We start from the raw sequence: 129239 nt of genomic DNA, 5'->3' as shown, positions 1-129239 counted from the left end.
AGAAATATAGTCGTTTTTGTGATTGATATTTTTTTATCATTTGATTGAATATTAGCATTTTGATAATTGCGAGATTTAACTGGGCAACAATGTACAAGACAGTAGTGTTTTGAGCTAAAAAAGATTACCATAAAGTGGGTTTAGCCTTGGTTTTTCAATGAAAACATGTAGTAGACCTTTAACATGTATTTGTTGTTGTGGGTATGTTGGATTCTTACTAATGGGGTTTCCAATTAAAGAATTAGGACTGTACTCTTCAAACAAAAAAAAGTATCTTGGTGTTTATTATGAGTGATGATAGAATCTTACCATTGATGTTATGAGGGCAAGAGGCAAGGATTATTCATCATTGTTATGATGCTTCATAGTCGGTCTAAGAAAAAGATGAAGCGAACATCATTATATATTCTTCAGATTCATTGCGATCTTTCTGATACTTTCATTGGTAGCACCAGTGAAAAGGATGCTTTCTTTGTAACCCTATCATGCCTCAAAATTAATTGCATATGCATCAGGTCAAATACACACATGTACAGAATTTTTGAACATATTCATGTGAAATAAATTCATATTGAAGGAAAAGTTAGTATTTGCAGAATTTAATGCTTGAATTTTTGACAAAATCGAAACTGTGGTGTGACTGTAGAAGAGAAGCAAAATCATAAGAGATGAGTAATCCTCACAAGTATAAATATCAGTTAACCAAACTATGCCATCCCAAACCTTACAATATCAATAAAACATCAAGTATCCAATAAAAATGATGTATGATCAAGATGTCTCAGTGCTGTTGAAGCAAACTTGGGGACATAGGTTAAAGATTTAACACTTGTGGAGACTGTATTGAACCTTTCCCTCACTTTACCGTTGGTTACTGTATACGCTGAATATTTTGCGAGGTTTTTATTTTCACGAATTTCGCGAGTCAGGTGCTATTCGCGAAATTAAAGACACACGAAAATATTGACTCTGATCCCAATGTGAATGTGATGTAAGCGTGTACACTTCTCTGTTCAGTACAGGACCCCACGATCGCGAATGTAACCACTCGCGAAATCGTCGGGAATTCCTAATTCGCGAAAATTTAGACTCGGCGAAATATATGGTGTATGCCGTATAACGGCAACAAAATAGGCTTTCTGCCTATTAAACACTTCAGCTCCACATTAGCAAGGCATGACACTTTTTTTTAAAAGTCATGTCCTGAATTTACAGAATTCTATCAAAGAATATACATCAAAGAGGAAGGACCTTGTTTTCATTAACTTAACCCTGTAATTCAAGTTCAAGGCCACATTTGACACCACAAAGGGGGGGGGGGGGGTGGAGACATTTTTCACTGTGGCTAGCAGAAGACATGTTGGATGTTTGGAGAGAATGAGGAGATTCAGAAAACCTTTTAATCACACTGAATAGAAAATTTACCCCCCATCTTACCTCTCTCTTCCAATCTATCTCCATCCATTTTTCTCATCAGCTTGTTCTCATCTCTCTTTTTTGTTGTTTCTCTCTTTGTTGATTTCATATCTAGTCGCACACACAATCTCATAGTGTCGCATTTCTTGCTATCTCTGTCACTCAAAACTTGAACATTTTTTTTTTTCTGTTTGAAAAAAAGAAAATACACAGGAACAAAAAGGCCCAGTGACAAAGGATTCATGGCAAACCTTTATTACTCTCCATCAAGGGGGAAAAAAAGACGTCACACAAAACCAAAGAAAGATTTTCAAATGAAATAGGGATGTGTTGCTTGTACAGAATATATCTAACATTTCCTGTAGTTCACAATAGTCCCATGTGTTCATCACTACAAAGGCAGAATAGCCCAATATGACTTGGAATATTCAGTGACAGACTTTCCATATCACACCATAAAGTAAGTCACTCTAGTATATAATGTGCAATACTCGTTAAACTTCAAATCACTGGTTAGTTGTTACCTAGGTCTCAAGATTAGTAAAGATTATAGAGATGAAAGCATGTTGGATCATTAATAAGGCGCACTTCTTTCTTTCCATCTAATATAATGATGTAGTATTCCCCCAACCCTAAACCCACTTTGAAAAAGGCGAACACTGTGGACAAATGTTGGTGCTCTATGACTTCTACGACGTGAACCACATGATAGTGAATGGAAAATACATTGTTGGATGAAGGGAACATCTTTTTTTTTTCTGCATCAAAATGACTGTTTGACAGAAAAATATACACTAGCACAGAATAATGACCAACAGGAAAATAAGACATAGGACATTCTTAGTTCACCAAGACATAGAAGGAGAGGAAAAAAAGAGCTTTACACAGGTAACTGATGAAACTGGTGCATAACAGAAAGACATTCATTAAACAACACAGACAGTAACTCTGGCTTTGTCATGTAAATATCTAGCACATACACAGCAATCTCTGTTCCTAGATCACTTCAAGAAATATCGCGGTCAACTTCAGCACGGCACACATAAAGAAGCTGTTAATTTAAAGAAAAGAGGACAGAGTAATGGAAAATAAGAAAGCAAATGAAAATTTTGCATAGTTAAGGGGAAATTTTGAATGAAAACAATACCAATTCAAATTAAACAGCAACTAAGGCTTTGAAATGAGCTGGCATTTTGTTAGAAGCTATGCACAATTTTTTTAAAAACATTTTTATCTTTTTTTTTGGTTAAATTACTGTCTTGTCTTTTTTTGGTACAAGTGAATTGTACCTCCCTTGCCCTTTGGGCAGATGAATTGCAAGAATGTATATGGGAGGCAATGCTCAGTTTATTATTGCACTTTGTGAATATAAGGGGTGCAAAGATGAATCAAGAATGGTCTAATAGTTAAAGAGAAAAACATTTCCACTCCTATTTAATAGTGTCAGATGTAATGACCTTATATGTGTGGGTTTTTTTTATGGAAAGTGGTAGAATAATCTCATACATTGATAGGATGTATAGATTGGCTAATTAGGCAGATAGTCGGTTTTAGGCATATATTTCTTGCTGTCTTTAAATGGGATGGGTGCATTGCAGGCAGAAGCATTATGTGGTTGTAGTGGCTAATTCACATTAAAATGTGAAAATAAAGGCATTTGAATGACTTTTGTGTGGTGTGTACACTAAAAAATCAGGGCAATTTGATAAAAGATTAAGATAGCTATTCTAGGTTTTTGTTCGTTTGTTTGTCTGTTTTGTTTTGTTTTTTGTCTACGAGATTAATCTGAGACCAATAAGTGAACTCCTGTTGGTTATGTCTATGAGTAGTTAAAGGTGAGCAGGAAGGTACTGCACAGCTTTCCAGAAATTCCAGGTTATTGTTTGGGAACTACAGGGGGCTGGAAGTCCTTGAGCAATTATTGGTGAAGGAGAGCCCAAGATTTAACTCTTTGAACAAGGTAGACCTCTGCATGTGATCTTCACTGAGTTTGGAATTTGTCTCATCACTTCTTCAACAGCTGCCCCCTCATCACTATGGGATTTTTCTTTTTCACGTACCATATATAACGTCAATTTTCTTTCCTTGTTTGTATTTCTTGTCACACAGCTGGTCCAATATGAATCCCCAAATTCAGAAATGTAAATAGTCAGTACCAGATACCTATCTGCATCAATCATGGAAGCCTAAATGCCTCACTCGTATCAAGACACTGTTCAGTCAGTTACTGCTTATAATACTCTTACACATTGGCCGCTGGGACTTTTAACACATCTTGAAATGGCCATTTTACCATCTTTTGAAGGAAAAAAAAAAGACTGAAAAAAAAATAAAGTAAAATAAACTCTGAGGGACTTTGATCCTAAAGCGTCACTGAGAAGTATCACTTAGAAATTATGCTAACACCTTAGTCACAGCTAACCATTGTTTCACTTGACCCACTCAGTTGGTAAAGTGGCACTTACACCACATGAGGTTAGCTGCTTGGGAAGGCAGTAAGCTGACTGAACAGTGTCTAGATCCTCCCATCCATCTAGAAATCACCCCGTCCCGGACCAACCATTTCAGCCAGGGGTTCAGTCAGTCTTGCACCTCCTAATGTGCACTCCATGTTTCAACCTGCTGATTCCAGCTGGCTGGAACAAGGAGACACGAAGGCAGACTTTGCTACTTTCTTTTCCACCTGTGTGACACATTGTGTGCAATGTTGCTTTTACCAGTATGGCTCTAATGTAAGGGGGATGCATATGATGAAGCAAATTCCTTACTCAACCAATGAAAAGGAGAGGAAGAGTGGGATCCAATCCCAGGCTCTGGATGGCAAAGGTTACATTTTGCCCTGCACACTCGCCCTTTGTTTTTGACATGGCTTCCCACAACATACAGAGCACGCATGATAATATTTCTCTAAAAAACAATGATGATGAAGTGTTATCAAGCATGGAGGCTCATTCCTCTCAATATGTGTCAAAAAGTTTTTGCCCCCTGGGTTGAGGGGAGAGAAGAATGTCTGAAAGTTCTTCGAATCACTATTGTGGTAACCATACTGCCTTGGGCAGGCAGGTATGTAGACATTGGACAGAGTTGGTGCTGATTGCATTCCTGGCTGGCATATGAAATGTCAGTGGAAAAGGGGTCAGCACTTCTGAGGTCAACATTGGTTGGCAAAATTTGTGTGCGGAGAATGACTTTAGAGCTAGTTTCTTTGCTTACTGTCCATAGAAGTAAGAGAAGTGCCAGACTGTGTAAACTGTACTTCTTATTCTCAAGTTTCCATTTTTACAAAATGAACATGACAGCCGGTTTGACATATTATTTCAATTTGTTGTCCCTTCACAAACCCTCTTCCGGACTAATCTGATAAAGAATGCAAACACGCCTATGGTGGTGCTGGGGAGATTGTCAAAAAGAATAAGTTCATCAAAACATTCACATTCAAGCATTATTCCTTGCCATATTTACACTGCTGATAAAAGAAATCAAAACAAAAAGTTTAGCAATTCACACAGAACATCTCTGCAACTCAGTTTATGCTACATGAATTAAGTTACAGGTATGTACATGCATATGAAAATTCCACTCAATATCAACGTCACCACCTGTGTATCAACCATGAAAGGCTAATACAATACACTGTACTACATATAATGTTTCCACAATTCATGCACCACTATAGTCAATATACTGACGAAATTGAAAAAATTACATTCACAAGAGGAGAAAATGTCACATATGATATAGTTTTGATGTTCATTCCAATGTTCACTCACATAGAATACCATTACGACAGTAGTTACATAAATTTCTTTAAATCTAGAAATGTCTTCCATCTTCCCCGTCCTTGCTGCATAGTTTATCTTAAATGTGTGTATGTTTCTTTCCAATTGTACACTGTGAACTAAATCCACTAAGGAGTATTTTGAGGATACCATTAATGCAACTTATGTCAGGAAACAAAAAGAAAGAGTGGGGGGTTTCTACTTTGCACATATGCATTTCCCTTGTTTTATTGCTCCTTCTCCTTGTCAGACAATCAGCTGATCCATTTTCAACCAATCACAGGTCTTCTTGTGTAGTTCTCCCTTTTAGACATTACTTTCTTCGCTGTCAGAAGGCCAGAAGTGCTAGCACCAAACACTTTTTTTTTTTTTTTTGCCATAGACTGAGTGCTACTTTTGGCCTCCTAACAGTCCCAATGTACTTACTTCAATTTCAGTTGGTCCATCTCCCTCCCCCCCCCCCTTTTTCCCTGCTATGACCTTACCTTCGGGTATTATTTTCTACTATTTGCATTCTGGGCCAAAACTTTACATAATAGCAGTCAAATTGGAATATAAAGACCCCAATAACCAGTTATAGATGATTATAGATGAAGCAACAAACACTGAAATACTTCCTTATGATAATTGATCAAAATCAAGTATGAGATGTATTCCTGGTGCACTACAAGCACATTCTTTCACATTTGATAATATAGAAGGAACAGTGTTACATAGCACCAGTTATGCGGAAAGAAAGAAGCCACGATTACAGACAGTGTTAGCATGGTACTGATGACATGAAAGTGCAAATTCCTGTGGAATAATGGGCAACTATTCATAGACCCATCTTAGATATAAACCAAAAACTTGAAATGAGACCAGACGTAGATAATTTCTGGGTGAATGTCTTTGTTTGCGCCTACCCAAAATGACACTATGATTTCTACACCTTTTAAAATGCTTCACAGTGTAATACTGCTGAATCATGCTCAATAATTACTGGACTACTAGTACTTACTTCTGTTCTGCTCTACAAATCCATACTAATACTGTAAGTGAAATTGTGTTAAAACTTACATAACCATCAATACATCCCTTTTGGTAAAATAAATGACACACGAGCACACACATAATAAATTAATATTATTATGACATAATAATTGCCACTAGCCATACAAAGATTATAAGCTATTCCACAGAGAAGATATTAAGACTTCAGGTAATTGAAACAAATGTCAAACACATCTACTAACAAAATTGACACTTCAGGTATACTGAAACAGACTGTCCGCCATTGTAAATTCTTGACAACCTTAGTGATAACATTACCATCCCCAATAAAAGAGACCATGAAATTCAATCAGCTGAAAGGCCACAGAATCTGTAAACAAATGAGACTGCTTAACTACTTTTCAGGGCTGTATTGATGTCTTGTCATTGGCTCACAATTGTCCAATTGCCATGGACTGCCTGTATTAAGTAATAGCGGTCCTTCATAAACCCCAATGCAGGCATTTTTTTTCCCCCTGGTTTAAATCCCCACATGAGATACATCTTATACATAATTCCAAGTCCTTTACTGACAGTCTTATCGCACATGATATACTAAGTTACTTCAGTCAAACTCTTTGCTTCTTCTCAAACCAAGATGACACCCATACCTGAGTCTCCACACATGGAAACTGAGGGTCATCAATTGTGAGAATTCAGCAGATAAAGACAGTCACTGAAAATTATCAGGAAGGAGAAAAAATACTTCATATAATAGGAAAAACTTGTAAGTATGATCTAATCTCAAAAGAAATTGCAAAACATCTCTAATACACACAGGCCTACCTCACAATCTTTGTGAATTCTCACCGCCCTATGCACACTACGTCCTATCTGGACGTCAGTGAACTTAGATTGAATTTGATCACAAATTCAATACAAAAAACTTACTCCGCTGAATTTTCTAATCTGAGACTTGTTACCATTTGCCACTGATATGACCAGTCAAGAAAAATAACAAGTTCCAAATTCTCTTGCATACAGAACACATGGTCTACATCTTACTCTCCTGAACAATTCACACAACAAGCATGCCATGAATAACTGAAATTGGTTTGCTCTTTTTCTCACGAGAGAATGGGAGCTGATGGTAGATACAGTCACGTTACCTTCTTTAAAGATGTTGCATACAATATTCCTGAAAATACTATAGAACAAAGCTACCTGATCTGAGCAAAACAGGAAAAGGGCCAGAGTCAGCAGACTTAATTTCAAACAGAACACTTTTTGAGTCGGCGAATATGAGAATCTTTCTCTTCTGCCTGGAACATTTTACCTGAAACATCTTCTACAGAGACTTCTTTGAAAAAGTAACCAAACAAGCCACCATCTTCTACAGCAGTGATTTCTACAAGAGTGTATATGTATATTTTTTTTTTCCCCCAAGAAGAGGAAACTTACACCATCACTTCTTTGGCAGAATTTATCACTGAGTGATAAAATGGGACCCACTTAATTTCTCGACCCTGCAAACACTGGCACTTAATTGTATTGAAACGATAAATGACAGCATTTCATTTGAGTTGAATATGAAATCAAAATCTCTGATGAAAAGGTCTTGACTTCTCTTCCCCTTCCTACCTTGCATAGAAAAAATCTGAACATACATTCATTCCACTGACAATAAGAACTCTAAATATATAGATAGACTAGTATATATCAAACAAACAGAAAATCTCAAGTCACACGCTAAAATCTTCTGTGTACCATTCATAAACACATAAAATATCCATTTTCTGCAGTTCAAGGCAGCTAGGCCACAGTCTTGAAAATATCAATTCACTGAGTTGTAATCTGGACATGGTATAGGGCTGATACATTTCTTACTGCATTATTTCTAGATTTCTAGTCAGTGATGTAACAAGGGAATAGATAAAGAATAGAAGTGGAATTTTTTTCCGTTTGTTTCACTGCATATAGATATAAAGTGGAGTAACAAAATAGGCTCATTGCACAATTTTTCTGTAGATAGGAGCTTCTTTTTTAATGCTTGTAATTAAACTCTGTTACATAAACCCTTCACATCATTAGACAAATAAGCAATTTCATGGATAATTATGATACCATTGTAGGGAGTTAGCACTATGCACAGCATTACAAGTGCAATCATTCAGGTATGAGATAAGCAGGAGGGCTATGATCATACTAGTGTGTAGTGCAATACTATTTCACCATGAATTTTTTGTTTAAAGCATAAGAAATACCTTCAAGCTTCTGCTGAAGTCATTTTAATTTACCGATGTATTAACAACACAGGAAGAGATCCATAGCGAGAAAAAGAACAAAATATTATTCAGAAGATATATACAGACTTACCATCAATATGTGTCATTTTCTGAAAATATGTTACAGCCATATTCTATGATGATTATGCATCCTGCTAAACTGCAAGAATTTAACAGCATTATTGCTTTCAAATACAATGGAGAACTGGGCCCTATTTCATAAAAGATGTTAGGATACACAACTCTTGCTGGAATGGCAGCTTCCCATATAGCAACAGCCAATCACGAAGCTGGATTCTTGTCATTACCATGACAATTCCATTCCAGCAAGAGTTGCTATCATATCAACTTTTCATGAAATGGGGGCCCTGGAGTGATTCCAATCCACCTAGACTTGTCCAGTGCAGGGACACTCCATGTGACTACATCATGATAAATTGAAAATTGCAGACATTATCAGAGTAGTTACAAAACAGTAAGTGGAATCTGTACAGAGATGCTAATATATATTTACACATATTTATATAAAGAGCCACGACTTGTCTGTGCGTTTCTCCTCAGAACCATTCATGCCAAAGGCAAGTTGATAATGATATGATAATCTCTTTTAGACAAGTGTACATTTCTCCAAAGCAATTCCATATTCTGTGAAATTGCTGTCCCCCTACTAATATCAGGTAAACACTAATGCTCAATCCACTGAATGCTATTTCAAAATATGAATTAGTTTTAATGCACAAGATATAGATATTTATTTGTAAATTCGGTTCTATCTCAATTGGGGCTTTCAAACTTATCTCCCTATCTCTTAAACTCTTGCGATGTACACAGTTTACATCTTGACTTTCATTACATAAATTGAAAGTGCGCTTCTGAGAATCGGTTCTGTGATACGACTGCCATATGCTATTCCAATTTGATTTTATACCTTAAATGTGACAATAGCTGCAATTTATGGGCCCATCGCATTGATCTTCGTGTTGATTTTCATGAGATAATCGGCTAAAGGAAATTTCTTGCATGCTTTTAAATCACTGCGCATCTATGAACAATCCACCAAGGATCATGACCCAGCATTAGTGTGAAGTTGAAGCAGAGAAATTGTATCAAGTGCAATGCTCTCTATCCTAAACTACCCCCAAGGGTGAGGGGGTGGGGGTGGGGTAACTGTTCTGCTGGTGCCCTTGTGCCCCCTCAGTTCACTGCAGGCATTAGTAAATCTGCTCCAGATGAAGATGTCTCAAGTGTCCCGGGGTTCATTTGTTTAAGGGGGTGGGGGGGGGGGGGTGGGGCAAGGGTGGGAAGAAGGAGCACTGTGTTGTACTCCTGACTTCGGTGACAAAGAGATACAGTGGTCTTGACTGCGGTCCAGGCCTGGCTACTCCCCGGGCCTGAGGGGGTTTCTGAGGGTCAGTGACTGTGGCCTAGCTGCCCAACTTGGCAAGCGCTTTGAGTAATGCCTTGTTCTCATCCTTGACCTGGTCCAAGTCATCCTCCGCAGCTTCCAAATCCTGAAAACGAATCACAAGGAAAAACATCAAAAATGGGCAAGTGTCTTTTAATGAGGCAAAATGGTCTGGAAGTGCTCTGACCACCAAGCAGATTTACAGCACAGGAGAGGTGATCTAAACAGTTTCCTTAACTCTGTCTGATTGAAAACAACCTAGTTTGTTCCCAGCAGAGATATAAAAACAGGTTAACTTACAGAGCACCATATAGTTGTATCTGAAGTGTGTTTTATTTGCTTTATTTGCACATGAGTGAGGGCTGAAAACTAATGGTTGGATGTGCTCACGATCGAGGCAAGAATCAAACTCAAACTGGTACAACATACATATGCAAGCTATATTTCCACTGAAAGGGGTGCATATGACATTTCTATTTTTTGTCAGGTTGTAGATAACGACAAGTATATGCATGACTGCGCCACATCTGTTGGAAGTATAAATTGCACAGACAATTCTATTACCTTACTCTTAAAATCATGTTCTCCTATTCATCTGCACAGTTCATTTCAGATCACTTGTCTTGGCTGAGCTAGTGTACATAATTTGTCTGAAATAGTTATAAAACCATTCAGCTTGCTTTGTGAATTGATGACCACAGGCAATATTCTGGTACATCAGAAATCACGAGTGAAATAAAAATCCTGGAGATCGCTTTCTTTTTTCCCCCTACTGTACATATTTTTCTTTCTTTTGTGCTGGTTATTTGAAGACTCTCAGATCAAATAAATACGAAATTATACAGAAGAAAAAAACAACCATGCAGACTAGGCTGACTATATATTTGAAAATTAATTGATATTTACACGGCAACATGGTAAAAGACTTCAGAATTGATTATTAGTATCATATCTACTGGCACTAGGCAATTGACCATATCTCAATATCAAAACATGCTACTGTATACTGCAACCACATGCCTTGTGTAATGATGTTGCTATTTATCAGGGACACACAATGAACACAAATGTGGGATATGGGAGCATCGTACAATAACTTCTAACCACATTCACTAAGATCATGATCGTCCATGCATATTCTTCTGTAAGATGCTGTACTACACAGACAACGTAGAATAAATTTCACAAACAGCAAAGTGTGATTTCACTTGCAGTGTGTGTCCTTTAGATTGTATGCATGCAGTACTGCAACACTGCCAGAGTGCTTTGCTCGACACAGAAAACACAATAAAGAGAATGGGAGCAGGGTCAATACAAGACTGCATGTGGAAGGGCAAATTTCAACCAATGGAAACAAATTTTCACAAAATATCCCCTGGGTATGAGGATGATGACTTCTGGAAACACAAAGAGATATCAAAATCCATGTTTGAAGAACGTAAGAAGATGCTCCTTGTGCATTATTGAATCCATTTCTTTGAAACTTTGCACCCTATCCCACTTTTATATGAATATTATGCATCATTTGAAATAACTTCCTTAAAAAAAAAAAAAATAGGACGGGACATTCATATTGTCCATGTTGCGATTTGCAGCTGAGACTTAGTTGACAGATTGTATAACTTCATTACACTTTATGGGACTTTCACTTTAAGGGACTTTCACACTGGGCTTGCGGAGCATTATGAAGTGTTACGTATCGACTATATGAAGAGCTTACGTTACCCTATGCTGTGCCTACACCAACCACTGTAACAAATTTACAATACACCAAGTGACAAAAAGGGGTATGCACGGAATGCAAAAAAAAAAAAAAAAAGAATTTAAAATGTTTCACTTTTATCGCATACTTTTGGCATAGAGTATAAGATGCAAAAATACAGAGTTTCTACGCAAATCTACGCAACACTACACTACTGCACACCATGTCTATAGGGCCATTCTCATTGCAGGTGAAAACTCGCGATATTAGAAAAATCACAAAGTTACGGTGAAAGTTGCCAACTCTCGCAAAACCATCGCCTGAAAAATCGCAAGACAGAGTGCGATTTTTCTAACTTCGAGCGAAACTTCGCAAGAAGTTTTGCAATGAGAACGCACGCAGCAGAAATATCGCGATATTACTCACGTGACTTCCATATCCGCTTTACCCCCATAGAGCTGCATTTACATACAGCTCTATGTGTACCGTATGCAACATTTCAGTTTCGCGCGAACCGAACAGCATGCTGGGAATGATTGAGCGAGTAAACTGGGCATGCTCAGTACGTCATGAAAGATCACAATTTTTGGCACCGGAGCTAACTTCGCGATGTTTACCTGCCAATGTGGACACAAAGGTAAAACATCGCGATTTTTCATATCGCGGTTTTTTGCATTGCAATGAGAATGGCCCTTATGCAATAGTATGCAAGAAAACACTAGTCTCCAATGCCAATGCAATAGTACACTACCCTATGCCAGTCTGATGACAAATCTGTAGAGGCTGGATCCAAGTATTTACCCAAACATTTCTTTTCTCATTCTTGCGATCGCTTGCTTCTGTCTAAATAACTTTCATGCAAGCATGGCCTATTTCAGCGTAGTCGGTATGCAACGCTATGCAACACTTCACAGGTCCTGTGTGAAAGCCTCTTTAGTAACATCGTCCACTGCCACTCCCTCCCCCCCCCCAAAAAAAAAGAAGAAGAATAATAAAATACAACAAAAAATGGAAAGTGAAAGAAGCAGAAGGAACATGGATGTCTCTGATTCTTTCTGCATATCATATTTTTTCCAATATTTTGCAGCTAAGACTAGAAGAAAAAAGAAGCTCTGCGAAGAAGCTATACTTGGGTGAGAATGCGGACTTCTTCCTCCAGTAGGAGTATCCTCTCCTCTGATTGGTTCAGTTTCCTCTGGAGTCTCTTGTTGGCTCGCAGCTGCCGATTGTACATCTGACCAATGGCAAGCCAGCGAGAGGGATTCAAATGACGCCAAGAGGGATTAGGTCGAGACCATTCATGCAAACCATTGATGGGTAGGAGGGATCAGGACCATGCAGGGGGAAGGAAATGAAAGGATGCACAGAAAGAGGAAATGGTTACATCGACGAAAATTCAGAATCAAAGAATTAAATACAACATTTCAAATGAATAACTGCTCCATGCAACATTCTTAGAACCAAAGCATGAGTACTACCATCTTTTGGACATTAAGAGATAATAATAATAATAATAATAATAATAATAATAATAATAATAATAATGATAATAATAATAATAATAATAATGATAATGATAATAATAATGATAATGATGATGATAATAATAATAATAATAATAATAATAATAATAATAATAATAATAATGATAATAATAATAATAATGATAATAATAATAATAATGATAATAATAATAATAATAATAATAATGATGATAATAATAATAATAATGATAATAATAATAATAATGATAATAATAATAATAATGATAATAATAATAATAATAATAATAATAATGATAATAATAATAATAATGATAATAACAATAATGATGATTATAATAATTATAATCACCATCATCATCATCATCATCATCATTCTCATTATCATAATTACAATTATAATGAACATTTCTATAGTGCATATCACAAATGTTGTGCCTATGCACTTTGTAAATAGAGAATATACTTGATATTAATCCCTTTACAGCTTGTCTTTAATAATCCAACTTTATGAACACCACTTCAAGAAGATATGTAAACAATACTGAAAAGAAGGTGAACCACTCTACTGTACATTAAGCAAATTACGTCTACATCTGGGGAGTGAGATATGTCATTGTCTATCGTGGTAGGAAAACTATGATAAAGAATGTGTTTACTGTCTTTCCATCAATATCTATCACCAGCGAGTGTTATAAGCTGAAATGGACAAATTCTGGCATGGCACACAAGTTCTAGCATATCATCTCTACATGCTTTCAAATTTGCACAAAGACTACAATACTGCTCTTGTGCACAGTTTTACCTATTCTCATTAACATGAACGTAGTAATTTTAAACCAAGACAAGGTATGCCAGGTTCGACGTACTGAAGTGGCCAATAGAACCAAATGTATTTGTCAACAGTCATCCCATTGCCATGGTAACAGCCTTACACGGCAGACATAGACAACTAAATGGAGAGTACTGTTCTCAGATGAACCCTTTAACATGAATTGACTTTTGACTTTCTCATAATACTCTGCGGAACACAGAAATTCCATCACACATCGTTCTTAAGTAGAGCAGAAAAAGAGAAGAGTGACGTCCGAACATTGTTCTGCCTGAATAGAATCCTGCTCAATACAACTAGCCTTGAGGTCTGCAGACTTCCTTGTGGAAGCCTTCTTACTGTACCAATAAATTTGTGCCATCATTCTGTAATACAACATATAATTTAAATTCTCATGCTTACATTCTTTGAGATCCTCGTAATGCATACATTACATGATTGTTTTCTTGACTGTTTTGTATAAAGTACTGAGAAATATTCATCGATATTCAGCATGCCCTGCATGATGCAATGTAAGTAAAGGGACTCTATTTCTCCCCCCACACATCTGCCAAAATCTTGAGATGTAACAAAGCACAGCATTTTTTTCCAAGCTCATTACAAACATTCCCATACCAATTCAGTAGCTATACCCTGGAAAACTTACACTTATCTAACAAATTTTATTCGCTTGATCTTGGTTCTAACATTTTTTACATTCATGTTGATAACATATGATTGTAAAGACAAGATAATGGATGACTTGTTAAAAAAGGCAATTCAAATCTTCAACATTTCATATTATGTGTGAACCTAAAAAAGGTATACTGATGTCTACAAGAGATGCGGTAAAAAGACTATTCATTCCTAAGTGATCAAATGGACATTTCTGTGGCTTAATTGCAAAATAATGTTAGTATTAAGAAAAGTGTCCACACAGCATCACATGCTGTCCAATCTTATTAATCACACCAGATATTGATACAGAAATTTTGAAAATACATAAATGATTCACACACAGTGCAGATGATCTCATTCTTCAATGTCAATTGTTAATAAAACATCAAAGACACACAAACTTGGAATGGAATAGGTATACCAAAGTGGGAATAAGATGAGAAGAATATGTGACTTTCCATTATGTTCGTCGATTACGAGGGCGCTAGAAGGAATGACAAAAAGCTGCCTGGTAATGTCATGACATAAACATACACAGGCTTCAAGGCCTACATTTTCAATGAAAGGTATCCACGGTCACGGGTATGTCTTTCACAATTCTACCAGCAACAAAGCTAGGGTAATGTCACAAACAGCACAGAACAGCGCAGTACCCTAGATACTCAGAAATGTTTAAAGGTAGCTAAATAACATAAAAAGAAAACATAAGAATACAGTTCCAGAGCCTATCCTACAAGACAATAAATTTCATGTTATTCAATAAAGAAAGAGCACATGTAAATAGTGGTAGGCAAAATTAATGTTATTGAGTTGGAATTCCATGTCTAAAGATTAAAATGTGAAAAAACCCAAACAAACATGAGGCTGTCCTAACAGAAACAACATACAGTGCACTCCCGTTAAACGAACACAGTTATAACAAAATTCTGGTTACAATGTAGGAAAAATTCAGGCCACAACATTATCCGCTCTTTGATCTTTATTGTTAATTCTTTCGTTATAACAAAATTATAACAAAAAGAAAACTGCCAGTCCCAAGGTATTCTTCATAATAGAAATCCACAGTAATACCAATCCCCAGCCTTATTATTCTTAGAACAAGCATGATACATTTTACGAGAGAATATTGAATGAAGAGAATATTGTGGAACTATACTGGGTCATATTAATCTATCATATCCTTTGAAAACTTACTCTTTGAAGTTCCTCTGTTGATCTGTCGTCATCACCATCATCTGCCTCTATCCTTCCTGACCTGGATGAAAATTCCAAAAGGGGAAACTCAGTCAGGTATCATCCTAAGATATGTTTGGGATTCCTGAAGACTTCCCCGCATAACATTAATCTGCTTTATATAACGCCTAAGTAGAATCCTTGTCATTTGATTGGTTGTTTGACATTGATCATTCGTCCCATTTCACTATGACATCATCTGTGCAATTGTGGCTCCATTAACCATACAATTTTGGATCCATACGATTTGCTCCATTGCACGCACGCCAAGAGCCCGGCACACTACACGTGTAAAATGCTTGCAAACGCTTGCATTTGCAGTGTGTGTATGCCACAGTGCACTAGCGTAAAATGCTCAGTGAACACTCTCTCGATCTCAGATTCCTTCTTGTTTCTAAATTGATAAAACATCAAATGACAAGGATCTATTTTCGGCGTTATATAAAACAAATAATAATTTTTTCATTCGTGCAAAGGACAGAATATTTCATTCGGTAAAAGATGACATCTTGACCCATTCAACGAGGCGCATGAAACATTCTGTCCATTGCACTCATAAACATTCATTATTTGTATAATACTTGCCAAGAAGCACGAAGTACTCTAATATTACCATAAAACCTAAGAACTAATGGATTCTTTTTGTCAAGTGGTTTCTATTACAATTGACTGACAGATTACCCTACATTTACCTAGTCTGTCTGTCTGTCTGTCTGTCTGTCTGTCTGTCTGTCTCTTTTCTTTCTGTCTCTCCCATTCTCTCACCCTTCTACTTGCATAGTCTCATGGCCAAACACATATAGAAATACACATATATACAATAATCATAGACTTAAAGTCACATTCACACACACACACACACTCATGCAAACACACACACACACATTTTTGCAGTAACACAACTTTTACAAGAAAACTCTATTTGTAACGGAAGAGTGAATGTGCCTGCACCTCCATGTTGTCAGTGGTCTACCAATCCAATGGACTCCAATACATCACAAGTCACCAGGGATCATTTCAATGCCATCTAGGTTTCTTTAGTAATCGGTATTTGTTAAGCTACATAAACACATCACCTAAATTTAGGTAGGTGATTATATTCTCATATTCCACCCTGTCAGAAGCCGCATCCGTGAATGATTTATCTCCTCTTCAACCAACCATCAACAAGGGCACGTTTAAATCTACCAACTCCACTGTCACTTACAGACACTGTCACTTACAGACACTGTCACTTACAGACACTGTCACTCTCTCAATTAAGTTAATAGTAAATGATGATAGCACATTTAAAGAGCTTTCCATGAATATAAAAAATGAAGCTTCCATGTGAAGCATAAATAGTTCGAAGTAACGAAGAATGTAGCTAGAAATGCATTGATTGTAACCATTCATCTTTTATCTCCTTAAGATATAGATATATTTCTTCAATTAAGGAAAAAAAAATACAGGAAAGCAAAGAAAAATAAACATACCTATCACTTGAGGATGCATCATCAGGATCTACACTGCTTCCATTCTGTGAAAATAAAAGGTTTCAAAAGGCAGAACTTGATTATCAGCACTGGTAAATGACGACAAACACACATTCTCGATATCACAAGTATATCATGTCCTTCTCAGTACAATTGAGAAGAGTATATATGAGGGTGTGAGATTAGACAGTGCCAATTTCTATTACGTGGCCACAATACTGACAAAGATGCCAAGTTCAGTGAAGTTATAAACCATCTTATGACAAATCACATTTCTACAGAAGTAGTTGTGCTCTTGTTCTGCTATCACTATTATATTAATACCCATTATCATACTTTTCATTATGATGATAAACATCATCATTATCTTAATTATCATTTCTGTCATTTATACATCAGCATCATCGGCTTCATCTACTGGTTCCCAAGTAACTCAAAAGTAGGGAGACATATACGAACATATCAGCAAGTGCCTTAGATTTCAGGATGAACTGTTTTGCTTACATCAAGGAGAACTGAACCTATGCGCTGCATGAAACACATGTAAGCAACAGTACATGAAGAACCTAATCCATTCTTTTTCTTCCTTTTTTAACTGAAAATTCAGAAGACCATAAAAGTCTATACCTTGAGAAGTATAGGATTTCTGATTCAAGAATGGCTTAATGCATTTCCCTTACCATTATTTCATTTGAAGTCTTTAAATATTGAACTGAACAATCTCCCAAACCGACAATCTGAATTGCAATTCTCATTTTCGGAAGCACTATCAATGTTAATATCAACACTATATATTTCAACTGGGGAAAAATGCACCCACTCACTGACTCATCAATCTAAACTACTATCAATAGTCTGTATCATACATAACATCTCTGCTTCATTCAATATCTACAGATTTCTTCTGTTTTTCATAAAAACTTGCACAGATATTTGAATGAATCAGCATTTAAGTCCTGCTTTCATCTTCACTGATAGACTTTAAAAGTGATTGATGGTACAGTGTTTACCACACGCTGCTATTCCAAACACTCCAAACAGACATGTACACTCCGAGAATTCCTTGACACCTGGTAGAACCACCACAAAAGACATCAAATGCACAGGAATGCCAGCAGCACGTAACAAAAGAATTCCAGGCTGAATAAACATAGACATAAGGTCGTTGGGACAGCCTGGGTCTATGTCAACAAGACCATTATTCTCACATACTCGACAGACACGAACACTGGAATAAAAAAACATGCCAATAATCGTCATATGACAGTAAAGTCACAGAAATGAGATAACTTGAGCTGACAGTGAATTAGGAGTATGCAGAAGATGACTCCATTCCAGTATTCAAACAATCCAGTCTGTACTTTCTGACCTAATCCAACTTGTAGTCAGAGGAAAAATAACCACCACATACCTCTTAACACCAGTCATGCATTCATCGCATGTAGGGAAGGTCCATTTTTCGATAAATAGGGATGACTGTTTAATACAGATTCCACCTTTGTGGAGAATAACAATTCACTCTAGCCATATCTTTCCCTTTCATTTGCACTCTTAGCCATCTTCCCCATATTGTTGACACCATTTCCAAATGAGTCGTCATTTCACATTAGATATAATAGAGCCATCTTGAGAACCACAGAATGCTTGGTGAAAATTGGATCCATTACGTCAGCAGTGACAAACACAGTAATGATCCTCTGTGGTTACAATATATACAATGTACAGGAGGATGCACTGGCTGCAACTTCCTTGTCCAGTGCCGGCCGCAGTTCTATTAAAAGCAGGGTGAATTAAACAGGCGGTAAAAAGGTAAGGAAGAAGTAGGATCAACTTCATCGACACAGAAAAAACATGATCTGTTTATCACTACATGACAAGGCACTTTACATGTTTATGTGTGTGTGTACCTGTTTGTGTGTTCTAGCTTGATAATCAGCGTCGTCGACCGAGATGAAACAAACCGAAAACAAAATTCCTTACCCAGATGGGTGATGGAGTGAAGCAGAGCTAACACATATCCCTTTCATACCGATGGTGCCATAACTGCTTAACCACTGAACTGCCTTTGTTTTCAGTAGAGAGATTCCAGTTGATATCACCATCAATTTTCACAACATACCATTTAGACTAAAAGGCAATGAAGCCCTATACCAATACCTACACACACACACACACACACACACACACACACACACACACACACACACACACACATATACTTGTGTTTTTCTTTGATATTTATTGATTTCATTCAAATCATTTATGAATTAACCCATTCTTGGTGAAACATGAACAAAAATAATACAAATACAATTCAAAACACACACAAAATTAATTTTTCAATTTATACTGCACATAATCTCTCTTCAACATAAATAACTCAGTTATAAATCAATCCTACTGATAATTTCTTCATGAGAAAATGTTGACATATATATGCCAAACATATATCCCTTGAATATATTGAATCATACAACTCATTCTCACTTACAAGAACATATATATAAAAAACGATTATACAAATGTAGAGTGAAATCATTCAAACCCCCCCCCCCACACACACACATACTAAGTTCATAAACCAGTTACATACACATGTATGTGTACGATATCACATCAAGGTAAAAGAAATAACAATTGTCGTGGGGTGATCAAAAGTTTTATTTCTGCTGCCTCCCAGTGACCTCTGCTTTTCATGCTTGACAAATTACAAATACCCATTACACCTCAAAGAATTAATTTTGATGGCTATGGATGCGACAATAGAAGTGGATCTTAACAAGGGTCAAAGTTCTTGTATAATTTTAGCCGTGCACAGGCAGGCTATTCAAAACTAAATGTATAATTTCCTCAGATGTTTTGTGGAAGTTTCACTGATAGATTTTGTGGAAGTTTCACTGATAGATTTTGGGGAAGTTAGCGGTCAGACTGTCTAAGCTACTGGAAGCAGAATATCTGGGAAGTCAAACTAAGCACAGTTCTTTGTAGTCTTTCCAGGGCTTATAATCAAGCATAATCGAGATGGAAATTGATGAGATTTCCTTGCATCGTCACAGAAAATTAGGAAACGAAAAATATCTGAATATGGTCATCTATCATGGGATTACAGAGCACATTACTGAGTATTCAACTTCCAGTATAATGTAACGCAATGAGTCATATATTCTGGGCTTTCTCACAAATATGAAAAATATCTGGTATGTCATTTCTTGATTCAATTCCTTCTTATTGCCAATCATCCATAGAAAATGAAAATATTTTGATAACTAGTGTATTTGCACATTCACAATGTTCATAGCAGAGCAAACAACCCTTCCCCCCCCCTGAAAATTAGTTTCAGTTTAATGAAGATTAGATACATCAACAATTCTGAAGGTCTAATGAGCATTGAGGAGTAAAATGTTGACCATTTGCACAGCAGTTAGATACTTTCCCATAAGATTTAGCATGCTGTAACCTGGGGTGCCATCATGCCCCTGATAACAGCATTAAGTAGCACCATCTCACGTTCTGACGATGTACACTGCTATCATGGCTTCAAAATTTTAGCAACCATCCCTGTTATGATGTCTTCACCATAATCACAATAATGATAATAATTTTTGTACATTTTTTTCAAAGAACATTATCAAAACTTTGGCGAGTTATTCAAAAAGAGGTCATTTTTAATCCACAAACTGGGCCCATTAATATTTACTTTTGTCTGTAGACTGTCTGTAGACATACTGCAGTGGCACTGGTGCTATTCCTGCTGAGCTCCACTGGTGAGCTGCACATGCATACATCAGTGTTATAATGTTTGATACTTTGATGTGATCAGAGAGATACAAATAGTTATCAAATTATGAGATTGAAGTAATGTATTAGCATTCATATATTGCTGTGTTCAGGGCCCCGTTGCAAGAAAGTTGCAATCAATTGCAAATAATTGCTAATTTTGAAACAACCATTCTGATTGGCTCAGGGTCTGCCCTATTAAGAAGACATGCATGCAACAATGATTTTGATTGGCCAGTGACAATCAGTTGCAAGTTGCGTTTAAACGCAAAGTTTCTAGCAACGGGGCCCTGATCACTTCACACAACATCTTCTTGCATAAAGTAGGCCTCCTAAAGTTACTTTCATACATTTTTTGGGGGGGTATAACAGGGTACAGCACTAAAAACGATAATTATAAAAACATATTTCATCAAATTGGCAGATTTTTGCTTGGCACCCCATGACAAACACACACACACACACACACACACACACACACACACACACACACACACATGCATGGAATAATTGCACATAAGGCTGATGAATGTGTTCCTGGTCATTTATTTCATCCCTTTCAGTTTTACCTTGCCTCTATTTGTAAGCCTTCTCATTCATCAGACTTTGACATGTTGACATGTGGTTTCACAGCTTGCAGCCATGTTTGCCCCCAAACCCAAACTGCCGGGCACAATCAGAAAGGAAGTATGAATCAATTATGTTCCAACTGTGACATTTCAACCCTGAAGAAAACAAGAATTCCCACAGATATTTCCAACTTAGCCATGTATGGTTTCAGCTTGCATTGTTACATACATGCAATATGTGTTCACTTGTTTTTGTTCCTTCTTCTTATAGAGTGCAAAAAAAAGTGGAATTATTTCCTAGCAGTAAGGAGAGTAATCATTTGCACACCCATTTCATGATAATTTCTGAATATCAGTCTCCATAATAATCTGTCAATTAGGAAAAGTGGGAGTTTGGTTCCTACATTTCCTCTTTTCCCTATCTTACATGTTTCAGTGTTAACCTTAACAGACTTGTACCAAGCTTTCAAAAGGATGATGGAGGAATATACTGTAGACATCCATAAATATATCAAAGCTTTCCATTGCACAGTTGTAAATCTATCCCTGAATAATTTGATATTAAAATATTCTTGTCAAACAGTGATTTGCTTTGGCTTGAAAACAGAAGTGAACTACAGCAGGACCTAAGGAAGCATTTTAGAGGAAAACACATAAATATTTCCCTTAAAACGTCATACTGTTCATATCGAAAGGACATTGCAAGCAAATAACACTATGAATGACAACAACACCCGATTTCTCTCTCTCTTTCCATATCCCTCTCTTCCATGAGAATCATGTTGGACCCCTTTGTTTTATTGTATTAATGTTTTGTAAAACTTGTTATCAAAGAGTCAAGCTTTTTGCTTATTGTTGGCAACTGTTTTGTATGGAAATTGATATTAACGCATGTCATTATATTACAGATGTATGTGAGTAATGAAAATTGTTGAAATTGCACAAAATAGCCATACTTTGTATACATGCATATACATGTATAATGTTTGATGACTTTGCTGAAAATTGATGGAATTGTAAAGCAATGCCATACAGAGAATCAATCGATCGATCGACCGACCGACCGACCGACCGACCGACCGACCGACCGACCAATCAATCAATCAATCAATCAATCAATCAATCAATCAATCAATCAATCAATCAGACAAACACAATACCCCTGGTACTTCTGACACCCATCGGAACTACCTTACATCAGGGACTCCAACCCCCAGCACCTTCTGATCTGGAGATTCTCCCGCCTGAAACCCCTAGCAAACGGGAGACTCCAAGTTGATGTGCGCGAAGCACGAAATTCCTTGCGGCTGGGGTCCATTTCTAGTAGGGTTCTAGATGCTCTCTATATTTGCTATCTTTCTATTCTTAGGCTTATTTTTCAACATACGATATGGCAATAAGTAAGAAATCCTTTCCAACGGGAGACACATAGCCAGGGCGGGAGAAATCAAATCTCAAGCGGGAGAATGGGAGATTTTGCAAAAATGGGCTTTCGGCGGGAGATCTCCCGTCGAAAGCGGGAGAGTTGGAGTCTCTGCTACATACTTACAAATAATGAGTTCAAAGACATTTCACCAAATCCTTGATAGGCAAGACTAATCTCTCACTGAAATCAGTCAGAATCTATCATCAGTCATTGCATATAAGTTACTCCACCAGTTGTACATTTTCTGTTATCTATTAATAGTTATATAAATTTGATCATTTCTCTAGAACACAGTTGGAGAGAACAGACTGACACAGAAGTCCAGCTGTGAATTAATTGTAACATATTCTCCTACAGAAAAAAAAAAGCTAAGGATTCTGTTACTGCCAAGTGATCTCACTCTAATCAAATTACAAACTCTCCATCATTATAGTTTAATACGGAAATGGTCAACTGGTTTGGGAACACAAAATCCCAATCACAGATGTCTAATGAGCCTAATCACATTACTACTCTCTCTTATTGCATAACCATGAATTTTTTTTTCCTCCTGCGTCACTAGTTAGAGCTCTAAGAAGATGGTAATATGGTTTTCCCTCCTCATACACCTGCTCCCAATGAAGTTTCATCTTCATCTGACCACTGAAAATTGATTATTCCATTATCTTTATTTTTCTCTCTTTATCACACTCTATCTCCATTTTCTTCTTTTTAATTGTTCTTAATTATATCCCGGTGACATACACACCATCTGGCTATAACAAAATTCCTTTCAAATGCCTTCCAAAACTTACAAACTTTGCTGCTTCTCCTGAAGATATTGCTTTCATTTCTGATCTACTGATTAATCCACTTCACCTGTGACCTGTCTATCTCTCACTCTGTCAATATCTGTTCTTATTATATTAAATACCTGATTAGTTCCTTTAACTTGATGCCATGTTTTCCAACTCTTCTCTATACATTAATAACTCCTTTTTTTCTCTCTCTGCCTGGATTGCATTTAATATTCTCTCTTTCCCTCATTCTTGCTGGCATCCACATTATCTCATGTTATTCCAGATTCCCAATGCTTTTATATTCATTCCTTTTGCCATCACGCCTTTTTGTGTATGTTTCACTTCTTCCCTCGCTAATTGTCTGTCCTCCTGGTTTCACATCTCTTCTGCAGGTCTCTCTCTCTCTCTCTCTCTCTCCCTCTCCCTCCACACACACACACACACACACACACACACACACACACACACACACACACACTGATAACTTTACTCAATCCTCTTTCTTAATCAACTCCTCCCTCCTCCTCCTCTGTACCCGTCATTCTGTCCTCACGCCCCTCCCCTCCACCTCCACCAGTGCGTGCCGACACACGGACGGGGAAGTGCGTGACGCACACCACCCTAATATGGAAGTAACTAGGGTCGTAGTGACATGCTAGCTATGTCACACAGCATTCATCCCCCTGCCATACAGCCAGTATTCCAATCTTCAGATTATGCACAAATCATAAATGGGCTTCTTCCTTGCATAAACTGAAATCTGACATTGAGAGGAAAAAATTGCCCAGTGGTGACGTCTTTTAGCTTCGCAGCCCAAGCAGGCAGAGGTGACCTTACCAGCAACATTATCAGTTCATGTCGGGCTAAACTTGGTAACACATCAGTCAGAACGGGTTAAATCCATCTCCGGTACAAGCACAAAGCTAAAACTCTTGTCAATATACCATGGAAAAAATACTCTATAATCTAACGCAAAGTCTCTTTGGTAAAAAATGAAAGATGTCCTTCCAGCGAGAGAATGTGAAGTTCCCATTATACATTAGTCAGAATTGATATTGAGTTTCAGTAGCCAACAAACATGTTTTTCAAAAACATTTCTTGAATGCAAAGATCAACACGGATTATGTATACCAGATGTACCAATTTGACACACTAGATACAAGGTGAGCTATTGGGTTCAGCCCGTTGCGCAAAAACAATATTTCATTATAGACAGACAGCTTTATGATCAGGTTAAGAAAGCTTGAGGTCATATATGTACACGCTATATCACATCATGTAATTGTGTGTCACTCCACGTAAATCAGCAAATGGCAAAATCAAAGGGGAATTCCAGATACAATTAAGTCTAGTTAGAGAGAGCAAAATCTTATAAGCACAACAGTGAAAATTTGATCAAAGTTGGATAAAAATTAAAGGAAGATATAAAATTGCAATTTTTTAAAAACTAATTTTCACAAAGCACTTCTTCAATAGTCAATATAAATATGCAAATGACAGAGTTTATGATGTCACCACCACACAACTTGGAATAGACTTTATACACAAAATCTTCTAATTTTCAGTTTTTTGGTTCAAATGCAATTATACCCCAGTATCAAATAATCCTACAATATCTGACTGATCATTACTTTGAAGTTATGCACCCAGGAATAACATGTTTTATATCTTTATAACAGAAAATTGAATTTTCACCATTTTCTTTTCAATGATCTATGGAGAATTGTGAGGTGATGACATCATCAGCATACTCATTTGCATATTCATATCAACTGTTTGCAAACTGTCTTGCAAAAATTAGCAAAACTTCACAATTTCATATCTTCCCTCATCTTAATTTGACTTTGATTTTTGATTTTCATTTGCATATATTCATATCATCTGTTCATGAACTGTTTCGTAAAAATTAGTGAAACCTCACAATTTCATAACTTCCCTCACCTTTATTTGTTTTTATGAAGTTTTCACTATTGTACTCAAATTTTTTTCTTCTTTCTTTGAGACTAACTTCTAAATAGTCGGGAATTCCCCTTTAATAAACTAATGATTACTTGGAATGATTCCAAGTTAAAGTGCAAGGCACAAAGACTGTAATGGAAAAATGTTTAGATTGTATCATAAAATCCCTTGTGCAGGATGAGAAAGTAGATACACATTATGGCATAAAGCTGCGAGAGTAATTCTTACCAAGTAATTATTCTTAGACCTGCCACGAAACGCATGAAGCAAATGATATATATCCCTGCTAACTTATGTAATTAATCCTCTTTTCTGTTTCTATGCAACCACTAACAAAGAGTAAGAAAATGTCAGCTGATAGCTGTCATCAATAACACAATTTCACATGCACATCATGTACAGATTTCTAATGTTTGAATAAGCACAGAAGACTTTACACATATAATAGCAATTTAATATACAAGTCAGTCAAAATACCTCTTAAAACCGGGCTAATCAATATTTGTGTCTGTCAAACATTCGTTCATTTGTCACGGAAAAGTTAATTAAACGTCTCATTAATATTGTACTGAATAGAGTAAGCCCATTTGTCTCTCACACTGTTACAACCTTTAACTAATATATCACCCTTCAATGTTCTGTCTTCAAAGAATTAACAAAGTACTTCCTTGAAATCAGAGCCGTAAAGAGATTAAGAGCTGTCTCTTATGTCACTTCATTGTCTCAATTACCATTCAAAATTGCCAAAAGACTCATTCTCCGCTACCGTGCATCAACATTTCCATAGTGAGTACTCTCCTTTGCCTTCAAGGATGCTGCTACTGTATATCAAGCACTGATTTAATTATCATTTTGCAAAAAGTACACATCCACTGAGTATCACCTGATCACAATTTTACAATTAATCCTATGTCTATATTGTTGACAGGTCATCTTCATTTGGGAGCGCTGTGGCATAGTTTATTAGACTCCCCACTCCAAATCGGGGGACCCAACTTCGATTCCTGCCCAGTGCTTACATCCTTGGACAAGATGTTTTGGCATATTCGACCCAGGTGTATGAATGGGTACCTGGCAATGTAAGGGTAATGATAATAGCAGGGCCCTCTGGTAGAGCAGTGGCAAAACTGAAGAGGCTACCCTTGATAAAGAAGACCTCATTATTATCATTATAATTTCTATTATTATTATTATTATTATATTATCATTATTATTATCATTATTATCATTATTATTATAATATTATTATCATCATCATCATTATCATTATCATTATTATTGTTACTACTATCATCACTATTATTATTATTGTTATCATCATTATCATTATTATTATTATTATTATTATTATTATTATTATTATTATTATTATCATTATTATTATTATCATTATTATTATTATCATTGTTATTACTATCATTGTTATTATTATTATTATTTCTCAGTATGTTCTAGCTTTGTATACATTCCATACACTGTGTGCTTGTGAAGTGGACTTGTGGGCAGAATGGAGCCTTCCCCTCCTGTGACACTCTACTTCTATTAATCCTTGTGACTCACACTTCACTGTATCTTTGGTAGTAGCCAAATATTACATACCTTTATCGAAGATCATAATCATGAAATTTTATAGATATTATTACAAAGTCCCTGTTGTGAACATCTATCAAATTTGATGGGTAAAACATAACAACTGAGAAGTTGTTGCAGTTTTCCTGGCAGTGGGACAAGATCCAAAATCCACTTCAAACTAATCAACATTACTAAGTCATGTATACAGTGGCAGGTGGTGCCAAGTAAAATGTGACTGGTACTTACTTTAAAAAAGAGAATCATATAGAAAAGATGCACAATGCTCAAATGCTTTTGCATCTGCCATCCTGTCCTACACTAGGTATTATATATCATAACGAGGACCTATAAAAAAACTTTTGACTTCCTATCAAAAACTGCATGGAACATCATGTATTGACCTCATAAACATCACAAAAGTCTTGACACTTTTTATGTACATTACCAGTGATCAATATACTCTGTTTACAGAACATCTTGGTTCATTTGGCACTTCAGTTTGTCTGTTCAGTAGGCAGACTATATTGGTTGTTATTGGTCAAAAATCATGAAGAATCATTATGAAATCACTACATAAAAACTTCCACAAATGAAATATAGCCAAGATTGCTAATGCTACATTTCTTCTATCAATAGTACAAGGAGGTTAACATGGAAGTTTCGTAAACACACACAGAATGGGGGAGCCATACATAGCATCATAAGGAGATGAGAACATGAGAACTGAAATTTGATTCTGCCATCAACGTATGCCAGTGAGAAGAGACAATGGTGGCAGAAGCATGTACAGGATTTACTCACTCTAAAAAATTATTATAGTGCTTACAGAATACTCAGTACATGGTGTGGCAATTCAAAAAAAGAATATCAGGCTATTACACTGTTTGCATTACAGCATTAAATGTAGAGACCTCCACACTACAACAAACCCTATGCACAATCTTATTCATATTCAAAACTTCCTCAATCAGTTACTAAAATCACCACTAAAACATTATCACATTGCATCAAGATTTAAAGAGATTCAAAAGCTCAAATGTACAACAAACACACTGAATCTACTTGAATGAAGAGGGATTATTTAGCGGACACATTTCTTTCCTTATACTAGGTCTATTATATTCCACATCAAACATGCAACCAGCAGAAAAAACAAACAAACATAAAGCTATGTGTATTATCCTGATAACACAGCTTTAATGCTTGAATTACTCCTGCACTGTCCGCTAAATTCACATTTAACTTGTGTCATGGAAACTGAAAGACAAAAGCATTAATTTTTGTCAGAAAAGTGAAAGTAAAAATGATGCTTAATGTTACTAACAATGTGTCTACATAGCTGACAGTAATGACAGTATACTCTGAATGAATTATAGTGGCCCTAAACAGTTCACTCATCATGCTCTGCATCAGCTTCAGAACTGAAAGTGATGCTGCTCATTAATAATTTCTAAGCATACATTGAACACCTTGTTGATGGTACAAAAGAACACAGGACAGGATTTTCATGTAAAAACCAAATCCTGGTCATTTCTCTAAACAAATTTATGCTTTAGAAGCCCTCCTATGAATATGTGTGTAGGTCCCCTGCAAGAGAGCACACACAACTAAACAGACCATTTCTGTGATTTATTACAATTTATGGATGCTTCTCTCCCCCCCCCCCCCAAACACAAAATAATTTCATTCACCTCCTCTCTCTCCCCCCCCCCCCCCCATTAAGTTCTATAGGCAGGAATTCACTCAATTGTTGCTAAGTATGGTAAGCTTTCTGGTTGTTATGGGCAATTTTTGCAGACACAGCACCCATAAAATCTTTAATACATTACAGAACTGGTCTATTGCATACCTGTTTGTAATGGTTTGCTTAAAATGTACAAACAAACAAAATGACTGAACAGTACAAACAGCCATTCTGGTGCCATGCTCAACTTTTGCCAGTGCCAAGGCTAGTTAGATATGTTTCTAGGCTTCTAGGACATCCTTGAAATATATCAAAAACAAGGTTTTTCCTTCTTTTTTTTCTTGTCAGTTACAAGAGCTCACAATACAGCATATATCAAACTCTGCATTCAGTGTTCAGACAGGCATTCTACTTTGCCTGGGCTGCAATGAAGGCTAACATCCACGAAAGACAAATTTGCACACAGAGAGGAAGTGTCTGATTGACACAGTGCATCACTGCAGGAATAGGGATGGCCTATTACTTCAGAAGTCATTTGAGTTCATTTCATTGATGTAAATCGTGTCTTCATTGATATATCACAGTCATTCAATGTTTTCATGCAAGTCACTCTAAATTCAAAGAATTGGTCATTGGATGTTACCGGAAATAACACTCAAAACAGATTTTTTTTCGATATCTCCTGTTCTCAGATATAAAATCTGGAGATGACTCTGGTTATGAGTGAATCAGTTGGACTCAAACAGTTCCCTACGTTTCCATCATTTCCTTTCAGCACGTAAAGCATTCACAGAACATACATTTTATCCTTACAAATATTACAATATGACTGACAAAGAGCAGCAATAATAAGCCCACATATCAAGTGATAAATTGTGTGGTTACCTCTGTCATTACCATCGCCAACCCCTTTGCATTAAATGTCAATGACATCTTGAAAAAGTGGTACTTGGAAGGTTACTGGGTGGAAGACCTACCAACTCACAGAGCTCCAAACATAGATGGAATGACATTATTATATAAGATGATCTACTTAAAAAATGTTCTGTGACTGGTGATAATTCTATCATGTGACTAAATGCAGCAAGGATCAAAACTGTTATATTGCCTGCAGTGACATCACATCATGTGACATAATTCAAGGATTTGACTGGCTGCCGACAGGGCTAGAATGAAATGATGTGCGTTTGTGTAGATCATGTAATATAACAAATATTGCCCTGTCTATCCTTGTAATATAACACTTGACAGTCCCGTGGAAGTTATGTTTTCCCTCGAGACAATATTTTCCCTAGGCACTGCCCACTTCTGGAAAATATAATCTCTTCGGAAATATAACTGAAATATACATGTAACTCCAACAGGGAGGTCGAGTGTGTCATTATATTTCTAAGCAGGCAATATCTGTCCAAAATCGCCCTTTGAAGGGATATATATACTGCCTGCCCATTTCTTGAAGTATATGGAGGTCAGATGCAAGAACAGAAAATTCCCCTTGAATCCCCTTGATATTTGTATTCACAGACTACAGCATTTCAAGAGACTACAGCATTTCAAGATACTACTGAAAAATACATTTTTTAGATTGTGTTTGTGCATATTTTTCCTTGCATAGTACCAGCAAATAAAACTTTTGTGACATGTGATTCACAAATAAAATTTAGTTTCCATTTTTGCTAAGGTCACCTGTTATTTAGGGTAGCAATTAAATTATATGAACCTATGAGAGTGAATATGAAGTAGAAAAGGGTGCTGCCTTACACAGTGTTGTATTTCACCTTCAAACACTTTGCAAAAGTGAAAAATATGTATTGTTTCATATGCTTTCAAAAAACAGAAAAGAAACTTGATATTACAGTATGGAAGCATGCAATCCTCTTGGAGACATTTATACTTATTTGAATTTAGATGCTTTTCGGTACTCTGTATCTTCCCTCCCCTTTGACCGAGTGACAACCGGAGATGACGGAAATGATAGAGATGAAAAGAAGACATCTAACTGAGATAAGACTTGATGACTACGTGAACAGTAGTTCAAGCCACATTTTAGGGTACCTGGGACTTTCAGACATACAGAGCTACAGACATGTTGGAGTGAGCCGGGCCCCCTGCCTCGTACTACCATTGATTGGCATGGTGTTTGAAGCAGACGATAATCATGTTTGTATCCCTGCAAGACCATCACATGGTCTACCACAACTACCAGAGACTCCCCCCCCCCCCCTCCAATCAGCTGTGTTGGCCATGATGTAGTTGGTCTCCATTCATCAACCTCACCACTCAGTTTGAAAGTATAGCATCTCTGTGCCTAGTAGCAAACTTTGATGCTGTCTGTTTGAACTCCACATGCAAAATCAACATTTGAAGTACTATACTAAAATTGAAAATCAACAGCTATTTTACTGCAACTATCAATATTAGCACAATGGATATGAAAACACTCTTATCATAGTGATGTGATCATCTTGTATCATTATCATCATCATTATTGTTAAAATTATCAACATCAAACTTTCATCATTATAATCATGACTGTGTTATGGAAATTCAATTTTATCCTTATTACATTACATTGTTTTCTTGTTTGGAGTCCATGCAAAGAGTAGATTGATGCCATGATTCAAATCACCAAGTTATACACCAGTTAATGTGATCTCCAGCAGGGCCAATCACATACCCTGAGGGTTCCAAGGAAATGCTCCTACATGTACTCATGCATGCAGTATTCAAAGTATACATGCAATCTCTCTGTATATATTCTCATATAGTCCATTCTCATCAACAGAAGCCATATGCTCTCAATTTCATTATTACTACACGTTTCTGAGCAATTTGCTTCTCTAACTCCAAACACATGTCCTTTGGGATCAAGCCTCATGAGCCCACCATGCTGTACCTGCCCTTTCGAGTGACCCTCCTGCTTGTATCGAGTTTTAAGCTGTATGCACAAAGGAACTTAAAGAGACTTTGATTGCCTTACATGATAAAGAATTACCTCCCTGTTTCACTACACCAACCTTTCATCACATTCTGAAACATGCTAATTGTCATTTTTTTAAAGTAAAAATCAGCCTGGCATTATACTCATCTGTGACATACTCATGCTGCATGTTTGAAAGGCTTGTCCCACTTCAAATTTATTCCACGCCCATGCAACTGCAATGATCCAAGTATAAAATGCTCTCATCATAGCAAAATTAACTGTATGATGCTTCTTTATAACTACTTAAATATAGTGGTAATGAAATGTGAATTTAAATCTTGTTAAGAACTTTACCGCATGTCCATTAAAGTACCAATTGCTAAGCATTGGACACATTTTGATGGAAAATATAAAAAGGGCTTATGTAAAGTGAGGTGCTAACATCTAAAGAAATCTGATCTATTAAATAAATGCTCCTTTGTGATTAATGAAGAGACATGGTCACTGGATGATCCCTCACAGTTCACTTGTATTGCACCCGTTTTTGTTTGAGTCTCAATGAAATGACTGGTACCTTTAATGTGTGCCTGACCAACTGGAGCAAAAGATAATTGAGCAAATGAGGCAGAAAATTGGAGTGTGTGTGTATGTGTGTGGTGTGTTCTTATTAGTGATCTTAAGGTGAAGTGTGATCAAGCACATTAAGCGCAAAAATGTTGATACATTTGATATTCAGTCATTATCACAACTTTAAAGCAGCCTATTCTAGGTCAGCATTAAATTGACTCTCTCCATCAGCCAGCTCTTTGTGAGTTTCCTCATAATTCAGTCTTAACTCTGACACCATCTTCTGATATAGTCATTCTTTTTCCCCCACTGGCTACTGAATCAAGTCAATTCTTGATGCAGTGTCAGAAATCAAATGATTCTTTCGATTGTGGGCCTCTAAGAATTCATCTCAGAAATCATACCACATGAATAATACTGCACACTTGAAGAGCAAACTTGAAGGAATTTTTTTGCTCAAAAATTTCAAGATAATTGTGTCCTATGTATATGCTTGTGGAAGCACTCTATTTCATATGTGTCGTATTACTGGTCTAGTAAAGATATTATCTTTGACTCCAGTGGTCCACAAAATTAATGCGATGAAAACTTTATGTAATAAAAATACTTACATAGATATTACTTCAGATTTCTTTAAAAAAATGATCTAATCAATCAATTTTGAGCTTTTCATGATGCTCTGATAAGCCAGTCCTACAAGGTTGTGAAATCTCATACATTATATGAATGACACACCGTGTTCCCATGAGCAGAAGGTAAAGGGTGTATCTCACTGGAGTAGACTCTGCTGTGACTGCAGCAACTGATAAGTTGCCATGACTCATGCAACTGGAGAGACCCAAAATGGCTTGAGTTCTTACCAAGAAGGAGACTCCAGGGCGACTTCAGATATGTCTCCAAAAAGGATGACAATCTATTCAACTGGAAGTCATGGAAACGTCACCAGAAATGTCTCAGCGACATCTCTGGTAGGTCGCCAATGGGTCCCTGCAGAAATGTCTAAGAGACCTCACAAATGAAATTAGTCCCCGCGACTTGGCCATGACTAGGAGACCTCGTGAATATGTCACAGAGATGTCTCCTTAACCTGCTGGAGACTGGAAAGAGTATCTGACAAAATCAAACACATTTGATTCTCTCCCATCTCCTTGGAGACTCAGCTGCATTCCAGGAGGAGTCGCGGGGACATCGTAGAGACGTCTCGATGACCACTCTGTGACCGGGGAGACTCAAGTCTCCACCAGGTTACCAATGGTAGTCTCTAGCCCGGTGACATACCTACTTTACTCCCGTGAGCAACGTATGACTGCACTCTGCCTTTAAGCACTTGCACTTCTAATGCACTCCACCACAACCATTGCTATTTGATACCAAACAGTTTCCTATTGTGCCTCTGGAACTTTGCTCTAACAGTTATCATCGTTTTAAGTGAGTGCTGTTATCATAAATGCATTTTTTCCTTTTTGCTGATTATAAAAGATGAACAAGACTATTCCTGGTAAGAATTCAACACAATGAGAAACAGAAGACTATTAACACCATTGGCTCAGTATGGCATCACTGCCCCCTGGCTGTTACAGACAAAATACAATATTTGTTCTCTCATGCCTTCAACAGCTCCAAATGCTATGTTGACACAGGATGGGGGAGCTTGGAGGGTGATGACTCTGGTCTTCATCCTGGTATACCAGCTTGTGAAGGGTTAATAGAAACAATTTCATACCTAGCCAACAAGACACAGGTGTAGACAGTGGTATAACTGACTGATAATGGGAGGGGAGTCTTTGCCAAGGGTGCATGTTGATGAGGATTTGTTCTGCCAGTTCTTCTGTTGAAGAAGAAAGCTGTATTCTATAAAATGATGTTGGTATAAACTTATGATACAGTCCTATTCCCCCCCCCCCCCCCAAAAAAAAAGACAAGAGTCTGTATCATTTGACTTAAATGATAATGTTATGAAGGCACTACACTTACTGTGTGAATCTACATTGATCACTAAAACATAAATATGTCTGAATAAGTTAAAAGTAGGCAACAAATTACACAATGTGGAATGAAGCTGCAAAGTGTTCAAATCAGCATATAAGTCACAATTTACTTTTTTCAGTGGGCACCTAAACACCGAGGGAAGGGAGTGTACCATGCAACCTCTTGCAGAATGACCAGCCGTTCACCCTAACCTCCCCTCTACTCTTTCAGAGGGTGCTTGGCAGTAGTCATAATCATGAATGAAAATATACTCAAAGTGACTTCATACCATTAATAAAAGGGGAAAAAATGAATATCAGATCCACATTCACTTAGCAATCTACCTTTCAAATCTCAAGAATTGCTCTGAGGAGGGGAGTTCAGCAATGGATGTCAACCTGCCACAGCTGATGTTGACTGCCCCCAACAGAAAATGCCACAGTACAATGGGGCCAGAGAGCCGTGGATGCGGAAAGCCTGTGGGAGCGGCTAGTGTACCAGCCTTCCTCCGGGCTGCGTTGGTGGCCTTAGGACGCTTGAAACAGGTGCAGGGAGCCGGTGACAAATGTATCCTCCTCCATCATGCACCGGTCGTTACTCACAGGAATGTTCAATTACCCTATTGATGATCATTACACCTGTATGGCCTGTGCAGTTTGCTTTCACTGTTTGCCATTTAAAGCTGGGGGAGGATTGGTGGAATCATAACAGACTACTACCCATTATCTGCTCTTCTATTTATCAATCTAACTATCTATTTATCTATCTATCTACAATACAATAACATAATTACATTCATATAGTGCTCTCAAGCTCTCAAACTATAAGTTGTTTCACAGTGCTTTACATCACATCATCTGTAGTGCAGCATATATCTACCTATCTATTGTTACAATGTGTGTGTGTGTATATATATATATATATATATATATATATATATATATATATATACATATATCACTAGCTTCTTGACTAGCTGCATTATTCTTCAGTCTATCACATCATTTCAAGTTTGAATGCATGTGCATCGTCTACGTTGATTTGAATGTTTTATCCTTTGATTCATTGTAAGTCAAGGGTATGCTGTATTTTTTTTTTCTGTTTATCTCACTTCCATACTGTATCCTGACATTAACATTCTGTATTATAGCGCATTAAAAACAGTTTTGAAGGAACAAATGATCAATTACACTGGCATTAATTTTTTGGTTGTCTGTCAAATGCAATGATAGCAAAATGATGAGATGATCAGAGTTATCTTAGGCGCAAGACTACGTAGTTACCAGCCTGACACTTGGCCCAGATGTGACGAAGACACAAGCACCTATCCCTACACAGAATCTGAAGGGAGGACTTGAAGTTATATGCCTCATTAGTCCCACCTGCTACCATGCTTGCAGTGTTTTGTAACACCTTTCACACAGTAAAGGGATATGAGGGCTGTGCCGACAACACTTCCAAAGTAGTACCTGCAGTATGCAAAGCCTAAATGTGTTTAATCAATCTTCCTACACCACACACAAAGTGCTGCCCTAGGACTTGGGGTTTGATGACATGAAGTTTTGGAAAGATGTGTCAGCAAAACTTGCTGCTCCATAAATTCACTATTTTCCTTGTCTGTCTAGGTCACATCCAGTCTTCCATATGAGCAATGTCAAACAATCTATATACTGCAAAGGAAACATTCTCATTCATTTTGATTTGATTGAATTGAAACAATGATTTCTACTGATTTGAGATCTAAGGAAAGACATACACATATTCATCCAGTATGATATTCACCAGTTATGATTTCTCATAGGACTAACTGTATACTTTAAGTACATGAGTGTAACTTATGGCCTCTAACAAACTCTGCTAGCAAGTTCTCCTAAATTCCTCATTCATTCTCCCTAATTTTTGATGCAATTGAATTGAAACAATGATTTCTACTAATATGAGGTCAAAGAAAAGACATACACATATTCATTATCATGTTCACTAGTTATGATTTCTCAAAGGCCTTATTGTATACTTTAAGTACCTGGGTGTAACTAATGGCCTCTAACAAACTCTGCTTGCAATTTCCACTTAATTCCTGCAAAGGTGTACATGGAATTTAATCCATAATAACTTGTCATTACACTATTCAAAATTTTGCGGTTGAGGAAAGGATAAAAACTTAGATATTAAGGTACATTTAGATAGAGTTTCTCTGTACATGAGATTTCTTTTACACCCCAAATTCTAGACTGCCTTTGAGTTGACTGCTATACAGTGCACTAAATCAAATCTTCAAGATTAGGGTGACATTGGGATCCATTGCATGCCTACTGTATTGTTGTTAATAATTCATACTCTACATGCCATGCCATCTTTGGTTGCAGTCAATACAGGAACAAGTAGCATAACACAATTTTTACTAAATTATGCCAGATAAGTGTTGAATGACCTATATCTCCCCCTCCCCAGGACTATCTTCAGCAGATGTGAAACTCCTTCCCATCCATCTCATACAATCTAGCCATACCAGAGTGAGATAAACAATATCCAAGGGATGATATATCTATATATTCCTATGTCACTTTTTCTGTGATGGCATATTTTCTAAGTACCAGAATGTCAGAGGTCAAAAGGAGGGTGTTTTTTTCTCCTCATCATGATAATGCATCTAGACTTACATTTTGAAGCAAATGGGCTAAAGACTTTCGAGTAAAAAATAACTAATTTGACAAGAAGTATATAGCTAGCATCACCTTAGGAATGTTATTGACCAGAAATTGAAACTCTTATGACCCAAATGTATTTCCCCCCCAAAAAAAATTCTATCACATGGCTTTTGTGCATTGCACCTTGCACACAAATAATGCATATATATACTTGTTTCTTTAGACATTTGAGGGGCAAGAACTACCACACTTATCATGATGTATGAGGAAATGATCAATGTCTTGTAATACTGTATACGTGGTGTATAACACAGTGTTTTTATATTCACAAATTTTGTGGGTCAACTATTATAACATTTCCCAAATAAAAAACTCATCAAAATATTGTTTCCTTCATCCCAATGCCCTGTATATCATCTCAAAAGTTAGAAATTACTATTCTTTTTCTGTACTGAAGCTCATTCTGTCACCATGGTTCTTGACAATGAACTCTACAAAGTTGTCTTACACCTTGCAATTTGCAAAATATACTCTCTAAACATGTCATATATATCTATCAACTAGTAATAAACACAGGCACACATACATGTACATATAACTTTAAGCCCTGGTTTCTATGCTCCAGAAACATAAATGATGGTTTGTCATACAGCCCAAGGATGATTGCATCACAGCATATGATGAGGTTGATGGGATACCTGGAGACTAGGTACTAGTACATTGGCTCCTTCAACATCAAACTTTTTACTACCTTGCAATATATGCTGACGACATAATATTAACTTGCGACTCCATCTACAGGTTCTGCTTCCCATTCTCTGCATCTAAACATAAGTGATGAAGATTTAATAGTCTGCATCCTCTCTCTCTCTCTTTCTATCTCTGCACAACTTGTAAAATATCACCTTTTCTCCTCAGTGACTCCTTCAGATGTACTCATTTTAAAGAAATGCCCTTCATTATCAACACAAATTAGTTGTAATTTTTCCACTCTGATATGTTATCTTCTCTGCCCATCATCTTCGGTGCACTTTCTTGCTGTGGTTTTAATGTCAAGGATTGCGTTGGGACAGCACTACCTCTCTTTCCTCCCTACCACACCCCACCATTTATCATCCCAACTACATCCACCACCAGCACATTAAGTGCATCCACGGTGCTGGATCTCATGATGAAGTGGTAGCTCTCAATAATCAATCACTGTACGAAATCAATGACAGTCAACCTTCCCCTACCATCCCTCAAGCACAAGTCCTGCGTACGCTTAGCGGGCCGGATGACATTTCGTGACCTCAATGTCACATCCGAGATACACGGTTACACCGTTGCTTGGAAAAGAGCAAGGTGGATCGAGACTGGCGAGCCCCAAAGTAGGGATGGAGCACACGTACAAAGGGTCTAGTGGGCACATGGAAGAACCGAACAATGTCTACACTGCACTGATATGAATAAAATGTGGGGTTAAACACCATGACTGACAACTTAATCCATTCCATACTGAATTCTGAAATGCCCACAGACTTAATACGCATGTCACCAGGTTCCTGTACAGAACGGGTTAATATAGTCTGTCAAAAAGTCCATTGTACCTTCTCATGTTTTCATTCTTCTCTCGAAAGAAAAGCTTCAACATGAGCTGTTTCTTTGTGGGTATGTCTTACAGGAATATCAATAATGACAAAAGCTTCCTTTTTCTTTTCAAGGTCACCTTAAATAGACCCATCGTTTACTCCTCCTTCATGTTGCTTCAACAATGTACTCTTCCCTTCATTACAGAGATTAATCTTCACTTTGCAGCCAGCTGGAAGAATACTTTATAGTACACTTTTCCAGCGTGTATTTTACTCATCTCAGTATTTGTCAGTGTAGCAGTAATTTTACTCAATGCAAGCTCAAGCCAAACAAGTGTTGACAGAGCAAAGATGTATATTAAAATAGATTGAGGTCACTACCCTCTACTTTACCTTACTATCATGATGGTCTTGTTCATAATTATTCCACTCCTAGTCACACTACCACTACCAGGGAATGGGTTTGTAAAATCAAACCAGTTCCTGCTAAATCAAGCCATAAGCAATAGGATTGTTCGCTCTGGTGCATATACACATTGTACATTGAACCACAATGAGCATTCCTGGCACAAATAAAGAACAAGTTCCATCTTCTTTACTGGGAAATTCATCACACATCTATGCATCCAAGTGCTCCAAACATAATGTCATGTTTTGTACCCATGCTTCTTAAAGAAGTGAAACGGGAAGACCTCTCCTTTGCCAAAAATAGATCAAACAGTGATATCCATTAAGTGATAATGCCTGATTAATCCAGGATCTACTATCATTAGTTCTTAGACAGGGATGGTCACCCGAGAGGCATTTGGCTGTAATACCCTTTGCCGTCCCAGACAAAGCAGAATGCAAGGTAACCTTCCCTCCGGACTCTCCCCTCCCCTTACTGGTCCTAAGCCTGTGACAGCTCCCTTCATCACTGGTATAGCTCCATAGCTCTTCTTCCTTGCAGTTCTAGACCCTGAGACTAGAGGCGAGGTGGGGGGGGGGGGGTGTTCAGGGAAAGGTGAGGGAGTGTGGGGGAGGGGCAGGTAACATGTCTTGGTCGTGAGATCATCCTATTGCAGACTTGACATAATACCATAACCCAGGTCATGGTTTGTGCACGGTGAATGCAGACAATCAAGGCACTCATAGCCAATACATATCGCTACTGTACAGTAGTTAGCCTAATGGAAACACATGTAAGGTGAAGGTAAGCTGTGATCAGTGGACTACTAGAAACAAGTGACAGAACATTACGCCTCCTACGTGTAACTTTTTTTTATAACTTGAGCTATGAGGCCAATGGTGACATACAAATAAGAAATAATGCTAAGAATTGTGAAGTGATTGTTGTTAATCATTGGTCTAGACACTATCTACATAATGTTATTACTTCATCATGTAATAGCAATTGCAGTATTATATACGGAGCTGTAGGTAATGTACCATACATAAGACAGAAATCATCAAAACACCCTGATGGCATTAAAAGGTCATGGAATCCCATTATTTACCTCAGCAAATACCAGAAAGTTGGCAGTCTTGAATGGTTGGATAAGCTCGATTGGAAGAGTTTAAAGGTATAATCTGTCTGGTTTCCCTTTCTCTGAATGGCTGAAAGGAAATCCAACCCTGCTTAAGACTATTTTGTGATGGTTGACTGGTATTCCGGACATAAACACAAACTCCTAAATGTTCTAGTACACAATGACTACGTCACAACCAGTAGTAAGTTAAAATGCAGATACTGGTTACATTGCTGTTTTCTCTCATTACCTGCTTTGCACATCCTTCCAAACTTTGCATGATTACAAAATGTAGAAGCCATACACACATATCTTTGCCAGGCAATATGCTCTGAAATCATAATCACTAAATTTTTACTAAATTACACAAACATTGCAATATAAGTGATCTTTTTGTGGCATAAAGGAAATACTTCTTTGTGTAATCCACCTTTCACTCTCTTTATAAACTAAGATTCCCTTGATTGGAGCGGGTGTTCTTCTGTATGAAGATTGTCCAGTGATATGCATGTAATATATCTCTTTATATACCTCGGGCAGCATAATACCCTGTGCTGTCTGGCACCTTCCATCAAAAGCAGCCTGTAAACATTAACAGTATGCTGTCATGGGTCAGCACAGCCCTATCTACCAGGTTTTTATTGACCACTACATACCAGTCAGCATTACATAAGAATGGAAGTAATGCCTTGCAATGAATAAAACTAAGTGTGTAATGGTATCTGAGTCCCTGTCACCAAGGAATTATGTCTGGATGAAGATAAAGTGACAGACAATTTATTCTTTTTAAGCAGGATACATAAGTAGGGGTTCTATAACTCATGTAAAAGGAATAAAAGTCATACATGCACTGTTATGAAACCTGGTCACTCATATAACTGTTTTCCTAATATCTAATTTTAGAAAATACTTTGAAGTAGGTACTTACTGAATGTCATCATTCCTCTGCTCTTGTTACCAACATTTTCTTTCATTCAAGGTTTTGTTTTCAAAAAGGGATAAGCTCAGAAAAGCTTTATCATGATTCATGACATGGGGACAGGCATCAAATGGTTATTATCAATTCTCTGGGTGAACGTTTTCGTGAATGAATGATTTTCATTCATGAATCAAACTCTCAGACATTAATATGGATAATAAAACAACAATACTATGTCACAACAACTGCAAGGTCAATGTTTGTTTGTTGCCCTGATTATTGGACAATTCCTCAGTGCTATGATTTTTTTTTTTTTGATAGAACCTCTCCCAAATTTGGGCTGTCTTCTCATCTTGTGAAGATATGATGAGATGATCCCAAAAACCAATCACTGACCACCTATATCATTGACGATGATGCAACAGCCATTAAGGGTACTGTGGGCACTTGCTGCCCTTTCAGTTGTGTTGCTACTGTTGTGTGTATAGAGCCAGCAGCTTACCTTTGCTGATACAATTAAAGGGATGGTACAGTATTGGTGGGGATGAGAATTGGGCTTTTAACTTTTTGCGAGATACCATGAAAACACTTATGATATAGTACAGAACATACCATTTTAAGAGGAATTCAAAGTTATTTGATGAAAATCGGGTTTGGAATGACTGAAACATCCAAAAGCAAAGTAAAACAAAGCGATCGTAATGAAGTGTGGGTCCCACACTTTATTAGAATCGCTCTTTTTTGGATATCTCAGCCATTTCAAAACCAATTTTCATCAAATAAACGTTGAATTCCTCATAGAATTACATGTTCTTTCATATTTCATAAGAGGTTTCTCATTATCTCACCAAAAAATGTTAGAAACCTGAAATTAGGTCTCAACCAAAACTATATGATCCCTTTAACATAAAATACAGACTGTCATAGCTTACATTTGTGTGCACCCTCTCCACACGCTCAGGACTGGTCCTGTCAGGTTGCCGATGAGCTTCAAATGAATTCATGCAGGGTTGGACTTCACATGCAACTGGTTCTATGGATGGGTCCTGGGCAAAAGGGGGGGGGGTGTAAAATTCAGATTTAATGCATCTGCTAATTAGGAAAAAGTTCAAAAATATCTTGCTCCCAAGGGATGTTTATTGAAAAGTACATGCACTCAATCATACTGACTTTCTAAAAAAAAATATATATGTATATGTATATTTATATATACATACACATCATCAAAGGGCAATATTCTTAAATGTTTTGCACCAGACAAACCATCAACCAATTTGTCAAAACTGTTTTGTTTTAATGTCCTGACAAGCACAGTTATTATTTTGCATGTATATGATTTTAGCTGAGAACATAATTTAACCTTTGACCACTTAGACAAGATCAATGCAGCTTCAATCTTTGTTCCATCCTTATCAAGTCCTCAATGTATCTTTTGGGACCCTTTATCCAAAGCATGAAATAAGTTGCAGAAGTAAGTCTGAGAATAAATAAAAAACAAAATTTCTTAAGTAATGGCTTGTTCTAGCCAAAAGTATATTTGAGGTCAAAGAGGAATAAAAAGGGAAAAATAGGGATATAAAGCCAGCCATTTTGTCTTTCATTAAAGCAAAATAACACTACAAAAATTCAATTGTCAGGCAGGACAAAGCTTGTTGAAATCAATTCTTTATTTTGTTTTTATGTCTCCCTCTCTGGTTTCATAAAAAGATGAACAAAATTTCAACTATGTATTTCACTATTATCCTCAGACATGAAGGTAAAATATTCTTGAGTCTGAGGCAAAAACAAAAACAAAAACAAAAACAAAACAAAAACAAAATTCCCATATTGACTGTACATTGCACTATACATGACATACTAAGTTGATGTCGAGTTTTCAATTGACTATACTGTAGAGGGCACATTCTTTGCCTGGGACTTGATAATGAGTGATGAAGGCTACAACCCTTACGTGCTTCCATCATCCTTAAAGCGATGCCATAGATTCTTCAATGTCAAGGTGAATGAAACATGATAATAGGAACTGCCAGTCGTATGTGGCTTCGTGATAGCCCCAGAGTGCCCCCCTTCCCAAGCCTCACATTCCAACGTCCGATTGGATCAGACATTTTACGCTTCTGCACTCCCGCTCATCAACTCCCAAACTATCATTCCAGCGAGCTGCGGTTCTGCAATGACTGCTGCTCCCTGGTCACTCACTTCTGACCCCCTGGTTCGTTGATTGCCCATCCGGGATAAATAACAAACAGCTCTGACGTGCCCTGTTCAAACCATGATGCGCAAATGCCCCTGTTTGAATGGGCTGCAACTTTCTACAATTCACTTACTTCATGCATGACAGGCATTGTAAAAACATTCCTCCCTTTTTTTTTTACAGGGATGTGTAGCACCCTGATATCTGGCTTTCCTTTAAAGGAGAACTGCAGATGATTTTCAGACTTTTGCATTTGAAAATCTATAAATTGGTTGTACTGAAACAGACTTAGACCCCGTTTACAGCGCGAGGCTCGGCCGCAGCTTGGCCGCGGCTCGGCCCATCCCTGCTTCAGTGTAAACGCGCAAAAGGCCAAATGCGAGGCCAAAATTGGCCTCGCACTGGAGGTGGTCTCGGCCGTGGCCGAGCCGCGGCCGAGCCCAGCCTTTTCTCAGTGTAAACGTACACTGGGCCAAATGCGCGGCCAATTTTAGTCTGGCTTCCAAACCCTCTGCCTGTACTATTTCGTTGTTCAGGATATTAACCCCCTCAACGTCAAAAACTAGTACAGTTTAAGATGGTTTTGTCCTGCAAAGGATTTTTTCCTTCGGCAAAGGCCTTTGCCCGAACGGCGACTTCGTCGCCACGGAATTCATTTTGCAAAGGGTCTGAAAACCAGACAATACCAAATTGCATTTGTTTACAAGCAGAGCGCCACTACAACAACATATTGAAAGGTTTGAATCAAAAGCGCGGCCGAGCCCGGCAGTATAAACGGACAAAATTGCGGGGCCCGCGGCTCGGCCCAGCCCCGCATTGTAAACGGGGTCTTACAGAATTTATAGTGATTGGGATAAGGAACAAGAATGTTTTCAAACTTCATAACAAATCGCAATGAACAAGGATTATGACATAGCAACTTCAAGAATACATGATTGGGTGCTCATGGAAGCATAACAAAAGATGAAAGCATGCATAAAATCTACACAAGTGAATTTGTTAAGAAAGTGTTACTGTAATGAAATTACTTTGTTACATTACTGGAATATGCAAGCCTCCTATGCCATCATCCTAGTTCAGTGTAATTTGTTTTTGTCCCTTCAGAGTATTGGTTTGTCTGGTCAAGGACCACAATAAATTCCACAAATCTATTTGTAGCACTATATCATTTTATGTACTACATGATGTAAAACCATATAAATTGTCCATAGTGTCCCTTTAAATATCATGGGATGCAATTAGATCAAATATTTCAAAAAAATGTTGTAGTAAACTAAAGAAGAGATATATGTCGAAACATTATGAACAGAAAAGAATCACATACAACAGGCAAACAATCATTATTAGGATGGAAATAAAAGGCAAATAAAAGGTAGAGAGGTAACCAACTTACTTGCATCAATCATGCACAGATTCAATTTGAGTTGTACTGTGACACTTCCCAGGATGAACATAGATCTTCAATAATTCAATTGAATACATGTTGTTGTTTTTTCAGAGCAATATGGTCCTTGCAAACCAAACAATCCAGGGCTACACAAATTACTTGTGGAAAGACATTTCCTTGGATGTGATTTACTGCAAGGGAGGGACTTGGTGGCATGTTGTATACTAATACCAATGTAAAGTTGCTTCAGTGATTTATTTGGTGCTGATATGACCACAGGGAAAGAAATGAATTATAACAGAATTTCTTGTCAGAAAGCCACACATTAATCACTGATAAAATATTACGTTCACAGGGAGCAAACAGCATCCTTACATCACACTAGATAAGATGATATTGGCCAACCTAAGATATATGTCTAACTACTCACAATCTTGGTCCACCACTTCTACCAGTTTCAAAAGATGGTGCATGCATGTATACGTATAGCACCTGGAAGTGGTCTTAAATCTACCATCCAGATAGATATGTACAGTTGCAAAGACACTGATGCAAGACATTGTGTGGACTGTTTCATTATGTACAATGATATCAGCAGTAATCCATGAAACAATACATTTATTTCCTTCACACTTTAGCTAACCTTCCAACTGCATGAGATTTCCCCTCTTTCAGTTTCAGTGTTGGCAAGTGCTGCAGAGGTGTAAAGAAATAATAGTTTAGTTGTTTCTTTAAGACCTTGCTTAATACAACTGAACCATAAAGAAATTAGTGCTGGGATGTGTCTGGAGTGTTTGTATAGGGCTACTTAGGTTTCTGTTCCCAATGAGTTCATGAAATTGAGTTTTGTAATTCCACTTCTGATGTATAAGAGCTTATCAGTTATTTAATGTGTATTATGGTTGTTGTTTTTTTGAAGGGGGGAAGTGTACCATACAAACATTACCTTTTAGCATTCCTACCCATTTCCAGCATTTTCAATACACTCAATATGTTTTTGGCAATGTATCTTTCTTATCAATTACAAACTTGTAGATTTCATTTGTTGTACATTGTAATGTTAATATATGCAACTATTTTCTGTAAAAATTCCTGTCTACATGTACCGTATATGTTTCTGATTGGAGATGAAAAAAAATAAATGACTGAATGAACACGCACTAAGTACATCACTAATTCAGTGGTACTGGTAGTGAAAACAAATGACCCATGAATGGTCACTAATATCTACTAATACACCCATGGCAGTCAATTTTGTTACCTACTGTCAAGCAGTCCTTCAACAATACATCTACTACTATAATACTCGAGGTTGTTGTTGTTGTCGCGGCCTTATGTATTTCCTGTTTTATTCCGGCGTTGCTGGTTTCTCTATCTCCTCCCGAGCCGTCGGCTCCGAGCAGCTGCGACCGGTGCCGTCGGCCGCAGGAGAGTATCCTGCATCGAATGGCGCGGGTTTCGTCCCCGCTCCGCCTCCGTGTCGACGTCGAGGACGAAAAAGAAAAAATTAATTAGATAGATGCATAATGCATTTTTGTGCATGACGAAAGAGCCGAGCGTTTTAATATTCACCAATCCTGCGCTGGACTCCTGCTTTCTCGACCGTCCTCTTTTAGCTTGCTGAAACAGTGGGGATACTAAAGATAATGGATGCAGCGAAATCTCTGACATCTTCCGGCAGACGCGCACGCACACACACACACACAATGTACCTCACAGAACTCTACACACTCTGCACTGTGTGTAGAGTTCTGTGATGTACCTTTGCCTCCGCCTGTTACGTGTATGTATTGACGATGGTTACACGATCGAAGCACTACATCTGCGTGCGCGTGACATGGACTACAAGGGCATTTACGTACAGTTCGCCATTGGCGTCCCCAAATGAAAACAACGAACGTTGTTATTTAATTGTATTTTACACAACTGTACTATGCAGCTCAGGTACGTCATTTAGTTTGCTCGCCGTTTGCTCTCAAATCGGGTATCATTGTACGCAGACTGTTTAGGACGGCTAAATATATTTGCCGATCGTGCCCTTCCATATCAGATTACACGCGCAGCTATGTCCATTCGTCTACTGCAGAGCTAGCTGCTGTAAACATACATATTCATAAGATGAGCGGACGTAGGGGACAGCCTCGCTTTGACGACCGCCTATTTTTAAAATTACAAGTGGAAATAAAATGTGTGGTTCTATGGTCTATCAAACCAAGTTTTGGTGATAAATAAAAAAAAGAGGGAGCAAATGAAGACGAATATAATTATATTCTTCTTAATTCTCCCATAACATGGGAAAATATTGGACAAAAAAAAAAAACGATTTCGTGAGACGTCCAGTACTTTACTCCCACGGGTGCCTATTAAACCTGATGACTATGATCTCCCCCTCCCCAAATAACAATGATGATAATATGATAATTATAATAATAATAACAATAATAAGAGCAAATTGTAGGCCTAATATTAATTATGATAATGTACAGTCTGAAGCAGAGGAACAGATGGTTCTATGATATATCAAGCCAAGATTTGGTGACTAAAAACAAAGAGGGAGTAAATAAAGACGAACATATTTTATTTTTCTCTCATGACGTGGGGAAAAGAAATACACAAAAAAAAAAAAACGAGGCCTTGAGACCAGCCCGCGAGTGCCTGCATGGATGCAAGAGCAGGGGGTACTTGATATCAAAGTCATAGTGTTAATATGGGCAGAAATTTCGGGGAATCTCATTTGCGTTTTTGGTAATTTTCCCTGAATGTTTTTGTTTTTTGCCCTGCGGAGGTGGAAATGTGTGTGTGTGCGTGGGGGGGGGGGGGGGGGAGGAGTGAGGGAAAACAAGACAACTGTTTGACTTCAACGGGTGCAAATAACCCCTCGAAACTCAAGTTCTATAATAAAAGCAAGTAGTGGCGGGATTGATCCCTACCAATGGACCGGATAGCCGGGCACACACTACAAAAATGGAATATTAAATTTCTGGGAAGGGCGGTCATTTAGAAGACAGCACAATTAACGAAAGAATGAGAAAACTTTTCTTTTTATTTCTTCAATAAACATGTGCAAAATCGTACGATGAGAAAAAAATAAAACCCCTCAGACCCGTGGATTTCCACGGGTGCTGCTAGTTGTATATGATTCTCCACTACTTGAGAAATAAAATTAACCTGTTTGTGCATTGAACATGATTTGTTCCTCCCACAATACACAAAACAGTTTGATCATGTAGGCATTTCTGCTGAGTTGTGAATTTACAACATTGCTAGTGGTGAAAAACTGCTATACACACAGAATACCTTCATATCTTCATAAGTAAGGAGACATGTCTAATTTCATATGGTATAAACATCATTTTTCTTTAAAAAAATTCCCTACACAAACATTTTGTACCTGAAACCATAAATAAGATCTGATCTTGAGACAATTATATACAGAATATACAGCTACACTTACAGAAACAACAGATGATGTAAAATTATATACGTTCCTATATAATTACTGATACGCTACCTTACAAGTGATCATAAGTGGTGGCCAAAATGATGCTTTGCACAATAATATGTCATTATCAAGCATTCACTTTAAATGTTTTAGTCAACATCAAGCCCCTTCTAAAGACACTTTCTAAATGTTTTTGTTTATTATTCTACATTCTACTTATAAAGTCATAGCCCCTTGTAATTGTCTTCATATTGGACATTAAACATCTGTTCTGTACAGGAAATAGTAAGAGTAGTCACTTACCAAAAATCAAAATGGTATGGCAGTTTGATAAAAATCTTGTAAACTAACTGGAAAAATCTATGCATTGCAATTCTCAAGAAAACTAACAAAAATGTTTATATCTTCATATTGGTGATGCATCAATATTGATCAGTAACCGTGTCACTACATGCTTATCTTGATTAAAGATAATATAAAGTTTAGGTACCTCAAAAGTTTCATGTGTTTCAGGTTAAAGTACATTTCATATAACTAACACTGTGAGAATTACTCACCCCAAAGTGCTCTCATGTCTTAGTAATCATGCAATAATGGTTTCGTACCAGAGCAGAGCGGGCTCTGAAAAATTCGAACGAGCCGTTAGTTTGACTCGACGCGGTACCACGACAATCAATATACACATATTGTACGAAACCATTATTGCATGATTACTAAGACATGAGAGCACTTTGGGGCGAGTAAGTCTCACAGTGTTAGTTATATGAAAGGTACTTTAACCTGAAACACAAACTAAGACAAGGAAACTCTGGGAAACTTTTGAGGTACCAAAACTTTATATTATCTTTAAATTTAGTCATCATTGCCCGAACTTAATTTTTACACAATCTGTAGCTCATATCACAAACTACTTTAAATTCATTATTCATGTTGGCTACTACCTGCAAAAGACATTAAGCAGAAATTGGAAGTGATTGCAAATTTGGACTTTTGGCTTGAAGCTTTCCCTCAGAAAGTAGGTCAACACAAAAAGCATATCTCATCTACTACCACTACCCAAAAGACTATTTTGGAGAGGAGATAACCGTTACTCCTCATAACACCATGGCGAGGTATCCAACGCTCCCAAGCCTGCTTCATACCTGCACCGCTGGAAGCATATCCAGAAATAGAGAAGTCAGTAAAATAAATGTGGTTACACAAATCATGCTGTGCTGACCTGGATCAACGCTCCTTCCCCCAATCTCCCAGTCTCCGCGTGTCCGTAGAGGTCAGTTGGGAGGGACATCCCATTGTCCTCCGATTGACAGACACGGCACAGGCTGCATGGCAGTCAGCCTCAGTGGACGTGAGCATCATGGTGTGGAATATTCTTGGGTTCTTAATTGCCCCTTTACGCCAGCCCTAACCAGCCCCTCTTGGTCCCCACTCCCCCCCCCCCATCCCCCATCCCCCCTCCCCCCCAAAAAATTAAATTGGAATAAGTTCTAACACGCAAATTATGGAGACTTTGTCAAGGAAATACATCCTTATCAATTCTAGGTACGAAGCCTTTTCACATCAGCTCAATCTATCACAATAGTGCAATATTTCTGATTCTTGAAATTAACCCCATCACGGAGTAGCATGTTATTTGATAACATGAATTCAAATCAGAGATTAGAAATTAGAAATGAGAGTAATCTTTCTCTCCCTTTTCTTCTCCTTCTTTCCCTCTCTCATATCTCTCTTTACTGCTCACTCGCTCTCTCTCTCTCTCTCTCTCTCTGCCATTCTAAATCGGGTAAGAATGTGCACCAACAAACTCAATCTCTACCACATTGAGATGCCTATTTGAGTTCTTCTCCACGAGTCTTCCTGACAGGGAGTCAAGCCTGTGTAAACATGGGGTTAAAAGTCTGCAAGCCCTTGGCAACACACCTAGCAACATGGCCCTCAGCCTTTCGGCAACCGCTGGCATTCCAACATGGCACCAATGCCCTAGCAAAGACACAAACAGAGAGATGGAGAAAGAGAGGGAGCGAGATGGAGGAACTCAAGATGATGTCACAGAAAGTGGGAAACAGACACCAGGAGACAGGGGACCAGTAGGACCAAAAGAGACGGAGAGTAAAATCCATCATTAACCAACGTATGAATCCATAGAGTGAGACTTGGAGTGCAAGTGCATAGAGATCAGTGATGCCATTTCTTCATCTTGAATCACCGTTGCTATGGCAACCCATCCAGCATATCAAATGAATTTAATAGTGGAAATAACTATTTTGGTTTTCTGGTTCTAACTGAGAGGATCCCTTAGCCATGACAAGTTCCTGTAAAACCAGAAACATTTGTGGCATGAAACTTTCATGAACTGGAGCTGACAGCCTTTTGTTCTACAAGAAACTTTCACAAATTTCCACTAGCATCTAATGCATTGTATAGACAAACAAGTTTGCATGCATTTGACTGTCATGAATCTTGGCTCCTCGCGAACTTCACAAAAGTTTCATGCAAGTGAAATTTGAGGTTTTACAGTATGTTGAACACATGAAGTGGGAGGAAGGCACACACATGACCCTTCCTCCCCTTGATGGCTTTCCCATGATTGGTCCTGTGGGCGGGACCAGCTGCCATCCGGGCATCTCAATTTAGGCAACTTGGGGGCAGAGCTGGTGAGGTTGTGTATGAGCTAGAATTATAGCACTGATGAAAGGGGAGAAAAATCATGAAAGAGAGGAAGAAAGTGAGGTGACAAGAAGAGACATGGAGAAACCATCAAACATCGCCGAGAAAAACTGCCATGGAAAAAGGGACGTGGAAATGAAAATATCAAAGCATACAGGAAAAAATTACAGTATAAGATAAATCCCAAATGGATTTAGTTACCTAAAAGCTAAAATACTTTACTTGCATTTAAGATGGATAATTATTAACTCATCATATGAAAAAAAAAAAGCCACTGAAAGAATTTCTGTGTAATATGCACCTGAGCACTTTTTAAGACTGGCAATTTATAGTAGTACACATTAAATACACTCCTCAAAACTGGTTGTTTTTTAACTACCTGAATAGTTCTAAACAACACACCATAAAAGAAGGCATTCGCCTTACTGTAATTGAAGATTCAGTGTACAAAGTGAGAAGTATTACTATGATAATAATGATAATGATACTAGTCACCAAAACAACATCATCAAATACTATTTTCATCCAGTGCCTTTCCATCATGCCATAGTGCTCAAAGTACCTCACTACATATTTTAATCTGATCACAGGACTCAAATCAAAGACTGATCTGATAAATCATTTCAACTATCTTTCGATATGAGCTGACATTTTACTACTTTATGTATCTCCTCAAGTGATACATTCAACACCTCATGATTTAAGTCTGTGCATGATTTACTAACTGTAGGCAGGGCTGCACACTAATCCATTTTTTCTACTGGTCCGACCTGTCTGTCGGACTAGTAGGTACCCAGTTTTTCCACTTTGTTACTGCTTCATTCCTGAAAAAGTTACTGGTCCGACAGTGATTTTTCCTGGTCCTGGATTGTCGGACCAGTGCCAGTGTGCAGCCTTGCTGTAGGTACCAAATCATTGATAAAAACAAATGAGCAACGTTTCCTGTTATGAGCACTACACTCCACACATTGCTGTCTGGGGATGATTTTCTTAGACCATCCTGCTGGAGGATGTAACGGTGTGCAGCTCTCACTATAATTTCAAGTCACCATTCTGCATCTTTACCCTTCCCCCCAGCTGCAGTATACCGGTCTCCTCTTTATGGGATAACACCAATGGGATTACTCCACTGCTGTAAATCCAATCAACCTTAATAGCCTGGTTACCAGGAGACAGAGCAGCGTCTTGGAGAGACCAACCAGCATGCCCAGATGAATTACTTCAAGGCATCTTTGCCAGGTGACCACGAGGGTCAGTGCAAATAAACTTAACCTTGTCCATGATCAGTACAAAATACAGAAGCCATATTTCCATTTGCCATTCCCTTCCAGTGCATGTATAACTCCTTCTTTTACAAACTTCAGACAATCTTAAAAAGATTCTGCATATCATTACAGAAAACATATCCCTTCAAAGCAGCTCTATGCTGCACAAAACATTATGTAAATGCATCTTGCAACTCAAGAGGAATTACTGAATGGGGTTGAATGAAGTTCATTTCATGAAATACTGAAAGAATGAAGCATGTTTATGGAGACACATTCAGATTTACATGATATGATGCTACTCTACCCAAATCATCATTTTTAACCAGACAACAAATAGTTCTACAAATTAGATGTAAGTTAAAAGCTGTGGTCATTCTTAATAGTCTGCAGAACTTATTCACAGAGAGAATACTGTCTTAACAAGATATGAAAGTACTGCTCAGCTGTGTCTTCTTCCAACAGAAGGGGCATGCCAATATCATAAACATATATATCTTTATATAAAAGATTGTTACAATTTGCTGGACTATGGGCTTTTTTGATTCTCTTCTCATTTAAGCAGTGAATATATCTCCATAGTGCAGAACTTAGAAATGTTCTTGTGAAATCACTGTCACATCAAATCAGGGATCTACATGAACAATCCTTTGATTTGTTGTTGTTGTTTTTTAGTTCTTTGATCTGACAATCAAACATGGGATGTTACCTTTAAAAGATAACAAAACATGCCACAACATAGCTAACAATATATCAAAGAAGTTACTAGTACATTAGGTCAAGTTCTAAGAACTGTATAATTCCACCATAGCAGAGACTCCAACCCAAAGCACCTTCTGATCTGGAGATTCTCCCGCCCGAAACCCCTAGCAAACGGGAGACTCCAAGTTGCATGTGTGCGAAGCGCGAAGTTCCCAGGGTTCTAGATGTTCTCTGGTGCTATCCAAAGGCTTATTTTTTCAACATACGATAGCAATAAGTAAGAAATCCTTTCCACCGGGAGACACAGAGCCAGGGCGGGAGAAATCAAATCTCAAGCGGGAGAACGGGAGATTTTGCAAAAATGGGCTTTCGGCGGGAGATCTCCCGTCGAAAATGGGAGAGTTGGAGTCTTTGCCATAGCATAGCCATGCCTTTCCTTCAGAGCAATCTAGCCCCCACTTGACAAAAAAAAAATATTGATTGCTACAAAAGTTGGGACAGCCCCTCCCAATTCTCCCTCCCTGCCCCTTGTAAAGCTTTTTGTCAGACGAAAGCTGCCAATATCACAGTGCTACAGTAGAATGCAATATCCAAGGTTTAAATGCATGTCTTGAGTCACACTTGGCTGAAAAGAGAAAAAACAAAACAATACAACAACACATGAAAATATATTGCACCATGAGAGACCATATTTATTCCCAATATACACATGCCCTTTCTCATCATAAATCTTGGGCACGTCAAGCCGCAGTGGAGCACATCCAAAAGCAAGTCATCAAACTCACCATGCTCTGACTGAGCTTCCCATGTACGGTGTACAGGAATGCTTGAAGTATTCAAATCACCCCTCCCCCAAATTATTATCCTCACCCTCTGTAGCCTACAGCTCACATGTATGACCTCAATTATTTCCTGCCAGTGTTGATTGTAAACGTATTTTCAGTCCAATGCATAATGAATCTTCCAAACCCTACCTTTCCCTTACCAAGCCATGCAAAAATGGCTAAACTCCCAATTACCCCCCCCCCCCCCCCCATGAGAGAAAAAAAAGAAGACAAATATGAAACAAAATGGAGTCTGATTACCAGCATAGTATATCTTTCTTATGAGCTTTTTCCTTGCAAACTGTCATCTTCATGGACTGAATATTCCACTGGGAATCAAACATGAATCACAATACATATTCCATTTTGACAGTTCAGATCTGCTCCACAGCAGATGTTCTGATGCCGATCGTTCTATCGACTAATGGAGGGGATGCCAGAAATTTGGAACTGTCACTTCTTTGGAGGACAGGGATGGGTCAAATGTTGATAACACCGGATGTTTGGCACTCTTACAAACTACATCCTGGATTCCAACAGTAAAAAACGATGTGCAATCAACCATCATGTCCCTTATGGTATCCTAGGAAGGTAAATCTCTCCAAACATCAAATTTATGCATGCATGTACAATAATTGTTGAAAATTATTCAAATATATGGTAATGGGCATGGTATTTACTCTTTCACTGAGATTTCTAGTTTTAATGTTCCCATATGATCAAATCATTACCAGCCTACATAAACACACATATATGTTGACTTTTGTCTATACAAGTCAGCATACCTACTCAATAGTTCAACCATCATTTGAAACTTTATCTAAATATTATGCTTTAAAATTGCTTGACTCCCTCTCTTTCAAACACAAATACACACACATACACAAACACACACATACATGCACACACATACAAATATTAATACACATGCACATACACATACACAAACACATACACATACACATACACACACACACACATACACACACATACACCCACAAGAGCAAACAAATACACATAATACATACACATACACCAACATATAGGGTCATACAGAGTTGATAAGTACTTCAAGGCAACTCAAAGCGATACATTGGCTATATGGTGCCTCTTGAATATGCCTTCCCTTGGTGATGCAATAACTGCAGTTCTCTGCTTCTTGCACAGTCCCCAAGAATTCAAAATATGTCCATGGAAATTGATTTGATTTCTAGTCAATTCACTTCTTGATGAGCTTATCTGGTAGATGTGACATGATGTTATCACAAACTTCTGACAACATTGTGACTAGGGTACCCTCTGCATGACCCCTCATCTTCCAACAAGCAGCACAAATCTCAATTCCTTCTGGACAGCAAGAAGGATATAACTCCACAGTACTTGAAAATGTTCAGGGTTCTTTTGCTCATGTCATCTGCCTCTGTATAAAACTTTCATCAGTTCTGTCTGGGTGCATGAGATATAGACTTATGATGAGCAACTTGAGGCAGACAAAAGCATGATCACAATGAATCATCATCCATTCCTACCGCATTAAGCTGAGAATGTAAAAAGACATAAGATTGTGATTCTTCCCTCATAGGTGTATATGTACATCGTTTTAGCTCTTTATTTGCTTTAAATATGCAGATATTGCACTTGACATGACATGGCTCTGCTCACAAAGAAAAATGTCTTCTGGCTCAACCGTAGGTGAGTTGATGCTTCCCAAGCAGGGATTACTCTATTCTACATGGATCAGTTCGAATAAAATAGCCCAAAGAAACAAATCATTTTGCTAAGATTGAGCAATCACACAAATCTCACAAGTCATGTAGTCATTGCAGTGCCTGATAGGTTAACTTTGACGGTGACTAGGCAGCCATCTTATGACATTCAGTACTCACATGATCATGGAGTTACTTTTGGAAGAAATACTTCTCTCTGACCTTCTTCCATGAACTAACTTTTCTAGATATCTTCACGGACAGAGAAAGGAATACTTGAGGGTAAATCTATCTTTTTCATAAATTACGTCTTTAACTGTATGGCACAATGAGATAGAACTGTAGATAATAAGACTTTTTATGACAAGGACAGTCTCATATTTTAAAGGCCCAAAAGATGCCAACTCAGATGACACTCTGACATTGAGATGGTCCTAACTTTCTCTTCACCCAATAATGTATGATATACTTCATGCCTAGGGTAGTTTTCAATCAAGACCCCCTTTGATTGATGGAAAAGCTTCCTTGGTAAACACAGATGATTTAAACTTCTGTCCCTCTCCTTGTAGTGATATTTCTTCACAAAAAGGTCAAGAACATCTGGCATATATTACATGGAGTAAAACATACAACCAAAGGTAAGATATTTCCCCCTCCCCCCCCCCCAAAAAAAAAAAATACTACTAATCAAAAAAATGAAATATTGTCTAACTCGCACATAAAATATGCCCGGTTTCTCTGTTATGAAGATATCATAGTCAATATAAGGGGCCTTCCAAAGCATTATTACATACCTTGCACATGGAATGGAACTCTCTGATCCAAAACTTGCTTATTAACTGCATTACATTCTGGAAAATCACCAGAGACCAAATTCATTGATTTAATCAAATAACTTTAATGAGAAGTCAGAGCTTTCTTTGAGGGTTAGTATGATATCTGCAGTGACACATATTTGGCAAGAAGTCACAATCATTCATTCATTCTTCCCTATCCATATGCTTATCTGTGAGGTGTTACCTTTGCTCCAGCTAACTTGTGTCAGCATGGCTTTTGATACAGCAAGATTAAATTCCAAGATACAGTACCGGAACACCAAGTTTGCTGCTGGTTGATATTGACAGCATCAATCCTTGACTCTAATACTGTAAAAGTGGAAATTTTCGCGGTGTTGAAATTTTCGCGCATTTCGCGCAACCAGAAACTACTGCGAAAATAAAATCACGCGAATATTTTTGCCATACGTTCCTGTGCATGATGTCTTGATTCCGCGGAATTAAAAACCCGCGAAACTCTTCTGACCCGGCCAAGCGCGAAAAATTAATCGCGCGAAAATATCCACTTTTACAGTGGGCCATATCACGTGAGAATTTGTGCCATTACTAAAATGTCAGTCACCAGTTTTCATACAGCTGTTTCTCATAACCTTGCAATCATTATCAAATGTTACTAAAGCTTTGAAAAATAACATCTCAATTTGGAGAAGAACTTTATATCTATGTGTCATTTCATTGCGATAAATATAGGGTCTGTTATGAGCAACTACTCATTGTTAACTTCCATAAGTGTGAAAGTCATAATAACATGTCCACATGTGCTTCATACACTGTAGGCCTATGCTAGTCTTCTGACAAAATATACACCAAAAGTATATTTAAAACATCAAATAGATTTCAAATTCTGTCAAAACTCCTTCAAATGGAGTGTCATTTTCCACGTAATCATGCTTTATGTCTTTCTTTACAACGCATATATCAAGTTATCCTAATTTTTAAAAAAAAACTTTCATGAGTGCTATCTGCTTTCTTTAAAGATAATGGTTACTGGAATTGAATTAGTAGCATACATCTTGCTATCTGGAATACTATTAAAACACACAGGGGTTTCTCTTGAGAAAAGCAACCTTACCCACGCATGACGTGCTTCTCCTAAAATTAACACGCCTCGAAAGAATGATCTAATTTTTTTCGCTGTGGCATCTCCACTGCTGGTAGCTGTTTGAACTTTGAATCCACTGGGATACTTGCTCACAAAGCATTCAAGGAATCCAATCGTGTCACATTACATACCCAGGGAGCAACACTCGTACTGTGCTCCGAGCACCTCCTAGCGCTTTGGGGGCAGTCCTTTAATATCAGCTGGTATCTACCTATATCCTACATCTGTCACGGAAATAATGGTATTCTCTTAGCTTTAAAGTCCATGTTTAAGCAGGTAATATGAATACATCATAGAAGACTACAAGAACTTCCTTATGGCTGTTTATGTACATTCACATCCATTCCAATCATTTGGAACACAAAATTTGAATTAAAAAAAAACCAAAAAATTGTTAATTTGCAATAGATAAGTACCTGGAATGTAACTTATATGCAGGAAAGTGTTATTTCAGAACTTTTTTTGTGACAAGTTTAATGTCATGTTTAGCTGGCACACTGATACTAAAGTAGACATAATTCTCATAATATTGTCAGTCTGATTTTGCTCAAATTTCAACTGACCTGTTTTTCTCCTATTTTTCAGAAAAAAAGTCCACTTAATTTGATGGTTTTCCTAAAGAGACAAGCATATATTTCCTTTAAAATATCTTATTATATATGTGACTAAGTATGGTCTGCCTGGATATATTTGTACAAGTTTAGAATAACTGATCAACTTCCTGGAATTTCTTTGAAATGTGAAATATCAGTGGTTGATACTAAAAGCAGACTGAAGTGAGGGAAAAAACACATAATGATAAAACAGCAGTGCTGGGGCTATCAGGAGAAGGCTCCCTGAGAACTTTAAAGGGTACCAATGCCCTGAATATCATGTTTGCTAAATTTGTAGAATATACCTTGAGACATGCAAAATAGTAGAATCAGCTAACCAGTCGACATGGAATCTCGATATTATACATAAAAAACGTATAGTTAGAATATGCACACCACAGTACTGCTGCTTACGGAGCAGAACTTTAACGGCTGGAGCACAAGTGCCAAATTGTTACAGAGATATGATCTGATTTATTGAAATCATTGTATACTTTCAGGGGCTATAAGAGGTGAGTCATGGCTCTTTTTGTGTATTCTGGCTGTATATAAATTTGATTTCCAGGGTTTTGGAACACTTTAATATCTCTTTATGTCTTGGCATTAGAAGTCCCCTTAATTTGGGAATTGCGCTTTGATTACTTTATTGTCCACTCTGGAAATTCTTTGTACATTGAATATCACAACAAAATAAACATTAAATACATCACAGGTACACCACAGGCATATCACAAAATGCAAATGAAACTAACTCATATTAACATACAACAACATATGCACCATAACAACATAATACATTAACCCGAAATTTACAACTATACAAAAACTATCAATATATATCACTTTTATACAATTATTCAACTCATGAATATATTCACTAATATCCTTTCTGCATCATTACTATACACCAAACAATATCTCACCTACATATCGCAATTTATAATTGTCTTCCAATATATGATTTTCATTAACCTCATAACTTTTAACCTTATCTAACTTCACCAAATACCAAATACCAAAACTTATCTAACATCAAAAATCATTTTGCTATTTAAAATGCATAAAATTGCCCTGATTGCCTCTTCAGACACTTTCCTATTTGGTAGCCCCGTGTAAATATGCCTAACATTTCTTCATAGCAGTGGCAAGGAAATAAAAAGGCATTTGAATACCAAATCTCTGAAAAGCGTGTTCTTGTTTATTGATGCACAGAACATTCCTTCAGTCAGAAGAAATTGCTACAAGCCAGCTAAATCTTTGAAAAAACTGTGACAGATGGTGGAATCTGTCACTTTCCTCAAGTGTTTTGCAGTAAATCATAATATCCACACCATTAGTAATAAACTTAGAACATAACACAACTATGTGCACATAGGTGCCTGCCCACATAACAATTACATACAAACATATTATATTCATGTTATTATCTTTTAGGAGATAGCATATTCAGTCTTTCATCAACACATCACCAAAACTCAAAGCACAGGAGAGTACATCTGACTCCATGCAACAAACTCTGCACCACTTGTTACTACATTGCAACATACAAATGTTGGACTACTGGCATTAACCACAAGAACCATCCCAAAAGTATAAATGTGTATGCCATTCTACTTTCATTCTACTATCATATAACACAAGCTGCAAGATGCATTTTAAAGGGACAGTACTGGTTGAGGTAGGGATTCATGTTTTGAACATTCCTAAGTGAGATAATGAAAAGTCTCTTATGAAATGTGAAAGAGCATGTAATTTTAAGAAGGATTCAACATTTATTTGATTAAAATTGGTTTTCAAATGGCTGAGATATCCCAAAAAGTGCTAATAATAAAAGGCGACATGCCACAACTTTAATAGGATCTCTTCGTCTCACCTTGTTTTTGGATATCTCAGCCATTTCAAAACCGATTTTCGTCGAATAAACTTTTGATACCCCTTAGAACTGCATGCTCTTTGACATCTCATAGAGTGGTTCCTGAATATCTCGCAAAACATTAAAAGCTAAATCTACACCTCGACCAGAACTGTACACACCCTTTAAGGGGGGGGGGGGGATGACTCTACAGTTTTTCTGATTGCCAATGCTTTGATTGAAGATTTAGATTAGGACAAGTAATAAAAGTTATTGTAATAACAAAAGACACAAAAAGACATGACACCATAGATGAGACCATGTGTTTAGTCTACTGTGAGTACCACACTTGGCAGAAGCTCAAAACAGCATGCTATCCCAGCTACCATAGTTGGTGCACTGTACACAGAGGTTTGCGATCTGTCTTTAACAGTAGGTAATCTGTATTGATATGCAAGCTGATCCCAACTGTCAATATAGAGGGAAAAAGGCACAAGGACTGGGGTAAATACAGGTTGGGATGGATACTGACAAGGAATTTGGGTTGAATAACCAATCAGTCAAGCCTGATTTGTATGTTGGGCTACGTATTTCATTTGTTTTACTGTTCTAATTTATAAGAATGTTTTTTGTTGTTGTATGTTTTACTTTTGGGCCCCAACGATTATGCCTATATCAATTTCTTGTTCCTGTATCATTGTTGTTGTTTTTACTGTATGATGTCACAGACTCATACAAAACAGGGCTTCACTGAACCAAGCATCCAACATCCCATATGTTGTTGTTTTGTTGTTGTTGCTATACTATTTGATCTACTTCTTGGATATAAGTTCTTTTCAAAGTACTTACAAAATGATTTACTTTTGTACCCTGATGTGTGCTTACTGTTGTTTTTCATGTATGAGGCCACAGACTCATGGAAGGAGAGCTATTTGCAAAACCGCTATGCATTCATATTATGAATGAAAAGAAAGCATAACTATGAATATCTCACTAAAGTGTTTGTATGTCTGCATGGCGGGATATATGATGACACACTGGCAGTGCATCACATCAGCCTTGTCTCCTGAATACATCAATATATACCCATAAACATGTCCTCTTACATGACACAATGACATTCACATAGTCATAACTTTGATATTTACTTAATGTTTCCAAGAATCTGGTAAAATCCCTCATCTTTGTTCTATGTCTCCCATATTTTTCCATTGTTTTCAACCCTTCTCTTTCTTCTATTCTCATGTGTAAGAGATAAATTTTTGCAGATTTCTACCAAGACAGACACAGTCATACAATGATAATATGATAACCATGAGCTCGGTAGTGAAGGACTCATGTTGCACACCCAATCACCTAACTCCTGTGAAACCTTTCACCCAAGATAGCTGCTAGCTGACTTCTTACAGTAGATACACACTGTTTCTGGATCTAGGTACCATACAGGTGTGGGATACGGTCCACATGTTCTCAACAAAACCCACTGTGAGCATCCGTGTTCAGACTTTGACGCATATACTGTCTGTTTTGGAAGATGTGCTTTAAATAGAATATAAAACCCTTCTCGAATTATGTTTCACATATCTACACAGTAGCAAAACAATCTATTTGACCTCTTTTTAAAGGGGGGAGGGGATTTAACAGTAGGTAATCTGTATTGATATGCAAGCTGATCCCAACTGTCAATATAGAGGGAAAAAGGCACAAGGACTGGGGTAAATACAGGTTGGGATGGATACTGACAAGGAATTTGGGTTGAATAACCAATCAGTCAAGCCTGATTTGTATGTTGGGCTACGTATTTCATTTGTTTTACTGTTCTAATTTATAAGAATGTTTTTTGTTGTTGTATGTTTTACTTTTGGGCCCCAACGATTATGCCTATATCAATTTCTTGTTCCTGTATCATTGTTGTTGTTTTTACTGTATGATGTCACAGACTCATACAAAACAGGGCTTCACTGAACCAAGCATCCAACATCCCATATGTTGTTGTTTTGTTGTTGTTGCTATACTATTTGATCTACTTCTTGGATATAAGTTCTTTTCAAAGTACTTACAAAATGATTTACTTTTGTACCCTGATGTGTGCTTACTGTTGTTTTTCATGTATGAGGCCACAGACTCATGGAAGGAGAGCTATTTGCAAAACCGCTATGCATTCATATTATGAATGAAAAGAAAGCATAACTATGAATATCTCACTAAAGTGTTTGTATGTCTGCATGGCGGGATATATGATGACACACTGGCAGTGCATCACATCAGCCTTGTCTCCTGAATACATCAATATATACCCATAAACATGTCCTCTTACATGACACAATGACATTCACATAGTCATAACTTTGATATTTACTTAATGTTTCCAAGAATCTGGTAAAATCCCTCATCTTTGTTCTATGTCTCCCATATTTTTCCATTGTTTTCAACCCTTCTCTTTCTTCTATTCTCATGTGTAAGAGATAAATTTTTGCAGATTTCTACCAAGACAGACACAGTCATACAATGATAATATGATAACCATGAGCTCGGTAGTGAAGGACTCATGTTGCACACCCAATCACCTAACTCCTGTGAAACCTTTCACCCAAGATAGCTGCTAGCTGACTTCTTACAGTAGATACACACTGTTTCTGGATCTAGGTACCATACAGGTGTGGGATACGGTCCACATGTTCTCAACAAAACCCACTGTGAGCATCCGTGTTCAGACTTTGACGCATATACTGTCTGTTTTGGAAGATGTGCTTTAAATAGAATATAAAACCCTTCTCGAATTATGTTTCACATATCTACACAGTAGCAAAACAATCTATTTGACCTCTTTTTAAAGGGGGGAGGGGATTTAAATCCCCACTATATCTGCATGTGTTGAAACATGTTTCATTGGGGAAAATATTACAGCCTTTGTGTAATTTCTCATAACATTCCGCTGCCACCATGGCAGCCTGATGAGAGGAAGCCATGTACCATGTAAGGCACATGAACACTGATGATGAATATACTGCATGACATCATCTGATACACAGAATCTATCTAGCAGACACGACTGGCTCTGCATTACACAACAATGGTGCACATCAGTGACATGCTTGAGTATTCCCTTTAACCCATCAAGACTCAGAAACATATATTCTGTGGTTTGGTATCACCTGCAAATTAATTTTGCCAGATCAATCTAATCTTTCACCTAATATCACCCAATCACCATTTCTCATATGGTGCACATCAGTGACACGCTTGAGTATTCCCTTTAACCCATCAAGGCTCAGAAACTAAAATTTTGTGGTTTGGTATAAACTGACATGATTAATTTAGCCAGATCAATGTAATCTTTCTCCTAATATGCAATAGGATTGTGTTGACAAGTTAATGACCACACTATACTTCTGCAGCAGATTCCCAGGGACTTAATGGATAACAAGATAACCCATCACCCTTTTATACATCTTTCTTCCTGACAAACTTAAAATCAGCTAAACCACCAGAGTCTCTTCTACCACTTTCCAATCTAGGGAAGCTTAAATTTTCACAAATCATAAAAAGAATACAAAAACTGTTTTATATATTACTGTACAAACTCAAACCCATGCAAAATGGCATGAGATGTGGTGTTTTGCATTCAGTTTTCTTTCCTTTCTTTTTTCTCTTATTCTTTTTTCTTACTATGGAGAGAGAGACAAGGTATTGGTATCGGTCACGATTATATAGCCACATGTACACCCTGCTGGGATCTGGCCCTCTTTCTGAGGCAACCCCCTCAACACCAGAGGGTCATCTTTTTTTCTGTTTTCTCTTTGTGTGTGTGTGTGTGTTTAAAAGTTACTGGATCTGGTTCCCATTTCTTCAGAAGAGGAATCCTAAAGCTGGACTTTGCCTCTTTGTACAAGAAAAATAACAAGTGCATGACATATGCACTTATCACAAATGCACCGTGGATTAAACCACAAACAATTCACTGGAAAAAAATATATAAGTGTCAATAGTATACTATTTATAGATCACTGTCAAGCTGCTGTTGATGATAAAAGTTCCATGAAAGCTTTCATGCATTATGGTATGCAGTCATAGCAGAGTAATGCTTTTGTGACCAAATTGTAAACTGGGGAATTTCTGTTTTCATTGTGCACAAATCAGCATCAAAGTTCACAGCATGGATGATGCATCATTACTCAGAATCTTGACACAAAATCCAATTTAGGGGAGGGGAAATATAACAATTTTTTTAAAGCTTTGATGAACTAATTTTTGCAGTGATAGACTGAAGATAAGATATACTGGTGGAATGTTGTAACTGATTGGTATCATGGAATTACTGCTTCTTATTAAAAAGGAAATTCCATTAAAAACACACACACACAAAACACAACTTTTTGATCTGTCCTCATGGGGAAAGGTTCACAGTTAAGCTCACAACATAGATTTCGTATGCACCAAAGAAAAAAAAAGTAAAATGGATCAGGCTCTCACACCTCCTCATATGACATCACTTTTAAAGCAACACCTGCATGTCCCTCCCCTCCTTCTGCCCCCCCCCCCCCCAAATCAGTCATAGCTGATACTATCTATGTACTTCAAACATTGGTCTGATTCAAATCATGCTTTCAGAACATGTGTGGAAATAACATAGACTGTAACTGTGCTAACACTCAGTCAATGTAACATTCTTTGCTGCTCATTTTTTTTTAATAGCAAATCTATGATGGATTCAAATGGGACAAAGTCCAAAACTTTTTTCCTCATTATTTGAGCAATCCATTCTATAGAACACAACTACTTAGCAGTCAAAGAGGACTAAATGCAGCAGTAGAGTTGAATCCCTTTACATTTGTCTTGGGATCTATGCACCTGTACAGTACAGACATGATCTGTTTCACACTGATGTAAGAATGATATGAATTCTATGTGATGGTAATCCACACATCCGTATTTATATTGCCAGCGTCAGATTACAGTTGTCAGAGTGGAATTTTGATGGACGTGGGAGTCATTACTATTTCATGATATAGAAGGCGTGCATTTGAAGGAATGATAGTCATAGGTTGAATCATTGTGGTCGGAAATCACATATGGTGGACACGTGGTAGGATATGTTCCGAAATGGGAGCTATTTATATGTGTTCTTAGCTGTCCGTCAGTCAGTCACAAAATCTGACATGGACAATGTTTGCACTCTAGCCTGGTAGTACAATGGGTGATGTTGTTCATCGACTGCCCACGACTTTATAGAGGGAAAAAAAGAGGAGACCAAAAGGAAAGCTGTAAAGGAGGTTATACACTCACTGACGAGGAAGTCAGACAACAGAGCTAGCTATTAAGATTCTTCACACTTACTGCATGGCTGTTTCCGTTAAATCCGTTGTCATGACTGGCACCATTCTGCTCTTGTTTCTCCCCTTCATCACCACCTTCTTCGTCCTGGATTAGGAACAAAAAGGGAGAACATACACACATGTTTAATGCTCCAGTATTATTGTGGTGATACAAATCTACAGTATATATACCATGTTGCTGTTTTAGCCCATTGAGGACGAGTCCCGAGTATACTCGGGCAGAGGTCTATTGGAAATGGGTGTTGTAGCAAAATCAGTCCGTCCTCAACAGGTTAAACTTTGCATTTCATGCAAATTCTACATTGTTGATAATGCTGTGAAGAACAGCAATACAATCTCACAATCTCTGTGCTTCTTCTAATTCTAATACAAAGTGAAATTAAAACAAGTTAAAGGCAAGAATGTGCAGTTTCAATACACAGTCAGAAGGCCTTACTTTTGTATCATTTATGATAAAGGAAGTAAATATTCTTAGCAATTTTGAATGCATCATATAAATCATGTCTGAACCATGCAGAAATCCATCTCCAACAGATTGAAACAAAATCAACTTTCCTGACTATTCAGTCCCTGACCACATATATCAAATATGTCTTGAACAAACCAACAGCTGGGGATTTCCATTGCCACTTTGCTAGTTTGATTTATATCCTACAAGTAGCGCATGTATACATATGAAGGAAGTATTTACACTGCATTCAACATTTTATGACCTGGAACATGTCTGTTTTAGGAGAAACATTGTCACTGGCTGTTAACAACTACTGTAAAAGGGGACATTTTTGCGGTGTTGAAATTTTTGTGCATTTCACGCAACCAGATACTAGTGCGAAAATAAAAGTACGCTAATATTTTTGCTTGATGTCCCAGTAGTTGATGTCTGATTCCACGGAATTAAAAACACACGAAACTCATCTTACCCAGCCGAGTGCGAAAAATTAGTCATGCAAAAAATATCCACTTTTACAGTATGTCTTCTCTCCAATAGTAAATACATTATTTCATATTGTCTTCATGATACGATGGGGATTTTGGGGGATGTGCATGTGTTTGTGTGTGCGTGTGTGTGCGTGTGTGTGCGTGTGTGTGTGTGTGTGTGTGTGTGTGTGTGTAGGATGCAACCTTTGGCAAACTCTTCTGTAATCTGGATATGGTATAATCTGCATTTATGATACAGTATCAGCCAAACTACCACCCTGTTGATGATACATACTGTATCAAACAATCTCCGTGCTCGTAAGTGGTAGCTAAAGAGTTAAATTCCATTCATTGTCCTTCTGTCTTATTCATTTTTATTTGTTAAAAGATAATTTCCAATTTTTTAAATACAGAAGGGATCAGTGGTATTCCCCCTAATGTGACAATTTCTCACCTTTGTACAGGACTACACAGTATTGCTAGCATTCTTTTTTGTGTAGACATTGTTGCATGATTAATGTTGACTCATAAATATCAATATCATTGTTTGCAGTACTGCTCTATCTACTGAAAAGGTTTACGTGACTCAAATAACTTATAGTTAGATACAACTATTACATTGTGTATTAGAATATGAGGACTTTTTGTGTGTGTATGTGTGCATTTGCATCACAAACAGGATGTCAAACATGATGCATTACTACATAGTGCAATCACCGTGAAAATGATTGTGCCCACTGTTTACATATTCATGTACTGTTTTAGTAAATGTACAGAAACAGTAACAATAATGAACTGTACCATCATGTAAGCACTCATGTTTACTGTACCTTTGGACTTCGAAAATCAAACCTCTGAATGTTTAAATGCACAGATTTTTGTCTTTTATTTTGTGATCAAACGCTACATGCGCAACCATTCAAGAGCAATAATAAGATCAAATGTGACAGTTTGGAGCCAGCTTTGGATAGATATGACCTTATATACAGTACCTCAATGCACTGAGCATTTCCTTGGAGGTTAGCAATCGGTAACAGAATTCAATAAGTGTCAAGGTGTCATATATTCAGTGAAATGTACCAGACAGGTTGAGCAATTGAGAAATAAAACAAATACAAGTATTTCTGGATGTAATTGCACATATACATGTAGTTGAATAGATTCAATGCCAATTTCCCCCCATAACACTGAAGGCCTAATGATATGCATTTGAGATATTCATGCCATTAGACATGGAGCACCATTACTTTCTGAGGTACTGGTATAGATGTCACATGATAATGTTAAGAATGTTGAGACAAGTTGTTTGCAGAATTCGCAATTCACAGTTGAGGTAAACATGTTTTCATTGGGTATCCCCATGTGGCAAAGAAAAGAAGAAGAATGAAACAAAAATGCTGAACCTCTCTCTCACGGTTATTCTTCTGAAACTATCCATTACACTCAATTCTTTCAATGCAGCAAATCCAAACATTAATTTTGTCATTTTACACAGCTACGGGCGATGATATCATACCACATCTATCTCCCACAGTCACATAAGGTCAAGCACCTACAGTTTGCAGCCATGCAGGCTCTCTTCCAAGAAGCCCAGACCAAACATTAGCTCCAGAAATCTTACCCCTCGCTGGCTCGCTGGATTAAGTCGCAGCATGCACAGTAGGAAAGAGGCGCTGATGTTTCATGACTGAGCTGCTTTTCATATTTCCTCCCTAGAATTCTCCCAGTATGACACAAATTACACTTGGCCTCTCTCCACAGCCACACACTTGAAAGGCGAAGCCACAAGTTGTGATACCATGAAAACTAGGCAGGGATCAGAAGTGATACATACATTCTGAATTTTGCAAACTGCGATGGATATGTGATATTCTGAGGAAAACAGTAAGCAACATAAATAAAAAATCTGCCAGCTTCTGTTTGGTTTTCAATCATCATTGTTAGAGCAACGTGAGGCTCTGATTACAAAGACCTTAAAACTACTCTTGTAGGAGTCTTTGGTTCATATTGTAATTGCTTAATTCATAGTTTCTCTCGTAAATGCATGCAACCCATTGCCATTTTCCTCTTTGTTTGATGAAAGCTTTCTTAAAACAGCTTAAAAGAGAAAATGGTCTGTGAATGACACACACATTTTGGAACAAGATCATAATCAATACAGTTAATAAGACTCAATCTGATTGTTTGAATAAGTCTTTCTGTACTCTTAAAAAAAGTTTTACTGGTTCCACAGGTTCAAATGCTGGCTATACATTTTCATTGAAAAAAAAAACCTCAACATGAAAAAAAAGCTTCATCTTGTGGTGACTGGTAGATGTCATATCTTCCGCACCACAGGAAAAAAAAACTCAACATTATATTCTCCAAAACTTGCCAGTTTCCCAATTGACAAATATAGCTGGGGAATTTGATCACACATGAAAAGGTCTGACCATACTTAGTAAATGAGACCTAGAACCAAAAATTGAGGCATTCTTGCAAACATTTGGATTGAATATCTGAGGGAAATATTATGGAATATATTTATGGAGTAAAGGGGAGCTAGTCCCACATTTTCCATAAATATGTTGGTATGGTCTTCATGCTCCCAGGGTAGGTTTATGTGAAAGGTGAATGACATTAATATGAGACCTACTCCTGTATTGATACCAGTTATGCCTGGGAATCGAAATTGTCCATATGTGGAACCAAGGAATGAGATCAGACCAACTGTAGCAATCTCATACTATCTGAGAAGAAATATGAACATTTGTAGGCTCTATGGCATCACAGTTATATTTCACCAAATATGCAACCTCTTTTGTTGTTTTTTCATCAACACTTTTACATCCTGCTCATTCCATACTTCAATAACTTCAACAAAATCTCCTTTCCCACTTTGGACGGCAGTGTGTCTCAGATTTCACAGCAAAATATGACTTGCCATTTTCCTCCTTAGAATGTGACATTTCATTTTGGCTAGTATTCGTGAAATCAAAACTCTGCCGGTTTGTGATAACTGAAACAGACTATAATATCTTGAATTAACCCCTTGATCTAAGTTTCCAGGGGGTTCTTGTTGTTGTTGTTGTTGTTGTTGTTGTTTTGTTTTGTTTTTGCTCCGCAAGATGGTGTCACATTTACTTTTCCATGCAGAATATTAACCTCAGACCCAAAGCGAATACGGCAAATTGTTAGCATAATGACCTGGTTACTGGAATTGAATGAGCTCTCTGTTTTTAGAGAAAGACCTTCTTAACCTAAGAGTAATCCTATCTGGGCACTTTAGTGAAATATGACTGAGGCAAGACTCAGCTGCAAAGAAAAGGTTCGTCTAGTTGCAATGTGAATTAATGTTTTTCATGTCATTTGTTAAGTGGATTCCATTACATCAGATGATCAGATGATCATTATATACCCACCAATGTCACAAAAGAAACATTGATACCTGCATAAATTCAATAAGCTGACTATGCCATTACATTTTGCCTGGCTCAAGAGCAAAGAAGGCAGAGCTTTAAACAAAAAATGGAGGGCATTCTTTCCAACAGGGTTCTGACCTAAACAGCAAGGGAGGTTCCAGGCAGAAAAAGAATATATGTGACCCAACTGAATTTCAGCAGAGGCATGCTCCATGCCTGCACATTAAGAACATGTGACTCTACATAACACAAACATCTTGTCACTTAGTACACATTCCCCCATGCTGCTTTCTACAAAGTCTTTTTAACATTAGGTTTTTTTGACAGATACGAAGGACTTTGGATTCTTAAAAAAAAAAAAAGAATGTCACTGGTTCACTTAAATCTTTGCTCTATCGTGACATAGCATTTGAAAAATTCTTTAGAAAATGAGCTTGTGCTTGTTTTGAATGACTCATTGCACAATTAGTTTATCTATAAGAGTAAGAAGTTAATGATACCATGCTATGAACATGAATAATGGCAAATTCTGTCAGAGACTTTGGCATGTAGAATACCATATTCTATTAACTTCAAAATTTGTCATTTTCTGATCTTGCCATCAGAACATGGAATAAAGTATTCATTTTTGCATTACTCCTTTGCAAAATTTAAATGGTTTCTTTAACAGAACTAAGATAGAAGCAATACTACACAGCATTATTCCTCTCCATTTTGTTAGAAGTTATGCGAATGGTTGTGTCTCCAAAAATTGTATTAAATTTTGTATGACTAAAGGATATGACTAATAGTGGGATAGTATACCAACTATGCTGAGAAAGCAGCAAGATATTGTCTTTGTGTGAAAAAAAGCAACCACTGAGTGGTCAGTTTAAATAAATGAGTCCAAATTTTGTAGCAAGCATTATACAGCTGTTCTCCTTAAACTTTGTTTCCTATTCATGTGTCAATTTCTTTGGATGAAAAGAAGAACACATGCAAGATTAGAGTGCATAATATGCATATGAACTAAACATATGTTTGATTCAGATTAAGTTTTATTTATTTAGTACCTGTCATCTACTTCATTCTAACATAGTGCATGATGGAAACAAGATAATTTTCAAGGTTCCTAAAACAGTACATCACAAAAACCTGATCAATAAAATTTGGGATATTTTCTCAAATTCATAATCATACTCCAGTTAAAGGGACTGTACAGTACTGGTCGAGATGGGGATTCAGGTTCATGACATTAAAAAGTGAGATAAGGAGAAACCTCTTATGACATATGAAAGAGCATGTAATCTTAAAAAGGATTCAATGTTTATTTGATGAAAATTGGTTTTCAAATGGCTGAGATATCCAAAAAGGTGATAATAATAAAAGGCAACAGGCCACGCCTTTTACTAGGATCTCTTTGTTTCACCTTAATTTTGGATATCTCAGCCATTACAAAACCGATTTTCATCAAATAAACTTTTGATACCCCTTAGAATTGCATGCTCTTTGACATCTCATAGAGTGGTTTCTGAATATCTCGCAAAACAGTAAAAGCTATATCCTCACCTCAACCAGAACTGTACACACCCTTTAATAGTACACAATGCAGAATAAGACTGAGCATGTTATCTTGGAACTTCGGACTGATGCAGGCATACCTTTGGTTAAGCCAACTATTCATGGAAAAGAGGGGTGGTTAAAATTAACTGCACTTCAAAAAGAGATTACACTTCCTTATCACAATGCCAGTGCACAACTTGATTAGTTTTGTCCAAGAATGATGTGAGTGCTAATCTGTAAAGTAAGAAGAGTAAAGTTTTTGTTTTGTTTTTCTGCATAAAAAAAGAAAAACATGCACCTGACAAACACATCACGGAGTTCACATTTGTGATCAGTGCTTACTGAGTATTAGATGATTTTCAGGCAATCTATTATGGGTTTGTTTGTTTTGGAGTTGTTGGTTTTTTTTTGCCGATTACCACATAACAAGCTGTGAGGTAAGACCATATGCAATGGATTTACACACACACACACACACACAAAAATGTAAAGTATGATGATCACATATGGTTATCACCGTAGAGGAAAGTGCATGTATTCTCCAACATGTGAAGTCATGTTTTAACCCAGGGAATGTGTCTCCTCCAAACAAATATAAATACAGAGCAGAGTGCGAAGCATTTTCTTTTATCCTCTAATGTCTATGTTGGGGTCAGATGTGAAATTCTTTCAAAGCGCCCGGGATCAAAATTGACATTGAGGTTATAAATATCACGGATCATGTGACCTGAAATGTCTCCTGACATCAACAAAACAATACGTGTTCATCTGTCAGTTACAAGTGACAACGAGACAAAGTCTACAAATATTAAAAGTTCAGAGTGGGGGGATGGAATTCTTAGCAGACATACAAACTAAAATGGAATTTTGAAAACATGTCCGCCCACAAACTGGGGTGTGATAATTTCTGGCCGTGGAACATGGGGTTCTTTACTCCTTTGGATGCTAAGTAGGGAATGAAGGTTTGTTTGTTTGTTTGTTTGTTTGTTTTTCACTTCATGAAGTCATGAGACGTTTCCACACATTTTGACCATTTTGATCATTTTTGCATTTTTTCCAACACAACTTCAGGACCTAATGCAAAATTTGATGTGTTCCTGAGTACCAAATCATGCTTTGCAATCATTTGCTTAGAAAATGTGTATGTGCATGGTTATGTGTCTCTGTTTGTTGCCTAATATTCATTATCATAGTAGGAATATAATACATCCCACAAATGAGTGATATCTCGCCCTGAAATACAAAATCTACTAATTAATATCTAGCCTATCTGTTCAATTTCTATTGTCTTTTATTTGTTTTTGCCTCACAATAGGAAAGTTGAATGACGTGTTAGGGGACAGTATACTTCCTTCAGGCTTTGTAAGACTTTGATCACACAGTTAAGTGGAATTTCAAGTATATTTGACAATGTATGTAAAGTAGGGTGATAATGAATGGTGAAGTGCTTGGGTTCCTCTGACCGTTTTATGGCAGATAAAAGGAAGGAATGATTTAAACACTATTTACACCTGCTAAAGAGCTGGAGGCGCCTGACTCACGGTGCTGTTATTCTCCTATCACAAAGGAGCTTGCTAAACTAAAGCTGAAGCAACATTGTAAAGAGTATAAGCATATAGGTGAACTAAAAAGTTGACTACATCAGTTTGTCTGGACTAGGATGTGAGATGCATCTATAGGAAAATCAGTGATATGGCAAAAAGAAAAAAAAAAACATTCAAGACATTCCAAATTCATGTATAAGTCCCTATTGTTAATTTTCTACCTTATGTCAAGTAAAGGAGGAAGTAATAACTGTAATTTTTGAATCAGTGCATATATCCACTTGACTGATTCTTTTGTTAAAGTTATCTGAATAGATGTAATGTGAATAATGCAATTGTATACATTAACTAGATATATCGCTACGGCGACTGATATGCCTCCGCCATAATGCATGGTTCTCCTAATAGGTCTATAGTACAATGTCTTGACAATGTGTGATGACAGTTTCAAACAATTGGCAAAATATTAAAATGACAGGTTTGACACAAATGTGCTGAATGTTCACTTTCCTAGAACTAGGTTCAATGGGATGAATAATTAAAATGTCAGAGTGCAGGTATGTGGGGAACTGATGATTTTTACTTGACTTTTGACCCTTTTATAAGTTTATGCATTGAGTAATTTTTCAAGGTATTGAGAAAAAGTATAATTTCAGTATCAAATGGGAAAATAGCATTATCTAAACCTGGCCTTTGACCTTTGACCTCACAGTTCCAAAGAGAATCACTGTTAGGTTGAACATGCATAAATATGTAAGTTTCATGATGATACCTTGAGTTACTTTTGAGATATGGACGAAAAAGTGCAATTCAGCACTTTCACTTGACCTTTGACCTTTGACCTTTTGGCAAGAAACTTCCCACAGAATATATATTGGGTAATACATGTATACATCAAGTTAAAAAAAAAACCTTCATTCATTGCATAAATATAAGGAAAGTAGTGATATTTTGAGGAGTTGACCTTGACCTTGGACCCCCTGACCTTTGACCCATGACCCCCAACTTCCCTAGATAATCACTGCCCATCGGTACAAGCATATATACTAAGTTCCATGAAGATACCTTGAACCATTTGCGAGATATGGAGAAAAACATGAAATTTCAAATTTTTTTTTTCACAAAATAACCTGTGACCTTTGACCTTTGACCCTGTGACCCTAAAATCCACACAAAGTATTATCCCCTAAGGATATACCCTCATACCAAGTTTGATGTAAAACCACACGGTTCTTGAGATATCGACAAAAACAAAACGGAACGGACGGACGTACGGACGGACGTACGGACGTACGGACGTACGGACGGACGGACGGACGACCCGAAAACATAATGCCTCCGGCCACTTCGTTGCGGAGGCATAAAAAATTAATTGTACAGATATCCAAGTATAACATATCTTATGCATAGCACTACAGGCAATCCTGTATGTCAGAGAGAAAAAAGAAAGAAAGATGTAGTTTCAATTGAACCTCCAACAAAACTATCACCAATGACCTCAATGAAGCTACTCCAACATAACAGCTTTATTTATTTGTAGTTGTAATTACCGGTACCACTTCCTTACTGGTACAAAGTCATGATAACATTACTTCCTATCCCAATCATCAAATGAGATAAATAAGAAAGAATTCAATAAAATTATTGAATACAACAAAGGTAGCTTGAACATAACATGGAAACACTGAACAGCTAGATTTTACTTGTAGAGAATATCATATGTTACTCTTTGGTTTTCTGTGAGAGTGGTTTTTTTTTCTTCTTTGTTTAATAAAGTTTAAGAGATGTTATTACTGTGATTCAGGGAACACAGATTACAGCCCACAATGAGAGCTATAGCTGTACCATCAAAATGGTGTTGCGCTAATGATCCACCTGCGTGTCTGCATTGGTTACACTCAAGTGCACTGGGGCTTCATGCCATTAGTACCTGGTTATATCTGTGGTCATAAAATGACTAAGTAAATCTTTCCTTTATACCTTGCTGGCAGATTATAAAGTAACTGGCAGAATCACAGAACCACACCTGGGGGTCGATACGCAGAATGAGAAAAATAAGGAAAAGATGCATGGATTGGAAACACCAAATGGAGTATTTATGCATCTCTTTCATCTACAGTTTATGGGTCTATATTTCTCTCAGACTTTGGAATTCCTCTTTGTTTCAATACCATGTAAAAGGTGACCTTGAGCGCAGCAACTAACAAACGGTAACAATGCAACTACGTGACTCTAGCTCTATTGTCACAGAATGGAATCCACTGCACAGATAGGACGTATGGCAGATTCCCCCATAGGGGCAAATCCAGTTTATTGGCATGAGGAGACAGTAGGCCCGGCGACATTTACTATGTCGTATGTTCCACTAGCAATGTCTACACTGTCAATGTAGCAATGAGGTCATAAACTGCTTTTCATGTAAATATAAGATGCTCTATAGGGGCCTGCTGAAAAGTAAAGCACTGCGATCACATTGTGTGCCAATTTCATGTGAGCCAGAAAACAAAACAATAACTAACAAACGAATGAGGGAAAGACAAATTGTCCTCAATCTTCAAAAGTATGAAGTACTTGATATAACAACGAAAACAAGTCTCTGTAACAACCATTGCTATTATTACTGGATTTGTCATGATGTGCATTTATAAGAATATCTATGCTACAGTTGTTTCTATTTAAATTTCAAACATGTATACTTTCCACTTTGATTAAATAACATACCAAATATGAAATACAACATAAGTGTGAGGTGTGTAGATTCCTTTTTTAAGACAACATTTGAGTGTATTTGGTCAAGCCTTTTCCATACTGTCAGAAAAATCACAGACACACAAAGTAGTAAACTCCTGGCATGTGATTCGATTCGCATGTCAATGTTGTTTACATTCTTTAATCAATCGAAATGCTTGTCAAGGTCTCTACATGCATGAGTAACATTCTACAACGTTAGTCCCTAGCTAGCAGAATAGAAAACAGCCATCTGTGCAACACTCTATGTTCCATTCACTTCCTAAAAGAATTCCTTACTGCTGCAAAGTTGCATTCAACGCACAGACCTAAAACATTCAATAGGACATAAGCATTATGATGGCTTCCTCTATTGTTGATAGCTGTTTGCCTTAATACCTGTCTGTGTAGGTACGAATGCTAGGTGATCATGGAATGTTGCTCACTTAGTCTTTAATGACCAGACCCGTCTCTGTTTCCTTTTGATAGCAGATTCTTTGATATGTAGCATAGATGAGTACGGCTCATTGCAATCACTTTCCTCACTTTTTAATCAGAAGATATTCAAAATAAAATCATATTTAATCTAAAGAAGAATGCTTGCACAGAATATTTGCCTCATATCTCAAATAATGACCATACTGCTCTATAGAGAGGGAGAGATGGAGAAAGAGAAAGAGAACACTCTTTTGAGAGAGCTATATTATAATAGTGAGAGTATAGGTATCACTGCTTGTTTTTGACAATTCCCTTACAGTATAAATTTCTATACTGTATGAACCTTGTGTACTGCATTTGAAAAGGCCAATAGGTGATAAAATTGAGCTTTAGACTCAAATTATTCTCTCTATCAATAGCTAAAATATACATGCCAATACTACTTACTCTGTAAACTTTTTGACTTTATGTAACCAAAAAAAAAAGTGCATGAAATATTGACGTAGAATGAATATTCATCTCAGGAAGTGGACTAGGGAAAATGTTTTCGCTCGGTTTCAAACTTATCAGAAATTATTCTTTTATAAAACACAATGGAATATTTACATATCAGCATGCATTTGTCAAAATTACTGCTAAATGTGGTGTAAAATATCAAGCTGGATTCCTATGGAGACTGGCCTCTAGATCGCATAGCTACAATCATCTAGTTCACTGATGGTATCTAATCTTTCTTCAAAATTTCTCGGGACAACATTTTCATCTCCAAATAAGTCAAGATGCAAAAATTAAACTGGTCAAGCAAACAATGTTTGTAACTTAAAATTTGAACCCAGCTTGGGCAACAATATGTTGTATACTGTAATACCAGTAACATTTAGCAGGAAATGAAATTTGGCATAGCATTTCATGAATTGGAGCCAACAGCACTTTTCACAGTAGGAAACTTTCGCAAATAGCCACTGGAATTCAATGCCTTGTGTACATACATAGGAAATTTCAAGGGCATTTTACTTTTGCAAATCTTGGCTCCTCACGAAATTCAGGAAAGTTTCAAGGACAGGAACATATCTGGTTTGACAGTATGTAAATGACTCTGTATGCAACTCAATGTCTCTTTGTGGAACAGAATCAATTATTTGGTAACAAACTACTCCTGCCAGTGTCAACCAGTATCAAGGATCATAGGAAAACATTCCACCTAGACATTTAAACAAAGGTTCAAAGAGGGACTTATCAATTCTCTTGAAAATTTCAGCACTGACATGGAGGAAACTGAATGTTTGGCACACATCCTGATGGGAAAGATTTTCTTTCTGTTTAAAGGTAGGGAATCCCATTTGCATGCCTTAAATGAAGAGTTGTATAAACACAGTGGTATGTTGAAGAGAGTATCATTTTAGAAACTCCCATAAAGTATTGAAAGTGGAAGGTAACATTTAGTACATTTTTATTGAGCGTTAGATTTTGAATTGAATTTTTTTCGGGGCTCACTGTAAATTCCAGTACATTACTAGGCTAACTTTGCAGACCCATGCACTGCATGTGTGTCCATCATGTATATTTTGTGAAGAAAGTTCATTAAAACTTACAAACATTTCTATATACATTCTTGCCACACACTCTATATGTTATTACATCAGCTCCTATACTTTTAGATTTGTGTTTATAGATAAAAGAATACAGAACACTGCAACAAAAAGGCTTAAGTGTGGCTGACACACAGAACTACTGAGTTGTTGAGTTTTGTGCATTATTCAAATTGTAGATAACTGTTGACTTCCAAATTTCTAAGCAGTGGCCTAAACAAGTCCCCTGAGGTTCATATTTAATGTTTTGCTGCATTTTGGGAGTTCTGTAAAATGTATCCCCTACCTTTAAGACCAGGTAACATGGGGATACCATAGATAGTGTTCCCGCTTTTTTGAATTTGAAGTGTCACAAAGAAAATGCTCTTTGAGACAAAATGTATATAAAATCAATGACACATATCCACTATACAAATATGAAATATCAATTGGTATCATGCGATGCCACAGTTGCATGACATACATCACCACGTCGTTTTTGTTGCTATCATTGCCTTTACTGAATATGTTCAAACCTCTCACTTTACGTAAAGTCAGCTGTCTTGCGCATGGTATTTTGTAATGTGAATGCAAATACACTGCAAAATACATCACAAAAAAAAAAAATGTCACGAAATACCCATCCACCACACTGCAGTGGACTCCTCATATGACTCGACATCAGACATAGTTCCTGTATACTTCTCATGGAAGATATGGTATGCAGTGCTTACCTAGGGGAGGTGTACTTTCGGGCTAGAAAAAAACACTGTATTTTGTGTATGAGAATGGTACCACTTGAAATTTGGCAGTATCTATTATTATGGTATTTGCCAATCAGAATGGGGACAACAATTACCTTGGTATTTCTATACCATGGCAATTCTGATGTAAATGCACCTACTAAGGATTATTTTTCCTTTATGACACAATTGCTCTGTAATCTAGTGAACCAATGACCTCCAGACAGCACAGATATCATTGAAGCTCAGAACTACAACAATGATAAACAAAATACTCTAATGACTTATGCCTCTTTCATGCTCACCAAATTTCAACCGAGATTACTTGAGATCTCTCGGGTGACACTGTAGCATTAAAAGCATCTCGGGGAAAACTCTCGGGTAACATGCCACACGACTATACACAAATCTCACCCTCAAAATGTCCCTTGCAAACTAGCAGGTGTCCTGGAGATCTCTCTGAAGGTGTAGCATGAAAGGCATGGCAGTGAAACTCTCAGATGAAAAGTGAAGGTTGGCGTACCAACAATGTTTCGCGGGCTGTTCGCGCATGCGCCATAGCGTGTACTCGCACTGCCTAAAAGCGGAAGAAAGAAATTCAAAGCGGATCGAGCTCATTCGCTAGCATGAAATTTCTCGTTGAGTTTCCCCGTTCCATTCCAGATTGAATCTCCCGGGTGTTCACCTGTCGAGTAACTATTGCGAAAGGGGCATCGCTTCAACAATAATGTATGATGGTGAGCATTATATGCCTTCAGGGATAAGAACATTTCTTGGTTTGAGAGATTACAATCCCAATTTCTTTGTGTGAAATTGCAACAATAGACTTGGTTTGATTGAGCACTGGTGTTGCATTGCATTGGGGTTTCTTCAATATAAATGTTGGAAAGTTGCTGAAATGAAATTAAAGTGCATTGAACATCACTTAAAAGAAGTTATCATGGGGCTTCTGTATGGTTGATTTTGTAGGGGGGGGGGGTGTGAAAAAAAAAAGGTTGGCTTCAAAACTCTTTGCTTACCCAATTTGAGCAAGCATTTTTACTCGTTGTTCTGAAACACTTGCCTGACATTGATTTTCACTTGCCCCGGGCAATCAGGCACGCGCTTATGTCGCACCCTGCACTTCCTCCTCCATCGAGATACCTTGCTAACTTTCTCTCCTTATTGTGCTTTAAACCTTGTACATAGACATTATCATTTGCTGACAAGAAAATCTACAAGCAGGCTCTGCTTAGCATTATATCTTTCTATCCCCATCCCCTATGGGCACTTGCTCTATTTCTCAAGCAAAATCAGGTCACTTGGGAAGCCTTTGATATCTCAGTCTGTTCATCTGGTCTGCTGAAATATTATAATTTAACAGAGTCGCCAATTTCTTCTCTTTCATTTATATTTTAAAAGAAATTTTACATATGTATGTTCCTGTGAAATTAGGTAGTTAGTTCTTAATTAAGACATGGATGAACTTTCACAAACATGTTACAATCGATTCAGAATCAAGATTGTACTCATTCTTTTTTAATCCTGCTGTCAGTCATGCATGTAGTTTGGTATACAAAGTTGATTTGTGGTCTTACACTTCATTATTCCTTAACTTCAAGTAGAACAGATCAATAGGTCTAGAAGACTGCTGAGGAGATCACACCTTTTGTTTATTCAAGTAATCAAGAGTCAGTTTTTATCTCCAGGAAAGGTACGATATATTATAATCTAAAATGATTCTGAAAGATGACCAGAGATAACTTTCTTCATCTTTAGATTACACAGTACAGGGTATACTACCTAAAGTTAAATCTTAGCCAAATATGTTATACCATATCAAATATGTACGTTATATCTCTGGAAAATAGGCATCTTAAATCTTTGATGAGTAGACCTCCCACAGGAGATGTTTGGAGATGTTTGGGAGGTCTACTCATCCAATATCCAAGATCGAAGATCTAGAGAAACAACAAGGCTCTATCAAGGAGTAAGGAATGATTATGTAATCGACAGAGCCTTTCTGCCATATGAAGAACACACAGTGATTGCATTAAAGATTAATCATACTTCCAGTGGGAGTCCAATTACATTTCTGAGCATTTTGTTGAAAATGCATGGCAGCACAAGAAGTCAGATAATATTCTCATGCATAAATAAAGTATACAGGAAGTTCTCAAAGCATGGTGCCAACCAAGAAAGACAAAATATAACATTTTAACATGAGCTAAAATATGCTAAATGGAGGTTCAGTGAGTATCAACATAAAAGTGCGACAAAAGATTGAGTATTGTAGACTTATAATGTAAGATGTATCCTAATTAGCTTTTTCACTGGCCGAATAGTCACTACATGAGGAGCTACCAGCTATTTTCTTTTTTCTGTTTTGGCCAGCATGTTTTATTTGTTAAACTGCCTCTTGTCAAGATGGATATGTTTGCACTTGACATATATCATGTTTGATTAGTGATCCAACTTTGTCTCTCTTACATTGCCTCTTCTTTGACCTTTGATATATGGGTGGATGGGCATGGTGTATAGTTCAGAGTACTTTAACACACTGAACTGTATTAGTTTGCAACACCTGATATGACTTGGTACCATGCAAGCGCTGGCAGGTCGGGCTACGAGCAAACTCTTTTACAGATCAGAACTACACCTGATGAGGAAAATACTGAATACCGATTTCATTTTACTCATACTTGTTGTTTGACAGTATCTGGACCTTTCAAAACTCTACATTGGCTTGTCAAGTGTGCAGAAAAATATCAAGTGCACACACAAAAAAAAGACCAACAAACTCAGTTTGATGTAATCCATTTCTTTCAAGAGAAAGAAAAAAAAACCATGTCAAACACATTGCAGAAAAACTATATTCAATAGAATGAAGCAGAAACCTGCAACACTAAATTCCTTTTAATATCCGATACACAAAAAGTTACATGTACACACTGATGAACACTTCATCCTCTGTCCTCCCCTTCCCCCCCCCCTTCCCTCCCCTCCCCTCCCCTTCCCTCCCCCTTCCCCATCTTCCTTTTCCCCCATCCACTCCCTGGCAATGTCTATTCACATTGCAGCATACCAGTCACCCGTCCTTCCAGGGGTCTGAAATGAAGACTAATGCAACAGACACAGATGCAATGTAGTCTACACCTTTAACCTGCTATCACCATACTGGCCTTGTCATACTTGAAGAGATAATCGGAAGCCTTCATCCCAGTTAGTAATGTGTCAGCTTGAACACGCTTTTTTTTCCCCCAGCAGAACATACACTGTTTAAATTTGTTTGTTTTTTCTCACTTGTTATAGCTGCTGATATTCATCTTTCTAATTTGACAAATTTATAGATGACAAAGCATAATATACAACTGATTAAATCCAATTTATCCTATATGTCTGTGAGGGATTAGAACACTTGTAAAAAACAAAAATGACAAAAATGGTGTATACCTGACTTTTACTTTATAAATTACACAAAACAGAAGATTAAGAATATTTCCACTATCACATGCTTCATGCTAGCAACTTTCTTTGGGTTTGTCCCGACACAAAGTGAACATTCATTTAACTGAAGAAGTTATCTATTTAAACTGCTCTTGAAAATAAAAGAAGGGAAAAAAGAAAATAATCATAGCAGTGCTGAATTCATGCCAATGGTAAGTAAGAAACATTTGGGTGCCCAATAAAACATGAATCCTCTCCTCTCTAAAATGCCTTCCTTTGAAGTATTTTACCAAGATATGCAAAATTCAAAAACAAGAGCAAAATCAAGATTAAGAACAATTTCAGGGACATGTATTTATTTTTTTTAATGCTTGACCAGGCAGCTTGAAAAAAAAAATAATAACTCATGCCATGGTGAGGTCAACAGTCATCTTCTACTGTATCTTTCTTTTGCAGAGTATGAACATTACACTTTGTGGTCACAAAAGTTTTCCTGAAAACCCAGGGAAAGCATATTGCAGTATGACTAGCTAGAAGTTGTCAAAAAAATAATAAAAAAATACCATTTCTACAGAGTCAGGCAGCATTACATAGAATGCCAGTATTAATTTCAAAAGTAATTCAAACATACTTGGGAAAGGTAAAAGTCTTGCAAGGCACACCCACTAAAACAAAACAAAAGTAATTTGGTAGGCCTATATAGCATAATAATAATAGCAAGTAATGTGATATAAATATAGTCTATTGCATGTATACCTTATCAACTCTGGATCATCCCAAATCCTTAGGGAAAGGATAAGGTTAGGGTTGGAGATGGAGGTAAAGTTTCATCATTAAAGTGAGTTTTTATGTAGAACCCTTTCCTCAGGAGCTATTAGTTGCACTGGCAATGCTCAAGTAAAAGATATTCGGATATTGCGATGAGTATATTCTTCAGCATATATAGACCCTTATTGATATACTGATATACTTCTGTTGATTTAAAGAAGGATTACTTACATCCAAGACGACAATTCCAGTTCCTCTGCGCTTTTCCCTCTTTTTACCGAATCTTCCACCCTTTTTCCCGCCACCGCCTCCTCCTCCTGCTCCTCCTTTCTTTTCTCTCTTCTGTCTAGCAGGTCTTCCGCCACTCGCCCCACCAGCGGCCCCCTCGTCGCCTCCTTCGCCAGAGCCAGAGGCCGCGGCGCGCTCTCTCCTCCTGGCCGCTATTCGATTCGCGGCACTTGATTCCATATCATCTGCCTCACCGTTATTGGCCATTGTTTAATTCCTCAATCAAAGTATTGCGATTCTAAATCCGAACAGGTCCAGGAAAGTCGGAGATTATACTCGGGTTAGAACGCCGTAATTGCGACAAAAACCTCCGCGCTCTTTCAACCCGAAATCTTAGTATTCCAGCTCCTGGCCTTTTACGGCCAAATACCAAGCGGTGCTCCTCCTGCCTGGCAGCCTGCGCGTAGGACTCTACGCACTGGCTCGCTGCTGCTCTCAGATAACCAACCCGAAAGGGGGCCACGAAATGGGATTCTAATTACCGAGTATTCGTGGTCTCAGACAAAACAACTCACAAACACCAGTCTCGAATAACAAAAAGTGTTCCGTGTACACACACAGCTTTAGTAAAAGAAAAAGAAAAAGAAAAATGTCGACTCGAACGCAGTCAATGATTGTAGAGAGACGGTGCGAGCCTGCCAAACCCCGAGATTATTTTTTCTTTCTTTCTCTCTCTCTCTCTCTTTGTAAGTTCGTTTGAGGACGAATGACCCGTAACACTGACGATACAAAAGGCACCCTTTTCTGAAAGAGCGTGCAGCAAAATAAGAATGTAGAGGCAACTAACTGGAAAGTCTATAATGTCGTATGCACAAAACACACTAAAGCCATATCACGGCTTAATTTGACAAAATGCGATTTGATTCGTGTCAAGTGCAAATGGATATAATCCATTGGGCAAGGTGAATGGAAAAGACATACATGACGCTAATTGCATTACCTCGACTGAATTCTAACGGTAAACTTTTAATTGTAACACTCAGTATCAAAACTTTGTTAGTGGGTGTCCAATTACGCACACTCATAAATAATACAACTGTTAAGAGGGCGCTATATCAGAGTTGCCAATTTTCGCCTTTGACAACAAGCAGCTCAGTCATCTCAATAGAGTATGACTCTGTACGCCTACGGTCATCTCATGATCTTTAGAACTCATACCATGAGGCCGGTTATAAAAACTAGATGATATGTATTATGATGTAGATTGCCATAAATACTCATCGAAGTGACCATCGAGAATATTTTTGACACAAATCTGTGATTCCGATTTCTATAATGGGAGAGAAATTCAACTTGTTTCCCTCTAAGGAAGATAAAAGGATGGTATAGTTTAGGATGAGAGATGGGGCTTTTTATAGGTTTCCAACTTTTTTTGTGAGAAAATGAGAAACCTTCTTTGAAATAAGAGATCATACAATTCTTAGAGGAATTCAAAGTTTATTTGATGAAAGATGGTTTTGAAATGCCTGAGGTAATAACACTAGTAATAGGTGGGAACCACCTTTAATTGGGACCATTTTGTTTTACTTTGTTTCTGGATATCTCAGCCATTTTGAAAACCGATTTTCATCAAATAAACCTTCAGTTCCTCTTAGAATTGTATGCTCTTTGATATTTCATAAGTGGTTTCTAATTATCTCTCAAAAAGTTAAAATCTGAATCCCCATCTCAACCAAAACTATACTATCCCTTTAAATCACGGATATAAGTCCGAAATGTTGTCAGGGTTGTTGATTCTTTCAAAGTTTTAGTCACATTTTTCACACGTTTTCATACGTTTGGAGAGGTCTTTTTCTGGGTCTAGGGCAATTACCCCGGACCCTTCCCTTGGTCCTAATCCTAATCCTAATCCTGAACCTAATCCTAATCCTAACCCAAACTCCTAACCCTAAACCTAACCCTAACCATAATCTTTACTCTAACCTCATCCACTAACCAGTATTTAGTCGGAGGGTAATTGCCCTCTAGGGGTAATATTGCCCGGATACGTTTTTTTCTCTGTACCCTCTCCTTCTCCGTCACATTTTACTTGCTGTATTTTGTTTCATTTCGTAGTCAATTCATTTTTATTTCTCTTCATTTTCTTGTTTCTTTTTTATTGTCTTTTTCTCGATCTTTGCCAGAAAATAATGGTTAAAAAACATAACAGTTATTTATCTACTGCCGAAGGAGTTGAAACTCAATATCCGTCTGCACATCCTTTCTTTTGTGCAGTCGTTGATGCAAGATTGTTAACATTACGCAACAATAATCACCACTAATTCTATAATCACCTTACTGGCAATGTTCAAATCAGCAGTGGTGCGTAAAGCTATGTATTTCACATCCTCAACATTCAATACATGCTCATTAATCTACCTTCAACCAAGTCGAGTTCTTTGGTTTAAGATTTCCTCCAGCAAATTATACTCTATACAACTGCAAGACAATTTAAGAACATAAAGCCGTAAGATAACCAGTGCTAAAATATTACACATTTCCTTACCTTATTTCATATTGTATACAATAATGTTTGATTAATTGATTCTCACCCTATATTCAATTCAATTCAATCATAGTTTATTTCCAATCATCGAAAATAAAAAAAACATAGTACAAAGTATACATGTGTTGAAATAAGGTTCAAACGTTTGCAAAAGATTCATGTAATATATATACGAGACAAATTATAGAACAACATATAACATGTACAATATTTAGGAAAAACACTGTATAAATTCTTCGTGGGCGAGCGGAAAATAAATTCGATTATGGAAAATAGTGATCCACTAAAAAGCAAAGCTTGTCGGACGTGGATCGCTAGATAAATAATGAGTAAATTATATACTATTCTATAATAATATACATGTAATTATTTTGAGATACACCGGTTGGGAAAAAAATATAGAATACCAATGCTAGTGCCCGGACACTGCTCACTGAACCACGTGTACCGGGAAAATATGACAAGGACAACACGTTCGTACACACATTCGATTACCCACACGTATGATACACTGTAAGACGCGAGACAGTACCGAGAGGAGAGAAGACGGTAACAATACAAGTCTACGAAGAACAAAAGACAGGAAAGGAAGAGGAGAGAAGAAAGAAGAGAAGTCTGCACACAGAACACACCAAGTGCTTTTATATAGTAACTTGAAACACAGTCGCACTACAGTATTTGACGTATAGACGAATGCTGCCGACTGTACGTTCACAGGCACCTCAGCAAATCAGGTATATTGTACAGATTGATAAAGATAACGATTAAATGTCAATGTTTATGTAAGCACATTAATCCTCTGTGTACATTACATACAAGCAAACAAACAAAAGAAGAAGACAAGCCGAAGGGAAGTAGTAGTTCAAACAATGATTTGTCTACATAACACTAATTATGTTATCACAGACTAAAGAGACATTACGATGCGTATTAAGTTAATGCTAATAGAATGTAACGACTCAATAGCCCGACACTGTAAGTTCAATCAAAGATGTATATCCAATCTCTAATGAATGTGTTGAGGCTGGTCTGAAAGGGAGGCGTGCATTGGGGTGTGTTCGACTTTCGCGCCTTTGGGGGACAAAGAAAAAAACACTGCTTATTCGAGAGATTTGCATATCTGAGAAAGTACATCGAGTTGTTCTTGTTCACTAATCCAAATAGGTTTTGTGCTGTAAAGATGTAAAAAAAAACAAAAACAAACCAAAACAAAACAAAACAAGCGTTATATCCCATATCTTAACAGCTGTTTGCACCTTTTTAAATCGTTATTGTTTCATGTATTTCTTTCAGACCCGCATACTAATTTGCCTCGACAATATTGTGAGCTCTTACTGTATATTACAATGTATTTATAACGATTATTTTTTTTTTGGGGGGGGGGTTGGCATGGAGAATTTTTGCTTGTTTGATACAAAATTGATTGATTTGGTTGGTTTTATTCATCTCAGTTTTTGGGGGGTATGATATTCTTTTCACCTAATTAATGTATAAACCTCACTCAGGCTCTGAGCAGTTGTCTACATCAAGTATACATCAAAGACCATCGTAACGCGAGCTAAATGGATACAAGAAAATATCACTACCAGTATGTAGGTATACATGACGCTTCCTCTCGGTCAAGCAAAATCAGTGCAAAACATAAATAAAATGTTACCGCAAATTATCAATGTTCTGACAGCTCATTTTACATCTCTCTCATTTTATTTCAGCATGTAATATTGATATGAGTCTAAGGAACAATATTATACAGTAGGTATGAATATTGTTTGTTGTCTACCACTACTCCGTTAAATTGTTACAACATGCCAACCTCACGCAGGATTACAACGGTTTCAAAGACCAGTGGTTCAATTGAACCCTTTGAATAGAACAACAAACTCATTTCTCCTTTATTCGCGATTTCTTAGATCAAACATGTTTCATGTCTGTCATGATGTTTTCCCATGACCTGTATTCCATACACCTTCCAAGCAAATTACGCTTTTATATTTATTTAGGGCCTACGACAACCACGTGATGTCGGATCAGCTTAGGGATGATCATAAGAACAAACATCAAGGGAGATTAATTAAAGGAAGCATGTTGTTTATATCCAATTCTGATTTTAAGCAAATTCAACTCAGTGATTTTATCGTTCCCGACGGATATAATACCCCCTCCCCATGTACATGCAACAGGCGGACGTCGAACATTGCAATTAACGCATATCATTTTATGTTTTACGCGCAGCTCTTTTTCAAAACGCACGCATTTTGAGAAAGCCTTGAAGTATGCACTATCATGAATTAAAGTGTTTGGAATGGCTGATAGCAATTTATTGCAGCCCTGTTATTTAAATCTGGCAAAATGGCGCATTATCAGACATTACAAGGGTCTACTGTGTGTACTGAATCTATAACACGACATCTTCCAAGCTACATACAATCGGCCTATATGTTTATATGTTTCTCTCACCTCCCTGGTTTCTCCAACGAGTGCTGTAGCGAAGTATGAACATATAGCCCACATCAAACGCGAAAAGAGGGAGGGGAGTCTTTCATAATTTACATCATATTATAGATTCTTTAGATATCTTGTACTTTGTTTCATTCTTAACACACATTTTTTTACGGGAAATTACCTACACCTGGGCCCCTACACTGGTATGGCATCGGAACTCCAACATCGCTTCCAGAGCGCCAGCTTTCGCTGTTGCCATGACAACCACTCCAAGCTTTCCTCGATCCTATGCGGACTAGCGGACTTGCTCGATAAGATAGATTTTGCCGAGCTGCAAAAATATTCTTAGCAGCGGAATTTAGTAGCAAATACGGCATTGCAAATACATTAATTAAATCACCGACAGTCAATATTGGTAGTGGATAAGGTAACGATTCTGCCACCATTAGACTACTATTTTAATTGATTTTGAAGACAGGTGCGCGACACCGTGCGAGCACATCATACAGCCCAACTCTATGATACAGCCACTGCCAATTGTGTAGGCCGCGCGAAAGCGAACTTCACTTTGTACACAACACAGGCCCACAAATGCATGACGAAGTTTGACAACATGGCATGATAAATCGTACGGCTGATCGCATTAGCAGATCAAAGTGAGTGCAGTGGAGACTCAAGCGTTGCCGCTAACCACAATCACATAGTGACGATAGTAGTTGTACACACTGAAGGGATAAATCATGGACTTAGTGGAGAAGTCCACTATTTATTGTTCACGTAGTCTAGCGAATGCCTAATCGGATACTCAGCAGATCCATATTTATTTCTAGTCCCGCTTATTGCTGCGGTGTGGGCTGCGTGATGATCACACACAATGTCATTGTTGGATGAGTAGTCACTACCACCGTTGAGAAATGGTTTCTAACCAGGTTCATATCGAGGATAAAGCTCGGTCGTTATTTAAGTTGGTAAGTTTAATAGTTACCATGAATGATGTCGAGTGTCAACATCGCAAGGCACTTAGTCCCATGTGTGTACCGACCATGACTAGATTCTATGTTGTGGAGATCGAGAAAGTGTGCAACGAACGTCGCGTTGCCCACCCAGAAATACTGATACGTCGTCATACAAATACGTAGTTGTGAGTTTCCCACCTCCCTGGTTAAAGTGTCCATGTATCCTTCGACCTCAACTTTGAATATTACTAATATTTAATTATCCAGAGCGCCTGACACATAAGAAATCAAACAGGTGTTGGCAGTTCGTAACTGACTGCTGAGATAACACCAGTCACCAGTACAGTAGCAATGAACACCACGGCCGCGGCAGCGCTTTTCAGCGATAGTGGTGGTGCTGACATTCATTCTATGCCAATTATTCATAAATTAAATGCAGGATATGCTATCAAGATCCAGGGGAAAAATAAATTGCCAGAAACAAAACAAAAATGGATCACACCTGTAAGGTACTGGTACTAACTCGACTGTGTTAAACTATGGTCCTGGACATATTAATTAGGTGCTGCAACTCTTGTTGAAGGTGAATATTCCTTGAGATGAATTCTCAAATTATAAGTCAAAAGAATGATACCTATGGATAACTATGGTGGATGATTCTGAAAGCAGGCTTAAAACTCTATGATATTTAGATCCAGATTTGGTCATCTTGAAGTAAGCTGGGTCATAGACAGTGCTACAGCCAGGTGGGGTGGCATCAAACTTGAACTTGATGGGTTCATATAATCATTACAAATAAACCAATTTCAGAGCTGTATAAAAAACAATGGTCATACATGTTAGACAGACATTTATAAAGTATGGTGCATCTATCAAGTTTTTTTTGCTAAACTATTCGAGGGTTTGCTAATGCGCATGTAGAGCAATTTGTGTGTGTGTGTGTGTGTAGACTCCTGGTGTATGCGATCTAAAAATATGCAACTTTTTACCCTGTCCTCTTGTGCTTTGGATTTGTGTACTCTTGAATTTATGAAAGAAGTTGTCTGATTGTGTTTCACTCACATCTTAAAGGTTTTTCAGTGTGTAGATTTTCTGTTAGGTTAGAGCTGTGACCCAATAGGGTTAATGCGATTTAGTATCCAAGCAGATATGTAAGGTTCCACTGCACCAACTGCCTCAAACATGTCTCATGTAATAACCATTCTATCATATAGTTGTACATATATTTCTAATAAACATTGAATTACTTGCATGAATTTGTAGGAGATTAGTTGAGGGACAGAGGCAATATTGTCTTCAAGGTTCAACTTTGTTAGAATCTGAATAGTTATGCATAGTTGATATGCTGTGGCATTATGAAATAAGTATTCTGTCATATTGAAGAAATCAAACTTAATTGCTCTCTTAAACTGAATAGAGTAATTAAAATGTAGGTAAACAGTCACATGGCATCTGGTTTGATATAATATGTTTTGAAATAAATTTTTAGGAGTGTATCCTCATTGATACCAAGCAGCATTTTGTTCTGGTAGAGTCAAGTGAGATTGTATCTGTGCAACTGATTGACAAATTGCTTTACATTGACGTAAAAAAACGTGGAGATGGGCAATTTGTCAATCAGTTGCAATGAAAACATCTTGATGGAAGAATTTCAAGAGGATATCTACCAAAAAAAAGATAAAAAATAGAGAGACTTTTTGTTAAAAAAACCCCGTAATGATGAATGTGCTACTTAATTGAATGCCCTACCAGATATTTGACCTCTACAGTGATGAATTGTCTGTCAACAATTTATTCATTTTAATTTTCCTTTAATTAATATTTAAATGATTATAATAATGTAAACTACATCTCTGAAGTGTTATCATTTTTTTTTTAATCTGCAGATTGCTGCTTTTGATGAAAATGAGAAGAACAGATGGTAATGTCATGACTGTGGATCCAAATAAGCAAGCCTTCCCTCTGATCAGTGCTACATCAGCTAATCCACCCCTCCCGGACAACAACCCAGCTTCCCCCACCAAGGAGGTGGAATCTCTGGCATCTAGCAGCAAGGCATCAATAGAACTGCCTAGACTTATCAATTCGCGGGAGGAGGTTGTACCAGTTCGTGGGAGGGACCAGGATCATGCTCTCAAACCCAGTCTTCCAGCGGTACAATCAAGTTTTCTTAAAATCATTGATAAGTACTTTAATGGAAATGAATCTTGGGCCTTCAAGGTACTTATTGTGGTACTGTAAAAGTGGATATTTTTGCGTGACTAATTTTTCGCGCTTGGCCGGGTCGGAAGAATTTCGCGTGTTTTTAATTCCGCGGAATCAAGACATCACGCACAGGCACATATGGCAAGCAAAAATATTAGCGTGCTTTTATTTTCGCGCTAGTTTCTGGTTGCGCGAAATGCGCGAAAATTTGAACACCGCGAAAATTTCCACTTTTACAGTATTTGTTTATGAGTGATACAGTGTATACAGCAGTCACAATCTGGCAAATACTTAGCAAAATCAAAATTGAAAATTCCCAAGTGAAAAAAGATTGAATGAGGATATTGTGAGATGTCAAAATATGTCTCCTTATAAAGAGAATGCTATATAAAAACTATACAATAAAGCAATACTTTGAAGCAATTCTTTTGCAATATTCTTAACTTGAAACCGTGTTCATATTCTTTGCTACCCATGCCATTACATATGCAGAAGGCTGCTAGTGTATTGTACACTGTCATACTGCATTACGTAAGACTGCACCTCATGGTGTTTCACAAATTTTGTTTTATGTCCAAATCTTGTACTTTCCTCTTGTTCATCATGGTGCTAGGTGAGGAAATCTAGGTATGCCAGAAATGGCCCTAGACCAGACCCAGATCGAGATGAGGTGGCAGAGAGGTTCCAAATCAAAACTCCACTCCCCTATCAGACATCAAACTTCAGGTAATCCATTTCTCTTTCCTACACATACTTCAAATGTCGTGTTCAGTGTAAGTCATGTCTATCTATACTGTCTATTACAGTTGTATATGATGTGCAACTGGTGTATTTTTGGTTGCATACTATTGTATGGAAAGAACGCATGCAATCTGCTTGTTTCAGTTGTATTTGAGTTTACATGTAAACTAGGTAGCTTTTCAATATGTTTCATAAATTTAGGGATAAGGATAAAGTATATTAATAAGAAAAATGTACTCCAAATTAATTATGATACTCAGAAAACTATTGTTATGAATACTGATAATAGTCATATAAGGTGTAAGAATAGTGATGATTATGGAAGCACTGATATTGATGACATTTGTGACAGGAGATGCCAACAACAATATCACTGCTGCTTGTACTCCAGTAGAAATATAATGATAGTGATTATGAATGTGGCACTACAACCTAAACAATGGAACAAGATGATGAAGAACACTTAGACAGTGGAAAAGTATCCAGCCCTGACAGCACAGAAATATTTAGCATGAAGCGTTCAATATTCTCTGTTGACAAAGATGGGTGAGAATTCTTTGATTACGAATCTGTCTTGAGTACTGTAAACATTGATATTTTTTGCACTGAGCTGCTCAAAAAGATATTCGCGGGTTCTTGAATTCGCACTGCATGATCGATGCACACGATTCAACAAGTTTAAAATTTGCAAAGACAATCGCAAAGATATTTTAGCAGGCTTTAGAATTTGTGCTGGCCAAAATTATTGTGAAATATGCGCTCGCCAAAATTATTGCAAAATATGTGAAAATTAACATACTGCAAATATTTCAACATTTACAGTATTGTTGCACTATACACTGTAATTGGTATGAATACCTCAAAGTTATGAGATTGGACTGAATGCAACATCCATTCCAAGTCTCCCTCTCCCTCTCTCTCTCTTTCTTTCTGATACTTTAAGAGATCCTTGTTAGTTCTCAGGAAATATCACAAGTAGTTAAACACATTAGTGAATACCTTTAGCGTAAAAGCAAACATTTGTTTTTAGCGAGATGTGCCATGGAATCTACATTAGCAGTCAATCCGAATGACTGTACCATCTTACAGGGGGCAGGTTTCTGTATCAAATCGCCATTCATTAGCCATCCGCAGTATTGACAGACTCTCCACGCTTCATTCACTGAAGAGGAGGCAGGACAATAGACTCCAAACAGAGGATATTGTCACCACTCCAGGCATTATATAACACCCCCTCTCATTAAACATAGCAGTGACTCCTGCCCTTTATCTGCCAGACTGTAACCTACTTGCATGGTGTAGATAAAAAAGGGATGTATCGGGGCATGTCTGAAACCCTTCATTTCTTTCTTCTTCTTTTATTGAAGATTTGTATTGCATTGAGGGAACAAAAACCATGTTGTTACAATTTGTTACGAGTTTATTGACACCAGTGTGTTACTTTTTTCCCATGACGAACAGTGGTATTTCATCATGATAAAGGTGATCATTAAAGTAGAGCATGTGTGAGTAATGATAAAAATTATTATATGAGTTGAAGTAGCAGGGTATCATCACAATTGCAAAATAACATTTTTACCTTTTTCTTTTTTTTTGGGGGGGGGGGGGCAATTGGGCATTAATGTCTTAGATTGTAGATAAGTTATGTTGATCACAATGAAATTTTTCTGAAATACATCACCATAATGCTTGGCACATCAAACAGTCTGCTTTTGATAATAAAGTGTGTATGTATGTACATTATGAAGACAAATTTTAGAGAGTACACATGTAATCTTTACTGTAAATTGAATAGAGATGATCAAATGTTCTTTATTGAACACATACTTCCTCTGTAACAGGCTGGATATCAGTGAACCCAAATCACTTCACCTACACAGTGTACCATTTGTACTTCGTTTTGGCACTTTCATGTACAAAGAGTGTAGACCTTAGCACTTTCATGTAGACTGCTGATATTTGTATAAATGGCTATCATAATTAGTCAACTGATTGACAATCAAATTTTATTAATATGATTTTGCTTAGGGTTTCTGCCAGCATGATGTCTCTTAGTCTTTCACTACAGAATGAAAATGTAGTATGTTGCTTTCCTGCAGCTGCTTCAACCATTAACCCGTTGATGACTAGTCCCAAGAATACTTGGGCAGGTGTCTATGGGAAATGTATGTTATAGCAAAATCAGTCCGTCCTCAACAGGTTAAAGTTTAAGAGTGTGTGTTTGTAATAATTCCTTTCTTTGAAAATCTGGTGTCTAGTAATTATATGGCTCATTTTTACCTGCAAATCCATTGCAAAATCAAACTTTGGAAAATTAAGATACTTGTATAGTAGGCATTTAATAAAAGTTAATAGTATATTACTCTGTTATCTAAGAAGTGTTGTTTCATCAGGTTTTAGTTATCTGATCACTCTTGGTTTTTACCAGTGAATACTCATAATACTTCAGCAAATTCTTTGTTGGGACTTGGAGCTTTAGACTAGTCCTGCATAACACAGGAGAAAAAAATCAATACTTTCTCAGAGTTGACTACAATTGACAGGATACGCCTTCTGTGAGTTTGCGTGAATAATGCAACGTTCGTGCAAGGGCTAGTAAACAATATATCTGTTGTGTCAGGAACATTTTCCTATCATTTGTTATCATTTGTACATCAAGATTACCAGATCCTATGTCAAGCATTTCTGAGCTTGCACTGTTGAAAGTTTACAACAAGTCAAACATACAGTGCACAAGATAATCAATATCACAAGGTCTTTCAGTATCTACAGTAACAACCGCAGACCTTCGTTTGTATGTGGGAGAACCAACATTTGCAAAACATTTTGTCTTGTTGGAGACAGATTGTGTATACAGATATAGTAGTTTACATTTGCATGTACATTGTTAAAGTTTGTGTAAGGCAGGATATATTAAAAGCTATAGGCTGTAACTACAATGTTCTTTTTCAGTTACAGAATCTACAGATCTTCATGTTTGCGTCATGTAAAACATCAGACATTTGTGAAAAAATTCTTGTAGATGGATGTAGACATGAAACTCTAGGTGCTTTTACGAAGTGTTGCATGTAAGCAGGGAGCAGAATGGGATTGACTCCGGATGGAGGGCAATCAATATTGCAAGGTTGTCAGTGTTTATGGCAGCAACCACAGACGCTCAGATTGGTGCATGATGGCTGACTTTTACATTAGTATTATCTGATGTACATATCAATTGATGTGCACTATCAGAGTCAAAGTTGATAGTCTTATATATTAACTTTTAGGAATATATCGATGGATTTCAGTCAAAGGAATACACAGAGCGATTAAATACATAATTGTTTCAGACAGAAAATGGGAAAACACCCTCAAACTGTACATTGTGTTAACATGGTTGCCATGATAGATATTTTCTCAAGTATGCAGAGGAATAAATTGTATGAAATTAATTTCATGATTGTACTCCCTCCCCCTTCCCATGCTTATCTACATGTACACACCATGGGGGAACATTTCTAGATACCACTAATGATATTCACATTATACAACAATGAATTATTACAGTGTATTAGCAAAATACTTCTATGCAAATGCAAGATCATTTTTCCCCGCTCTCACAAACATGCACTCATACTTTGTAACAAATCTTGTTTGGTAGTGTTATATTTATAACACCCCAAGATACATTGTAAATCTACACAGCTGCTCTCAGATGTGTTCTCATAAGGATACAAGTGAATGGGAGCTGTAGGATGCGACTAGAATGTTATTCAAATGCTTGTTTTTATCATGCAATGCAACCAAGAGCTATTTAAACCAATTTTGCTATGGACAGTGTTTTGTCAGATGAGACTTTGCATTTTGACTTGATATTTTTTTTTATACTTATGCACCGTGAAACATAATGATTGGTTGATTATCGGTCTCCATTTACCAGTTTGGAGGAACATCTAACAGCGATATCATCAGAAGAATTTGGCAGTTGACTATTTAGTCTACATTGTACATATTATATGCTCTTGTATGAAATATGAAATCCTAGTATTGAACTTTGCTGATATCTAATGTCCTCGCCTACACAGATCCTCAGTGATCATGAGAGCAGTCCCAATCCAGAAGAAGAAAGATTCCTCCCGTCAATCCAAATCCTTCTCCAGTCCCTTGAACAAAAAGAGGGTTGTTGCAGTCCACACCGAGCCATTCCTCTGGGCCAACGCACAGGAGGGAGATGGACCTATGCCAGAGTAAGTCTACACCAATAGCCTCGGAGAGAAGGGACCTGTTTCATTTCAATGATGTTACAATCATCATATACTGAAGATTGCATCACAGAGAGGCCCTGTCAGCAGAGGTTAAAGCAAAAATTGCTTGCAGCCTGAAATTGTCTTGATCAAAAGAAATCCAATGATTCCATGATTACACTTTGCACAAACTATTCCACGTAAACACATGTGTACTCATTTTCGTGTCAGCTAAGGTTAGATTGCATGGTTATTAGGTCAGTGTTGTAGTTTGTGTATGTTACGGTGGTCTGCCAAATGCAGCTTTTGATTGGCATTTTCATTCCTAATATCTGTTATCCAGTATTCAGAATGAATGGTTCACAGGTTCTCTCAACCAAGCCATCAAACACGGCATGGAGTTCCTAAACCATCTGCCACTCTAAAACAGTGTGGAATTACAAAGTCCATATGTATTTTACCTCTTTCATTGTGTTGCTGACAATGCTTCCTTCCAGAAGCCAGACACTGCCAGAGAAGTTTCTTGCGGAGAAGGAGCGTCTAACCAACATACGGGGCCAGAAACGTCGCATGATGCAGCCTGTACATAGACAGCTCTATAGCGACCTACATGTTGGTGGCAGGACCCCTGAAATGTCCAGCAAGTAAGTATGGGTGTGTGTGGGGGGGGGGGGGGGGGGGGGGGGGGCAGGAGACGGACTGAATATCTATAGGTCGGCTCATATAGGAGATACCAAATGTATTATCCAAGTGAGGGACCTACTTCACAATTTGGAGACTTATATTCCGCTTTCTAGGAAATCTTGGGGGAATGAGCTTTCACTCATGCTGGACTAACACTGTGGAATTCACTTCCACTTGAGCTGAAAGACTCAAGCTCCATAACATCTTTTAGGAGAAATCTAAAATTCTATTTTTTTTTACAATGCATTTTGAAGACAGACTTTCATATCTTCTTTTTCATCTTCTTATTTTATGGTGTATGTATTTTCAGTCTTTTTGCTTTGGTGTAAAGCGCCGTGAGCATTTAATCAGAGTGGAAAATGGCGCTATAGAAATTGTATGTATTATTATTATTAAGACTTGTTCAATGCCAGTATGTTTTTGATATGGGTGAAGCATTTCTAAAATTATGTAGTTTTTGATGTATCTGCTGAGCTATCCCTCTGAATGACATCCAATTATGGGAACTAATTAGTTAGTAATACACACCTTGGACTCTGTTCACAAAGTACAGTAACCCAGGTGTGTGTGCTGCTTGACATGCACAGTAGCAGTTCTTGCTATTCAAACAGGGAGCCTGCACATTTTACACATAATTATGCAGTTTTGAAGAGTATGTGTGGAGGTATATCTGGTAGAGCAAAGGGTGTATTTTATTTATTTTTCTTGTTGTTGCTGTTGTTGGCTGCTTTTTGTCTGCAGGTTGTCTCAGAGACCTGTCGTCTTCTCTCAGAAGTATGCCTCTATCAATGGAGCTACTGTAAAGCAAGATTTTTGCGCGGCGTGAAATTTTTGCAAATTGCCACTGGCATTCAATACATGTAGTGCAAACAAGAACTTTCGCGTGCATTTTAATTTTGCGAATCTTGGCTCTCGCGATATTAAAATGCACGCGAACATTTCTAGTTTTACAGCATCTGCTGTTGGTTTCCTTTTGTAGAGTGTACTGCCAGCTAGTCATGATGTATTCCATGTCCATCTTTACATTAGGTTAGACTACAAGGAGGAGACGGATAAAATCCGGCACGCTGTTCTCCCGACAGAAGCCCAAGAGATCTATCTTGGACGTGGGATCACACTACCTGAGTGAGTGGTCAGATTTACTAATTTAGTCTAGTCACCCCTGAAAGGGACAGTTTACCATTGGGAGCAGTAATTTATGAAATGTTTGCGTTATCACATTTGATGCATATGTGTAGGTCAGTTGTATCACAAAACATCCTACCATATTAACAAATTTGCAATCAAGTTTGAACTATAAAGAGATATCACCATTTTTCTCAATAAACCGTAACTGTAGACGGTTTAGTCTTGAAACATTTTTATTATAATGATTTTTCACATTTTGTATATACAACAATACTTAACATTGATTACATTTTGTATGTATAACAATACTTAACACTGATTATACTGATTCAAATTTTTCCATTGGTTGTAAGTGGGTACGGGTTGAACCTCATGCACATTGGAGAAAAGAATAATTTCACAAACCCAATTATGTATCCATACATTATCTTTATATTGTATTCCTCAAATAGTTTGGGGGCTTGAAGAGCATAAACACATACCTTGAGAACTTTTTATAAATGTTTCTTTCTGGCCTGTTGGATCTTTAATCCTGAACCAAGGTAGTTTGTCTTTTCATAAGGGATGTGATGCTTTTGATAATCCCATTCTTTTAACTTGCAATGAATTAGCACATAGAAATACCTCGATAGCATTTACTCAAGATGGTTGTACAAAAGTAGATCTACACTCTTTACACGCTCCACCTGGACAATCACACTTATTACCTGTACAGTGGGATAAACTTGACCAATGAATTTCCTCAAAGCTGCTGTAGATTCCTTCCCTAGCAAAATCTCTCATTAAAGTTTGTACTCTAGCTCCTATGAATGGAATGTTCTATGATATATCTGTTGGTAGTGTAAATTGTTTATTTTAAAATGTCTCCCCAAGATAATCACTCAAGAACTGGAAACCAACTGTTTTCAGAGAGATTGGATAAACTATTTAAGTGTCGATTTTAATGGTAATCAGTTTTGATTTCCTGCCATCAGTTCCCACAGTACTGTCATTCGTAAGCTCAAGTGGCAGGAGAGAATCAAGACAGAAGCCGCTCTTCCAAGTTCTGCGCCCACCATTCACAACATCACCGTGACGACGCACGAGTCAAAACCTTCCAAGAGAACCAGCGTAACAGCGCCACCGGGGGCCAAACACAGAGTAGAGCATCGGTCAGAAGATGATCCACACCATATACCCCCCATCGTGCATCGTTCACCGGTAAAACTCAGAGCCAGTAGAGCGCCAGCACAGCAATACGATTCGGGAGTCAGTACGTACGATGGGTCCATTGCCAGAGGTCCTAGAGCAGAGAGGCAGCCATCGGAGGACAAAGGTCACAGGACACAGACCAGGAAGACAAGTGGTGATAACAAAAAGACTGAAAAAGCCAAGAAATGTGGCAATGTGAAGCCTAAGTCTGGTAGTGACAAGGAAAGCTCTGTGGAGGAGGAAAGAACAAGGTATCCAAAGAATGTCTGACAAAGGATTTTGTCTTTACAAATCTTCATATGTCAGCAGTTACATGAAATCTATATCATTATTGAATTCATGACAGCAACAGATCAAAACAAAGCTACTGCCAAGAAAGTCTCAAGAAATATTCAGTGTTACTCTGTGAGGATTATGCTCACTTCTATCTTCCTGATAATAGCCATTTTGTGTTGAGTTGTTTTTCTTTCCACTCCATGTTATGTTGCTTCAGCAGAATATGAAATGATCCTGTTGTTTTTTTCTTTCAAAGCCGCTTTTGTTGATGCCTACCAAAAATCATAGTTCTTTGTTGTCAAGTCATAAGAAATAAAATATTTATAAAAAATCATGCAAATCCCTTTCATTTCTAGATGTATTACTTAAAACATCCTAAGTCCTGAAATATTCTTTTTGTAGATTCTTAATCTGCTTGGCAAAGAATTATGTATTGCCTCAATTCCAAATCCTTGGTAAAATACCATCAAGTCTTTTCCCCTTTTGATACAATTCTATTCATCTTCTTGGGTCACAAAGACTCGTTATGGTGGACTAAGGTTATGATTAATGAGTAGGACGAGAAAAAGGTGAAGGCGTATGTTGATTCGTGATTGAGTTGAGAGTTGGGGGAAAAATGAGTAGTAAACACCGAGTGGATAAGACTGAAAGTGATTAAACTAAATGGCAGTGAAGAGTTGATTGCATGCCTGTATCACTGTTCCTCCAGAATGACTGAGGGCAAGGAAGAAGGAGGAAAAGAAGGAGAAGGAGAAGAAAACAAGATGGAGGAAGAGGACAACAAAATGGAGCTGGAGATGGACGACCAAGCTGGCATGCAAGCATCAGATTGTCCTGAAGATACTGTGGGAGAAACAGAAATTGTAGAAAATCTGGGAGATCCTGATAATGATGTCAGGTACACTTGTGACAGTTTATTGCCAGTGACCCATCATGTTCCTATAACTCTATTCTTGTATCTTTAGTCTAAATAGTTTCTTACTCAAAGGATCCAAATGGGCATTGTGACCTAAGTCTAATGTTTAAGGGGCTTGTCTAAACTTAATAATATAACCACCACCACCACCACCAAAAAAAAACACCCCTTACTTGTGTGGTAAGTTTACTGTACCAAGTTGTACATGTCCCATGGCCATATAATGCCTATAATGCATATAATTTGGGAAATGCATCATTGTGCTTCACATGATCAAATGTAGTTTTTGTAATAGTAGTCATGGTAGCGTTGGCAGCATGTGACACACAAATGGAATGCATATGTCCTTGGGAAATAGAAAAGGAACATGAGTTTTATCTGTTGTGTTCCTTGTCATATTAGTGCAGAATACAAAAGTGTAAAACAATTGATGTTTACATGACAACAGTCTTATATTAACCGAAATGAACACATTCTATGTGTATGTCCAGTCTGCCCAGGCCGGACTCTGAGATGGACATTGATGAGCCCCTAGAGGATGGCAGCCTCCTGAGGCCAATCACCAGGCAGTCGGTCACTCCGAAGCCACCGTCCCCCAACCCTCTCATGTCGGCTGACCTCCACCTCAACATCACAGCTGAGAAGCGAGATGAGCTTGCCATCAGATTCACCAAGCTGGATGCAGATAAAGATGGGTCAGTGTCAGTGTTTCACTAACAGCCACCATACTTCTCTCAAAGTATATCTGAGCCCCATTGTGTATAAAAAAGAAAGAAAGAAAAGAACAACAATTACAGGTATGCAACTGTTTGACAAATTGCCCTTCATCGACGTAAATAAGCACTGAATTGATCAATTCAGTGCTTATTTACGTTGATGTGGGGCAATTTGTCAATCAGTTGCATGAAAAACATCTCGACGTCAGAATTTCATGAATTTGAATAATTACAGGTATACTTGACCATGATTGAGAAATCCAAGCCACATGTCTAATCCCGTTCTTCTGTTCAACTCTTGAGTATGTATCATTGTGATATGAGTATGTTGGTGTGCTAGTGGTTGGTGCCAATTGCACCTTGTTATGCAACAAGTGGTAGAATGACTAGAGGTAAGATTGTCCCAGACACTGACAGGAAAGGATTTCTCTTGTTTTATTCCATCATCCCACCATTCTACCTCTGCCAGGCAGTTAATAGTCTCTGTGCAAATGATATCAAATGTAGCATATCATCTTTTTTTCTGTGTAATGTATGTTTCCTTACCAAGAATGTATTGTTTGCTGCCATTAAAATGTGTTACCTCTCTTTTTTCATGAGTATAAATGTTTAGGAGGCTCATTACCAAAGTGCAAGATTTGCGCCTCTAATAACTGATAAAATTTTTACATATTTGAACTTCTATGAATGTGTCAGTTGGATCTAAAGAATTAGAAGAGGGAGGGGAAAGGGAACATTGACATCATGATTATTTGCATTGCAAATTGTTTGCAAGGCCTCTCAAAGACATCAAATATTTTTCTTACTTTTTTATAGCATTATAGTGCACTCCCATTATAATGAACATGGTTATAACAAAATTCCTGGGCCCTATTTCATAAAGCTGTTCGTAAAGTTACGAACAACTTACAAGCGACTGGTGATAAGTTCTGATGTGCTATACTTATCAGAATTTCCATAATTCGGCACAAGAACTGATCACCAGTCGCTCGTAAGTTGTTCGTAACTTTACGAACAGCTTTATGAAACAGGGTAAAAAAGTAAAACTTTGGGCCGAAACATTATCCGCTCTATGTTGTTGTTTTTTTATTGTGTATTTCTTTGGTTATAATAAAATTTTGATATAACAAAAGAAAACTGCCAGTCCCCAGGACTTTGTTGTAACAGAGGTCCACTGTATTATTTTCTATAGTGTTCTTTTACCATGCCGCCAAACTTTACCTGTAATGTACTTGGTATCCATTCTGTGCCTCTTTCATTCTATACCCATTTAGACACATCACTTTCAAGGAGCTGGAAACCACCTTCCCACAGAATTTATCAAGATCCCAACAGAGATACATCAAGGAGGTAAGGTGTTAAACACATTGCTCAAGCATTGCCATTATACTTTCATTTTCAGGTTAAATTTTCTCCAACTGAATAAAAGATATGTATATATATCTCTTTTTCACTAGTTTCTCCTTGACTTTTCTTTGAAGACAATTTCCGAGGGGCATGCATGTGAGTTTTCAGTGCCAGTATTTGTATTACACATGATATCCATGTGAATTTTCAGTCTGATGTAGATTCAAGTTTTCAAGAGAGATACCAACTGCCATTTGTGTGGCACTGTGAGGAGTCTCAGAACCGAAATTCTGAAGGTTACAGCTGGACATGAATAGTTCATCTGCTGAACATACAGCGAGACTTAATTCATCATCATAGAGAAGCTTTGAGGATCGAAGATAATACTTAAGTGACCAGAAGATGTAGGGAGTACAAGAAAGTCTAAAAGAAATCCAAAGGTTCTCATATCCCCCAAACTGCAATCATTCTGATCTTAGATTGGACACACATTATTATGAAACAATTCACCGTGCACAAATTGAATCATGTGAAACTCTAGAAAATTTGCAGACTTGAACTTCTAGATTTGATTGATACTTGCTCAGATTAATCCTTGTCATAACCAAAAAAATGTATTCTCACCGAGTTTTATATTCCTTTCAGGCCTATGATCTGGTTAGTGCAAGTACATTCTTTGGGCTGGAGGAGTTTGTGACCATTAGCTGTCTGTGTGAGAGACTAGCCAAGCTCACAGGACCTATGAGGGATGCCTTTGAAAAGCTCAATCTTTCCAAACTCCAACAGGAGATTACTCATTTTGTGGTGAGTATTTTGGCTTCTTTTTTTCCTTTCTTCGTGGTATTCATCTTTTTATTATCATGATATTTATTATTGTTATTGTTCTACTTTTTGTCATGATTAATTTTATTAGTGACATTATTATTATTATTATCATTATTATTATTGTTATTATTATTGTTATTATTATTATTATTATTATTATTATTATTATCATCATCATCATTATCATTATTATCACTATTATTATTCTTATTATTGTCGTAATCATATTCTCCTTTTCCTTCTACTTTTTAAAAAATTTTATATAGCTCCATAAATACTCGTTTATGCTATTTACATTAAAAGTTGGCTGTAAATTTTCTCAGATGGACCTCTATTGTCAGACTACTACTTTTGACCATTGATGCTGCAATCATTCTTTGATCTGTTCATTTTCTACCCCAGCAGAGAAGTCAAAATGCATATCAGTAGAAACAAAGTGTGTTTACATTGCTGGTCAGGTTGAATATCTGCTTTGTGCATGTAAGTTTGTACCTTATGGAAAGGTAAAGGGATAGTGAATCATTTGTGTGTTTACATCTCTTTATTTGGTTACCCATATTTGCTGAGGCTCACTGTGATCTGCTTTATTGTGATATTGTGCGTATTGTTTTCTTTTGCCCAGGTTCTCTTTTCAACATTAGATCGGCAACAGACTGGGTGCATAAGCCTAGACTCTTTCAGGGAGCTGCTGGCAACAGCACTGGAAAAGGACATAGCCTCCAGCAACAGTCTCTTTAACAGCGTCATTGATGGCATGGGCAAGGTAAGATGAGAAATAGAGTTTTTCCTGACATTGTAATGTGTTTGTGTGCATGAAATTGTGATGGAAAGACACACAAACCTTTTATATAAAAATGAACATGCGACAAATATGTTTCCCCTATTATGCATAATCATTGTATTGATGATAGTACCAAAAAAGCATGTTCTGCCTGCACACATTCATATTTCTTAAACATCATGGTTACCATTCATTTCTTGTTGATCTCATTGTCAAATACAATGCTGCAGAAAGGAGACAACAAATTGCATTTCCCTTATTTTCGGAAAGGATATACTGGCAGATGGGCATCTGGTGTGTCTGGTGTGATCAACTCATACGTGGCCCAAACATGTTTGTGTGAAATATGTTTGTATGTCCTTTTGCATGAAAGTATGGGAGACATTGCACATTCCCCCCCCCCCCCCCAAAAAAAAAAAAACCCAAACAAACAAACAAACAAACCAAAGAAACAAAAAAAAAACCCAACAACAACCTTTGATTTTGAGAACTTCAGTTTATGAAGCACAGAATGAAGAGATCATGAAAACTTTAACGGTATGGATGCAAACTAAGTGAAATACACTATCAACTGATAGGTTTGTTATACAACTGTGTTGGTATACTGAAACTTATTCTTCACTGAACTTTATCATCACTGAATTTTGGCTTGTTTTACAGCCCTGCACTCAGTTGTGATTCTCCCTTGTTTTGGCCTAGTGACTAAGGTTAAAGATATATAGGGGTATACACTGAAGGAATAAATGTGCAATTTGAATTTCTGAAGTTAGTGTGATATCAACTTAACATTTGGGGAAGAAACAAATTACATACATTTTTTTTTTCATTTGTCTTGCTGAAGCCTGGTATAGAGTACCCAAAATTGCAGTTATTCTAGATAAAAGAGTTCTGATGCAACTGCTTCCTTGTTGGTTTCAGAGTGGATCGTTATCAGTCGACAAAGTGGAGTACCTTGTTGGCATTCCATACTTCCTGACTTTCAAATGAGATTGATTCCAGTCTCTAAGAATCATCCAGCTTTGGGAGATGAGGGCACCCTCCATCTAGCAGGACTGCTCTCCTGGTTGAAGCATCTATCGGAGGAAGGAATGGAGAATAGATGAGCCTTGTGTAGGGCGCCCATGGAAACCTTGAGGAGCCAAATGAAATAATGTCTTAGAATGAGGACCTTTGTATATCCACAGTTGTGAGTGCAGGAAATGTTTACATGCGTGTTTTTATTTGTGTGCAATGCCAGGCAGAGTGTATAGCACCTTGTGAAGTGTATTTGACACTGGTGTGGTATACCAGTCAAGTGAGCTGTATTCCCTCAATGTTAGAAACGTAGAACTGAGCATAATTTGCTTATAAAGTGTGGTTCTACCATAAAGAGATTTTCACTCACTGATACTGTCAATATGGTCATGCCCTTCGTACCTTTCATAACTTATATCAATATGAAACACTAGTATCAATTTAGTTCGAAATAATGCTCAGCTAAGGGTCCCACATCCACGCAACACTCTCTTGCAGAACTGTTCACACTGCTTGTTTTGTCTTCACTATGGAAACATTCAATGAGCACCCTGGCCCTATAAATTTTTGTATAATATACACATGTTGTGATCAACTCGTGCTTTGCTGTCAATTGTGGTGCTGATTTGCGTTTGAGTATCCTGCATGACCACTGTACGATTAATTCACAGATACGTGATATCTGAATACACACAGATATTTGGATGCATTCCTGAAGCTGTTAGGTCAATTTAGAAATAAAATCACATCTAGCTTGTGGCAGTGAACCAAAGCTCATCCATTGCTTGGTTGCCCTCAGTTGCTCTTGAAATATGTTAAAGGCATAATTTACTATTTGCAGATGAAACAAAAACCCAGCATTAGTGCTTTAAAATAGTTCTGAAATGTGAGTTAGGGATAGAAACAACCACTGCAAAAATTTGAATCTATAAAATTGATGTTAAGTATTGTTAAATATACAAAATGTGAACAATAGTTATAATAAAAATGTTTCTAGACTAAACTGTCTACAGTTAGAGTATATTGAAAAAAATACAGATATTTGCTTATTTTTTAGGCTTTATTGCGAAAATTGTTTATGATAGGATGTTTTGTGGTACAACAGACCAACACATATGCATTAAATGTCATATCTTTTATAGATTTTTTAAATCACTGTTCCCAAAGGTAAACAGGACCTTTAATATGTTTTGAATTATTAGTAGTTTAATATGTAATAAATGATATGTAATGAAGTATAAGCCATATGCTTTTCCAGAGGCCGTCATCAAATTCGAGCTTCAGCTTAAGATGACGATCTCCTGCATTTTTGTTGTATTAATTCGAGTGAATAATCATGATTTTCCAATTGTTTTTGTTTGATAATAATTCACCTATACAATATTTCATTATAAAATTGGTACATTATTTATGATTATATTTATATTGATTATATGTTAGATATTGTATGGAAATTTTTTTTGTTACGGTGTATATATTTTGTGAAAAATGCAGAAGTAAATCAAATGAGATCAAATCAAATCAAATCAAATATAGTGTTCTCATGTGCCACCAAACAAGCTCATAGAGATGCGAAATGATGACTTGAATTCAACGGCAGGCTTTGAGAGTTGTGAAGTACCACTGCTGTGCAGCGTCATTATCTTGCGACAATTCATACAACGCAGCGTGATCTCATGCATAATTTCAAACCTGTGTCATCAAAAAAAAGTATAGCTCATTGGTGATTAGTCTTTAATCACGACTCCAAACACCCCATTTAGGATTGCATCCTTACGTTTTAATTGTTCCAACATGTAACTGCAACATTTCCTAGATCTCTGTTCATGTTTAAAATCAATCAATCAATCAATCCATGCCCCATATGAATCCAGTAATATCAAGTAAAATGAAACGGTTACTTATAATTCATATGATATAATACTGACAAATGAACTCTTCTTGTCAAAAGATTGTGTGATCTGTTGCACAATTGTCTGAATACTGTACAAGCAAGTCGAACAAACCTGCCAGTATTTCATTTTCATTTCTGATTGGGGTGTCATGAAATAATCAGATCATATATTTCTTACAGGTAACAAAAGTCATGAAAGACTATCAGTATTAAACTGCTTCAGCACCATAATTCCATGAATTATTTAGTTGGATATTTTGTTTAAAGTATCATGATGATACACGTTTGAGCTGCAGTGTTGATGACAAAAGTGAACAAAATGTGCCATGATTTTTCAGGTATTTCCAGTTTCATTCTTTGATATTACTAGCACTATCATCTGTCATCACTTGTATTATAGTTCTTGTCTGAAAAAGCTAGTGTGTATATTTCATAAGACTGTGCTTCTTGAAAGACAGCACAGTACATTACATCCATCCATGCATGTCTCACTGAACTTCTATTTTTATTACATTTGTCGTACTGTCATTCTGGATGTGGCTGCCAAATGCTCGTTGAGTTCTTCAAAAAATGTAATGCCGTACATTTGTATTCAAGTCTGTCCTCATCACATGTGACAGAACGCTTGTTTTAAAAGATATGGGCTATACAGTCAGCAAGCTTATGTACTTGTTGCTTTTCTGAATACAGTATGTACTATTCCGTCCTGTTATAGTTTTTATACAGATTTTTCTATAGATATATGAAATATATTTGCAAATAAAGTATGTTCCATTCCGTCCTATAATAGTTTTTCTACATAGTTTCATAAAAGAGGTATATACGTATTTCAGCAATATCAAGTTTTATTCTACATTTCTAATTCAAGAGGATATTCTGTTTATCAAAATTATCTATTTGCAGTATGTACAATCTGTGAAATTTAAAGAAAAATGTTTGCATGCATATTTAAACAACCTTTCTATTACCATGAATATTGGGACAATGGCAAAATTTTAACATGAGGACTTTTCTTTGAAAGAAAAAAAAATTGAGAGTTGAGATCTCCAGGTTTTTATTTCAGCACAGGTTTACTTTCATTCTCCAAGTTATCCTGTTAATTGATTTACAAAGTTATCATAATTTGTAACCTGTTGATAGAGAAAAAAAAAATTATTTCAAAGAAAATTCAAAGTACTAGAAAGGATAAAGTAGATAAAATGAAAAGTGATGATTAAGGTGCTCATGTTGGAGAATAATAACACATTTCACTATGAATGCTGATTTCATAAGCTTTTGTTACATCCACTACCATCGATATTCAGTACTACCAGTACAAGAGATCAAAGACATTTTTATAAAACTTGCCTTTTTATTATGCCATATCGGTAGCAAATATAGAAATATGTAAGTAGATTTTGCAGAGTAAATGGTAGAATAAACTTAGGTTTTATTCAGACATTGAACAAACACTTTTTATCAGTTTACATTTCTTTTGTAGTGTTGACACACAGGGTATCAGTTTGACAAGGAGTTGACATGCCAATGTATCAACCCAGAGTGAAATTGTTGTATTTGCACTTATTCGATTGGTTGATCTGCACTCCATTCTAGTTTGTTTAGGCAGTCAAGCAACTTTTCAAGAACTTTTCATGGTGCAGCTGTAGTGTGGTCTTGTGAGAAGAGAACATAGCTTTATGTTTCACTATTTGTCTGAAAGCTGTAGTTATGCTACTAGGAGGGGAAAAAAAGAAAGCATGCTGCTTCAGAAAAGAGGTTGGAGTGAGAATAATTTGATCAGCACAGTCTGGGTCAAGCAGCTTGATGTAGCAAAGAATGCATTCCTGAGACCATTTCAGAAGGTGGTCAACCAGGGAGGTCATCACCTCCCTATTTTAACCTATTGTGACCATTAAAGGGCTGTTAGTGGATTCATATTACAGCTAAGAAACGAGAGAACCATGTAGAGTGCTCTTGACCTGTTTTTGAACTGTTGATTGGTATCACTTCTTTATGATGACTGGGAAAAAAAAAACCAAACATGATAAGTGATACGTCCTCACAACCCAGTGGATTCAAGAGGAGTGAAGTATTTCACTGTTTCGTTTCTGTAAATGCTGACGCCACAATAAGGTCTTTTGGAGGTCCTTGGCCTTCAACCTTGTTTTACTCTGAAATAATGTGCTGTGTGTGTAGAGTGAATACATGTAGTAACCTTGCCTAGAAGTCCCGTTTTATGTGGCTTTTTAAAGTGTTACTGGACATGTCATATAAAGATAGTTTATCTGGTACAGGTGATGATGCATTAAACTTAGTGTAGTGCCATACATAGTTTGTTTTACTGGAATATTTAGTGTATTGTGCTTTCAAGTTGAGGGTGAAAAAAGGCGGGATTTGCCAGTGTTTGTGTTCTAATGCAGTTTTGGTGTGAAGCTGTGTTAACAAAATATTTAAGTAGCCAAGAATTTCTCATACGCTCAGTGATCATGATTTGATTGTAAGGTTTACATGGCAAGAAGTAAATCACGCCTGTTGGAAATTATAAGTGGCATGTTTTATCATATGTTGATTTTAATGTCGTCTCTCTCCTCCCATGCTTGTTCAACTAAGGTGCAATTCCAAATCATCTTTGAGTTTGTTTTAATATGACTTATTTGACTTGAATCAAACATTTATTAAAATGGAAACAAAATAGGAGAGTCGTAGAATGTTAAAATTTCACATGGTTCAATGAAACATAGATAGTAGCTCTCTCTCACTCTCGTTTGATATTCTATTTTTGACATGAAATCAATAAAAATAAGTTGTATCCCTAACATCAAATTATTGTTGACTTGTAAATAACCCAGCAAAGATGACGTTTGTTCAGGGAGAAAGAGGCTGCAGCTGCTAAGTTATCAGCTAAGATCATTTTTTTTATTACTCTTTAACACGTCAATGGGAGATTTGTGAGGCGATGACGTCATTGCCTCTTCTAGTTTAGGTGTTTAGTGGTTGTGACCAATATCACTTTTTGGTGAAAATTTGGAAATGTGAAAATGTCATATTATTATTTTCATTCCATGTTTGATTTTTTAGAAATATACATGTACTTATCTTTCTCATTTCAGGTTTGATTTTAATCAATGAGACTTCTGCCGTCCAGGTCGCCAAATTTTACTCCATGCAATTCGAACAAATTGTGGCACTGCATCATAAAGCCTTTGTTCAAAATAATATTGATGTGATGATGGTTACAAGTATAGTCTGGGACAGAACAAGTCAATTCCTGTATGAGTTATTACATGTAGACGTCTTCTGAATGCATGCAAAGGACAATGCCACAGCTACTTGACATGGATGTCAATTTGAAACCCCATCCACGATAAATTACTATTTACTGATGCATGGACACAATGTTTTAATCATTTATTATCTTTCACATCAATGTTGCACTGAATTTGTTGCTTTTTCTCAGTTTTTTTTTTATATTCCGAATAATTGGACAGGGGAAACATTCCTCTGGTGGAGATCTTCTTGCCCTCAATGATATTTCATTATTGACTGATTTGTAACATCACAAGACTTGCACTCCGCAGAGAAATATTGACTCTCTGTGGTAGAAAATATTTTCTGTCATTTCGAGCGTGTTTGGGCATTATGCAAAGCCATCATTTGCAAGATGTACAATAAAATTGGAAGTTTTCAACGGAATACTGAGTGATGTATTTCAGCGAGTATGACTTTTTGTTTATGTCGTCATGGTACTTCCCTTTGCTGCCGATTGTATTTTAGCTGGTGTCATGGGTGATGGAGATATAACATGATTGTGTCGCTATAGTGTATTTGACCACACGCCCAGTGATGATTTCTGCAAAAAGCTCAGTGGTAATAAAATGAGGGAATGTAAATGTACTTTCATGTCTTCATGTTCCAGTCTTTGCCTCATTTCTTTGATTAGATCGCACAGTAAGGGGAACTCCCGTTCACGAAATACTCGAAACGCGCAGCTTTCTTTCGGTATGTTGAAATTTCGTTAGATCAAAATTTCGCCATACTCCGTAACCAAACCGTAATGTATATAAAGATTTATGTAGATGATAATTTGGTACACGAATTTTTACTTCGTTGTAACAAGAATTTCATTATAACCACGTTGGTTGTAACGAGGGTGCACTACGTGCAGTATTTTCCTATCATCAAACTGGGCGCAGTGCAATTAAGTGCCAAATCTGCGATCGCCAAAGTTGATGCTTTTGTGTAAAGCTTCCACAAAGACCAGGGGTGGGGTCGGAAGAAAGGTGCGACGTCGTGTTTTCACTGAACCTCGGTCTCGTTATCGTTGTAATAACCATGCCGCGGACACACTCCCGATATCAGCCACACGCTGCTGTGATGCCTTTATTTAATACGTAACTCGACATTGGGAACATATCGGTAATTAAAACAGCAATACGAAATGGTTGTCCTGGACAAATGGTCTGTCGCATTAGCACAACAGTTTTAGAATTACATGTGAATTTTGAATATTGCTTATTTCTTGTTATATAAAGCAAAGTGATTTGTGTTCATAGTGGGATGGTGAGCCGAGTATAGCTATGTCTTCAGTTCAACATTGTCCTTTTCCTAGTTAGGACTTACTGTATTCTAAATTAATAAATCATTACCTCTATGATGGCGTTATGAGTTATCTTTATATGACAGAATAGCTGTTATAGCCGTCGACTTCGATATACACAGGATTTGTAACTTTGTAGATGCACACACACGAAGAAAAAAACACTCGTGTAAACATTCATTGATAAATCACAAACGAAACATTGAAACAGACTTCACTCAGTGTTCCACAACAATCAAGTTTCTTCTGTACAATGCGCACAAAAGGAGACATACATAAAGGCATTCTCACACAAGTCGGGGAAAACAGATGCCAACTCTAGCGTTTGTTATTTTTGTTGTTTTTGGGGTATGCAGATGCACCATGAATACCTGTAATCACGCTATTGCAAGTTGGAGGCCTTTAGCACGAAGACACTTGAAACAAAGACAGACCGTTTATCAGATTTTCAACTTTTATTTACAATACATCAAAAACACACAACAAAATTAACATTTCCCGATGCAAATGAAATATCAACGACCATACATTTTCTTTTCATACACACACTGAACTGATACACAAAAACTAGAAACTTTTTGAAGCTATTATGAAGAAAACCCATACATACCTTTGTCACGTACTTTCAGTGACCTTACCCGGGCCTGGAAGAGTAGGCAGGAGGCATGTAGACAAAAAAGTGCGGCATGCCGGCCATTTGAGAGAAACATTCAATTCAAGGGCAAGCTTTCAACAAGATTTGGCATCACTATCATATTTCGGCGTTTTTAATGACCTAACTCCTACGGGCAATTTCTTGCGAAGATAGAGCTTCAGTTCTCTGGTTGCATGCGGAGTATACAAGAGAAAATTGACCAGAGCGACACTTTTTCTCGGTGGCAAGACGGTGAAACAACACAGCATACTTTTGTCATCTGTGTTGACGCAATGCTCTATTTTCGGGCAATCTACAAAACTTGGCGGGCAAGAAACTTTTGTCAGTTAAGGGATTTGAAAAAATATAGAGCAAAATTATTGGTGAGCCTGTTCCCAAGGTTTTGCGCAATCTTTAATAATTTACGATGCGGGAAACAAGCTTAAAACTATATCTTGAAATACGAGTTCTCCGAACTTTTCTTGTCTTTCAGGGGGACGATATGAATAGAACTTGAGTAAGGCAAAAAAACAAACAAACAAACAAACAAACAAACAAACAAACAATGAAATCATACTTTATCCTCATATGGTACGTACTGAGGTGATATCAAGCATCGCATGTATTTCAAAATGTTTTATGACTAGAACAAAAATGGCACAAACATACCGATGAAAAAGTGTTTCTATCCATGAGAGTTTCAGAAAAAGGGAATTTTTTTCTTTCTTTTCAGACAAAGAGACATTTGAAAGAACATGTAAGAGTATGAAAAGTGTAATTCATGGCCGGATGCCGAATTTCGATGTCACTGTTCATATCGTGTTAGAACGATTCCAGTTTTCTTTTTCTTTCATGAATAATCAGGAATAGGATTTAATGGAACTCGCTGCGCAAAGACACTCATCGTGTTTGAGAAGTGATAAATGTTTATTTTGTTTGAGAAAAAAAAAATCAGTGAGATGCATCAATCCCATTCTGGCAAAATTGCGCTCTCCACAGGTCTTCGCTCCGCAAAATGTGAAAATTACTATTTTTATGCAGCGCTGGGAAAATACACTAACTCTTGCTCTGTAAAACAAGTGCATTTCCTATTGACATGTGATTTTCCTCGCAGTTAGGTAATAAAAACACGTTGACATATTTTCCTCATAGTAATAAGTCTATGCTTACCGACATACGAGTGTTCTAACAACGATAAAGGTTCACGTGGCGGAACGTTCTTCTGTCCATCTCCCAAAGTCAATCACGTCGTCGGACAATGAAATTAATAATTTTCCTACAGCTATGAAAAAAAATCCACCCTTTCCTTGTAATACTGCTGTAGGCCTACTTCCACTCCTACATCCTGGATGACCCTGCTACTAAGTATATCTTTGCCCGAGATCGTGTGCTAGTATTAGTGACCCTATTAACCGAATTTCACCCGAGGACGGACTAATGATATTTACTTATATCACCTGTGAATAAGAACGTGTTGTAGAACTTGCCAAGCACATCTCCAATGACTTTCTATCTCTCCGTGAGGAACATTTCAAGCTTGCATAGGCTTGTTCGCTAGTCCATGTTCTTCCATGTCCTCCAGAAGTATGGAGAGAAGAGGACACTCATCTCCTTAATTATTCCGAGTTCTCCGGTCACACTGTTCATGAAACAGTCCGTATCGCTTTCGATCTCAAAATCGCGATTTGAGTTTTACAAATGGACCATCGCAAACCGCAAACTTTATCCCCTTGGTCCAATGAAGCCTCTTTACCGCGACGTGGTGTACTTGGTGACTGCCTTGGTGCCCTCCGAGACGGCGTGCTTGGCCAGCTCTCCCGGGAGGAGAAGACGGACTGCAGTCTGGACCTAGAGTGAATACAGCAGAAAAACGTGAGCATGAAATTATTAATCAAGGAACAAATTTCATTAACCAATTCAACAATAAATTCACAAAAAGCAGTATGGGTTCCGAAATAGTACTACTGACGCGCCGCAATAATTTTGTAATCCAATCTAAAGTATCATCTTGTAACCACTCAAAAGAATGACTACGAACCACCCTGGAAAAAAAAAAAAACAGAAAGAGAGAGAGAGGGAGAGAAAAGAAAAAAAAAGAAATCAAAACACGTTCTTATCTAACAAGTTTAAAAAAATTCCCTGGAGCAGAATTAAGACATGAAAACCGTGTTTGTCAACTCGGATATCTAAAAGTGAAATAATAATATGCTGGAGAGATCAGTTTCTTTTTACAAGATAATTTTTCTTTTTAAATGATGTTTATTACATTGTCGATATGTAGCTGCACGATCCTGACTCAAGTAATGTAAGACACTCAGACAGTCATTCCAATTGGACATCATTGCCGGAAAGGTCAGAAGAGTTCTCGAGGTGGAATCTTCAACCGTGTACGCGCTTTACTGATTAGATTGTCCGACTGTAATAACTACGAAGCACCATTTACTAAACACCAAACATTATCCCAAATTTTTCCATTTCGTGATTGGGCACAGACATTTAACTTTTATGGACATAACTGCTAGAACTCTGCTGCACTTCTGCGTGAGCAGCTGAAAACATTGGATGGCACACCCTTAACGAAAGCCGAGCGCAGTTGTTTGTTATAGGTGGGCCTACCGGTCATTGGTTTACCAACACCCGGTTAAAAGTAAATTGGGTCTTAATGGGTAAAATAAAAAATGAATAAATAGAAGACTGGTCACATGAGAGTTCCCACTTAACCATTCGATTAGGATCCATATTAACTTTAATAAAACACTCTGTCCTCTCAAATGAGAGACCCCGAGTTCGAATCCTTCTTGATGCGTACCACGTTTGGCAAGTTGCGCAACCCATCTGACCCAGATATGAACATAGGTACCTTGTAATATTGGCGCAAAACAATGACCCGATTATACTCGGGAGGAGCAGGGAAAACGCACCTGATGAGGCTGCCAAGGGCAAAATGTCTTGTCATAACAGTCAATAGTAGTTTTCCAAAATTCAACGATTCGTCGACTGGTTCGAAGAGTTCTAAGTAACTCGCTACTTTTGAGCACCAGATCTATATACATGAATTCGATTCATTAGAAGCTCCGATTTTTTTGTTGGGAGGTTGCCATTTCTTGATGGGGCAGCGGGGTTAATGGGGCGATAGTTAATAGACGGAAGAGATGCTCACCTCGCGACTGCTAATGGTGTTCTTCTTGTTGTACTGTGCCAGGCGAGAAGACTCGGAGGCGATACGCTCGAAGATGTCATTCACAAAGCTGTTCATGATCGACATGGCCTTACTGGAGATGCCGGTATCGGGATGGACCTGTCACAGTCGAATAAAGAAAATGTCATTCAGTTCACTTTAACACGGCGCAGACTCACTCCGTTAAGGCTAAAAAAGAAAAGTAATATCCCCACAAAACAAAAACGAAACAAAAACAAAAGCAAAAACACGGAAACGCACACTAACACGCACAAACACACACAAATCCTGCAAACACTAGCAATCGACTTTCTCGAAACCTTCAACTTATATGCTGCGTTTACACCATGTTCCCGGCAACCAAGGCACCCACGTTTCAGGCCACCGTGGACAAAGCGGGATGGACGTGAAACAACGCAGTGAGACGGGATAGGCAAACGCGACAGGCCGTGATTGCCGTGTCAGATTTTTAAACTGTCAAAAAAATTACCATGGCAGTCCCATTGCAACTGAGGATTCTTGTATGCCGTGATAAAATCTGGTGAACGCATGCAATGAAACACGACGGAACGTAATAGGCCGTAACAAAACGAATAGCGGGACGCGACGGAAAATAGTGATAGTCTAGTCTGACTACACGCCGTGAGAACAGCGTCTGAAAGCTATATGTCCACCGAGGCAACGGCTGGAACAAACAAGACCAGAATGCAAAGTGGGGAAAACATGAGAATGTCTCATCTACCCACGGCTCACTCCGTTGCTGACAAATAGGGTTGCCGTGGCCGACGGGAACATGATGTAAACGCAGCTTTATGGAATTCTTTTCCGAGCGGTCCGTTGGACTCCGGTGGAAGGAATGCGCCTGATGTCTCTTTACGGTATAATACTGAAAAAGCGCATATTCAATGGACTTTGAGACGAAGATGCGATATAATTATCTTGTTCTTATGGCATCTTCGTCTTGCGATTTGTGATGCTGTACACCCGTGTCCACATGACATGGCAAATTCCCCATTTTTTTTTGAATTATCAACAAATCAATACTTTCTTCCCCGAAGTTGAGAAGCAACTAAGATCATCTTGAAATTGCGCAACTCTCGTTTCCGTGCGCCATTCATTGCAGTACGTTTTTTAACTAACACGTGAGGGTTTGTGAGATATGGCTTTGCTTTTAAATCAAAGGAGTCGGGCTAGTCAAACATTAACATAACTATCAAGACACGTATATCACCAAATACAGAGTACATTCATAAGCGAGACTTGGCGATTTGTTCAGATTTTCTGCGTATCGGTGTTTATTGCCGCCATACCTGTTTCAGGACTTTGTAGATGTAGATATTGTAGGATTCCATACGGCGACGCCTCCTCTTCTTTCCCGCGGACACAGCGGACGCCAGAGCCTTCGCCTTCCCGGCTTTCTTCTCACCCTTGCTTACTGCTCCCTTTGGCGCCATTATATCAAACTGTCAGGAGGAAAATTTCATCGACATGCACATTTTGTACAAAAGGTACGATAACTTAGTACTTATCCCTTATAATCTCGATTATTGTGCAGATATAGATCTATATAAGTATCAATTCTTAAGCAAAAGCTGCCAGATTTCTCTTTTTCATGTAAAAGGCTCCAACCTGACGAAGACTCTGACAATGTACAAAGACGATTACACGTTTCACGTTTACACTCCCCCCCCCCCCCCATTACTAATGTAGCTACAGGGATGAGGCACACCTGAAATCTCGGGGGTTAGATCTGCATAAGCGTGCAACGATTCTGATAATGTTGTAACGATAATTGTCCCGTGAAAGAAAACACCGGAAGTTGCAAAACAGGGGAAACAAGAGTTCAGAAATATACTAGACATTACATGGGTATAGAACTGAGTTATCATTATCTTTTTTTTTTGCGGAGTTGGTCACTGCCTTAATTTCATACAATGCATCCAAGTAAAGGACCAAAAACGGTTCAACATATTATGGAAGCTCAGTCGCGTCGGTAGTTACACACAGATTAAAGATAACATCCAATATTGATTTATTCTTCTTTCGAATACCTGCAAAACCTGCTAGAGGGGATCACGTGGCTTAAGTAAGACTCCTAGGCAAACGTGGCAGACCATGTTCGCTGATTGAACAGTGGAACAAACACGTGGATGATCAGAATACCCCCTGGTTACTGTAAGTTTGTCATGGTCATTACGGATTTTGTTGGAACCCGAATTAAACATATCATTATGATGCATGATACATTTACAGGTGAACAAAAAAAAAAAGAATGAGCGGACATGAGAATTAACAATAAATTTATAAACTAGTCTAGTCTAAAAAGCAAGTCAAATCTCTCAACATTCACTGAAGATCAGTTTTCACGCTCCGAAAAGTAAAATAGAAATGGCTAGAAAGTTATTACCTTTAAGAAATGAACCCAGGAAGATGAAAAGACGAATCGGATTCAGAATAATCAGCTTCTCTAACGTTAAGGAGATGTGGAAGTGTCCGTCGTTAAACCGAAGTGGAAGGATAAATTTACTAGTACTCAAATCTGGGGCAGAGCTTGGCAGTGGCTTCGCGGCAAGTGACTCAAAGAATCAAATTCCCGCCCAAACGCAGTTCGTCTGACACCGTTCACAACTGTTCAGCTGTAACATGTAAATTAGACGATACCAATATAGCCAATTAAAAGGGGAGTATTTGATTTCCACAGCCAGAAGTCGATCTCTATGCACATATTCTTTCTCCAGATATGACATAGAAGCAAGCTTGCTTTGTGTGCAATATTGTCAAGTAAGGATTTAAACAATTAAGCACGAAATACTGCTAATTATGTATTTCAATCAGCTGTATGTGTATTATCTATCAATATCGGTGCTTTCATTGCTACATAGAAGACATGAAGCCACCATGACTGACGTGGTAGGACCCAAGTTGAATCGCATTGTTTTCTTCCAAGCAGGCTCATAGTCGGCACCTTGGAATTTCTTGAAGGTCATTATCTGAGCTTGCATACGTAATGAGCAGGTATTCAGACTGTTGGATAAGTCTCCCCGCAGACCGAATAAAAAGCAATTCAGTTCAGCTGTCTCTACATACCACATTTCTATGCCTGGAATTTGTTTTACATGCATAAGCTGTTGTTATGTCAGATAAGCTATTGACAAGTCTTTCCCCACTCAGGACACACCTGTGACTGAAAGTTGAGCGTGGATTTTGCACATAACTACAGCTAAGTTTACGTGCATCTTTTCGATTGTCCGTCTCATTTGGAGCGACGAACACATTGCTGGTAAGGAACTGACACATTTATAATTTCAAGGAACTATCGTATAATGAAACCAAAGATTTAATGCTGCACACTTTGCATGAAAGTATTGCTTTCTAGGTTTTGTTCTCCTCTTCAAGATAATATTCAAGGAGAAACTTGACATGTCAACTTATTATTCAAAATCATAAATCATGCTCCTGTCCTCTAATCGTCTTCAGTTGCTGAGTGAAACCGAAAAAAAATGTTTATACGTAACGCAAAGGTACCATGAACTGAATAATGATAATGTTAATATCAATGCTAATACAAACAATTGACAATAATAGCAATAAAGATAACAATGATAATAATGGTAAAAATAATGATAATAATAACAATTGTTATCATTGTTATTATCATTATCATCATCATTATTATTACTCACGATATGATCATATTTATGTAAGATAGCCTATTCAGTGTAGCCCGAGCTCTATATACCCAGGACGCTGTCCTGATTATTACCCTACCATTGCCTTATTATTATTATTATTATTATTATTATTATTATTATTATTATTATCATTACTATCATTATTATCATTATTATTATTATTCATAATATGATCATATCTATGTAAGATGGCCTCTTCAGTGTAGCCAGATCTCTATACCCAGGACGCTGTCCTGATTATTGCCCTACCGTTGCCTTATATTCTTATATACACCTTGATCGAGGGACATGGTAGATAAAAATATCTCGTCCAAGGACAAAGACCCTTGCAGGATTCGAACTCGGGACATGCCACTGACAGTCAAGAATCTTAACCACTATGCCACGGTGTCCCAACTATAATCAACGTTAACTTGCAGGGTAGAGGAAGAAAGAAATTACAGCCCTATACATTCTGGTTGCCAGAGCTGAACCTTGTCTTACCATCCGCTCGATGCTTTTTTAAAGGTTTCACCCTATTTTACGGTTGTTCGATCCGAATCTGGATGTTACAACTTTTGCAGCCATGACGATTTGGAGATATTCAAGATAGCATCTAAACTGGCCTCCAAAAATCTTGAATTTCTCAAAACCCTCAAGGAGGCAAGAGTTGACGTCAACCAGATTCGGATTCAGCATCCTCGATATAGGGTAAAATAATCAAGTTATTTAAAATTTATTTACCATTAGCCAGGAAATATCTATATAGAAATTTCAATTTTGGCTGCCATCTTTAACATCTCGAAACCCTCAGGAATGCAAGAGTTGCTTTCAACCAGATTCGGATTCAGTACCCTCGAAATAGTGCAAAAAAAAATCAATTCATTTTCATTTTGTCCATTCATAAAGAAATACTAATATTAAAATGTCAAATTTTTGCCGCCATTTAGGATATCTCAAAACCCTCACGGGGGCAATAGTTGCATCATCCAGATTCGGGTTTAGCACCCTCCATTACAGGGCAAAACATCAAATCTTTATGATTATTCACCATGATAAAAAAAATATATGAGAATTTAGATTTTTTGGCGGCGATCTTAATTGGATGTCTCAAAATCCATGGGAATGCAAGAGCTGCACCATCTACATTCTGATTTAGACTCCCGAAATACTAGTAAGTTAAAATTATTCTTTTCAATTTTTCACCATTTATTCAGAAATATATAAGAATTTCAGATTCGACAACCATATACGCCGCATGGCGGACATTTCCACAGCCACATACACGGGGGCACACGCACACGCGCGCAGGCTGTGCTTTCACATTGTCTCTAATCTCAAGCAATTGAGCTCGAAAGTATCGTACTCTGAAGGATCAGCAGAACGATTGTCAGGTGTCTTTGAATAGCGACGTTTATTCATTCGAAAATAGATATACCAATTCAATACAAACGTTGTCATGGTTGTAATATACACCATTAATCATCAATTCATGTATACAATGAAGAACATGAACAGAATACACCGAAAGTCCGTGCACACGTTATACATAACAAAATAATTATACAGTATTCAAGAACCCAGTTCTTACGTAAAGCTCACGGCAAGTTTGAGCAGAAGTAATCAGTTTAGATACCTCTCCAATTCAGGCTTTTTTATCGTCTCGGACATCGAATGTGGAGGCCAGGACTTAAGAGACGTCCGCCCATCGTCCGTAACATTTTAGACAAGCGTTTTTCTTGTGACAAAATACAGCAATAACATGGAGTCCCGCTTCTAACTTTCAGTGGGCAAGACACACAGGAAAGGAGTTAACTTGAGAGATACCTGACAAAAAGAGATCAAGAAAAGAAGCAAACAAACAAACGAGCTCCATGGGGATCTCGCGCTCACCAGAGTATCGCAAGTTCACCTTCACGCATTTTGCAAACTTATTACCTGATTACCTGAGTACATAACAAACTGGATTGGGGAGGGGGGGGGGGGCTTTGAGGCCCTCCACGTATCCCTTTGTATATTATATCACACTGGTAAAGATATATCGGCCAATTACACTGCGTAGTTTAAAAAAATGACTATGAAGTTTTAAAAAAGTAACAATGTAATAAGTTGCCATAATACACTGTTTCTGTAATTTAAGACAATCTATGGATGTTGCTTTCCCTACAGCCTAGCAACGAAGTATTTCTTTCACCTGCTCCCACCTATTAAGTTCCATAGGCAGGAATTCATCTTATTGTTGCAAAGTATAAGGGCAAGCCTCCTGGATGCTTTGTGGTTGTTAAGGGCAACTTTTGTGCACAAAACATGCATAAAATCTGAATACATTTCTGATCTAACACCCCGGTCTCCGCCCGATCTGCTATAAACAAACTTGAAACACCAGCCACCAAATTAGTTATAGCACTAACTTATAGCTTATTCCTTCTGGTTCTAGAGAAGAAGATTAGTAGAGATGTCTTAAATTTGACGCCTTTGCCTCCCCCTTCCAGGGGCATTGTGCCCCATGCGGGGCCCAAGTATGGGAATGTGCCCATTTGCGCAGATACATCTTCTATCAGCCTTGATAACGATAATAATCCCTGCAAAGTTTGGTGAAAACCGGACAATGCATTTCGAAGAGGAAGATGAAAATGGGAGATTAGCACCAACTTGGCTCCCCCTCCGGCCCATCTCCCGATCTGCCTTGAGCAGACTTAAAAAACAACAGTCACTAATCTAACTTGCTCATAACACAAACTTAGCTTATTACTTAATTTTTGGAAGATCTGTAAACATTCCTTACTGTGGAGGTTTTGTCTGTCCCCTTCCCCTGGCTGTGCCTCAGGGGGCCCCAGGTGAGGAATGGTGCCCATTTGTTCAAATATCGTTTCTATCATCTAAGCGAAAACACCCGCCAAGTTTGGTGAAAATTTGATTATGTATTTTAAAGAAGAAAAATGAAAACGTAAAACTTATGCCTCCATTTATTCCCCCCCCCCCTCCCTACTCAAGGGGGCACCCCTGGATCCGCCGTGAACAAACTTGAAACTACAGCCATCATTGTAATTACTCAAATCACTCACTCAGCCCCATTGCGTTTGGTTCTGAAGAAGATTTTAAGTTTCCTTAATTTGGAAATGTTTATACCTCCTCTTTCACGCTAAATTTGTGAAAATCCGTCACGGGGTTTTCAAGAAGAAGAGGAAAATGCAAAATATTTATGCACGACGCAGGACGGACGCCGGGCAATGAATGATCGCAATAGTTCACTTGAGCTAATAAAATGATACAAAGGGAGAAACATCACAGGACTAAAGTCAGTACGTTACTAGATATACAGCTCATATCATGAACTCATCAAAATATACCTGTTGGTCTTAAAGACTATATACGACTGTCCGTAATGTTCTTTCAGCAATTTTCACTCAGTAAAGCGCCATCTCTTCAAAATGTTCCTCAAAGGAACAAGTTTTGTGACTACGCATCACACAATAATGTGATGAAAGGCATTTGTCAAATATTTCAGATCCAACTTTTGAGCAGGGGATATCCGAACTTTTGGTTTAAAAAATGCTTTAAGAAAAAACGGGGAAAAAAAATCAAAAACAAAAACCACAAGGAAACTCATGATTTTATGAGGGTTCCCCCCTTCCCCTCTCCAAAATGGAGGGGGGGGGGGGGCGCCGTATAGGGGAAAGAGAGTTGTATATCACTGACAAGAGGGCAGAGAAATCGAACACACACCGGCCTATTTCAGCTGCAACATGGAATGCATCTTTGCATTACTATATACATATATGTATAGCTGCCAAAAATAGTAAGGAGCTGCAAAGCAGCTTCTCAAACAAATCGTATGACTGAGAATAAGAATGACTCAAATTTTAAAAGCAAAGATAAGATATCTAACCAAAGCAGCTTCTCAAACAAATCGTATGACTAAGAATAAGAATGACTCAAACTCTAAAATCATAGATAAGATATCTAACTTGGTTTGAAATGTCCCGCACTTTTAGTGTTGAACATGTGTCTTGTATACGAACGAAATGATCCAACGGAAAGCCATCATAATTAATGATACAATACTTTCCTGTGAAGAAAATATACATTATTTTTATATTCTCTGTTGAATTACAGAATAACACGTTGTTGCACGTAAAAAATAAAAAGTGATATACAACATGAATACAATAAAATGTAATGGTATCTCACGACATTATAGAAAGTAAGCTCATGAATCTTAAAAAATGATAATAATAAAAAACAACAACAACCCGAAAGTCCCCTAGTCTTCAACTATACAGTAGTTACTAGCGTCTCACCGCCTCCCGCACCTCACGACCTTATACATTTAGCTCATGAATCTTAAATGATATATAAAAAAAATAGCAAGCTATTATCCCGTCACCTCCTTCCGGACCAGTGAAATAGTCTATCCCATCTCTGAACATGACACTGCATACAGAGGGCTGTTCGGGGATGGGATGTCCTGGAAAATTGGGAGGAACTTCGATAAGTATTGCACGTTCCGGGAGAAGGGATACAAAAATACACAATAAATAAACAAACACAAATGTATATCATGAAATTACATAAATCGTATCTTTCGTTGTCCACTGACATTTTATATATATATAAGAGAGGGTTCAATGATATATGCAGCGTATGAATCCCTAAACATAGCCGACTGTGGCTTGTATCAAGGTTCTCACCATACATTATAGAAACTTTTAAATTCATGTTCCAGTCCTTCAGACCTTTTCTATGGTCATCGTCATTGTGTCATTTTGACCACTGACTGAAAATGGGTGCATAGCATACATTTTGGCTCTTTTTTAAAATCCGATAAATGCCCAATAATGTGGCTGACCAAGATGTATCACCCCCGTTGCTCTTAGGGTCCCTCGTCTAGACTAGACGATGTCAGAGCTTGAATTTTGACACGCTGTCCACCGGCTGTCCATCGGACAACTCACTGGTCTCGTAGGAATCTATATCCCAGAGTGTCCGTATTACATTCAGTAAGTATTGACTTCTTCCAGATGTCTATGGCTATGCCAAAGTTGAGTTCTGCATTGCAAATATACATCCCGTTTCTGGGCTGATTGTAATACAACGTTATGCACCAGGACGTTATAATGATCAGTCTGATAACCCAGTCTTTCTTTCTTTTTTCTTTCGCGGTGACAATGACATGCAAAACAAACAGCAGCGCATGGTTTTGTAATAGATAGAAACCTAACCGCCGACCGTCTGGTTTTTCCTGGTGAAAACGTAGCAAGGTAGGTCGACGACACCGCTGCCGTTGACGAAGCTGTAGATCGCTGTGCCCGACGACATGAGAGCAGCCAGCAGAGCAACGATCACGATGACAACGTGGACGGTGTTGGTAAGGCAGATGGGAATTCTGTAGAGAGATGCAGAAACAATGGATTTCTTTACAAGGTTATGTATTGGTGTTGGTCCTTTTGGATTTTAAACAATCTCCTGTCAAAACAACGCCATCCTTTTTTAAATTGGAGTGGCTATGTGTTTGTGTATCCCTGTCAAAGTCTCACGCTCTCCGTCACACGAATTATCAGAGTATACGAATTTGCCAAATACGGAGGTCAAGCCGACACTTGAAATGCAAGAGTGCACCCATCCAGACCAGATCATTTCGCGCTCAGCGAAAATACAATCATATTCAGCTTTCCATGCGAAATCAGTACATTTTACTTATGAAGTGGTTATGGTATGAACTATGATTTACATGCTTGATACGCTAAGGTCCTGGGATTCCCTATACATATTTTATCTGATGTGTAAAGGATGACAATCTGTTACAACGTGAAGATCTACTGTAGTTATTTCACATTCTCACATAAGGACATGTTTTTTCCCCTCTATGTTTATTTGCCCTGTATGCTTACAGAGAGATGAAGGACCAAACATCTGAGCCCTGATCAAGACACTAAGAGTCTTTTATTTACTGTCATTTGCTGCCATATCAAATGAGTTATTTTGCTGTACTTGCTTGATAAAGACAGACACACAATAACTTAATTTACAAGTCCAAATAACATTCGATGACCCCACAAGAATCGACTGGGTCACTGGGTCGTCTGCCTGATAGCTGCACACTTATTCATGTCAAAGTGAATATCGGACGGAACAACTATTCGTTGAAGCATGCAGTCTTATCTTTAAAGAAAAAGATGTAATTGATGTAAACAAAATTTCGATATCCTGGCATGTATGTATTTTCATTTAAAGTGTAAATTCAGATTACTAGCGAGAATTTTAAACAAAAAAAAAGGATCCTTATAGTTTATTCGTTCAAGCATGTGCGTGTTTGTTTTATGTTTAACAGAGCCCAACTGAAAACGCCGTTCATTTCCCCGAATTTTCTGTCCTGCACAAACAATTAATGAATCCATAATACTTTCACGTGGTATGTTGCAACGATCATACTTTTCTGTTGATTTCATTTCAGCTGATGCTATTGGGTTTCGAATGAACGCCATGAAAATATAATAAAACAAAAGAACAGGAACGGGAGGGACACTTTACTTTGTATAGCTGCCAAGCTGTTTGTTAATCTCATTCAAATTTTCTGACGCGATTTTCTCCTACCAAATTCATCGTCATCGTCGGATATCGGCTTTGCTCCGGAAAAAAGGTTTCTGAGCAGCTCTTGACATATCCGTTGTCACTCTTAGTGTCCAGAAACCCGTCTTAATACTATGAGGTCTTCATAGGGCAACTTACATGCTATCTGGAGGTACGGTCATTGGTTCCATCCGGACCAGCTTGGAGTATATCACGCTTGGCAAGATGAAGTTAACGACAGCGACAAGTGGCCCGCCCACCAGAGGAAGAAATGTCGTGAAGTGCGGGAAAGTTGAGGCAATAATGAGCAGGAGGAGCACGTAGATAGACCGCAGGAGTGGCCGCTTCCACGTGAATTCTGCGGGAACAGAACAGAATACGTTGAAACCAGACTTACTGCCTCTAGAAAGCATGCCTTAATGCTACACAATTTATATTCCAGGTTCCGAATATTCATTCTGTTGTTTGGACTCAGTACATCATTTTTTTTTTTAAATACAAGTATAGATAAAATACACATCAACAATCAATGTAACACATAATTTCTACATCAAATTGTACATTGTTTCATGTTTATCACTGTGAACCGCAAGAAGCCTTAATTTGAACTTTTTCAATAACATTTAATTTCGAATTTAACATGTCAAAATCCCAGGACAAGAAATGCAACCATGTTCTAAAAACAATTCTACGATTTCCAAGTACTGAAAACAAAGTCACTTTAAGTAGAGAGCTTGCGGTGTATGATCCCCAAACCCACACACACACACACACAAATGCACATACAAACTATGTCATTATGAGAACTTATCAAATCTCTTGCACTGTTCCTCACCATATGGTATATTGAAGAAATCCTCCGCATCTTGAAAAAAGGGATTGGAGGTAATGATGATGACGGGTATTGTGTATATCATCATGAGGATAATGAAGGGAATCCGGATGAAATTGGACGTCACCAAGTCTAGGATATTGTCCAAATTCTTCTCCTTGAAAGCTTCCCCATAAATGACGACACATGCTATTGTGGTGGGAAAGTAGAGTAGCGCCATCACTGCCAGTACCACAGAAAACGGGACAGAAAAGACGATAAATTAGTGTTTTCTATATAATTCTCATATTCAGAGCAACTTTCAAGGTTATAATACAATCTAATATCCTCCTCCCTGCAAAGCTGGTTTTTCCTGTTTGTATCATTATGGGAAGAAGAAATCCCGAAGGAATCAATTTCCAGAACACAATACATACACTTGAGGAATTTACATCAATCTGATAAATAACATTTTAAGATTGAACTCTAATATCGGGATCCGTGTCTTAAAGGCACACGATGAGTAATTTGTGCTCAAATAGTTGAGTAGTTAACCAGACAGAACTGTTGCAGAGATCCAGAAGGTTCTACGTGGAACACAGCATATTGGTGTCAGGATCCGCAGCGGAGGCACGTACCGCGCTTTAATAGTTAATTTTACACGACTTATTTCGAATAGTGTGGAAGCACTGTTGTTTACGTACAACAATCATAATGTAGGCGTCACACTATCCCTGGAGTTGAGCGAAGATGAACACACACAATGTCCCGATAGTGACACAAGATGGCCATACGAATATAGAATTTTCAATTTCGCGCAAAGTTAGCTGGTTAAAGCCGATCAAAACCAAATCAAGCACGATCTCTTGTTAGCAGCCTGAGGAACCCCGCCGGCGGTCATGCGATGGCTTTACGATCCCCTCATGAATGATTTCGAGTTAATCGACGATCAGAGCCAAATTTGGAAATTTCCTTTAAAATCTGTCCATCTTTGCTCGACTTCGCGACAGTGTGACGCCTGCAAGAAGGAAATGTTCCACTTCGGCTCTGATCGTAAAAACATCGGGTCGTTCGTTAGGACATCTTAAAGCCATCCTAAAACTGCCGGCGGAGTTTCTCAGGCTCGTAACAAAAGGTCGCGCTTTTTGCTATAGATATTGACCAGCTTTTAAGTATTTTCGGTGCTGACTTGGCGCGAACTGAAAATTCCATATCCGTATAAAATGGCCATCCTGTGCCAATTTCGGGTCGGTGTGACGCCAGACTTAACACGTATAGTAGGCCCACTTTATCATTAACAAGGAGGCCACCTGGCATCCAAGAAGAAAAACTTTGCGGTTAATGCGAATGATTCGTATTTCTTGAAATACAATTGTAGCAGCATTAATCAAATCAAGGCCGTAGCTCAATCTCTGCATTAATCATGGTCCGAAAGGTCCCTTGACTTCTTCCTGAGTGTCTTCACTGTCGAGACCATTACTCACCTCCGTAACCCCATAAGACACTCTTGGTGAAGTCCTCAGGACTCTTCATGTCGTGCTGTACGGTCGGATAGACGGACTGCCCCGCGTAGGCGAACACGATGTCGCCAATAGCAGAGAAGAAGGCGACCACGTTCACTTCCATGTCATGATGGATCTTGTACTTGTCGTGATCGAGACTTGCACCCACGAAGAGGAAGATCGACGCCGCGGTAGCCGTAGCAATCGCAAAATATCCCACAAACCTGATGAGGTGTAAGCATAAAGATCAGAATGTTCTTCAAGCTTCAGCTGATCCCTTTCATACAAACTACCGGTTGATTATTCAATGACCACAAATACATATTATAATAGACGACGAATAGCGGGGCAGGGAACATAATTGTGGAACTTTTTATCTGGGGGATTTAGACAAGCGAGGATAGAAGTCCCGGGCTAATCGAGGGACTTGTGACCTTTTTGAAAGAGCACCAAATCCTGAGATTACAGCGTTCTATACACTGTCATCAGCAAGGGTCATCTTTTTTATCATTTATCATTATGATAGTAACAAAACTATGAGAAAATCTGGAACTTATCACAAAATCTCGTGTCATTACTATTTTCCGTCTGTCCGTCGTCTGACACTGCATAGCATACAAAATTCTATCCTGAGCGACTGCTGCACGATATCATGGTTCAACGATTTAAAATCGTACAGTTTTGTTTCGAATTTGTTGCCATGAAAACGACATGCTATGCAAGAACAAAACAGACGATCCCTGCACAGGCGATATTGTCACTAAAGTTAAAGTGAGTCAATGTCATACTATGGTTTTTGTGATCAGGCTTTGTGATGCAAGTAGTTGCCGTCACTTTTCAACATAAAACATGACGTTGCAATACTACCGAAGCCAGGAGCAGCCTGAAACCGTACTGTCCATCGTCCCATCCATGTACTTTCATTACGAAACACGGCTGTGCTGTTATATTACAAGCGTTGGTTCATGAGACTCACCAGAAATCTTTTGGGGTCCCCATCCACAGCAGAGGGCAGACAAAGACAGAGATGATTGGTAGATAAATGCACGTTGTCATGGTAATGCCCAGCGACTCGAGTAAGATGTGGAGATTGTCCGCGAGGATGAGCAGTCCAGTGGTGCAGATAGCAATGCCGTACAGGTAGAGCAGAATCGACGCCACCCGACTGCATGTGTGAGGAACAGATTGCACTGTGACACACTCGATCATAACTCTTTGTTGGGCTTTACCATTTTTCGTCCATGCATGTAACTGGAAAACGCTATATAATATGACATTCCGAGTACTTCATAACGAGTATGCACGATGCCATTATTATGGATATCCTTCCTTTTTTCTTTCTTTGTTTTCAAGAGTCTTTTACGGGACAAAGCAATTCATTTCAGACAAAGAGGACATGCCTTTATTTCTATTACCTGTACCTCATCGATCACGATGCTAACATAACAATGTAGTATGATTCATACACCATGTGCAATTTCACGTTTATATGGTGCACGATGTAACGGCGATGACTTACCGTCCCCAGGGACCGTATGCCTCGTAGGCGAGGGTCGGGTACGGGTATCGGTTGATCTCAGTGCGATATTTGGAGTATCTTTGTCTGAGGAGGATCCAGCTCCGAGATAGGATGGTCCCGGAGAAGGCGGAGAGAAGGAGAGCTGCGATAGCGATGGTGAAGCCCCACGCTCCTGCTCGCGGGTGAGATGGAAAAGAAGTGACCAAGAGAGCAGTTCTGAGTGATGATTACGTGCATGATCACAATCATTGTATACTATTTTCATTTCCGGGTTACTGAGGGCGACTACCTCCCTCACCCTTGCCGAACTATAATCTACTCTGTTTTATACACTGCCAAGATGGATGTGCGGCGCGTTATCAAGTTCAGTAAGTTCAGTAAATTTAAACTAATAATGCATATTATCGGCATTTGGGAGAGCACTATCGAGGTTAAGTATACTAGTAGTTTCTTACAACTGAATAAGGTCAAAGATGTCTGTAAAGATTTATTGATAGGGTTTAATCTGCTGGCCACACATTGCGAATCTATAAGTGTCTCATTATAGGTTTCTATAC

General features: G+C 37.7%; 4 protein-coding genes across 5 annotated transcripts in view; 1 reads left to right on the top strand and 3 right to left on the bottom strand.

Moving 5' to 3' along the window:
• Window positions 1–9781: 9781 nt before the first annotated feature.
• On the bottom strand, window positions 9782–82910 carry LOC139736961 (uncharacterized). Of its 2 annotated transcripts, XM_071647635.1 has the most exons (7): window positions 82341–82910; window positions 65036–65119; window positions 42061–42174; window positions 17259–17302; window positions 15745–15805; window positions 12689–12793; window positions 9782–9963 (listed from the first exon to the last, which is right to left on the bottom strand). In XM_071647635.1, the coding sequence occupies exons 1-7, from the start codon at window positions 82602–82604 to the stop codon at window positions 9877–9879; spliced, it is 759 nt and encodes a 252-aa protein (XP_071503736.1). In that variant the 5' UTR covers window positions 82605–82910; the 3' UTR covers window positions 9782–9876. The 2 variants fall into 2 exon arrangements, with proteins under 2 accessions (XP_071503736.1, XP_071503737.1); XM_071647636.1 differs by lacking the exon at window positions 42061–42174 and having other exon boundaries at window positions 82341–82909.
• Window positions 82911–88237: 5327 nt separating this feature from the next.
• Window positions 88238–104300, top strand: LOC139736960 (uncharacterized). The gene is made up of 13 exons (XM_071647634.1): window positions 88238–88292; window positions 90167–90434; window positions 91099–91211; window positions 95291–95452; window positions 95950–96093; window positions 97163–97258; window positions 98236–98703; window positions 99438–99626; window positions 100136–100339; window positions 101635–101710; window positions 102353–102511; window positions 103155–103295; window positions 104232–104300. Exons 2-13 carry the CDS (start codon window positions 90186–90188, stop codon window positions 104298–104300), a joined length of 2070 nt encoding a protein of 689 aa, XP_071503735.1. The 5' UTR covers window positions 88238–88292; window positions 90167–90185.
• An 8859-nt stretch (window positions 104301–113159) lies between these two features.
• On the bottom strand, window positions 113160–116063 carry LOC139736959 (late histone H2B.L4-like). The gene is made up of 3 exons (XM_071647632.1): window positions 115920–116063; window positions 114592–114729; window positions 113160–113279 (listed from the first exon to the last, which is right to left on the bottom strand). Exons 1-3 carry the CDS (start codon window positions 116061–116063, stop codon window positions 113181–113183), a joined length of 381 nt encoding a protein of 126 aa, XP_071503733.1. The 3' UTR covers window positions 113160–113180.
• Window positions 116064–123497: 7434 nt separating this feature from the next.
• Window positions 123498–129239, bottom strand: part of LOC139736929 (uncharacterized) — an 8868-nt gene continuing 3126 nt past the window's right edge. The window contains exons 3-8 of the mRNA XM_071647603.1: window positions 128683–128854; window positions 128140–128328; window positions 127146–127387; window positions 125686–125904; window positions 125010–125208; window positions 123498–123666 (exon numbers count right to left, since the gene is read on the bottom strand). Of these exons, the coding sequence (XP_071503704.1) occupies window positions 123498–123666; window positions 125010–125208; window positions 125686–125904; window positions 127146–127387; window positions 128140–128328; window positions 128683–128854 (1190 nt within the window). The remainder of the gene's footprint in view (window positions 123667–125009; window positions 125209–125685; window positions 125905–127145; window positions 127388–128139; window positions 128329–128682; window positions 128855–129239) is intronic.

This window comes from Diadema antillarum, unplaced genomic scaffold, assembly GCF_040938485.1.
Source record: "Diadema antillarum isolate AM-2024a unplaced genomic scaffold, OU_Dant_1.0 seq00000674_RagTag, whole genome shotgun sequence".
NCBI classification, from domain to species: domain Eukaryota; kingdom Metazoa; phylum Echinodermata; class Echinoidea; order Diadematoida; family Diadematidae; genus Diadema; species Diadema antillarum.
The sequence above is the reverse complement of the archived record's forward strand: the minus strand, read 5'-3'. Positions and strand labels throughout refer to the sequence as shown.

What these genes read in the sequence shown, in the direction of transcription:
- LOC139736961 (XM_071647635.1), bottom strand. Translation starts at nt 82,604, where the DNA reads ATGGCCAATAACGGTGAGGCAGATGATATGGAATCAAGTGCCGCGAAT. An exon ending in TTAACGGAAACAGCCATGCA is followed by an intron (nt 42,175 to 65,035) that starts GTAAGTGTGAAG and finishes CCTTTTGCCCAG; the next exon opens with GACCCATCCATAGAACCAGT. An exon ending in TGGAGAGGGTGCACACAAAT is followed by an intron (nt 17,303 to 42,060) that starts GTAAGCTATGAC and finishes TTATTTTCACAG; the next exon opens with AATGGAAGCAGTGTAGATCC.
- LOC139736960 (XM_071647634.1), top strand. Translation starts at nt 90,186, where the DNA reads ATGAGAAGAACAGATGGTAATGTCATGACTGTGGATCCAAATAAGCAA. An exon ending in CGTGGGATCACACTACCTGA is followed by an intron (nt 97,259 to 98,235) that starts GTGAGTGGTCAG and finishes TCCTGCCATCAG; the next exon opens with TTCCCACAGTACTGTCATTC. An exon ending in AGGAGATTACTCATTTTGTG is followed by an intron (nt 102,512 to 103,154) that starts GTGAGTATTTTG and finishes TCTTTTGCCCAG; the next exon opens with GTTCTCTTTTCAACATTAGA.
- LOC139736959 (XM_071647632.1), bottom strand. Translation starts at nt 116,063, where the DNA reads ATGGCGCCAAAGGGAGCAGTAAGCAAGGGTGAGAAGAAAGCCGGGAAG. An exon ending in TCTACAAAGTCCTGAAACAG is followed by an intron (nt 114,730 to 115,919) that starts GTATGGCGGCAA and finishes CGACTGTGACAG; the next exon opens with GTCCATCCCGATACCGGCAT. An exon ending in ACACCATTAGCAGTCGCGAG is followed by an intron (nt 113,280 to 114,591) that starts GTGAGCATCTCT and finishes TATTCACTCTAG; the next exon opens with GTCCAGACTGCAGTCCGTCT.